This window comes from Meleagris gallopavo, chromosome 22 (assembly GCF_905368555.1).
Source record: "Meleagris gallopavo chromosome 22, MGAL_WU_HG_1.1, whole genome shotgun sequence".
NCBI classification, from domain to species: domain Eukaryota; kingdom Metazoa; phylum Chordata; class Aves; order Galliformes; family Phasianidae; genus Meleagris; species Meleagris gallopavo.
In genome coordinates this window covers 12587561-12718802 of record NC_139425.1, presented here as the reverse complement: position 1 = coordinate 12718802, position 131242 = coordinate 12587561, and the positions used below count along the sequence as shown (strand labels likewise).

The 131242-nt window shown below is 43.2% G+C and overlaps 1 protein-coding gene and 1 long non-coding RNA gene across 7 annotated transcripts; one reads left to right on the top strand and one right to left on the bottom strand.

Annotated features, from left to right (window-relative positions):
• The first annotated feature begins 61079 nt into the window (after nucleotides 1–61079).
• LOC146542989 (uncharacterized) lies at nucleotides 61080–66663 on the top strand. Of its 2 annotated transcripts, none has more exons than XR_014887765.1 (2): nucleotides 61080–61238; nucleotides 62063–66663. It is a non-coding gene; the product is annotated as an uncharacterized LOC146542989 (long non-coding RNA). The 2 variants fall into 2 exon arrangements; XR_014887764.1 differs by having other exon boundaries at nucleotides 61929–66663.
• A 20488-nt stretch (nucleotides 66664–87151) lies between these two features.
• BCAS1 (brain enriched myelin associated protein 1) lies at nucleotides 87152–129637 on the bottom strand. Of its 5 annotated transcripts, none has more exons than XM_085241460.1 (13): nucleotides 129481–129637; nucleotides 124996–125069; nucleotides 124802–124883; nucleotides 118985–119565; nucleotides 113648–113806; nucleotides 113040–113084; nucleotides 108866–109003; nucleotides 106072–106107; nucleotides 105526–105729; nucleotides 99683–99847; nucleotides 95784–95849; nucleotides 92246–92515; nucleotides 87152–88093 (listed from the first exon to the last, which is right to left on the bottom strand). In XM_085241460.1, exons 2-13 carry the CDS (start codon nucleotides 125062–125064, stop codon nucleotides 88019–88021), a joined length of 1890 nt encoding a protein of 629 aa, XP_085097586.1. In that variant the 5' UTR covers nucleotides 125065–125069; nucleotides 129481–129637; the 3' UTR covers nucleotides 87152–88018. The 5 variants fall into 5 exon arrangements, with proteins under 5 accessions (XP_085097586.1, XP_085097588.1, XP_085097587.1 ...); XM_085241462.1 differs by lacking the exon at nucleotides 129481–129637 and adding an exon at nucleotides 128983–129112; XM_085241461.1 differs by lacking the exon at nucleotides 129481–129637 and adding an exon at nucleotides 128810–128945.
• Between the last annotated feature and the right edge of the window lie 1605 nt (nucleotides 129638–131242).

Here is a 131242-nt window from a genome sequence, read left to right as displayed (position 1 = left end):
TTCAATTCTGTCACTTGAATGATGCTGTAAATGAAATTCAAGTGCAACCTTTTTCTTCACTTCTCCTTTTGGGATTGTTTTCTGTTTTGCCTTCCATTAAAAGCTTTTTCTTTGTTTTGCTCTTAAACAAATGGAACTGAAATTTCAGACCTGCTAACAATGTTATTTACATTGTGTTTCAACCTAGGTTGTGTATTCCCAAAATAATGGAAATAGGCCGTCTGAGCATCTCAAGATGTTCTTAAAGGAAGGGGCTATCTCCAGGTGGATTCCTCCCATTGTGGGAACTGCAGCATTCAAAGACACAGTGCCTTCAGGAGCAGTGCTCACTGCTGCTGAAGTGAATGTGAAGGCTGAGCTGTAGGAACTGAACCACAGGCAAGGAAACGAAATTATCTGCCTGTGGGTAGCAGTAACGGAGGGACTGGAGATGTTCATGCATATTGATTCAGAGTTAAGAAAGTATTCACCTTGTAGTTGTTTTGAGATTGTCACAGACACTGTGAGATGCACTGTGATCAGTTAAATGAGTTTCTGGACACACACGAGAGCTGCTCCAAAAGTAATGCCTCCTATTTTATGATGTTGGCTCATAATGTCAGAGACAGATGGTGGTGCTGTGGTGGTAAGGGTTGAACCTTCCTGCCAATGTGCCACTGCAATGTGCACTGTGTGACAGCTGGCAGCAGAGGGGCAGATTGACAGATTGGTGTCTGATGTGGGAGTGTGTAGGGAGCAAAGGTATGGAAGTGTTTTCTTCCATGTGGAAAAAAATGGCACTCACTGATATTCACTGACACTTGCTGAACGTTTATGGAGACCAAACAGTGGATAGTGGCACAGTGAGGCCATGGTGGTGTGTTTCAGCAGTGGTGACAGTGACAGTCACTGGTGCAGATGGTTATGAGTGTGGTATGCAGGCTCGTGTTCATCACTGGTGAAAACACACAGCAAATCATGTTTTGTAGCTGAGAATTTACTCTATCAAACAGTGTTATTGTGCTCTTTGTATCTACTGTAGTCTCCGCTGAAATAAATGGGAGGCGTTACTTTCAGGGCGACCTATGGACTTTTGCAAAACTATTTACCTTAGAATGTGTCCTCTCATTCAGCTATAGTGCTATTACAGCTCTTAAACAGCTGAACTGTATGGCAGAGAGAATGGGAAACAAAAAGTAGTTTTGTCACTCTGTCATAAACTTTCAGCATTACAAATAATAATTGTCTCTCATGGTCTGAAAGTGCCGATGTGTTAATAATGGATGATGGGATTCTTGCACATGTGTTTATTAATTTATAAACACTGCATGGCCTCCCCATGAAAGGTGCTCTATAAATGGAAAGCTAATATTGATCACTCCTGAAGTGGAATTACCATTCTGGGAGGGCTGCGACGGTTTCTTTTTTCCTAATCCGATAACAGAAAGAATTCCGTGAGCTTGTTCTCTTTGTTATCATTACTTGCTTCTTGCTACGCTTGCAGCCTCATCCACGCTTCCTCCTTGTATCAGAAACGAAGGGGGAAAAAATCTGAGGCTTTTTAGCGTTTAGAAATGCCATCGAGCTGGTATGGCAAAAATGCGCATTTGAAAGGGTATATAAAAAAAGGACGAGCACTCGCTTAAAACGAGGTATTAGCATGACAGTTGACAAAGGCATGGTATGCTGCCAGATCTCACCGGGTTCTAATGCTAGTTAAAGAGATCAAGTATTCCTTGATCAGAGCAAGAGATAGTTACCCCAAATATTCCCAACACCGGCAGCAAACTGCTTCAACTGCTTCCCCATTTTGAGAATTATTGCTCAGACAGCACGAGAGGATACCGCCTTCCTTCAGGCCACGTTAGCTCTCTCCCCTCTCCCCGCCGCCCGGTAACCCCAGCCCTTTCCCCGCATTTGTTTGATTTTCGTTTTCCTGCTTCCCCGTCCTCTCGCAGTGCGGGCGGAGCGGCCGACGAACAGGTGATGAACATTTGCCACCGTGCTCTGCTCCGAAGGGGGAGGGAGAAAAGAAACACGCTTCCTAGAGCTAAGAACCCTTCGAGCCATTTTCAAAATCAAGCCCCAAGCGCTAGCTCTGTGCACAGATTCCCCAACTTCTGCCAGGCTGATTGCGCTGACATTCCCCAGACAGCAGCACCAGGGAAGCTCTGCCGAGGAGCTCAGCCCAGGCCTTCAGCTGCGTCCCCGCACCGGCTGTGAGCTCAGCCCAGGATGCTCGGGAGGGGTTTTGCTTTCCCAGCCCGTTACCGTCGTGCTGCCGTGGGCCGGCTGCCGCCTGGGAACCTTCTTTCAGCAAGACGGTGCCCGCTCACGTGTGGAAGGGCAGAGTTTGGTGCTGGGGTTTGCTACGCTGGAAGAGCTCTGTGCGATTTGTGTCCGTGCTATTCTGTGTAAAACGTCAGATTTTGGCTCAATTTTGCCAATGTTACACTAATTCCTGCATGACATTTTTTCTGCTGCAAAAGGATTATTACTGAATAATGAGGTTCTTCTGAGGTTTTTGCTGTTTGTTTGTTTTTCTTTTTCAGTAAGCTAACATAACTGGCCTTTCTTTTCCCTCTCACAAAGCCTGTGCACAGTGGCACACGCAGAGAACGCACACAACTGGGAACATTTTAAGCTTCAATGACTGAGGTCAGATAGGAATGAAGGTGAATTGTTCTGTGGAAGCAAATGCAAAAATTAAACCATCAGAAATGAAAGGGCAAACAGAACTCAGCTGTAAATCCCTTCCAGTTTATTCATTTGAGATGGTATTACTGCGGGTTACATAGGAGAAAAATAATTACGTGGACTTCTTTTAGTCTAAGTGTTCCTCCGAAGATAAAGGCTTTTATTTCTTCATAGTAACAAAGTTTCCATAAACACAGTTTGAGAGAATACAGTTTCTGTGAGTAAGAAATTCTGCTGCTGTGGGTACTGCAGAGAAGCAGAGCCCCGCAGGGCTCCTAACTCCAGCTCTGGTGCTGACAAAACCCCAGCCCAGCAGATGCAGCATTAGCTTTACCAAGGCCTTCTAGAGACAGTGTAAACCCTGAGAGTGAAAAAGTGCTTCCTGCTGCACACTTCCTGCTTCTTCTGCAGGAACAGCACAGACCAGTTTGCTTCAGACACTGCATCCTTATCGGGATCTGTGGTGAATTAAAGCCTTTGAAGGAGCACACAGAAGTTTAGGAAAAGGTCCAGTCGTAATGCTGAATCTGTGTGTGCACAGTTAGATAAATGCTTTTCACAAATATTGAAGGGTACTCGTAAATGAGGTAGGTCGCTTTAGAAGTGTAAGAAGAGTGCAAAACTCTATTTGCTTTGTTAGACATCAGTGTGATTTTAGACAGTTGTTACTGAAGGCGGCTTTTCCAGAGAAATTTGCAACTCAACAGAGTATTGCAAATGCACATGAAGCTGGCTGTCTGCTTGAGGCATGTCATTATTTTAATTCAGGTATGCACACCAACTAATTGTACATGGAAACAGCTACTTGGGAAAATTTGCCTTTCCTTTTACATGTGCAGACACCTGGGAGAAATCAGAAGAGCTCATCACAAATCCACGCTCCCTGCATTCCCTATATGCGCCAACACCAGCACGACCTGCAGCTCCATCCCTGCTATGGATCCCCAGACAGAACCACCACCTATGAAGCACACGGGGCCCAGCTGCTGGTGCCCAGCCATGTCAGCGTGCTGGCAGCCCCGTGCCCCTTCCTGCAGCCCTGCAGCATCCTTCCTCTGGCCTTCTCTCTGACTCAATTTCTGTGCTGCCCCCTTTTCTGCTACTTGTTCAACCTGTGCACAAAGGCGCAGAGAAGAAAGGAAACACAGGATGTGTCTTTCTGGTTTTGTCAAGAGGATATATATAATTTTTTTAGAAGTTACAGTGAATATAGATAGACAAGGGAAAGAGCAAGTGTGCATATGTGCCGTGAGTTACAGGAATATCTCAATAGGCATTTTACTATACTCTCCGTTTCCCTACCCCTAGCAACATGCTGACAAATCAAGAACTGCCATCCTATATACAGTACTCCAGCTGTCAGCCTTAAGCAGTGCCTCTCCTTGCCAGAGTACAGCCTTTCCTTTGTTTCAGCTTTGGAAATAAAATCACAATTTGTAAAATAAAAGGGAAAGAATTTCTTTTCTAAGGCAGGGAAGTCACTAATCCTTTCTCTCATGCAGATATTTCAAAGGTTCATAACTGCATTAACTGCTCTGAACAAGAAGCCATGTTCTGCATGATAATGGATTTGTAGTAACAGCATGCCCTGTATTTAGTATAATAATGACCAGTTACATAAAGTCTACAGACTCACTATACTACCCCAGGCAGCTATTACTTAATTATATAAATATTTTCATTGATTCTGATTATTTTTAGTAAGAAACATTTGTAATCTGAGCAGCCTTTGTTTCTACTTGTTCATTTTTCAAAGGAGGAAAAATATTATTTGAAAATAGCAGGGAGAGCTGTGCACTATGTGGATGTCCTAGGCTTTCATGTCATGCATCTTTAAAAACAGGAATAGGCCAAAAGTAATGTGAGCATTTCGGGGTCTTTAAAAATTGCTTTGTGTGGGAGTGAGTGACTTACAGAGGCACAACCCCACGTGCACAGGTAGCACAAGTCTTTCTTACAATTAAATGCTGTAGCTGGCCAGTAGAACAGCACTGGTGTACACTGGTACAAGTACTTTACACAAAGCAATAGGCATCTCCATACCCATTTTATAAATGGAGAAACTGGGCCTTGGGGAGGCCCACTATATTCCCCAAAATACTACAAGTCTGAGACACAGCTACTGAATTGAGTGCATAAATCCTTTAACGAACGGCACACGTTACCCATACAACACCTAATGAACAGAACCATCATCAACAATTAGCCAAAGGAGGAACAGAACTGGAAGATGCAATACAGTGAGATTAGCTGAGGCTATTTCTGTTTAGGTATTTCCAAACATAACCTTTTTGTCACCACAACAAAAATGAAGAAAATAGTTTTTTGTCCTTTTTTCTTCTCTTGAAAAATTCAAGGAGTGGCTTCGCCCTTCACCTGGCACAAAAGAGCAGCCCAGTTGGAATTTCTGTGCAGTAGCCTCAGATGAGTTTTCATACATCCCCAATTCCAGGGATCTGTATGGTGGATGTGGAGATCTTGTACTGCTTTTCTCGGAAATGTTGCCTTTATTGAGCACACGATACAAGGTTGATTCACGCATGTGCCATAAGTTTGACGCATCCGGATACATCAGATTTATTCTACATGCCATTACACAGCACATGTGTGTGTATTTCTGTCCAGAATATCCCAGACAGAAGTATAGCAGCCCCAGATTAGCTCTTCAGAGTCAGGGAAGGACTGAGTGGATCAGAGACTTGCTGTCTGTGAGGAATATATTGACTCAGCTTTGGAGACAACAATTATGCAAAATCCTAAGAGAAAATATGGGAAATTTCCATCTCGGAAATCTTAACAAATCAGCTTCATTTCCCCTGATTCACTGCTGTGAATTTAGGATAGAATTTATCCAAACTACCTTTCAACCTGCGATGCTCTTTAAGTCCCATGCTGGCTCTGTTTGACTTGGCTGCACTGTACAACCAGGAGCTCAGCTTGGGCTTCTGCTGTCAGGTGCAGAGGATCTCAATCCGAGCCTTTTGGTTTTGTTCTTGGTTTTGTTTTTTATTTAAAACTAAAACTAAAAAAAAAAAAAAAAAAACCTAAAAAAAAAAAAAAAGGAAAAAGAAGAATCCTAATCAGATGGAACACTGGAGATGCTCATCTGGGGCTCTCATTGCTTACAAGCCAAAGACGATTAGGAAAAGTCCGTGATTAAAAAGAAATCCCTGAAACTGCTCCTTTAGCTCGCAGGAGCCACTCATTCATAACAGTAAAACAGGACGTAATAGAACTGAATTATTTCTTAATCCAAGAGAAAAGCCAATTTGTATAAAAAATTAAATCAATGAAGTCAACTTGTATGAGCATAATATAATGCAAAGCAATAAAAAATAATAAGCAAAATTGCGTGGCAATAGCAGGAAATCACTAGGGAAAATATCTACTGCCCCAAGACTTAAGTTGGAACGAATTGCTAGAATCTTAAATGCTAATTTAAATATTGTATCTTGTAAATAGACAAAGAGGAAGCAACGCTAAAGTGCTGTGTTAAACGCGCTCATACTAATCAAGGTCAGCTGTCTCCATAGACTGAGAAGTGCTCAGATGCACTGCATTCCACTGGTTCACTTGTAGAATTTTCTTTCCCTGTGTCTTTTAATTTGCTAAATGATTTGAGACAAACCAAAGCACCTACATTTAATTAGTTTTATAAATCAAAGTTGACAATTCTTCAGTAACCTGTATTATTTCCCAGCGTAGCAAGCTAGGAAAAATGCAGCCAAATTTATTTATTGACCTGTTGTGTTTTGCAAGGACAGCCAATGTTATATTGATCCAGCTATCAGAAATACTGGAGCAGGGGCAATAGCATCCAAGTGGCAGTGTCTCCGCATGATCTCTCTGTACTCCTCTCCCCTGCGATATCCCCATCCCTTATGAATATGCAAATACCCCCATCCCCCAGCCAGGCACCCACTGGGCTCTTCCTTGCAGGAAGGCTCTTTATTGTTAGAAATTAAACCGAGTAGAGACCTTCAAATTTAGTTGGCGTATAGTTTGTTTCTTTCATCAGAAGCGATCATTAGTAACTGCTGTCGCAACTTTAATTATATCCTCAGTAACAGTTCCCCACCCCCAGCACTTTCTGTAAACCTTCCTTTGTATCACCCAGGAATCTGATCCTGCAATCCTTCATGTGAAACCCCTATTGAAGTCAATGGGGTTGATTCCCGATTTCCTCAGGTCTCACTTCTGCAGCACATCCACTGAAGGCGCAAGCCTTACATTTCTGATGTTTAGAAGTAAGAATGTGCAAAAGTCATTGTGAAATCAGCATTTCCATTTTTAGTTCACGACAAAATGAAAAAAAAAAAAATGAAGACTTCAGTATTTGACCTATTGGGATACCTCACTTGACAATCACTCACGGGTTGGGGTGACAAGGTCACGTTCCTTATTCTTTATTCATTTAACCGTTTCATAATTATAAGTAGCAACGGAAAGCAAGCAATCTCCACAGTTAATAATCTTCCTAGACCCCAGGGTACAGCTCTGCAAAATGGAAGAAACAGTGGGAAAAAGTTAAAAATTGTTTCCCATAATTTATTGTGATCATGAAAAGAAATAATGTATCTTTTGAAATGAATGTTCATTCATATTTCTAGCAGAATCCACCATGAATGTAGTAGTCTGCTGAAAAGATAGAGAGGACATTGAAAATAGGTCTGGAATACGATTATACAGTTGACGCTTTCTTTTTCCCATGTGCATTTTTATGCAAATATTGTTAGTTTCACCACCTCCAGTGAGCCTTAATTCCCACTGAGGCCTGTGAGAGCTGAAGATCTTCATCATCACACCATTATTTTATATATTAAAACACGGCTGAGGACGGGAGGTTAGGCTTTCATAATTGCAGTGTGCGGCTGGCGCTCCGCACGCATCTGTTTGCGTCGCAGTGACAAAGGCCACAAGCCAAGAAATCACTTTCGCACATGCTCACGTCCATCCCTCATCATGACCACATTTAAGTGCATGACCAGCTTTAAGTATTACCTTGTGCATGTTGTTAACCACATGCTTAAGTGTGGTCTCAAATAGGGATGCATTCCTGAATCCAAATCAATCAATCAAAATAGCTGCAGGTGAAAATTCTTCATACATGCTTTGTGTGTATGTCATGAAATATGCGTGGTCCTACAAGTGCAGACCTGTACTGCCTCTTCTTTCCGGAAAAAAAAATAATGATCTGCAACGTAGCCTAAAAGCTCCCTCTGAAAAATCAGGATATTTTTGCTGCTCAGAAAGAAAGCCAGCAACTAAAAAACAACAAACAAACAAAATTAAACCCACCAGCATTTCAACTGTATATAGTTTTGCAGTTTAAATTCAGATATTATTTGCAAACGTTTCCTGAAGAGGTTTGCTTCAGAGTAAAAAGTCAGTTTTAAAAGGTAGAATGTTTGAATAACCTTGTAGTTAGAAAATAAACAAGGTTTGTAAAAATAGTGACACGAGCGCCATGCTGGGCACGCAGACGGATAATATTGTGTTTTTCTTTCTGAATGTCTTTTGTCTTAAAGCCGGTGTGAAATCGAGAAGAGGGCCCCACATGATTGATCACCACACGCATCAGAAGGAAATGATTCACCACAACACTGCAACCGAAACTGCTTCAACACCTGATTGCAAACTTGGCGCTGGGGGACTAATTAACTGCTCTACCTGCTCCAAGATTTCAGTAATGCACGGGACGCCTCATCCCCTCTGATTCCAGCTGTGAATACCGACTGCTCCGATCCATTGTCACGGGTGGGAATGCACAGAGCGCCAAGAGGTGCGTGGAGCAGTTAAGAAAATAAAAATATTTTCGATGATAACAACACATGACTTGTAATTCTTACTCCATGAAGACATTGTTTCCAACCAGAGTAAGTGCAGCAGGGCTTCAGTACATGCCTGATGACATTTTTTATCTCATGATCAGAGTTTGCGTTCAGCTTCAGGGTTTCCCTACTTTTTCCATGAACTTTGGAACTTCAGGTATTACAGTAACATTTGTGAAACATTTTCCAAATTGGCAATATTAAGAACAGAAGGGTCATATTGTCTGAATTTAGATATAAAGCAGTACATGAAATCTCATCCAGCTACCCATGCACTTTGCTCATAACTAAGCCAATGTTTCAGCAGATTTATTATCAGAAATACAAGTTCACAGTCTGCAAATGGAGGGAATGTATTCCTAGCAAAGCATCTATACAGTGGTCAGAAACAGTGGAAGAATGGCTGGCTATGTCACTTTTTTAGGGGAAAAAAAAATCTATTAGAATCTACTAAATCTTTTATTATTTTATTAGATTTTTTTTATTTTTTATTTTTTATTATTTTTTTATTATTTTTTTTTGCTTTCTAGTCTTTATATAAGCACAACTTAATGTGAGAAAAAATGGACTTTTACACCCAGTGCCACCAGTTTGCTGTCCTTTTTTTTTGCCACATGGACAGTATTGGTTGTTTCAACAAATAAAATCTTTCTTCCATTTTCCCTCTTTTCCTGTCCTCCAGTTTCAATAAAAATGATATTTACAAATATGGTTTTCAGAAAAGAAAATAGAAAAGGAAGCCCTAAAATGTGACAAGAGTGTGGAATCAACTGGCAAAAGGAGAGTATGATTTATCCTTTGTTCTCATTTTCTACGTGATCCCCACTCTTTGCCTTGATGAGCCGAAGGATTTGGTTGGCTCTTTGGGAAGGCAACATAAGAAGCCATAAGTGCAGTGTCACAGCAACATCGATTTGATGCTCCCAAAAATAACCATGCAAGAATCTGCATTACATCCACAGCTCTCACTGCTAGCAAAGTTCATTAAGCACCTCTAATAAGGACAGGTACATTTCTTGCTCATCCGATTTTATTTTCCTTTCACTTTAAAAGCCCAGTAGTTCTGCGTGCAGACAGAGCTCTAATCAGTTACACAAGTATGTCTCTGAGGGACGATTGGGGGAAAAATTCCTTTTCATCTGCCCTATCCACAACGGTGTACAAACCCATCGCCCTGACAACTGATCAGGATTTAAAAAACCTGAAAATGGTCATTTGCACACGCACAGCTGTGGCAGGCAGAACTTCAAGGCCTTCCCACCGCCTCTCTCACGTGCCTTCCTTATCTCTGCATTAAAACGTATGGAAAGTGGCAGGCGTGAGGAGTGCAGGAGACACTCAGTACACAGCTGTGGGATTTAAACCCACGATGACCAGCACTCTCGCAGCCTTGCTAAGAGAAATTACATATTGCATTGCAAATTTGCCCCAAACTGCCGACTTCTGGAGGTGTTTCCCTATAGGCACACATATGCATATTTTTAATGTAAATGAGAATTTCAGGACTAAAACAAGGTTTGCTGTGTATTTTGCCTTGTGATTTTGCAACAACCCTGAGCTCAGCAGCAAACTGCTAATTTCATACTTAGCAAATTCATTTTATATGTGCAGACAGTTGGCAATTTCATCTCTGCATGTTTCCAATAGTAATCAGAAAAACACTTCCTGTTCACAGTGTTTCATCAAGAAAGACAACGTGTGCACCTAAGGTAGAGTTTCTCCAGGTTTCTTTGTCAGTCAAGCTTAAGATTTTGGGTAATACTTTCCACTTAATTGCAATCAGACACCAAGTTACTGCTTGTGCTACTTCTGATGCTCTGACAAAATAAAAAATTAAAAACTACAAAACAATATAGCACCTATGAAAACATCACAGCCCTAAGAAATAGAGTTCTTTCTCCTTAAATATACAACAAGGAAGAAATGCCTGCTAAGCCGATCGAGCAGCGAGCAGCTCTGTGCTGAGCACAGCGGCGGAGGCAGTGATGAAGCAGCACACTGCAGGCTACCTGCCCAGCACTGCAGCCTTTGGGGGCCTACAGCTGGAGGCAGCGGGCTAGCAGGACCAGGGGACCATTTGCAATCAGTGTCCATCCGAGTTGTGCTGTTGTTTTTCCCTGGTAGGCCTGTTATGTATGCTATTGCGTAAACACTATGACTCAGACACAAAAACAAAGCAAAACTTGCCATCCTACAGTTTAGTAGGCAGTGGAACTAAGCAAACAGGATACCTTGGCCAAAAGCTCACGTACAGCTACTCGATAAATACATAAATTTACAAATTCACAAGCATGACTAAGTATTAATCTTCCCTACAATAAACCCCAAGTAGTGAAAACCACGGAGATTGATGGAAACATCAGAAAGGCTCAGTGCTCTGAGCTGACCTCACGGAGACAGCTGGGATAGGGCACAGCATCCACACTGTGCTTTTCTGCGCCCGTTTCACTGAGAGCATTAGATGGACTCACCGCATTTTGAGGGTCCCCAAATCTGAAATCTATGGCTGCCAGCACTGCAGTGATACAAAAGAGTTTCTGGGTGCACGTCCCCGGTTGTGTCCTTGGATTCCCATCCCTGCACCCCCTCCACAGCCGCAGGCAGAGCCCAAGTCCTGCAGTGGGGACACAGCAGCACCCCCGGCCTCTGGGCCCCACCAGGCCGCCTTTTCTGGGCCTACCACCCGCTCTCTGTGCCCCCGCCAGCTCTCAGGGACAAGTGGCTTTTTGTGACTTGTCAGGCACGGCCACAGAGAGCTCTTGCATCTTTACATAGGCATACTTCAAGGAAAGCAACACTCTGCAGGTACCGGGCCAACTCTGCCACTCGCTTGTTTTTTACACACAAACTCAGTTATGGTAAAATAAATGTGAGCAAAACCTAAAGAGTTTTTCAAAGACGTGAAATTTTCATTGAGGGAAGTGCAGCCACTGCGGGAGTCAAAGAAGGCAGCCCATAAATAACATGCAAAAACTCCGTACCAGCGCAGGGGAAATGTGAGGTGAGCACAGAGCAGCCTGTCAGTTACGTGCTAATGGGGAGTGGGACGTTCTGTGATCCTGCTGCCCTGCCTGTGCTGAGCGAGCCTCCTGCACCAGGCACAGCCGCACGGCTAGCAGTGCTGTGTGCGGTGATGAATGGGGAGTGTGACCACAGGAAAATGCAAAAAAGAAAATATAAAAGAGGAAACCACAAATGGACGCTGCTGCGTATCAAAGTGTTCCACGTGCATGCAAGGCAGAATGGACAGAGAGAACAAAACTGCAAAAAGAGGATGGAGTAAATACATGTACAATTATTTACACTGCTTATTGGCTACGCGTGGCAGGGCCAATAGTTTTATCGTTATTTATGAATAAGAAAGCAAAGAATAATTTTATCAGTCAATTTCTCATGTGAATATTTTATTGTTACTAATATTTAACTATGACTACTGGGACTTAAAAACTTAATGTTTCCCAAATAAGAAAAATAAATAAATTTCAGAAAGGATAAGAGGGCTTAGTTGTCCCTGTTTATTATCAAATCAATTATCAAGCATCAGTTATAATTCAGCCAAATGAGAACATGAATCAGTGGCATGGCTCAGAACCACTTCCTTGGTGGGGAAATGCCTGTAGGAGGCTGCACAGCTCCTGCCCTGCTATGTCCCCAAAGGACAACTGCGTGCTTCTCACTCAGAGTACCACTAACACAGCCTAACATTAAGCACGTTTATATGACCTCTATCCAAGAATTTCACTGCACATTTTCGAGGATTCACTTATTAAGCATTGTAATTAAATTTCATATTTGCAGAAACAAGATGTGAAGAACTGATGCGACTGAGTCATTCCGAGTGGGCGCTGAGTCAATAAGAGCAGTCAGGTCTCCTGATGCTCACAGCAAATTTTCCAGCACAGAATTTCAATTATGTTGCTCCCAAATTTTTGAATATTTTCATTCCGTATCTTTACTGTATAAATAATAATTCAAAGACAACAGAAGCGATGCTTTGTGTCACCTCCAGCAATGTCACTAGCACTAGGAATACTGTTCTGTTGGTTTTGTGGGATTTTTTTGTTACAATTCAGTTCTGGGGGACAGAGATGTTCGCTTTTGTTTCCATGAGAACCGTAAGTTCATTTATTCTTTCATTCCTTCTCTCTTTCTCTCTTTTTCTTTCTTTCCTTTTTTTTTTTTTCCTCTCTCTCTCTTTTAGCCTCCCTGAATTAAAACAAGAGCTTGAAAATATGAACTGAGAATACCAAACGTCTCAGAAATCAGAAAGAAATAAAATGGACCCATGGTTTTAAAAGCAAAGGCTTGAAGTCAGCCCTGTGATTCTGTGTGTAATGCTGCTGTTTGGCAGCTAGGCAGGAGCATGCTCAATGTTTCCACTTGTGTTTTGTCCGTTACAGTCAGCAGGTGTAGGTTGCAAGAGGAGACAAAACGTGTCTGCTTGAAACTCATGCTGTCAGAACCTTCAGCTGGATAATCACAGGCAGAGCCCTTCCCTCAGAAGAAGACTTACACACAATGGAAAACTGCTTTGGTTGAAGATATTGAAGTGTTATATGCATGTTTTCCCTCTCCAAATATAATTTTCCACTGGAAACCTGAACATAACAATGCAGTTTGTACAGACAAATTGCATCACAGCTGTTCCTTTTTTCTTTCTTTCTTTCTTTTTTTTTTTTTTTTGTCTAAATAAAACAGAGCAAGACTCTGAGTTGGTATTTTGACACAATCCATCTCATCATTGTGTACGTAGTGAGATTTTCCTCAATAAAAAACCTCCTCCTTTCTCCTTCTTTATCTCTAGTGCCATTTATAGATCAGCATATTTCTATTAACTGCTTTTGAATATTCTTTTCCTCCTCTGCAATATGCTCTGTTGACTTCAAATTGAGACAAACTCAAACTCATCTAGGTAGCACGTTAGTAGCAACCAGGCTGGTTTAGATTACCCATAATACTATTTGTATGTGCTTATGTACACATGCATATGTGTGCTTGTTTGAGGAAACTGATTTAATAACACAGCACTTGATCAGGTCTTATGAGTCAGTTGTAAAACTCCTATTGACTTCAGTGAGGTTTGGATTGCATCCGGATTATTCCAGGAAAACAGAGCTCTCTGGCAAGACCAAGCTAAGAGCTACTGCCCAACGTAAATACAAGGGTGAGCGTGTACAAAATGACATACCATCAAGCTTGAGCTTAGCTAAACACCATCCAGGGTAGCTGTGAGAACATGTGGAGGTAAGTCTGACCACGAGAGGTATATCAGAGGAGAAGTAAAGCAGCTTCCAGCCAGCAGGCCCACCTGGAGCACGCTTCCATGGGAAGCTGGGAGGTGACTGGCAGAACAGCCAGCAGACTGCTTCTGTTCAATGGGGAAGAGGTGAAGGTATGGCCCTTCGCCCCCCAGCTCCTTGGTGCCCAGGAGAAGATTTCTGCTCTTCACTTATAGGGATGTTTCAGTCCACTGTAATTAGATTCCATGGATTTAATCCCCTGGGAATGTACCAATTACCATATACCTGACAAGTGCTAAATGCTGCATTCCAAGGGGATTATCACCTCTGGCTGAACAGAGAAAAAAGGGGAGGGGAAGAGAAAATTTCCACTTCCCCACTGGGTGGGGAGCATGATGAAAACTGCCTGCTTTGCTGCAGCTGCTGGGCCTGTGGGGCAGGAGGGGGGAGCTGGGCATCGCGAGAAGGCGTTCCTGGGGAGGACCAGGCAACGTGTTTATCTGTAATAAAAAGAATATGGGTAATGCTGCACACGTGGGTCGCTCTTCTCTGTTCTCCCGGTGCTCGCTCCAGCTGGTGTGTGTTTATAGAGGGATTTTTATTAATACTGTTATTACAGAGAGCAAATACACTGCAGAGTAAGTGAGATTAAGACAATTGGTCTAATAGACTTCAGAAATAAGTGAGCTGAAATGAAAATCATATGAACAAAACGTAACGCTGGCAAAGAAGCAGCTTTTGTGCAGTGTTTTTTCACCCTGTGATAAACAATTTACTACAGCTTGTTAAAAAGCATAGAGCTTGTATAAAGCTCCTCTCATTTTCTTGCACTATCTTATCTCCGTTATTTACAAGATTCACAGTGATGTTGCGAGAGCATAACTCACTGCCGACAAACAACTCGGGCTCATTAGATAAAAGGCACAGTTAAACGGCACGATAATAAGCAGTGAGGATAGCAGTGCCTCTAAATGCCAGCCTGCACCCTGCTGGGGATGGAGCCTGTTCCAGGGCCAGCTCCTGTCTGCCACAACCAGCACTGCTATGGTTAAATACGTAAGATAGTAAAGGCATAGAATGTAGACGTGTACATGCTGCTGTTGGGAAGCAAGAAGGAAAAAAGAACAATGAAAGCAAAACTGTGTAAGCAGTGGGTGAGAGTCAATAGAGAAAGGGACAGCAGCTGCTGGGGTCCTGACAGCGAGCAGGGGAAGCACTGCTGTCACACTAACTACATCCGTTTATGACAGTCAATCATATAAATCTAGTGAGGTTTTATCTATTTTATTGCACGTAGTGAAATTCATTAACGTAGGTGTAATGAATCTGCACCAGTGCTAAAACTTACGCAGAGTACTGTGGCTGGCACCTTGGAAGCCCAGCAGCAGAGGACACCAGGTGATGGTTTCCTGCCATATGGGATAGGTGCTATATATGCAGCTCTATATGGGATATATGCTATATGTCCGGCTCTGCACATACAGATGCGTATGTGCCAAGGGCATATACAGATGCTGAGACTTTGGAGACTTCAGGATGGCAAACTAAACCTTTTGTTTGTGTTCTGTGAAGGTGAAGTTCACATGTAGATGTACTTAGGGCAGGCTGGGGCCATAAAGGGTTTGTAATGTGACACCATCTGCATTCTTCATCACATGCGGATCCATTGTATGATTGAAATAAATCCAGCACAGGGTGTGGTGTCTGCGCATTTCCTAACTCATTAGCAAGACTTTTAAGATTACTGCTGTCTTTCAGCAGTGTGATAACCCCATTTAAACAAACAAAAAGAAAATACTTATCAATTGGCTAATAATAAATTGCTTCAATTTCTTGAACATCTCACCTACTAGCACAAATCCCTTGACAGCAACAGCAGTGTGTGCTCCTAAGTTCTTGTAGTTCTTCTGAAAATTGGATTCAGAGGTGCTAATGTATTGCTATTAATATTCCCAGCAGCCTCTCCCTGTTCCATATGTGCTGGGATACACACGCTAACTCCTCTCAGTCTGACCCGACCACATCCCTGCACTCAGGACAGATTCCAGGCATCGATAAGGCACGGAGTTGCCGAAAGCAATGGGAGGGAATGGGACACAGGAAAAACAGCCACAATGTGCTAGACCAAGGTGAGGACCCGGCTCTGCCGCCTCACCCCCGGAGCGATGGGGTGTGAATGTGGTGACATCGCTGCTGGCAGCGTCACACCTCGCCCTGGTGGGCACCCAGGAACCACAACTGAGCCATTCACAGCTCTCCTCCATCCATTTCTACCCCTCACAGCAAGGGAAGCTTCCAGGCCTCGGGCAAACTGTGGTCCTTCGGTCCCGAAGTGACATCTCTCATTGTAGCTCACACTGCTGAGCTGTTCTGGGGCAATGTTGGTTCTTTTACACTCTTGAGATCTGTCCAGAGCAGAACCTGAGAGTCACCTGAGGAGCACAGCCCCCAGCAGCGGGGTACGTCGACCCATCCACCCTTTTAAACCTCTGCTTTGTCTCTGACTGCACGTGAAATCTCATCCCTATTGAAACCAGATCTGTACCTTCCACTGACTTTAATAAAATGAGGATTCTCTTCTTGGCTAAGAAAAAAGGTAGGAAGAGCTCATTGACAAGTTAATCCTCTCACTGGTTCTGGGCTGACATTAAACTGTTGCAACCAAACCCAACCAGCTAATGACACCCAGTCAAAAACATGTTCTTGTCTTTGCAGGCTGTCATGGGGCTTTGTGTTAAGATGGGGGGGAGAAGCTGTGTGCTCTGCAAGAGAGTGAGACACATTCATGTGATCAGAGCGATCAGAGCATGCAAAATAAATTAGAGCAAAACACACATTGAGGTCAAAACAACATAAAAATGAAAGCGTTTTGTGTTCCCCATTTGCTTGACTCATTGAATATACGATTATGTACGTGCCTGAACCAGACTCAGGTTATTTGCCTCTCATACTACGGAGCTGCACATAATTACCTGCACTGCTCCAATCAGCACCTGTTCTGCAATTCTGAATTAATGTGTTGGCCAAAGCCTCAAAGAGATGAGCAGAAAAGTTTGCTGAAAACTAGTTGCTTCTAATTGTCATGAAAACAAATGTCTAAAGAACATGTGTTTCTACTTAGCTAACTGCTTACCAGGTTTGAAGCTGTTTTGTGTTAGTTTCTACCCTTTAAATTAAATGTTTTGTCTCTAACATACTTGATGTGGCTTTAAGAAGCTGTGCTTCCCCCCATCCCCCTTATGAATCTTAATGTTTGGCTGGATTTGTTTGTAACATCAGACAAAAGACTCTGGCAGCCTGAGCCGGAGTGACATAGATTTTTATGTTGAAACAAAGCAAAGAAGAAAAAAGGAAAAAAAAATCAATTAGGGGTCATTAAAAACCAAAGTTTTCAATGAAAGAAATACTGTAGTGGAATAGTAATACTTTGGGGTTTTAGGAGTTCTTTTAATTCCTGAAAGAGCTGTTTTGCTGTGCCCCTCCTCCACTTCATCTCTGTGAATCTGCTGTGTTGCAGAATGAGTCAGCTCTGGAATATCCGAACTCCACAGCTGTGCATTAGCATTTGGGAAGAGTAGCAGAGTGTGAGTTCATATTTTACACGTGGAAGCAGTGACGCTACTTTGCAAGCCGTAGAGAAAGAATGGTTCAAAACGTGACGTGCATAGGTACAGCATTCACCTTCCAGCAGCACTAGGGCAACTTTTGGGAGAGTTTTCTACATATTTCCATGGGACAACAATATGGTCCATCTTGGACATGAAACAAGTACAGCGGGGCTATTAGAAGCTTTTTTTTTTTTTTTTTTGTGCAGCACAACTTAGTATTTGATGCCTTGAGAAGTGGATGCCTGCTTCTCCCCCCCCCCCCTATTACTAATTCCTTCAGGCCATCTCATTACCAAAGGAACACTGCAGCTTTGTTTCTTAAGGAATGGAAGATCAACTTCAGTTCTTTCCATAACAAATGTATTATTAGAAAAGAAAAATAAATCCCACTAATCACAGCACTTCACTGCAGCTTGGCAGCCCAGCTACGCAGCCACGTTAAATCAGCAGTTCCCAGGGATCAGATGGTGACTCTGCTGGGTTCACGACCTGGAAGTGCAGGAGGAAACAGGCACGCGAGCCCAGAACAGGAATCACAGGAATCATGAGCTGAAAGCTTGGAAACGACCGTTTTGCATAAAAAATAAAAAGCAACCCTAGAAAGGACAATTACACTTTGTGTTTGAAGGGAAATTCACTCACCAGCACAGCCTCAGGAACAGGAGTACAGTGCCAGCACTGTGGGAAAGGAGGAGGCCGTGAGTGCTAGCGGGTCAGCCTGACCCCATCCCATGTCTGCTGCTCTGGGCTCGCTCCCAGGATGGGTCAGATGGGATCCCACGGCTGGGAGCTGCTGCAGGGCAGCAGGCTGGGCAGTGCCCACAAGCCACAGCTCCCGCTGCCTGGGTCAGGCTGGGCACTGCACCTCAGCCATGCTCAGCCATGTGCAGGGCTTGGGGCAAGAAAGGAAGGAAAGATGCTCAAATATCCGGTTCACATCTGGGCTGCGTCTGTCCCTGCTTGCAGAAGCACATTTTGAAAGTTTAGGCTCCCAAACATGACTGCCCTTAGGAAAGCTATGCTGTGCCCACAGAGGCACAATTTCTCTTTGTGTGCTGATGGGATGTGCTTTTCTTAGGGGCTGCGAAGGGGATCGTCAGGTTGGCATAAACTGCATTTATTGGATGATGTATCATTACTGGTGATTTAAAACATTGAAGGATATGGCAAATTTACTTGTTAAGTACATATCATATCAATATAATTGGGAGTGACGTCAAAAGCCTTCTTACTGTGAGCTGCCACAGCTCTCACAGCAAACACATTCTCATGTCAGTTTACTCAGTAGAAATATGGGAGGGCAAACACCTCCTGGAGTCACCTATGGGTAAGGTCACATTTGTACACGAGGGGATAGAACCACTTCAATACGAGTACAGTTGTTATGTCAGGGAATAATTAAGTCTCTTAAACACTGCCCTATAGCCTCCTTCCTTTAAGGGCAAAACCCAAACCAAACAAAGCCTGGCACAGCGCTTTGCTGCGCTGGAAATTTAACTTAGCAAGAATTTCACACCTTTAATTTGAACCATTTTAAGTGATCATTAGCACAGTGAAAAACCAAATACAAAACATTTCATTTACTGCAAACCACACCATAAATGTGTTTTGCCTGGACTGTGATGGATGATAAGATCTATTCACAGCATTATTTACAGCAGGATGCCCAGTGAGTAATTCCTGCAGTAAAAGCAGTAACATCATACGCACAGCCAAAGTCAGCAATGGTTAAACTAATAAATTGGACATGTTATTTTAAAGACTGGCAGGTGAAAAGGGAAGATGAGCTATCTGAGGACACAGAAAAGCTGCCTTCTTTTAAACGGCACAGGTGAGAACAGCAGTCGCTGCACACCCTTGGTGGCACCAGCAGTTCTGCAGGGGGTGGAGCCGGTGAGGTCTGCAGGGAACTTACTTGTCTTGCAAAGGAAAGAGGATTTAAAACTCACTCGTCTCATTTTTCATGGGGTTTGGAAGCCATTTTAGAAGTTGAATAAGTATCTCTATAGTCCCTCCTCAGACTCTTCTTTTTATACTCCTCCTCCCTCCTCGAATCTGGCACTTATCCCAAAATGCACACCATGTTCAAGAGAGGGAAAACACTAACCCTGTATAATTTGAATAAATGAGCTCTACATATATTGCCGCTTTTAGTTCAAATTATGCAAAAATCCAAGATAAATGAGGCTGAGCATAAAAGCCCCTTAGTGTGTAATTATAAATACTAAAATGGCTTATTATTCCAAAACAAGAACCTTTTTCTTAAAATTTGCATACTCTGATGACTTCTGACCTGCAATAAAAATGTAACACAAGTTGGTAAGTGACTGAGTCAGAACAGGACCTTCTGTTTGCATCATTCCTGCTGCCTTCTGGAGTTTCAGTCTCTAGCAATTTGCCTAGATTTATAGTCCTCTACTGGGCAGCTACAGCATGTAACCAAAAGCTCTTGTCTTTAAACATGTAAACTGTTAGATTAAAATTCCTGGGCTTTGGGATATGCAGAAATTCCACGGGTCAAATTATAGATAATAAGTATAGCTCAAGCCCTGAGATCCTTCTGGCTCGAATATGTTTTTCCAGCACAGCTGTGACAAACAAGCAGGATGGCCCCTGCAGCACTCAGCTTGCAGATGTGTGCCCACAGTGCCTCTGTGGGACTGAGCTCATGTACAGCTCTGAGAAAGGACGTGAGGAGACCAAAAATCAGTGCATGGCATCAGGGCTGAAGGTTCTGCTCAGCATTCGCTCATGCCAATTTCTATTCTGTTTCTGTTCTAAAGTGTACAGATGGTGAGTTCAGAAATTGGATCCAGGTATTCTGGTGCTTTGGGGCAGTTGATTGAGAATAACAGTATTCCAGTCATTAATCTTCACGGACAACAGTGCTAAAAGCTGCGTTTTCAAAGCATCACACCACTGCTCATAACTCTCATACAAATTAGGCTAGAAGATAAGACTGAACATAACAATCAGAAACACCAGCGGGTCGGAATGGTGATCCAGGAGGGGTAACAACAAAGGGAGGAGTGTGATAGAAAGGTGTTACAAAGAAAAAAGGAAAGTGCTCATCCATCTCTGAAGAGACCTAGCCTAGCAGGGAAAACTCCACAAGGATGGATCTCCAAGCAGAGCTCCTTTGCCACTGCAGCCAGCCCTTAAATGAGGTCTAAGAGAGGCACAGCCAGGCTCCATCCTTTCCAGGCACCACTGAATTGCCTTCCCCTGTGCTCCCAGCGCTGACCCGGTCCTTTCCCGAGGGTTCAATCAGTGGCTCAGGCCAGGACTCAACAGTTCCCACACACTCAACTTCAGTTCTTTTTGCCTGAGAGCATCCCTGCACATGGCTTTCTTGCAAGCAGGGCCTTGAGCTGATCTGGCAGCTTTGGCCATTGCTCCCAACAGGCAGCGACAGCTATCCTGAGTGCCTCTTGATTCCTGAGCCATCCTGAAAATCACAGGGATGTTCTAAGGGATGTTTCCTAATGAAAACAGTACAGTAAGTTCATCAGTCAGAGCAGATAGAGTGGTGAGAACCTGCGCCTGGATGCAGCTTTTTTTCTTCCTACTGAGGAGAAAGAGCAGCAACGTAGGGAACAGACCTGTGGCAGAACTGGCTCCCATCTCGCTGTTCTGTAACCACCCCACAAATCTCAATGCATTTTCCCAGCTCCTGACCCCTTTACTCACATCAGTGCTGCAATACGTAGGATATAGGTAACACAGACACTAAGGGACCACTTTTCCCTACATTTCTTCAATCTCTCCCCCTTGTTTTAGAAAGCCCTTACTCATGCAAATAGCTCTGCCTGTTGACCTCAGTAGGACCTTTGCAGTGGCACTAAGGCTCTGGTTCCAGTTCACATTAAAAACTAGAAATCCCGTTCTTATTCAATGAGACCCTGGGAACCAGAGAAATGAAAGAGGGAAGGGAAGGTGACACTGCAGGAGTAGCTGATCCCAACCTAGAGGACGTGCAGTCCAGCCACCAATGCAGTGCTGTTCCAATCCCAACAAGAGCATTCTGCTCACCCAGCTTTAGGATGGCAGCACTATCCCAGCCGCCCTCCCCCAGAGCAGCTGGCAGCACACCGGAGCAGCTCTTGGCCATCCTGCAGGCACTGTGCCCACAGCCGTGTGCTGCTGATGTGTGGCTGCATGCTGGGCGAGCCCTTGGTACCCCATGACACGGCTGTGCCCTCTGCAGGCCCACAGCCTGCTGTGCCCACAGCACTGGGCTGAAAAACACGAGGGAGGCAGAAGATAGATTCCTTAATAAAGCAAACTCGATGTGGAACAACCCTTGAAACAGTTGGACTAATCATATTTCTGGTTCGTTTCCACAATTACAGAAGGGGTCAAGTGGAGCCTTCTTTTCAATGAGTTGACTAAAAGCTGGCAGCACGTTGTCAGGAGGGAGATGATTTGTAAAGGCAGGATGTGTTTTAGATCACATCTTCATTCTGCGCTGGTAATATATGAGTACCTTTCTGTGGAAGTGCTTCTTCTTTTAAAACATCTGTTAATTAACTTCTATTATTACACACCGCGGTTGTTGTCTGCTCTGCTCGTACACCGGTTTCATTCTCTCTATTCTAATTTTAACTGATGATAAGTGAGTGGGAAAGTGTAAGTCCTCCACTTGAATTTCAAAAGAAAATAAATGGATTTTTTATGGCCTGAAGAATCTATTCATTACAAAATCATTTGCCTTTGCAGCAGGAGCACACCTTGCTCTTCCCCTAATTTTATTTCTCAGTAAGCACACTCTGCTCTTACGAATGCATCTCCATTGCACATCTGCAGATAGGCTTTGCTTTTGAAAGGGAGAACAAGAGTGTAATTAACAATACTAAACAGATGTCAGAAGGTTTGTGTGAGGCTCGGACATGGCTACGTCTTCCCCCAGAGTGAAGCCTGCATGGGAAGGTGAAGCAGCAGCGGATCCCCCCGAGCTGGCAGGGGCAGCCTGCAGCCACGGGAAGCACAGCGCATCCACACGACCTTTAAGCAGAGCAGCCCTCTCCTTTTGGCTTACTTCAAAGATTTCTTAAGGGGACGAGAGTCATTAAGAAGTGGGGGAGGGGGAGAAGAGGCATTAAGATAGTTTAAATTGCTTTTTCTTAATTCCAAACCGTCTTTCTCTGGTGAATCCTAACTTTATTACCTCTATCGCACTTCAGGCAGTGCAATTACATTCTTACCTTGAACAGGGAGTGAACTTCGGACCATATTTTGTGGGGTTTACAAATAAAGTAAACAGCTGTGTTGCATAAAACGTACATATCTGAGGCAGAACTTCCTCCTTCCCAGATTAGACACATTCATGTAATTTAATTTGTAAGATTCCTCAGCTGCTGTTTGAAAATATTTCTTTTATGTCTGCAATAAATAGAAGGCTAACATGCACGTATCAGCTCCACACACAATTGTCAAACTTCTGTGATTCTGCTGAAGTTACATAAAATACTTTCTTTACCGCTTCTTATATTAAACATTGGCTTTCAGTTTCAACTTGAATTGCTGCCTTTGTTCAGGCTGGACTCTGTCCAGACAGGCTGCCCAGCGTAGCTGTTGCTGCATTGTGGCGCTGCGCTGTGTGCTTTACATTCGTGTAGGGATGGGGGGGGTGGGGAGTGGGGGTGACTGCTTTTGTATCTTCACTTTAAAAAAAAAAAAAAACAGAACATTTTTACATACCCGGGTTAAAAATTAACAAATCAGAGTGTCGGACTTTTAACTCATTGCTCAGACCCAATGTGAGGCTGGAATATGTTTTAACGACACATTGAAAATAGTTGTGAAAATATGGATGTCACTTCCGGACTTCAGAGCTGCTACCTTTATTACAGTTGTCTTATTTCCTATTGCAAGCACTGGTGAGATACCTGTCCTGTTCATAGCTACGTTTATTGCACGCAGCTAACAGCCTATGAGGCAAGAACTGCAAAGGAAGTTTGCTTTTTCCAGTCAGGGCTTGAATCTCATTTGATTTATCATTTGTGAGCACTGACATGAATGTGTTTTTAATGGCAAAGATGTTTGGAGATGAGGAGAGAGGGCAGCTGTGGCCATAACTGAGTCCTACCAAATAAATTTGGTATTTACAATTTATCACCCTTTCACAATCCGATGATCCAGTTAGGGCAAAGCAGGCATGTCATACGACCAAAGTCCCAGGGGACCGATTGTACATAGCAAATAATGAACACAGCAAGGAAGAGCTTGGAAACAATTAGTCGGTTGAATTTGGTTTGAATAAATAGTTGGTTAATGTCTAGATGGAGGTTTGGGTTCTGCATCTGCGTATGACCAAAGGACAGAAGCAAGAACAGGGCTCTTCTGTCATGCAGCCCTGGGAGTGGGGGCAGAGGGCTGAGCAGCCCACCGCTGTGCATGGCTGTGTGTCTGTCTGCTGTGACAGCCCAGCAGCCAGGAACGCCATTCCCCAGCACCCAGAAGTCAGGGCATGCTTTATCCCTGCTGGGAAGAGTCCTGAGATTCTTACAGAAGGCAACCATTATGAATTTGTTTTGGCTGCATGTAAACTCCAATTTTAACTTTCCTTGAAACAGCACTGAAGATTAGTTTCCTAACTTAATCCTCGCTCTTTCTGTTTTTAACATTTACACTTAATCTCTAATAGACTCTGATAGATCCATGAGATAGGAGGAGACTGAAAAAATATATCCATGGATTCCTCAAGCAGTGTGACACTGACAGGTGGAAAGCATCTCCCAGCAGCTGCTTGCAATGAGCCCCGTGCCACTGGCCCAGGGTTGGGTAACCTGCAGCCACAAGGTGGGATAACCAGGCTGCCAGGTGAGGACCAGAATGCAGGAGCTTTGCCTTACTGCTGCATCTGCAGTCTCCAAGACTAGGCTAGGCTATTACTCATGTAAATAATATCAGACTTTGATCAAAATAGTCTCTGAACTTGGACCTGGATGTGAATTTTGCAGTTTGTCCTTATTCTCATACCAGGTTGAAAGGAACCATGTGCCTTATGGCACTTGAAGCCCAACAAAAGTGCAAGTGGTAAAACTGCTGTGCCGTGTGCTTTCTCCAAAACTTCTCCAAAATGCTGAGTTCCTTTTCCAGGACTTTCTCAGAGGCAGACCTTTGCAGAAGTTCCCCTTTGGTGGCAGTGGCAGGTGCTTTGTAAGGACCTGGATGAGGGCACAGGGCTTTTGGACGCCGCTGGAGCTCGCAGTTCACACTTCATACTTCTGGCAGAAGTCTCCTGTGGTGTGCTGGACACTGGTCCACATGAATGCTATTTTTAGGAGCATTAAGAACCGGTCGTTAGCCACCAAAATTAGTGGGAGATTGGTGCTGTGTGTGTGCCCCGCTGCACTCAGAGATGAAAAGAGGCTCCAGGCCCACCCCCCTGCCCCCAGCATAATTAGGTCCCTCTTTCTCTCTCCTCCACTTGTGGTTGTTCCCAAAATTGCTGACCTCATGTAATTCCTAATTTGACAAGCTGGCTTTTTTGGCTATTTTTGTCATAACAAGTTCAAAACAGAACAGCCTGTCTTTAGAAGCCTCCATTCATAGGAACGCTGGGACGTTTCATGCAACACAACACCACCACAGAGGAAACTGAGATTTGTCTCTGTGAAAATAACTGCTCGTAAAGGCAGCAAAACAACAGGAGGGGAAGCTGCTTTCTCTGTCTTCCAAACCATTTTGCCAAGAGAACAACAACAACAAAAAAAGCACCTTGGGGAAAATAAGGATGAACTTGTTAATAAGAGAGAAGTTATTGGCCTTGCATTTCACAGAAAAACAAAGATACTCAGATGCCTTTTATTTATACAGCTAAAATACTTCCTCCTAAAAACGTGCTGTTTAAAGTCAAGCACTCAATAGCAGGAATTACTAGAATGCTGGTGTGTTGGCATTGTTTTTTAGGCTTTTTTTATGTGAAAAGTGTTATTTGTTTTGGAATTTGTTTTGAAGGGTTTTTTTTTTTTGGAACTGGCATCCTGATTTGTTATGCTTTTGCTTTGTTTGGCTTCACTTGTTTTCCTACTAATGTTCATCCTTTTTCCTACATTAGTTGCTTGGTGACTGCTGTTGCTCTCCGTGTAGCTCAGAGCTCAATGGGAATTTTGCTACCACCCCATCACCAACACAAAATTAGTCAGAAAAACTCTGGGCACCCGTTTTGCACCCACCTTGGTGTGTCAACATTAATCAGAAGGTTTGACCCAACCAAAAAGCAGTGCAGCAGGAGCAGGGCTACCTGTGAAATGCTCAGTTCTTATTGCTAAAATGTGCAGCTCGTATTCAGACGAAGAGCAAGCTGAGCAGAGGAACCTGCATCCATCTTGCTGTCCTTTGTCGGCGTGTGTGCATCACTGATAGTCAGGAACTTGAAGAGCAGTAGTAGCAAAAAACCTGCAGTTGTAGCAGCAAACACTGCTGGTAACAACTTCACCTTGCTTTGAGATATCCCCACTCATAGGAAGGGAAATCCCATGCCTGGCTGCCCTCACCCTGCTGCAGTTACTGACGGCCTTACAAAGCGGTACGAACGCATCACAGCGATAAATTGATCTGAAAAAACTGTGGTGCAAAGCTGATCCCATCCAAGTGTTTACATATGTGCTAATTTACACCATGCTTATGAGGATTTTCAGGACACAGGTAGGTTTGTGGAACCTGGGAAGCAATGCTCAAACCTAGCAGGGACAGCAGGGGCAGAGAAACTCGTTTGCACCATTCCTGACAGCCTGTGGCCAACGCTCTGCTCTGGTATCAGATTCATTCTAAACTCCACCTGGTTCTGCTCCCAAAGTTAGGCTTTTTTAAAAGGGAAGGTATTCCCAGAACATCTGGAGGGAGGGAGTTTTATCTTTCTATAAAAGCAAAAAAAAAAAACCAACTCAAGCCAAGCTTCTCCAGGCAATACTTTGATTATCAGGCCTTAATTAAGCTCCCGCATCCAGTGGCCCTGCCAGTCTTTCAGGGGGAACCCCCTACTGTGACACTGGGAAATGCAGCATTTGAGACTGTTTTCCACATCTGAAGGTGCATGCCTGTCCAGGACTTACTGTATTAATGGGAGTTGTACTGCTGGAGATCACAGACAGCACTACAGGAACCCACAGCAGACCTGAAACCACAGCATTTCCCTGTGACAAATACTGCAGGATATGCTGGATGGCCCTGAAGTTTCCATGGGATTTTTGTTGGAACCAAAAAGGATGATTCAGATGAAGAAAAATGCAGTTTTCTCTCATTTAGTATCTCTTTCCATACTTTTTTTTTTGTACAAAGGATGTATTTCCTTTAATGCTGGCAAGCAAGACTATTTGTACCTTTTCATTGTTTACGTTCTGCCTCTATTTTTTTTTCCTTATCCACTTGTACAAAGGATAAGAACAATAAACAGAAAGCGGGACACAGAAGAGGAATGCTGTTTTTATCTTGCCACTTCAGTAATACCAATGTGCTGTAATTAAGTGATCGATGAACAAAGGACAACCAGTTGCATCTGTGCAGCACTGCAAACACCAATCCCTATTGCACTGTCTGGACTTTGAAATTGCCCACTTTCTGTTCAAATATTTCTATTGAAGGAAAAGTTTTTTGTTTTATCTCTAATCTACTCAGATTCACTTGTGAAAATGTTTTGTTTTTTTTTTTAATTCTAAACTTTATTTTACAGTTTTGTGATCTGTAAAGTGAATGTAATGCAACCCACTGGTGTCACCAAGCCACAAAACAACAGGCAAAACCCTCTGAAATGAAATGCAGAATATTATGGTATTCTAATGCTGTAACAGCAGGCTTCTCTCACTGTGTCTTCTGACATCATTCCAGAATCTACCAGAACTCATAAATCAGAGGCCATAACAGTGCTGAAACTCTCTGAAAATGTGGTATGGTTTTTTCTGGGTTGTTCTGTTGTTGTTGATGATGATGTTGTTGTTTTAATTTTTTTTTTTTGCTTGTTTTTGTTTTTGTTTAAGGGGATTTTTTGTCAGTTTGTTGTTTTCTGTTTGTATTTTTGTTTCAGGTTTTGTGGGTTGTGTTTTTTTTTTTTTTTTTCTCCCAAGGAAAAGATTTCATGAATGTTTCCAGCAAATGGGTGAGTAATGTAATAAGCGAGCCTTTGTGTTCTGGTCTCAGAGCTGGAGATAAATCAGTGATACGGCTTCTCCTAGAAGCTGGAAGAGATTTCTGGAGATCATCGAGCCCAACCCGCCTCCAAGGCAGCTCCCTACAGCAGGCCATAGTGGTCGACATCCAGAAAGGTCTTGAATATCTCCCCAGAAGGAGACTCCACATGTCCTCTGGGCCCTGCTCAGAGCTCTGGCACCCTCACTGTAAAGAAGTTCTTCCACTTGTTTGTATGGAGCTGCCTATGTTACAGATTTTGGCCACTGCTCCTTGGCCCATCACTGGGCATCGCTGAAAAGAGTCTGGCCTCATCCATTTACCTCGTGCTCTTTAGATATTGATAAACACTGATAAGATCCCCTCTCAGTCTTCTCTTCTCCAGGCTGAACAGAGTCAGAATTACAGGTTTGGCCTCTTTGAGCATGCTTAAAACCTGAGAATAGTTTATAACAACCCATAGTTTAATCAGAAACATTATCACCTCCTTCTGCTTGACTGGAGGGATTCTTTAACAGGGTTTAACATGCAGTCCTTTATTGTGGCTGCAAATACCCTACTCTGAAATCCATCATGCACCAATGAGACTATGTTGGGAGCTGCTGCAGGACCACTATGCCACTATGGGCCACTACAGACTCTGACTGAGGAGCTTTCACATCACACCTCCCAGCTGCAGGAAGAGAATATCCTTAGCCATAAATACAAATTCATATTAAACTCTCTTGGCAAAATATCTATTTGAGTCACATTTCCCTAGAATGTTTTGATTTGCTATCTGAATGTGATTTACTGGCATGTTTTGGAAAACCTGCATTAAAAATAAATACCTTTTTTGTTTGTTTGTTTTCCAAATGATCACAGTCTGCAGCATCCAGGATTTGAAACGCAGCTAGAAGTTACTTTGCTAACCCAGCAGCATCAACCCAGCCAGCCCCACTCTCCAGGAGCCTTGAGATGGCACAAGGAAAAGCCTGAACCAAGCCCTGAGCTCTCATAGCAGGGAGCATGAGCCAGGGAAAGCCAATACAAAGATCCCAAATTTATCATTTAAATTATCATTTATTTTAAGGCATTCTCATTATTCTGCAAGGTCTGAGTTACTGTTTCTGACTCCTTGAGGTCTGCAGTGCTAGAACAAAGTCACCTGAGAACTTTCCCTTTTGCTGTCTGAGAGCCTCATCCAAAGTCCTTTAAAAGAGGACTGATTTCACTGGGGCAGGGTGGGAACCCCAAGTGAGCACAAAGATTTCAGTGCCATGAACACCCTTGGGGCTGGGTGCAAGTGGGGTTTTACCTGATGGGCCCGTGCTGTCCTGAGCAGGAATGCTTTGCTCTGAGTTAAGGCTTGGGCACACAAATCTCTCTGACACAAGTACTAATGCATGTATGCCACTGTTTGAAACTTTGATTTTTATTTCTCCAAACATTTGCTCCCTAACTCAGTCACATATATGTTCTCAGAAAGCAAAAGAGAAACGGAATACCAGAAGAGCCAAAGGGAATGTGTTCAAAAATTTCAGCAAATATTAACAGAATGTATTTATTTATTTGCAATTCCTGTCAGTCTTTAGCATTAGCAGCAATAATCAAGAGAAATATCAAGCACTGTCAGCCCCTGGTCTCATATCTGCTTATCCTTGTGTTTATTTTTTCCCATCCCTTCCAGCTCATATTAATCACTGTAGTATATAGGTTTAAAATGGACTTTACATTATGCGTTGCTGACAAAGCAACTACTTCAGGCAGTTACATTACCTGTGCTCCATATTGTTCTGGTTTGAGTGAAGAAAAACAACACTAAAGGCAACGTTTTGCAAATCATCTTGTAAACTAACGACACTCAGAAGCTCTAGAGTGACATTTTCATAGTCATGTATTTCGTATATTCCCAGCATTTCAAACACATCTTTAAGTGTAAAGATTTGTTAAACAAACAAACAAAAAAAATAAACAACACAACTTTGTCCCATTTGGAGCATGATCACTTGCTGAGCAGAGCCTTGTATTGATTGGTCCTATTGCTGCTTGCAAACTTATTGTTCAGCCACATCTGTTATTTTTCATATATGTTCTTAATCCCCCATAATTAACTCATGGGAGGCCTGATTTCCTCAGACTTCAGACTTTAACAGAGAGCACTCCTTATCTCACCAGAGGTGCTCAGCACCATGCAGGCCTGCATCCTAAGAGGGGTACACTGAGTTCAAAGAGGTTTTATCAGCTATGAAGCACTAATTGGGTTTGTTGGAACTGATCCTAAAATTACATATAATCAGCTGCGATTAATCTTCTTTTGATATATCTGCACGTGAAGCATCTGAAGACTAACGATAACCTATTCAGTGTTATTACAAATAGCAAAGTATTGATCATCTGAAAGAGGCTTCCTGCTCCTGTCCAAATTACCCTTTCCTGTATAAAATAGATTAGATTTTTATGGACTCGGAATGGATAGTCTCACCGTACAGCTGTATCTATACATAAGAATTAAGTGTTTTGTCTAAGGAATACTTGCTGTAGGTTTGTGAGCAGGATTTTTCACTGAACACTGCCCTAAAGAATCCTTCTGGCTTGATCTTCTTAGAAATATCTTCCTCATTCTTCAAACTCAAACCTATAAGGGTCTTTGGACTCAGAGTCCAACTCTGGAGATGTAGGAGTGTTGGGGGAGTGGGTGGGATCCATAATCCCACCTTCCAAGGTGCTAAAAGCCTGAAGAAATACCAAAATGCTATTTTCTTTATGGGTAGACAGCTAACACAATGTGCCAGAATAATGCAAGCCTGTACTGAGCAGAGTGAGCATTGTTTTGATTGTGGCCCAGTATGATACCATTAGAAGTAAAATTCCACTCATTACATAGAAGTTGTCTTCAAATCAATGCAGCGCCTTACTTTGGTAGATAGTGAGTCTGTACGCTTCAAAAGGAGTTTTCAGACTTGCTATTTAGTGTAAAGTACTAATATTTAATTAATACTATTAATGTAGCTAGACTGAAATAGTGGGGAAGATTCTCCGCAGGCATAAACGTTCATAGCTTTGCAGAGCACCAACAAGTTATACTTGTTTACACCAGCCCAGTGAATTAAACAATTCAATGTAATAAAACGTTTCCTACAAACCAGCCTGGTCTGAGGACAGAATGGAACAGATGAGGAAGAGTGTGTATGCTCAACCTCCACCAGGAAACAAGCCAGCTTGGTCTACTGCTGAGAAAATTGCCTGTTTGGTAAGTCTAGTGCTTCAGCAAGCTACACCAGTGTCACGGAGTTATGTAGATCAATCTGTGCATATGACAAGGGGCAGCAGGCCTGTAGGCCCACAACAACCAGACTTTTCAACCAGAAAGAATCCTTTCTTTTTTTTTTGGTGTTGAGGGAGCAAGCAAACTCCCAAAGAGCAATGGAGATGGTCTTGGTCAATGTGAGCCAGTGCTCTCGGATAATTATGAGCCAACAGGAGTCAGATGCTTTTACCCTGAGTAAAGGTGGTGGCAAACAGGAAAAAGGGATAAAGAAGAGCCAGCAGGCTTGTCTGGGGATGCAGAGCGCACCAAAAGAGATGGCACATACACCCTGCACCTCCTGCCTGCCACAGGCTGCTGGATGTCCGAACGTGGCGTCCTGCCAGAGAGAACAACGTAGCTGTGAAAGGCCAGAATTTCGCTGAGGGCCGCCTCGTGATGGCATGGGTTGCTATAATGGAGGCTCACGTTTTCTCACAGCCGTGAGGAATGCTCAGGCATTCGAGATTCAAAATAAAAATATCACTCTGGGCAGGGTTTTAACTTTTTTGAGGCAGTGTGGGTTGATGGGTGGGCGGATTAGATAGTAATCAGTTGAATAAACTCAGCTGAGCTTTGAAAGTTAAACTTCAGGCTGTACAGGAAGATTTGCATGGTGGGACATAAAACATTTAGTTGTGCCTAGCGCGGTTGGCTTTGATTGAGGTGCACTGATAGAAACGCGCTGTTATGCAATCATTTTTATGAGCTATCCAAGTGCTTTAAAAACATATAAATGATTTAATAATACGCTTGAGAATTCAACAGATATAATTAAGACGTAGGAAAGCAAGGCACAGAGGGTCTGGGCAAGCAGGACTGCACACAAATGCCACTTCCAGGAATGGATGGAGTTTGTCCCATTCGTTACCACAGTGGAGTGAGAAACATTACCTTACAGATATAAATATGGTTACAGAACATAAATGCACGCCAACAAACGCAATATTTTGATGTGATAATGCATGTTTCCCTTTGTTACACATTTTGCATACAGGTACGTGCTGCATTTGTGCATTCACATGCTTATGTTTAGTGGAATATTTGTCATACACTCTTTTCTGCCCATCTCTTTATGCACATTAAGATTCAAAGAAACAAATTCCCAATGAATGAAAAGAATAATGATAAATAATAATGATATGTAATGGAGGAAGAGCTGTTCTCTTCACAAATACCTTTTTTCTTTTCACAAATGCTTAAACAAAACCTCCATTGAATTCTTGTTCATAGCTTCCTATCATTGCTTTTTCTTCTCTGCCTAAAACTGCACATACTGACATGGGACCTCACAACATGCTTCAGCATTTACACCTTGTCTGACATCTACTGCTGAAAGAAGAGGAGATTTAATTCCTAGTGAAAGTGTTTAGAATTCAGTAGGTCACTTCTCAGTAAGAATGCGTTTGTTCCAAAGGTTTATGGGTCTTGGAACTTGACATGCACTACAGTTCATTTCACCACGTGGGTATGAATAGATTACTGAGGACGCATCCTCTCTCCGGACGTCCCATCGGGCTGGGCAAATGTTCGAGTGGAAACTAAATATTCCAAGAATCTTAAACATTCCATAGAAAGATAGGGTGAAAATGCCTTTCTAATACCAGTGGAAGCATGCGGCACACCAAGCGTTTCCAGCAAAATAAAAGCAGTGTTTATGCTAACTGCAAACTCTGCATTTTCCTTCAAAGCACGTCCTTCCTTAAGCCCGCTGGAAAGCCAGGTAATGTTTTACATTTGCCAGATGCAGCAGGCCTCTACTAAATGTTGCATTGCACTGTTACAAGCCTCTGCTTGCGTTAACTTGTTGTGCTTGAAAGCAAATTTGCAAGCAAGTGGAACTTGTATCCCTATCTGTCAATAATTCCTCATCGCACTCCACAAAAAGCCACCGCTCTCCTTTTTCCCCGCCCCCTGAATGTGAAATTGCAGTAAATCAGTCAACAGCACTGTTTAGCATATAAAGCAGAAAACTTCAAAGCAGAGCAGCCTTTTCTCTCCACCTATGAAATTCCAGACCCAGCCCCTAAATTCAGGGAAATCTACTCGTCCTTTCTACTTACAATTCTGAAAGCCTTGGCGATGCATATTAAAGGGCTGCTGTCAGCTTTCATTGTTTAAGAATGGACTGATTAAAAAAACATTTGGGTAAAGAACCCTTTATATACTGGGCGAGAAACACGCTCATCTGGAACCGCTGCTCTCCCGTTCTGCTGAGGGCTGTGTTTTACCACCTGCCAGCCCATCCCCAGCCTGAGAGGCAGCTGAATTGTTTGTCCTCACAAACCCCATTTCAAGATTTGATTCCCTTTTGGTAGGACTTTCCTCAAGGTTTACTCAAAAGAAGTACAGCCACACGTGCTCAGCGTACCGCCCATCAGTTACCAGATCTCAGCTTTGTAGATATCAAATCACCAGTTACATTTTTAACTCCAAAGTTCAGGGGAAGGCTTGCCCGTGTTCTTACAGTACATTATAGTAATCTTTATCTTGCATAACATAATGTTACGTTGAAGTTTTCTTTCTGCTCAACCACAAGAAAAAGAAAAGCAAGAAAAAAAGCAAAAATCCCACCTCTCATCCAGCTTAATTGGTACTTCCCTATCATTTATTTGAGATGGAGTCACACTGCCTGTTTTCTGCAGCAATGGAAGTAGTAAGGCACTCCCACCCTATGCTCACCCCCATCCATGCTCACCATTGCCACACTTTACCACTCTCTAATTTATACAGATAAAAATGCCTGTGAGGTTGAGCTGTAACCCCGAGCATCCAAATTACCCATCAAAGTCCATTTCTTCCCTGAAACAAACATCTCATCAGGCCATGTGCTCAGCACTCTCCTCGGCCCCACTGCCAATCCCCCAGCTGTAAGAGGGCCCAAACCATGCTGAATCAGAAGATGGCTATTTTCTGCAGCTGAAATTAATTTCTTTACAAGAAATCAGCATGAGGTCTCCACACTATTCAATAACCACTTAACCCTGATGATATTAGATTTCTCTTATTTAAACCAATTATCATGAACAGCTTTCCTCCTGCATCACTGTGCATTTGGGAGGTGTGGGAAGTGCAGGTAGCCAGAATTCCTGCAGGCTGCTCCTGGAGAACTGCTTCAGTCTGAGCTTTGCCTCTATGTTTCATCACACTAGCAAACCTCACATTTGGTTACGTTGCCCCTCCCCAGGATCTCCTGTGAGTTTTCCACATGCCTGATCCATATTCACTTAAATCAAAAGAAAAACTCCCGTTGATCTCAGTGATTTCAAGGCTGTGCCCTGAGAGATGCTAGGAAAAAAAAAAAAGGAATAATTGCTATGCTAGAGACCTAAAAGGAACATGCTTCTGTATGTCTTCTTTTGACAAAAACATTTTCTTTTATTAAAAATAATAGCCTGAAAGCCAGAGGCTTAATAGGGGCTTTGCTTGTTCACTAACGTGCCTAATCAACTCAGCGTGGTTCAACCTTCACACGTACTTATTCAGAGCAAACTCTGCCCCGTGAACTGTGGTTATCAATGCAAACAATTCCTTCCTGCTACTCATGGGGCTACACACAGAACTTCCCTTCTGCATGCATTGAGACTTCAGTTGCACTTTTCTTACTGCATGTTTTAGTCTAAGAGAAAGGGAAATCAAGACAGGGGACAACATGAACTGTAGCAGCACTGCTCTGAGCTCAGACTGTACAAGCCTTACAGTTATCAGTACCTAAATTAGCCCATTGAAGTGAGGGTTAGATATGCCAGCACAGCCTGCAATCGTGCCCTCAGCTGCAGTACATCAGCTGTGGCTGATGCTCAGAGCAGATACAACTGCAGCAGTTGAGGAAGGGAGGAGTGCCTCCAGCTGTGTCCCCAGGAGGGACAGTTGTCTGTGCTTCTGTGTGCCCAGCCGTGCTAAGGCACCAAAAAGCAGCGGAAAAAGGCATGTTTTGGTAAACAAACTTCAGCTGTGGGAGCATATTCTGAAATGTCTGTGTTGGTATCTGTTAGGTGCTGTTGAGCCATAGCACTGCTGGGAGCACGACACCTTGCTTTTTGGCGTTGACAGGCATTGAGGTGGCAACTGTTAGACAAAATATATCAAAGGAACCTATTTTCAAAATGCACCATTCCTAACAGTAATTGTAAGAGTGCAGAATCTTATCTCTGATGAAAATAAGCTGCCTGGAGATTCACTTCTGTGCCATTCTGCAAAGTGTTCCTGTTGGTGGGCGGTGTGTGTGGAGGAGGACACGCAGTGCTCTGTGACTCATCGTGTCTGGAAGGAAAGGTGAGTGCAGCTCTCATATGTCTGCCCATGTCTGTGACTGTCTGTGCAATGCAGGCTTCAGCACTACTCACCGACAGAGGTCTGAACCAACAAACACGTTTTAAATGCACTGCATCCCATTGCCTACCCGAGTGGCACAGAATCATAAGCTACAGTCTGTTTGTAATCGGGGGCATCCTCTCCATTCATCTTCTTCCTTATGCTAATCCTCTATATGTTTTAAAAGAATTCTGAATTATTTTTCCTTATTTTTCCTTTCAGCACATTAAATAACCTCAGTTTGACTGTATTAGATCGATAGCTTTTAATAAACCATAAATATTTTCATTAGCAGATGGTGATATTTTTTTTTTTAGTCCTTCATCGTAGATCCTTAAATAGGTTAAGACAATGTTGCCAAACCCAGGGGAATTAAAGAAAAAGTCAGGAACACAGACAACCGTATGGTCTGTGACAAATCAATACCTTTCTTAATCTCCATAAACATGGGGATTTCTACTCTAAGCAGCTATATTGAGAATTCCTGGTCTGCCTTCTGAATTTGACGCTAAATTACACAGACAAGGTCTTGATTATCCCTCAATTTTGTGGTCCCTTATTTTTACAAGGAAATTGGACATGAAATAGCTGCTGTCCACTAAGTTAACTGGGTGCTCCTGTTGTACACTTATGTCTTAGTGCTGATCTGACACGTGGGTCCGGACCACTGCATCTGAGCAATATTTCATCCCAAAGAAATCCAAATCTGAGGCTTAAAACTTGCTGCTCCCCCACCCAGAGAAAGAGCCTTAGCCACAACTCGTTGCTTACGCTGTGAGTGGCACATCTCATTAAAGAGCACATGCTCACCAAGCACTGATTTGGTCAGAGAGTCCATCCCACTACGTAGTTGAGTCACAAAGTTCCTATGCACAGCACAAGTATTTTGCCCTCAGTATCTTACTCTTTTTAACCAAACTGAGACAGACTCAAAGATTGTGGGATTTTTTAATATATATGTATATATATATATATATATATTTTTTTTTTTTGTCATCATCAAATTGAAAAACGTACTCTGCATTGTAGTTGATTGCAGTGGCCATTAACTATTACAGCCTGGATTAAATACAGAAGGCAAACCTGCATGAGTAACCCTATCCACCTGACATGAGCCATCTGCACTACCCACGCAGGCGCTGCCCGTAGCATCAGTGTGGAACCCAGGGTTACAAATTCATTCTCCTCAAACTAAGGGTCTACACACTGCTTCTGTTCTCTCAGACATCAAGGAGGGAGTTCACAAAGCTGTTGCCAAGCAAAACAATGCAAATCTTTCTCATGAATGCAACTTGAAGGTAGAAACAAGGGAAAGGAGGGGGAAAAAATTTACAATTTATTTTAACTTTTACCACGTTTGCTACATCAACCTTGAGACTTCTCTTCCCTCAGTAATTTAGGTGTTCTCAGAATTAAGAAAAGCTGAAACTCATTGTTGGGTATCCTAAGGACAGATAAAACCATGCCTAAGTACTGCAAATCAAAGACAGATTCCTGCTGCCCTCACCTAATTCTTCTCAGAAGCAGGAGAGAAAAACGTGATGGTGGGTGGGCATTAAGGACCAAAACAGAAACATATTTTCTTACTTTGCTGGATAAACGCCAGCAATTTTTGACGGAGCAGCTCAGTGCTTTGCAAGACCCTCAGTCAAACGCTCCCTTACCATCTGCCAGGAAAGTTCCAGCAATTGTGAGCTGCTGAGTGCCATCAGATTAACCCTGCCGGGAAGGCCAGCCCCATGGGACTCCAAAAACAAGTGGAAAAACCCAAACATTCCCTCATTTCAGGAGTAAATGCTTATCCTCTCAGAAGTAAATGGTTACCAGTCATTCAAAACTGGGACTGATCAAATACACTTTGATCTGATAGTCAAGTGAAAAGAGCCCAAATAGATCCAATCTTCCTAGAATGGTAATAACGGCGCAGCCGACTATGAGGTGCAATTTGAAAACAGTTCATGTGGGTGGGATTGCAACGTGATAAAAACGTGCCCACGTGGTTAATGCAGCACACAGCATCCATTGGGCGTCACAGGGAGCAGGGGGCTGAGCCCTGGATGGCAGCACTGTGCTGGGTGCTGGGTGGGCAGTTCCCCTGCTGCCCTGGGCAAACCCACCTGCAGCTGCGCATCGCTGCCCCACGTCTTTGGAAAGGCAGAGCAATGAAATATATCCATGCATGCTTCTGGCAAGGGCCATCATGGATGATGCACAAAATCAACCAATTCATTAGGCTGACATATTTTTTCCCTATAAGAAAGAAGACTCTGAAGCAGTTTGCACATGGGCAGCGTGATCTCTAGTTGACTCTGAACTCAGCTCATTCGTGTTCTGTTCCTATCTGAACGCTCTAAAGACACCATTTAGGTCTTTCTCTCCCTTCCCCAAAGTGACAAACAGTAATGATGGTTTGTGAAATCCAATTTTGCATTTTACTTCAAAGCAGTTTTTTTTCATAAGCTCCTGAAGCTTTTCGTATTGATCCCAGTTAAGGTCACCTATCTGCCGGTTTCTGCTCACCTTTTTCTTGCTGCTGACTGTGGCACCGAGGAAAATATGAAACCTGACAAATGGAAACAGCCAGAGAACTTCTGAAGAAGTGCATGCATGCATCTCACTGCATCTTCTGCAGACAAAGACATCAATCCGGGTTTATATGCTGATCTATTTTATGTATGTGAGACAGCTAAAATGTACCCAATATAGACAGGACCAAAATGAATGTGCGTCCTATTACAAGTTTCTCACAAAAGAGGCTTATATACATTTGATAGATGACTTAGTTTAGACATGAAAATATAAACAGGTATAAAATAAAAAGAATTGTTTGAATTCAAGCACATTTTTAAGTCTTTTTAGATGTGCATGGTCCCTAAACATTTGCCAGGATGTAGGGAAAAAATCTTTATATGAATTATTACTATAGCTACAAGAGGTAGTGAAGGACCATACCAAATCGTTCTGACTTCCCAACAAATCAGAATAAAATGCCTTTTGAACTAGATGGCAATCCACTGAATTGGAATTATAACTCAGGGCTACAACTCTCGTGTCTTGCAGAGATTCAAACCCTGTAAAGTCACCTTCAGAAAATGGGCACGACATCTGTTTTCTAAGCAAAGGGTGCTGCTTCTTTTGCTTTGTGCTTATGTGCCACCAGAGCTCCAGAGAACAACTGGGGAGGCAGTCAGCCTTCCAGCATGCCAGTTTGCTTCTGTCCAGCTGGGGGGAGGAAATGGGCCAGTTGTGAAGCAGCTGCCGATGGGCAAGGCTGGGCATGGAGGGCAGCCGCAAATGCCAGGAGAGAGGGACCAAGTGGCGGAGATCAACCCCAGCCTGGTCCTTTCCACAGCCAGGAGCTGAGCCGTGGGTGCTGGGTCGCACCTGGTCCCTGTGGCTGCTGCTGGAGCTGCCTTGTTTGCTTTCCATTGGGAAGACAGGAAATGAGAAAGACAAGCAGCAAAGGTCGCACACTTGTGTGTGCCTAGTTCAGCCCACTCAGCTTTTAGTAACTTCAGTTTCCTACCAAATGCAATGGAACTGGTGTGAACAGGACCAGTCCACCGCCGCTCAGACGACGATGTGTTTTTCAGCCTGTCTAGACGTGATGTGTATTGCAGTTCTGCACAACTGCTCGCTGCAAACCGCCTTCCCGGGAGCACTTGTGAAACAGGGACTTCCTCAAGTGGTGGCAGGGGCTGGGATTGTGCTGGGGTTTGGTAATGGGGGCCTGAAAGCAGGAAGTTCTCCCTAAATCTGAAAGATGAGAGTGCGCAATTACAGCACGGTAGCTGAAAAGCCATAGAGAAGAGCACTGGTAGGATCGTATGAGGGGAGCTGGCAATTAGAGAATGCAGCAGGTGGGAGAAAGCATTGTGGCGTTTGTGAGCCGACAACAGAAAGCTGACATCCAGGAGGGAACCAACCAAGAGCAAAGGAAGGAGTTGCACTCTCTGCACAAAGATCCACCGCTGCTGGAGAGCACTGTGCTCAGGTGCTGCTGAGTGTTCTGAGCCCCAGGTTCTGTCCCAGCGATGTCTGCTCAGTGCCTCAGAGGCTGTGCTCACACACACAGCCTCTGAGGGATGTGGCAAATGTAAATAGAATTACCTCTGAAATGAAAGAGTCTCTATTTGTGCAATGTGCGGTAGCTGTTTGAAATACTTTCAACGTCTGTGTTTATTTGATTCCAACTCCGCACGGCAATTACTAAGAGCAGCATTTAAACGGCTGAAACCTTAGCGAGAGAGACTGCGTACGTCTCCATTTCTTTAGACAAAACAACAGCGTAATCTTTCCAAGTGCTGGAACATCTGAACTTGAATTTCCGTCCTAAAAAGTCCAATTATTTCCTTCTAATACGTGCGAAGCTTTCCTAAGGAGAAGTCATTTGCAAAAGGGCTCTCAGATCACAAAGTCTCCCATCTCCGTTGGGTTGTTGCTGCTGCACCCAGCGCAGCTCTCAGTGCAGCCCAGGGGCTCCTGGGCCAAATGCTCTGCTTTTGGTGGTTGGTCGTTCTCTGCTATTAAAGTGTCGCAATGCTGCATTCTTTCACCACCACTCAGAGTTGAATCATACGTACGCTGTATCACTTCAACAACAACCCAAAAAAAAAAAAAAAAAAAAGCCTGAGTAAAAGGCGTTTGGTGTTGGGATTTTATTTTGCCTTTTCAACTGAGATTGAAGGAACAGAAGTTCGGTACGCATATAATGCTGTGCCAGGCTTCTGGGGTTTTTTATTCCCTTTTTTTAATGACACTTAACAGTTTGCATCGTATTTCACAGAGGGAAATAATCCATTGTCTTCCCAAATGCAGTTCCCAAATACCTTCCTCATACAACAGAAAGAACAGCAATACCCAGATTACTGGGGATGCCCCACGTGCACATCGATTCCTTCAAGTAACAAGAGCTAAACAGAGGCAGAGAATCACACTCTGACCCCTTCAAAAACATCAAGGTGCCAAAATATTAGTCCTGAATCCTCCCTGCAACGCAGCCTTTGGTGGTTATGCTACGGTGTGAATGATTATTCACAATCTGTACCAGAACAACAAATTATTTATTGATTTTTCACTAATATTATCAACTTCTAAAGAATGATTACTGGTGTAATAGTTAGCCAAGTTGTTATGAGAATTGTAAGCCCTTTTGGTTAATGCATGGCATATGTCTGAGGCATTCAGCTAATTCACATATCTGTCTGCACTATTAATAGAGAAGGTTACATGCCAATTATCCAGGGTTCAATCAGCCCATTCGGATACAATAGCTGCAGTGTTCACACACTTGATGTGCCACATTCCTCACAGACATTATAAGCAGCTGGTCCAGATAAGACCACTGGGGCCTTAATATTTCGGAATCACTCCTTCGTCCAACTTGGATTGTGATTTTCTGTTGTTACGTTAACTGAGGTTTCTTTGTTACCTCTAATCTCTCTTTTTTTTTAACATTATTTTTAGATTCAGCAGTATGGAAGTCAACTGACATTTTCCTCTTGGTAGGAGAGAAAACAGACCCTTGTAAATGGCAGCAGCAACCCACAGACACAAGAGATTCTGGGGTCCTCTAAATTCTCCCAAAGTAAGCGCTGCTCTGCTGTGAACACCTCCACATCACCCAACAGGGGCACGTCGGAAAGACCGTCCTGTGCTCAAAGCTACATCTCATCTAATTGTTCGCCTGCTTTACTTAGAAGCCCAACATAAAAGTGAAAAATTAAAAAAAAAAAAACAAAAAACAAACAGATTAATTTAGGTGATTACTTTTGTTCAGAATTTTTACAGCCTTGTGCTGTGTGCATTTTGGGGGATAGTAACTTAGAGGTGCTCTTCATTTATTTAATCTCACGGCAGGTAAAAAGCAGAATACAAACAGCCAATTTAGAGTGCCACGTTAGTGAAGGCACTGTGAGCTCGATTGGGGATTTCACCACATGAAAACCAGACATTCATCTGTTCCCATGGAGATATCCCTTCTCCCAGTCAATCAGGGAGCTGCTCAGGTCAAACAATAGGCAGTGGTTCCTTTTCTCATCTTACAAACAGATACCCTCTCCCTCCTCCTCCTATTTGTGGGTTTTCTTGCTAACATTTTAACACCTACAGAACAAGCAATTATATTTTCAAATGCTTGGAATAAAGTGTTTGCTGCAATTCTCGAAGCAAATTAACCGAAGCCCAAATGAAATAAATGAACACGTGGGCCGTGCTGGTCGCTTTCCTCACACACAGCCTGAACTTTTTCCCAACAGTATTTGCAGTATTTGTGTAAAGGTAAAGTGAAGTTTCTCTTCATAGGAATTCTGCTTCTGCTAGTGGCCAGGCCACCCCCGAAGGGTGTGAAGCACGCAGGTAACTTTTTGATTGTTGGAGTAGAACAAAGAGTAAGACAACATCGAATAGTTCTGGGAAAAATGCAAAGCCTGCTTACTTACAGAGCCAGTATCTGCATCCTGAAAGGAAAAGAAAAAGCAGAAAGCAAGAAGCACATGCACACAAAGCAGCTGTACAGCACAGAAGAGCAAATAGAAGGTGAGTAATTTAGGGCAGGCAGAAGGACATCGATCTGAGTGGGTTGGATGCTTCAACTGAACAACCCCACATTTAAACATATGATTGTATATAATTTATCTGTGCATTTATAAATGTATATAATTTTTTATGTTGTCACACACAAAGCTACAGATGCAAATCCCTGCATACCTGCTCTTTAGAAGTGTTACTACAGACATGGTCAGGTATTAAATTCTCCTGTCTCAAAATGCATTGCTGTCACTGAGCTCTGTACAGTAACTCTTCTCGAGGAAACGTGCTCCCAAAATCAAATTTTTAGCACCCTCCTTCCCCTTGCTGATAGCTTTAGAAGACATCGACTGTTTTGGCAGAGCTGCTGAAATTTCTTAATTAATGTCTTGATTAATTCATTACAGCGATGATTAATCCCTTGCTTTGTTTTTATGCTAATGGCCTGGCAGAGGAGAGCGCCCAGACCCAGGGAAAGGCAGGTAGCATCCCTCCGTCATCCAGCCAGGGGGCACCAAGGCAGTGATGACCCACACAGCCCAACATGGCAAAGCAGGGGTGGGTGCAGAACAGGGAGCTGCATTGCTGTGGGGTGGGGAGAAGGCTGGAATGGGATTCAGAATAATCTTGCTATATTGGCAAGGCTAAGGACATGAGTATGAAACAGAAACGCATAGAAAACTCGTTAGTTCTCAGAGAGGACAAAGAGCTCATGCAGAAGCACATCCCAACAGCAGCCTCACAGCTCTGCATGGACATGTATAAGAGAAATGTCAGACACCAACACCCTGCTACCTGCCCAGGGCCTGTGTCATGGCAGTGCTAGCACGGATTTCTCAGTAAGTATTACTCTAGATGTGGGAAAAAGGCTTCAGAACTACTGCAGCATTGCCCTCCAAGTTCCTCTTTAAATCCCATCTCTGCGGGCCAGCAGCAGCATCTGCTTGGCTGGGCTCTCACCGTCACATTGTGTTTCCCCTGCCTGATGTGCTGATTGTCCCCTATGCTGAGAGCTGTGCAGGAGCAATGCACCACGGTGCTGATGGGTGAGGCTTCCTGGGTGCCTCTCCGTGTTTCTGCATTGCAGGTCCTCAGCAAAGGTGCCAGGTTCTCACCAAGCACAGCAGCCCTCCTCGTGCAGGCAGGTAGGATTTCAGAGCAGCATTCACTAAGCTGGAAATGTGTTTAAAGCAAATCATGAAGTGCTGTTTTCCAACAGCGCTGTTACGAAAATGATTGGGAACAGATCACAGAGTGCAACAAGGAGAGATCTGTGCAAGAGAAATTGTAAAGGGAACTTGAAAGAGAATTCATGCTCAGATCCTAGAGTAAGAATAGAACAGGAAGCTGCAAATGACACCAGTAGTTTGGATTGTACGATTAAGTAACTGCCGTCCTTATTAATGGAGTCACTCGAGTACGACCGAACAGCCCAGCAAAGCAGTAAAGTCAATAGAGTTAAACTCTGGGCTTTAAACAAGCCTGGCCAGTTGCAGCTCTGCCAAAAAATGCCTTTCTGTCCCCTCACGTAAAGGAGAGGTTAAAGAGAAGTTTCCTTTCTCTGAATGATGGGGCTGAAGGACGGGTGATCTGTGGAACTGGTTGTGAACCATCTATGTAAATAACTGGGGGAGGATAAACTGTAGTCAAAGATAGTTAATAAATAACATTAAATTTCACACCACAAATGGCACTTGGTATTAATTGCCCTTTGTGCCAGTTAGCAAGAGCACAGTGCCCTCCTCTTCTGCTCTGTGATTTCTTCTGAAGGAAACGTTTGCAAGTGACCCTCTGAATCTCGCAGCACTTCTGAGAAGGGACTGATGGCTCAGCACCTCTCCTTACAGCTTTTCAGCTATGGAAGAAGGCCTGGCTGAATTAACCATTGTAAAGAGGAGCTCTCTGCTTTCATGTACAGGGCTTAACCCATTACGGGAACAATTTGATCACTCACGACTCTCCCTACAGTTTTGTTTTGTTTTTTAAAGTTTCCTTTCCGTTTTTTCTGCACAAAGGCAGCTGCTTCCCAGCACTGCTCAGGTCTCCTTGCGGCCGCACATCAGCTTGCTCCAACAGAATGCTTTGCACTGCATCATTCCTGGCCACATGCTCCCGTTGGGTCTCAATGCAAAGCTCAGAAATGACACCGAGACCCTTCGTATCAGAGCTGTGGGCAGCAGGCACAGTGCCTGGCTTTGCCCCAGGGATGCAACTGAAACTCAGTTAAATGTGTATGAGAATACGTATGAAACATAAACCGTTATATTAGATGTTATCTCCTGATACGGTTAACTAACACTGACATGAATAATACAGTCATGAATGTTATTTCCTTTTACTTCTTTCATGAAGTATTTCAAACACTGCACGACTGCACAGACAACAGAAACTTATCGACTGTGGCAATGAAAGAGGAGCTGACACCCAGGAGAAGGAATTTGCGTGTCACAATAAAAATGAGCCATTGTATTAACAAACAAACAAGTAGAAGAAAGAGAAAGTAGAAAACAAAATGTTATCTGGAAAAAAAGGTATCAAAACCAAAAGCAGAACTTTGACAGAGCCAGATCCTCCATTGGTGGCTATAGCGAAGAAAAGGCAAAGGAAATCTGTGCGCTAATTGATTCTAGAAGCAACCTGGAGCCTCATTAGGGATATTATGATTGCAAAAGAGGATGGAGGGAAATCAGGCTTGTATAACCACTAGCAAGAAAGCCTTATCCTCTTTGAGAAGCCTACAACAGATCTGAGGAAGAAGTCCTAAGAGAGATCCTTGCTCAACCTAAATAAATCAGAATGCACACATTTCTCTTGCTAATATTAAGCCCTCAGCCGAGGTGATGGACTCTTTTCTGCAAACACTGAAGTTTTATTGACCCAAAACATGAAAAAACTAAAATGACTGTTTGATCCAAAGATGAACTGCTGGAAGTCTTGACATTCAACAGAAAAACATCTATTTGATGGAAGGAAACAGGCACTGTCAGGAGAGGAAGCAAGCTGGGGTTGTGCCACGTGCAGCATCTTAAACCATTGATGATGCTCTGATCGAAAATTACAACTGCAGAGCGAATGCAGCTTCCAGCCTGGTCTGTGCTCAGGGCATGCAGACCACAGAGAGCTGAGCACCACGAAGGCAGCAGCCAGCAGAACGTGTCTGTCATTCATGTCTGTATTTCTGTGCTGCTCCAACAGCACAATTGCGGGATGCATGTGCTGGTAGAATGGTGGGGGGCTAAACTGCAGAGCCCCAACCCAAACATCACCAGTGATTCATACAAATTAATTACTGTATGCAAATTTTCCAACTTTTGCTTCTGAATTATATGGAAAGTTCTGTGGAAATCTGGAATCCTTTGGCATCAGAAGCAAAACTCATTGATTTCAAGAGTGCTGAATGACTATTTGTACCAAAGGCACATCTGTGCACTACCAGGTTGCACAGCCAAGGTGTATTTCCAGGACAAGGACAATTAGGCTGAACTTAGTTGTCTGTATCGCTAAGTGATATTCATTCAAACCAGACTTTCCAGTTCCTTACAAATGCTTACAGTAACTATTGATCAGATATTCACACTGTACAGATTGTAACTGAGATTCAGGTCCTCAGATATCAAGAAATAGTGGTTTAGTGTTAAAAATTCTTTCACCAAAAAGGCAGCAAAGAAAAATCTGGTGAGAAAAATGCAGGTCTCACCAGTTATGACACGGAAGCAGCCTGGAAAACTCCTACAGAACATGAAATATCAGTGGTGATATCACAGTTCACAAGAAACCCAGTGGTGAGTTTGGTTCCTCATGCAGTCCCAGCACAGAGAGAAGAGCTCTGTCCCAGAGGCACCTCGCTGCAGAGAACACGGGGCTCTAAATACTGAACAACCCACGGGGTGGGGGTTTCTATAGGAGACAGATCAGAAAACATGTAGTGGACAAACCACGCAGTGTGTGCTTTCCAGTGACACAGCGCTGCACAGAGCTGCCATTGACCCCGCTGGGATGTGAGCAGTGGCAGGGTTGGGGTTAGCAGGCTGAGAGACAGAGCTGAGTGCTGACGTGGGCAGGGGGGCTGACACACACCTTACTCACACCCTCCTGCAGTCTTTGTGCAATCTTTAACTTTAGAAACTATTCAGACAGTGATTCAAAGTGTAGAGGGAGAGCCAAGAAGTAACAAGTGCAGCCCACCAGCAAATAACAGAGCTGATGGGTGCTCTTGGGTTAGAAGAATACACAAACAAAACAGCCATAACAGCTAAAGCTTATGCGTGCCACGTGTTTATCTAAGCATTTCTGCTCTGTGGGACAACCCCAAACTGAGTGCATGCAGGAAATAAAGTCGTCTACGAGGATGTTATCAGAAGGAAATAAAATCGTCTACGAGGATGTTATCAGAAGGAAATAAAATCATTCTGTTTCTCACCAGCTCTTGCTGCTGGTTCTCTTTGTTTTCCTGAATATACACAATTGAGTTATTCAACACAACATCTAATGCCATGACACACTCAATTTGCTTTCAGGCAAAAGAGATAGTCATTAGTCATCTAATTAGTCATCTAATAGTGCATTTAATTATAAAGCAAGCTACTTTCAATGAGAGCAGCATCATCCAAAATCATAACGAATGATAATAAATGATATCCGCCAATTCTTTAAACACAGATAAAGAAACTGAGGATATCACACAGTAACAAAAACCCAGCACTGAAAAAGACCCTCATTCTCTCTGAGGCCTTCGTCCACTGTTGGGAAATGTGGAAAAACTTATTTCTGAGTTGAACAACTTTTGTTACTGCAGCGTGATGGCACGGCCCTGCTGGTACCACAAACACAGGAGGAGAAAGGTGGGGCTGATGGGTCTGATTTTCTCTGTACTCATGAAAGCAACTCTTGTAACATAGAGTTGTGTGCAGAAATTAACACCACTTCAGTTCTGACACTCATTGCAGTCTCATATCCAAAGGCTGAGTTACACCAAGGTGCTTTTCGTTCTGATGTTCTTCATGCCTCATCGTTGCAATTCTTGTGATAAAAATATTAATAAAGAACCCCAGAAAACCAAAATGTCTTCTGCTGAATTTTCTCATTGCCTCTTTACCCATGAGTAATCATTTGGGAGATTCATTTCTGTTCATCCATTTTGTTGATTTTTTTTTTGTTTGTTTTGTTTTATTTTGATTTGCACAACTGAAACTCAGTCGATAGCTGATCCACAGCCCTGACTCAGCTCCTAAGCACGTCAGTGTGTCTGGGTGTGACTCCACTGCAGTCAATTCAGTGTGAAATTAATACATAAGTGCACAAAGGGGTCTGTGGGTGCCTGAAGCAGCCAGCCAAGGGGACCCAATGGCCATCATCCCATAGCAGCTCAGGGAAACTAGCAGAGATAAGTAGAGCCTGCTGAGTACATGGAAAAAAAATGAAGAAAGGGAAAAAAAGGGAAAAAGGAAAAAAAGGAGAAAAGGGGAAAAAGGAAAATTTATGGAGTCAGGGAAAGAGTAAACACAAATCTATCGTGTCCCGCCTCCCTGATGGCAGACACCCTTTTATTGGTTTCTCCTTTAGGCAGCATAAAAAAACCAGCCCCCTCCCCCATGATGGAGGTGTTTTCTGTGTGTTTTGTGGGACATTCAGGATCTTCCTCATTCCCAGCCTGCAGCGGGATGCCGGGAGAAGCGGGATCCAATTAAGGTGGGGCCCAGCCTTGCTTAGAACATGGGCTCCGTGGGAGAGGCAATGACACTATGGAGCTCTTGCGAAATAATTAGGGAAACTGTTAACGTAAGATGCCATTCCTGGCTGTCAGGAAGGGACAGAAAGGCCTTAATTTAACAGCACGAGAGAGGGGAAAGTTGTTTTAATTTAGGTATGCCGCTGTAAAACTGTAACTATTTTAATTTAGATTTGCTTTGATGGGCATAGAAATGAAATAGGATAAAATCTTTCAATGAAATTGTTGCCCATATTGCTCCTGCTTTCTGATCTGCTGTTGCTCAGGCGCCTGAAAATTTGGGTCCAGAAAAAAGTCTTGAGAATACAGCGTTGTGCTTACAGCAGGGCTCTGTGTGCTCAGAGCCCGACCCATGGCTGGGAGCATGTTCTGTGCTGTCCTTAGATTGTCAGCACTGCAAACTGCAATGGGAAGAGTATGTTGATTTTTTTTCCTTTTTATTTAATAAAACCCAGCGAACCATGTGCTCAAAGTTAAGCACATGTTTAAAGTGCTTAAGGAAATAGCAACAGCTTAATGGATGTCTTTGGAGGGGCAGAGCTGATAAGGGAGATTACAATTTTACCACAGGACTGACACAAAAATGCATTCAAAACCCCTTTTGAACTAAGAGCAGCTATAATACAATCTTTGTCTGCACCAAAGGCTTCTGGCTCAGAAACCAGCAAACTGGGGTTTTATTACATAAATTTCCCCTAAAACACTGTGCCCTCATACACTTTGTGTTAGCTCTTCTGAACACAGACCATAGAGTCTTATTTATACGGTTCTGACACTCCCAGCACAGCCCAAGAAGTGATTTTGAACCTCTCCATCTACTGACACACCTTCACTGCCCCTCTGCCTGGCAGCCACCCTCCATGCTGCCCCGTGGGGCTCCTGCACAAAGCATGCAGCTTCTCTGCTGTCAGTTTGCAGCACCTAGCTCACAACCTCCCGATCTCTGACTGCGTGAATTAATTACTGTTAATCCATTCATTATTCATACCGTTATTAACTGGGAGGTTACAGCTAGTCCTAGCACTGACTTCCCTGCTGCCTGCCCCGGAGATCCAGCGCAGACAGAGCCCCGAGGCACAGCACAGCATGTGGTGTGGGATCCCTTGGAATGAGGGGCTGACAGGGCACCCCACAAGGCCCGTGATGATAGTTGGACTGGATGGTCTTGGAAGTCTCTTCCCACCTGGGTGGTTCTATCATTCTATGGTTTGCCCACAACTGGGAGTGCTGTCACCCTCCTCTCTCCCATATCAGCTCCAGAAAAAGATTGGTATGAAAATCAGAGGTTATTGGGCAATTTAGCTAAATTTATAACCATTCACTGCTGCTTCCTTAAGGGAGCAGCCTTCCTATCAGAGGGCTGTTGTGTTACATCTATCATTTCTCTCCCAGCCCATACAATGGTAAACACCTGTTCATTTAGCAGCTGATGGAAGACATAATAGCTGTGTAACTGTAAATAGTCAGCAGCTGTAAACGTTGATGCAAATCATACCTAAATGATTGAAAGAGCTGACAGAGCCTATTATGCATCCTGCAAGCAATGCTGCTCCGCTCTTGTGGCATTTCATTTTTCCCGAGCAGTGACAAGCCTGGTTTTGCTCAAGTTAGGGGATAAAAGTACATTCTTTATTAGATCTAAGAACCTGTAACACCTTACTCCTGTGGTTAAAGTTTTAAAGTGATCTTTTGATAAGAATTACCGTGCTCTGGCTCCTGTCCCAGCTCTCCTGAGGAGCAGAAGCTGAAAGATATATTTGAAGTTGCAATGCTGGAAAATTAGTTGCGGGTGGAGGAGAATGGCAAAACTGCCTATTCTAACCGAAAATGACACAAGTTTTGAAAATACCTATGGTAACACCACTTAACAAAACCATTTCTTACAACAGATCAGTGCAGACAAATGACTTCTCCCAGGACTTTTTGGCTCTCTGATATTTACTATTCCAGCACAGGGAACAGCTTTTGCCCAACACCCCCTCACCCACCCCTCTCACGTTGCCTTTTGCAGCCAGTAGGAAGTTGTATGGTTTAACACCTGAATCACTGGAGTGGAGTGCAGGAAGCTTCATCTGCTGTGCTACAACCAGAGCTGTGTCACTGCTCAGGAAAGGGCCCTGGGCTAAGTGATGGGGCTGAAGGCAATGTGGCCTTCTGTGCTACGGCCTCTGCTAGCCTCCTCTGCCAGAAACCAACCAAACATCACAATACAACCAGCAAAAGCACCTTTTTTTGGGGGGGGGAGGGAGTAGTGGGGGGGGAGAGGGGAGGGTCTGTTAAAACTACTTCAGCACCAGAGGATTTTGCTTTTGAGAGCATATTGTTTTCTCAACCATACCTCACCTCAGCCCTGATTCACACGGCCCCATTGCAAAGCCCTGTTCCTGCAAGCAGAAGCACAGGCACGCAGTCCTGCCCACACCCACACGCAGCGCACACCACAGTCACCTCCTGCAGCACAGCAGTCCGGGCACAGCACTGCTGGGTGCAATGCTCACATTTCCCTCTGCCCCTCGTGCACCGTGGTGCCAACACAAGGACACAAGGACACATGGTGCCAGCGCAGGGGAGCTGGCTGGGGCGAGCAGGAGGATTCCTGCCAGGTTAAAGATACCTTACAACCCTGGCTGGAAGGCTTACGTTTACATAAAAAAACGGCAAACAGAAATGTCATTGCCTGATCCAACAGGATTTACTGACAAATGTCTTCTTTTTCTGAAGACCTGCCCACTACCTCACGGGTAACTTACAGAGATGGACTGACTCCATCTAAATTCAGAGATAGTGGCAAAATGTATTCCAGCATCATTCGCTGCTCAGATAAAATATTTATGAGCGGGGATTTTATTATTGCATTATCTGTTTTTATAAAGCCTAATTTAAAGGAGGACAGAAAGAAAGCTATGAAATGAGTGTTTGCATTTTTAAACACACTCCTTTAGTGATGACAGCCCAAATCTTCTCAATTTCACCTTTTAGCTGATGATACAATGTGACAGCATAAAAACCTGCAAAACACAATCACTTCCCCAAAATTGCCTGTAAATATTTTTACACTGGGTGTTGTTACAGGATACTGATTCATCCCATGTCATAATGCTTTGTGTTACAAATAAGTGAGCTCTCTAACATTTCTAAGCTGCACGCCTTCTTTCTTCCTGGCTCCCTCTTCCTCCTACTCCAGTAGTATCAAATTGCATTGAAGTCAATTAAGAACTGCTCATTTATTATACACACCTTGTTAAAGCAAGAGGGATAATTGAATGCCGAGACTCCTTTTCGTTCATGTCCATGATTTAAAGTAACACGATAGGTAATAAGGATTTTTGAGATTAGATGGCTTATAAATAGATGTATGGGATTTTTTTTTAAGGCTCTATTGTAAGAAGGCCCGTTTCTTTGATTTTAACTATTGAAGTGTGCATTAACCTGTGGGGCTGACGTCGCAGGGACGGGGGATTAAGCCCTTTTTTTTGAATTTCTGTAAGTGAAAGGTTTTATTGGAGGAGGAGAACAAGGAGGGTGGCAAAGGCAAAAAGACATCTGGAGAATGAATGATGAGCAGAGCCCTTTGTGCCACCATTTGGTTTTAACGCTGGGATTGCTGTGAAATGGTGGCTGTTGCTAATGCAGGGGCAGCACGAAAATCCCCCGGCTGTGATCCCTTCTGCCAAAGCAAAGGTGATATGAAAAGGAGCTAAAGGAAATAAAAAGAATCTCTAGAACAACTTTCTGACAGTTCTTAACCTGACAGAGATGAATACAGAATGCAAAATAAACTTCTCTCTCTTATTATGCATGTGTGGTTCAGTCCATTTGTCACACCTGTGCTTTGTCATCGTTATCAAAATGACTAAGATTGAACCTTCAGAAAGCACACTCTGTTCCAACAACAAATCCGGGATTCTATCGCACATCTCTGAGTTCTTAAATAGTAACATTTAAGATATTCTGAAAAGCTCCGAGGTCCCCAGGCAGTTAGCTGGGCTCATGGAAAGCTCACTCTTACCAAAATGCCACAGCTTTACCGTGGTGAGAGGCAGTGACTGCTGATGTGCATGGGGAAGCCTCCCTTCTCCAAAAATCTCCCATTTAATTGCTAGAAAAGAAGAAGGGTTTTAAGCATAAAATCTTCTTCTCCTCTATGATGCCTGTTTTCTTTTTGCTCTCTTTTGACCACTTTTTGTTGTGCAAGCAAAAATCTGAATCATCACTTTTTTCCTCTGAGGGATATAGAATACAGAAATACAGATCAGATAAAGTAAGGTTTAAGCTACTGAAATCTGCACCCATAAATTACAGTTCAGACAAGAAAGCCTTGCCTGAGCCGTGCTGAAAAACACCTCCTGAAGTGTTCCTTCCTTGTAAGCAGTCTAGTTCACTCAAGGTGACTCATTTAAATACATATTTAAGGCCAGATGTCATTCCACCATTATTTATTAGCTGAACGCAAAGTCCTCAAACAGAGCTGGAAAGCCGCAAGCCCAAAGCAGAGCAGTGAGCACCGCAGGCACTACAGATTTATTTTACTGTTTCTGAGAGATAAATTTACTCCGGAGACTTTAAAATATTAATTCTCAGGTGTAATAAAAATAAAACCTCTTGAAGAACAGCTCCCAGTCCCACATCCCAGCTCTCTGGTGACGCTGAATACATTGGACGGGTTCTGAACCAATAGGAAGACAGAATTAAGCTTGGTTGTGGTTTAATGATTCTCCAAATGCCTTTTTTGTTTTGTTCCTTTGTCCTGAGGGCTCTTCCTACTGCACCCATCCTAGCCATGGGCGGACAGCAAAGTGCGCGTGTTTGACTGGGAGGTCTGAGCAAGAAGTGATCCCCAACAGATATTTTTCCTTCAAGAAATGGTATGAAGTAGATAAACAAACGAGAAAACAGAACGGTGCCATTTCTTTGGCACTGGGTGTAAAATAGTAACCCCCGGGTTGTAGATTTTCAGGGATTCCTCCACCAGCAAAAAAAACTAAAACCACTCCATAAATAGAAAGTTGCTTCTTGAGAATGCTTTTTTCAGTTAGAAGTTAATTGCATTTTGGAATAAGCAAGAAAAGATTATGTGCTGGGATATCAGAAACTGAAACTGTGAATAAATATGACATAATAGCAACATAAAACAGAACTAAGCATGGTCCAAGTTGTAACTACACATGACTATTGTAGCTTCGATGCAAAGCAATTACCCCGGATCTGGCCCACTGGAAAGACATGTACTCAGGTTTGAAAACCCTTCAGTTGGTATTAAACATTGGGATATTCCAGTTGTATACATAACATACCACCATTAAATTTCACAAAACATTCTCAAATCTGTCCTGGATTAGTTTTTTACTGCTAAAACCTCTAGAGCTCCATCTGTCTGTCAGCACGTGCTGGGAAGGGCTGCACAAAGCCCTGGGTCCCCTGTGCCCAATGGGCAGCACTGAGAGGAGAACCTGGAGATGGGCTCTGAAGGTTGGAGGTGGGCCCCAAATCCTGTGCTTCTGCACTGCCACCTCAGAGCAAGCTAAAAGCTCTGTGAAATGATGCCTTTCATCAATTCCCCAAAGTGGCAGCCACATAAAACTGTGCTTCTTGGGTGCTTGTGTGAATATAGAGATGCACAACCACAATGGGAGTGGTTACAGTGATAGCTCTATCAATTAAATTATACCTGTCTGTTGACCAAGTGGAACCACATCTGAGGCAGAAACATCTCGTAGTTTGAAGGAGGAGCACGTGATGGGAATGCCTTGCCTACACAGTGCAGAACTCCTGCATACCGACTGCTGTCTGCTTGGAGGCTTTACGTAGGTGCAGTTGTGGACTGGATTCAGACAGAACTCAGACACACATTGTGTGAAAGCAATTACAGAGATACAGTGGCTTTTGCTTTTAAATCGTCGACTTAATGACTCACTTGGAGTTCTTGCACACAAACTCATACAAAAGTCCCTCAAGCAATAGCTTACAGTAAAAATGCTTATGTCTCAACGGGTAGCGCTGCCATCTGTTAAAAGCTATTCGATGTCTGGGCAAGATTTCTGACTAAGAAACACTTCCTACTGCCTGAAATATTTGGGGGTAATTTCATGGGGAAAATCTGATAGGTGTTGCCATCTACAGCATCTGCATACAGAAGGGGAAGTTCATAACGCCCACTGATGTGACCCTGCTCAGCCACGTACATGGAAGGCAGTCCTTGCTCAGCCAGAACCCGACTGAATTTCTGTGCTTTTATTCTACGTCAGCTGCTTTGACCACAAAGAGCAGAGGCCAGGCCGGGTCCTCTGCTGGGAGCGTGCAGAGTTTGTGAGTAAAGTGCTTTTATCAGAAAAGACACCAACGTCTGCATGACTGGGGTAGAAACATAGAGGCACAGATTCCATGATTTGCTTGAGATCCGAAGTTAATTCAGTTCTGCAGAGCAATGCACACACCTCCTAACTCCGGCTGAACCCCTGTGGTGAAGTCCATCCTTCTGGTTTTACTTGCTATGTCCCAAGTGCAGTTGGATTTTCTGAAAAATCCCATCCCCTGAATTCCAGGGAAATGCTCAGTCCCACTCAGGGCACTTAATTTCTTTCTCATTACCCACCCGACTTCTTTCTCCATAAAACACACAACTCCTCTACAGATGTAAGAACCCTATTTTCATAACATTGAATTCTTCACATACTGACACTTCCAATTCGTGAAACTTACAATAAAAATCCGTATCTATTCCTTATGTTACATCTACTTTAAATGCAATATTAGTAAGAATGGCAGCAGACAAAGAGCAACATGAACATTCCAGCTGTAAGCAGTACATTGGTTGGCACAGAGATGTGTTATTTACTATTGCCTGAAAAGTCTCATACATTCAAACATTTCTCAGCCAACTGTCCCTACAGAAAACATTCACAGAAAGAAATGTTTCGTTTCTAACTGAGAACGATAGGTGACTTTTGTTTCGTGCTGTATCTAACACTGTGGCCGTTTAGATCTTAGATGCTGGAAAGAAGAGAAAAGAAGATATTAACATATCAATGGAACGCTCTCCTCAGGAGCCAGGGAGTGGGAACAATATTTGCATCTACAGTTTGGTAACAGCACGGCCAAGGCTGCGAGTGGAAATTCGTGAATCAGAGTTTAATACCGTGGTCTCTGTTTTCAAAATTGAAATAAAAAGCCACCACTGAACTCACGTGCTCAGAAGGGGCACAGCACATCCCCAGTGAAGACCTGAACTCCTCCCAGTTAGGTAAAGCATGAGCTCATATTTCAGCAGGTGAGCTCACTCCTCTGTGGTTCCCAGCTAGTAAATGACGCAGCTAAACAGAAGTAAAACTGCTTTAGGGACATCATAAACTCACTGTTACTTATCTGAAAAAATTACATCTTTGTATAGGTCTGGTAATCACCACGTTAAGTAAGAACTCAGCAGATAAGCATCTTCTCCCTAATGCAGGTCGGCCTGATGTTGGGGATGTTCAAGGGCTGTGTACCAGAAGACCCTACCCATGATTCATTTTCTAACCCACATCCATTAGTAGCACTTTATGCCTTGGAGCTTCCGAGGCTAGCATTTCTTTTCTTGCACTACCTAAGGTACCGGTGACAATTTGTGATATACATCTAACTCTTTTTGGCTTCAATAACATCTTGGATAATGAATTCCTTGGAATATTTGTGTTGCCCTGCAAAAAGTATTTCCTCTAGCCATCTTAAACATGTCACTCATCTCTTAACCACCTTTGTTTATGAACTACTTCTTGCTGAAGAAAGATTGAACACAGCATTCCAGATGACACCACGCCATTAACGTTTTGTATTTTATTTTCTATGACACCCCTTATACGCTCTAGTACTTTTAAGAAGAAATTGGAATCCCAACCCAGTGCTGAACACAGATCCTATTAATCTGTCCTCAGTAATGCTCAGCTCTTTTTTCACACTTGTAGAGCCCACTGGAAAAAAAAAAAAAGAATACAGCTTTTCTTTGGAGCCATATGTCAGTGGAATTGTTAGTGTATTCCCTCTCCTGAGTTATACTGAAGGATGTTGTTATAAACAAAACAAACACTGAGGCATTGAGCTTTTCACAAAGGACAACCATGTTCTGGAGCTGCCCACATCTCCATCATTATCCCCTCCTTATATTCAAATAGCAGGAGCTGCAGGACGGTCAGTACTGCTGAAATTACAGCCACATATTCAGGAAAACAAATATGGAATTAGAGGACTGTTCTTTGCCAGTCACTTCTGAAATCCCTCAACTTGGTGATTTTATGTAGCATCAAATGCTAAGCTAACACTGCAGCTTTCAAGCTGGGAGTTCAGGGCCCGGTTTTCCAGGTGATGAGCACCCTTGTGTTCCACAAAAGCCACAGCAGACTATAGCACTTCATCAAAATCAAGCCGCATGTTGTTTATTTAATTTATTTGTAAAAGATTTTCTTTGCTTTAGTCCACTAACAACTAATTAAGCTGCCTCCAGATTAAGTGGCTGAGCCAAGAATTACAGGATATACCACATGCTTTCTCAAGGCAAATATTTACAGTTGTTTGCAGGGTTGATGCCTTAGACATCTATCTTCTACACACAGGTCATTAAAAAATGCAAAATCACAGAAATCACCACATGACATTATGTGAAAGATTTGCTTTTTGAAAAGCAAGATGTATTCAACGCCAGCTTGCAAATTGTTTTGCAGATGCTATTTCTATAATGCTGGCATGGCTCCTTTTAGCAAGGAGGGCTGGTGGGGAGGGGAGGAGAGAGCGAGAAACATAAAAGACTTAGATCAAAGATTCTTTTTTGGTAGGCAAAGGCTTCTGGCTTCTTTTTCCTAATAGAAAAAGTTTGTGATATCAGAGGAGACCGCACATCAAGCAGGGTTATGCAGCCCAGCTTTCGCGTTCCCTTTATTCGTGCTGTGCGCTCACTGCCTGCTGCTGCACCCATCACTGCGCTGCTGCTGCATGGGGCCTCTGTGGGATTTAGGGAACACGGGCAGAAAATGATGCAGAAATAACAGCATCTAGTGATTTGTTTGTCGTTCCTGTTAAAGTGAGCTCACGACTGACTGTCCTGAGTGAGGTTAACCCACCGAAAGGCCCTGATGGCTGCCCCACGTCTCACAGTCACAGCGTGCCTTCGCACCGCATGGTGCCATGGCAAACGCACCCCTGGGCAGGACAAAGTGAGCTCCATACAGCAAACGCAGGAAGGCAGAGGAAATCACATACATCTCTGATTTCAGTGGGAGGAGATAACAGCTTGCTCCTTTGGAAGAATCAGTTACACGAAGGGGAATTTAAAGTAAACATATAAGTATAGCATGAGGCTGTCCAAAGCGCTGCACCAAAGCATCACCAGCTCAGGTTTGTAGCCATTCAAGTTTAGGATAACACTCCCAGCTCTCGGTGGGCAATGCTTAGCACCCACGGGCCTCCCCACGGTAGGACCTGCACAGCTCATCCCCCACTTGTGCAGCAACCAGGTCAGGGAGCTCCTCAGTTTGCTTCACTGCTTCCCACAGTGGGGCTGCAGGCCTGCTGCTGCCAAGTGTGGCTAACAGCAGCGTGTGCCTCTTCCAGGCAGCTCCGCAAATGGAGTTTGTCAAGTTACTAAATATATTAAAGTGTGGACTTCAAAAGTCTCCGATGGGAAGATGGTGACAATGAAGGACACCATGCAAACAAATAATCTGACACTGTAGACCTGTTTAAGAGCTGGGAGAAGTGTAGAGAAGATTTTTCTCTCCCTCACCCCCGTGGTTTTCAGGAAAAGGTCTTTGAACTTCTTTATCTGAGCACTTATATTTTTATTACAGGAAATTAAGAGGCTGAATGATGTGTGATTCAACCGTAGATCCCTGGACATGAAATGAAGCCATAATAAAACATTTTAATATGAAATCAAAACCATAAGCTTGACTCTTTCCTACTTCTGACCTCTGCTCTATGCAGGGGCAAGAACATAGTGGGAGCCAGCGGTTGCTCCTTCATTGTATTTCACCAGTAAGTCTTTAGGCAGGTTATGTGCTGCTTTAGATTATAACATTGGCCGTGGAATCTCTAAGAGCAGATCTCTGCTGTGTAACAGGAGGCAGCCCAGGGATGCCGGTGGACGCACATGACAAGGTGGGGCACAGAACTGCTTCTCCACCTGCATGTACTGCTTATGTGGCAGAAAGGATGAGTCCCAGCCTGTGAATTTACTCTGCCTCCTTCTAACACAGGGTGAGATACTGCAGAAGTCTGAGACACAGACCTGGGACTTAACTTCAGAAATAAAGGAAGGAGATTAGGCAAGAGAAGGTTGCTTGAAAGATTTTTGCTTTCTCTGAATATTACTACTTAGGAAGAATAAATGCAGACCCTCAGGGCACCGTGCTGCTGCTAGCTGAGCTGGCAGAGAAAAACACATGAGAACTGCAAGCATTAGTCAAAGAAATCAAGCTAATGCTCTAATCAAGTACAGCTAAAATCTATAATGCCCAATAAAAGACAACCAGCACTGTTGGAGCAGTGCCAGACAACTGAACAATACAAATTTAGTTTTCCAGGGAGGGTCTCTCACATTAAACTCAAAAATCAACAAAGACCGCAGCCTGATGCTGCAGCTAAACCAATCCCATGGCTCATCCCACCATGAGCTCCCCTCCCCTGTGTCAGCCTGACACTCGTGTGACCCCAGAGCCCTGGTCCAGGAGCTCAGCCAGCCAAACACTGACACTCAGACTCTGTGGAATGAGAAACAAGTGTCGTTGCCAGCATAAGGGAAGTGCAACAATGCATATCTGTGCACAGAAGAGGAAAGCCTTATCATGAGATTAAGTATGCTGTGATGTTACCAGCAATGCCAGGAGAAAAGCAGAAGCATCTTCCCATGACTCTCTCTGGGAAACTCAACTGGAGTTTGCAACAGAGCAGGACACAGTTCGACAGCATGTGTGTGATGGCACAACAAATTTAGATCAATTCTTTTAAATTTATAATTGAATTGTACTTGTAAATCTGAATCACTAATGGCAGAAAGAAAGCCTCATATCTGCACTTCCAGAGTTGTTCTCCTGCGAGTCGTTCATTTAGCTCTGGATACTGAGTGGCTGAACTCCAGGGGAGTGCTTGGAGCAGTGCTAGTGTTAAAATAGCTATCTATTTCCAGCAGCCAAACACAGCATTTCTTTTGGTGTTTGGAAATCTGAACAAACCTCTCAGAGGGTTCTCTGACACATAAATAAAGAGCTCATCCATAAATTCACTAATTAAGACTATAATGGAAACGCAGGGGAACTCATGCAGCAGCAGGTTAGACTGGATGACCTCCTCATTCTGCTCCCCTTGGAATTATCCCAGAGCCCTATGGTCCCGTAACAGTGACCCACACCACCCCGTTCCATCTTTGCTCACAACAGCTACTTAAGATAGAAACTGTCCACCTGCAGTCCTGGAGAAAGCAGCTCTTCCACCCTGCAAGTCAAGGAGGTATATGGTCTGGGATGAATGGGATGCCCCATTGAGAGCAGGGCAGCATCATTGGGGAGACCAGAATGACCCAAAGAGAGCAGGAACAAGACAGAGGGAGGTGAAGTGGTACAGAAACAAGGAAATAGAGTAAGAAGAAAGAGAAAAGCAAAGGTTGTTTTTCCAGCATTCAGATCCAAAATGAAGGATTTGTCCTTGCTCCATGTGCTGTCCAGAGTCCCCAGCTTTATGGTCAGAAGCTGAGAGGATGCAGAGCACAGGTGTGTGTGCTTTGGTGCTTCAGTGGTATGTTCCTCATTTGTGAGAGCAGCTCATGCATCTGGTGCTCAGGGGCAACAGTGATGTGGCTGCTGGTAAACGAAACAAGTATTTGATGAACCAGCAATGAGAAGAGTGGTAAGAGACATCTACTGACAGAGCTAGTGCTATAGCATCCTTATCACAGCTTCAGAATCACTTCGTCCACTTGTAGTAGCTGGCTTCCCATTTATATTTAAAGGGATGTGAAATACACAGTAACAAAACAGCCTTAGAACAAATAAGACCAAGGAGGCAAGAAAAGAGGAAGCGAAAGGCTTAAAAAATAAAAATAAGAATGAGGCACAGCATTTGTCTCTGACATTTGCTGATATGTCCAAACTGAGCTGTCACGTGGAGATGGTGCAATTTTTGTCTTAGAAGAGAGTGAACGTGTGTGTCAGACACCTTCCTCTTATAGTCAGTAGTTTACACACAGTGAAATTGGAGACTTCCATGGTCAGGAACCACTGCCCATCCCCTGGGTGTAGCATCACTGCACCACGGCTCATCTGTGAAGTGGAGACCTTGGAGAGGTTTTTTTATTTCCAAATTAAAGGTATGGGAGTTTGGAAAACATCAGCAATTTGCCATAAAACCTGATAAATTCTTAATCAGCTGTGCCAGAAAGGCCTTTTCCAGCACCCTGTCAAGAACCCCCAAGTGTAGCTCACTCCTTTTCCCCAAGGCCATAACCACGTGGGACTGCGGGAGCAGAACCAAAGTTCTCTGCAGGGCAAAGGAAATGAAACTTATCAGTACTCCATAGCCTTCTCTTCCCAGTGGGAAGAAGACAGCAGGATACATTTCCAAGTATTATTTTGCATCCACATCTGAAAGAGAAAACATCCCCACAATTCATCCTGCATATTTGAAGCCCTTAGCCTGAATTATTGGGGTTATCAGAAGTCTGTTGACCTTTTCTCAGCAAAACTCAGCAACCGAACTGTAAGGATTTACAGCAGCCGTAACACAGATTTTCTTCCTTATGATGTATGTTCATTTATGCATTTATACATTTTGCCTTTTTATTAAAGAATGTATTATTAGCAGACAGCAGGAAGGGCCTTTCTTTTCACTCACCGATTTTATTTAGAAGCGCAACTGCTAAACCTAACACTCTCTGATGGATGCAGACTTAATGAAGTAACAGTATCACCAAAGCCAAGGCAACCAAAACGGAGCAGTCGGGAAGGGAGGGCTTAGGGCCTGAATAGCACACAACAACTGGTGTTCATTTCATTAAATGCTTCTTTAAAAAAAGTTACTGGCCCTCGTGTTACTGAAAGGGCGCTCAGCTGATGTCCAAACTGTCCAATAAGAAATGCAAGAAAGTATTGCACTCGTTTTTCACACCTCCGCAGGGAGGATTAAAGCTTCATTACTGCTAAAAAAAAAAAAAAGATTTGAAAAAGGGCAAAAGAGGATAAATTCAACACCAAATACTTCTTACAGGTCCCTCATGCTTCTCTGCAGAATCACAAATGAAAGCTCAGCAATCCCTCTGTTGCCAAACGCTGCTTTCTTGCCCTTTATAATTAGAATGAATTAAAAAGCCACAAAAATTCCTTCATCAATCTTCTCAAAGTCTTTGCAGTTACACTGCATAAATGTCCCATCCCAGTCTGCCACGTTACACACCAGCTTTCTTTTAGGAAGTTCTTCTGAGGCTATTTCTAGGAAAAAGCAAGTAGGAAATTACAGTATTTTCTGTTTCAGTGCTGCAACTGGGGATTTTTCTTTCTCCTTCAAATGCGGTCATCCATAGATGCCTGGAATGCACAAGAGTGACTGGGAAGAATAAAGTTCACAAATACTTTTATCACAGGCCCTAAAAACTCCAGGCGGGTCATTTTTCCTAATTCTTCCTGCCAAGAAATAGAAACGCTTTCTGGTTCATCGAGCAAATTGGTGGGTCTGAATTCCAGAAATTCAGATATGCTCACAAAGGCAGCATTATGACCCATCAGGTTACGTCTGCAGCATTCTGGCCGAGTGCCACTTTGTTAATAAATACAAGCGTTGAATTCAGCTGGGTTTAAAGATTGTGTTCCTCGAGCAGATCCAGCAGCACCAGAGCTGTAAAGCATCGCTGCAGTTCTGCTCTGACACCCGGACACAGCCCTGCAGGTAAGGGGGGGGGAGGGCACAGCACAGCCCCTCTGAGTGCCCAGGGAGCCACAGGGATCGCACTGCCTGTCATCAGTTACACCCTCAGGTAAACAGCAAGGTATATTTAAGCTGGGGTTTGATTTTTAATACAAACTTCAGAGGGGAAAGCAGTAAAAGACACAATTGGAGAGAAAATTCTTTTTTTCTGGGTTCTGTGTGCTGTTGCATTGAAAAGAACTTAAAGATTTTCGTTTTCTCAACAGAGTGTTGGTAGGACCGTCCCAAAAGTTTGCCCCAAGTTTCTGGTCTTCTGTTCATTTTACTGTTTATTCCACCCCACTAAAAAATCTGGATTACTCAAAGCACGTTTGTTATTCCAAATTAGCCAGCTATTAGTGTTCTGGGAGTTTTTATTTCTCCCTATACAACACTATTGGATCCATTTTACAGCTTACAAGCTGTCACAGAGCATAAAGCCACAAATACCATCTTCCTATGGGAGCACAGGGACGCAGGGAGCAGTCAGACAACAGCCAGCTGCCAAAGCGCAGCTCCTTAAGGACAGCACCCATGGGCTTTCTGCCCACAGGCATGCAGCCGTGCACCCAGACCTCTGCCAACACTCCAGTTTGCTCTGTACTGGATTCTGCATAAGCAGAGCTGCTAACAACGCAGGCTTAGTTTTTAAATGTTTGCTTTTTAATCTAGTTGAAGCACCAAGGAGCTGCCATCATCATGCACCATCATGTAAGTAGTTCCTCTGTGGGACATCCTGGTTATCCTAATTGCTTTATCCCCCTTTTTGCTCTTCCTGCAAATAAATGACACTGCACTGCTATCAGGAGGAGGAGAATTCTTGGCCTGCTCTCCCAGGCCTGCTGCAGCAGGAGGCTCAGACTTCAGCAAAAGCCTTGGTTGTTTTTCAGAATATAAATACAGGATTTGAAATGACTCAATAAGAATTCTTTTCTGAATGGCTTCAGGGGAAACTGTTCATAAAATCCTTTCGTTATTAGCAAAGACAGTTTATTATCAGCACACTGTAATAAAAGAACACATCTGGGTTATCACTGTCTGCAGGACACAAAATGCTTTTCCACTCAGTGCTGAACGCTCCACTCTCTGCATTAAAGACCCTCCACCAGCAGCAGCACAGCTCTCAGTAGCTCTGAATCCTCACAGCTGTAGCAGCAAAAGATGCAGTCACCTAGTGGGAAATTTGGAACATTTCTACTTTCCTATACCCATGAAACACTGAAGTATAATGGAGAAGAGGAAAAGAGGAACTGAGGAGCTCCAAAAAGAATATGGCGAAAAGTCCTGCACTGAGTGGCCCCAGTAGCTGGGATGCCAGATTATTTTTTACTGTTTAAACATGGCTGTATATACGCTTGTCCCTGGGTTCCTACCCAGAAGCAAGAAGGCTTTGTCAGAGAGGAAAAGTTTCTTCCTGTGCTGGAGCTGAGTTCAGAGCACGGAGACGTGAATCGTATCATAGAATCATAGAATGGCCTGGGTTGAAAAGGACCGTAAAACGATCATCTGCTGTGTGCAGGGCCGCCGATCGTGGCGAGGAATCCTGCCGAGCTGACAGCCCGCAGAGCTGGGAGGACGAGAGAAGGGAAAGGAGGAACTCTGCTTATGCGAACGCTTGGCAGGTGCTGGTGAAATTCGTTCCGTTGTCACAGCTGATCCCTCCAGCATAATCCGAAGCACCGAGTGAAAGAGATCGCAATCTGCACGAAGAAACCTGCCGTTCTACCCGGCGCTGCCCACGGACACGTTTCTACTTTCTCCACTTCTTCCCCACTTGAGCCCATTTCAAATCCCGGCGCTTCCAACTGCAGCCCTTGCTTTACACTGCTGCACCAAACCAACACGGCCTTCGTAAATAAAGGCATGCAAATACACACAGGCGCGTACTAACAAAATGAAACACAACATTTGCAGAAGTGCATGCAGATATTTACCAAACTGTGCATTTTACTTCTGTTTTTCTGTGACTCAGAGAAGAAGGAACAGCGTAGGCTTAATATTTTTATACTTATGACTGTAATTCAAATACTTTGAAGACATGTATCTTATAACATCTCGGCATGGACGTGTTGTACTGTACTAGGAAAAGCAAGGAAGCATTTTTATCTGTAAAAATGCCATTCGTGAGTGCTGCCTCACCAAAATGAGTTGTACTTTCCAGGTGAAGATCGGTCTCAGATAACCAGTTTAATGTTTAAAGTCAATGTCAAGTTGCTGTTGGAAGTTGGTCTGTCCAGATGAGGGATCTAACAGATCTGTCTTCAGATTAAAAGTACACAGAAAAACTTGTAGTGTAAGCTAGAACAAAAAGCCTTTAATTGCTTTACAATAGACTTGAAAGTGTGTATCACATCAGCAGATGGAAAAAAAGTATCAGTAAGGGTGTGACGACAGTTCTGTACCTATTTTTGTTCCAACATACACTTCTGTCTAATAGGGCACGTTTCTCGGATCTTACTTTTTTCTTCCGTCTTCTGCAACTTTCTCTGCAGAACACAGTGGGAACTGGAAAGGAAATCAGATATTCCACACAGTCCGAACGGAAGAATTTTTTGTGGTGCTCCTTTCGATTGGGCTTCTGCAGTTAACCTTCAAAAATCTCTCACTTCCTCCTCACTTCTTATTCCCTAATAACATTTTCACTATGAGAACATTTATATTGAATTGCTGTAGTCAAAACAGAACCAAAAAGATTTTAACACAGACGGCACAACAGCGATTCCTCCTCCTCCTCCCTCTCCATCTCAGGCAGTGGTGATATGCCCACACATTACTCAAAGGTGATATTCAGGGATGTAACAACGTACTAGGAAAAAAAAAGAGAGAGAGAGAGAGAAAGCTTTTGCCTTCTCTTTCCTTTAGAAGGATCAGATCTGTTAGATTCAATTCACCGTGAAAGGTTTTGCAATGATTACGTGCACTGCAGACCTCAGTAACTTTCTCCAAAGTACTTCCTGAACATCACAGCACTCTTCTAGCTGCGGTTTGCTTGCCTGACAACTTCTATCTACTTTTTGCTCTTTTCCTCCACGTTTCCCTCCCCCCCCCCCGAAGTGTAGCCCAATAAACACAGATAAAAGGAATGAATCAAGTCATTTAACTTGAGAGATCCGCCAAATAATGAGAGATGAACCTGCCACGGTTTGAGCTCCTTGGCCAGCTGAGCACTGAGCTTGTGGCCTCAGCTGTTGTACTGCTTCAGGAAGCGCAGACTTCAGATGTCTGGCAGAAAATAATACACAGACCCAGGTGGGTTTTTTTTTAAACCGGTGATACAAAGGAAGTGGGTTTGTTGCTAGCAGGTATCTTGTTTGGGGTATTAAAATAATGAAAGTTCACTGCCACAGATAAACTGTGACTGCACCCCTTCCAATCTGACCTCAAGCTTGAATGACTGAACTAAGAGCATTCACAACAGCTTTCCCTCATCCTTCAACAAATCAAAATCACACCGCTTATACTGCTAGAAGAAATCTTACTTTCATACAAATAAAGGGAAGAAGAAAAGCAAAAACAAACAAACTCCAAATCTTTGAGAGAAAAAGATGTCAATGGTTCTGTGTGCATGAAAATAGAAATCTGGCCCAAACTTCAGTCACTCCTAGTTCTTTTTTCCCAGCAAATGTTGTTACCCGCAACAGCTACATTTCCAACAGGAATGGCAAGTTTATCTGCAGAGATGGGAAATACCACCAAACCAGGGCAGTGTGTGAGGACAGGCTTCCACTAGAAAGGAGCAGGAATGCTAAGCAGTAGATTTTAAAGCAGCGTAGGGAAATGCACAAAGAGCAGCACAGGTGTTGATCAGCCAAATAGCTGAGCTCAGCCACCACTGAGCCACTGCTGGAGCCCACTGGCTGCTGCACATGGCCTTCTGTGCAGGCAGTGCTCCCTGGCTGCTGCGGTGTGGGAAACACCACAGACGTGCGGTGTAACCCAGTAACCTCATAAGGACATTTTCCCTCTAACCCCAGTTGCTCACTGTGCCTGATTAAGATGGGTGAGAAATAATTCATGCTGGTGGTTACCAACAAAACAGCCTGGTACACTTCAAAACCCTGTTTGCACGTGATTTAAATCCAGTATCTTCTGATCTAAGAGATAAGCTGTCTCCACACTGTCTGCTGACCACTACTTCCACAAGGCCTTTTCCCTGTTTAGTTAACTTTCCTGGGCTACACTGGATGCAAGTTTCACATTTGCCACGTAGGTTTGCACACAGCTTTGCTATAGGGCTGGTCGTACAGCACAGGAGATAAAGTTTCAGCAATTTAAGCCATAACAGCTGCTGCAAAGAGCTGCCATTGGCCAACCACAGCTCTGCTTTGAAGTTGCCATGTCACAATAAAACTGCAGCTTCTCACAAATGCAACGTTTGGGATTATTGCCACAGAACTGGAGGTCCTTTTAGAAATCATTGACGGGGGGAAAAGAAAAAACTCACTAAAACACATTCAGTGTTTTTCTGTTAAGACTGTCTTGAAACCTGCAGCAAAACAAATCAAAACTTTGTTCTTCTTAATGACAGTGTGGAGCACAAAGAAAGAGATCAGGGTTTGCCCTGACTTCCTTTTGTGCTTGTTTATATCGTTGGAGCAGAAAGAATCTCAGCGCTTGGCAGCCCACTTCCTGAAGTCAGAAACAAATAACCTACATTTACTGCAAATGGTATCGAGACGGCAGAGCTCTGATATCACAGAGCCAACGATCTGGTCAAGTGGGAAAGATAGATGGGACACTTCCCCTTTCCATTTATAAATCCCAGCACAAGAGACCAAAAGACTCACGGTCTCTTCTTGCCCCGAGCCGACAATTTCGCTCCTCGAGGGAGATGCCTACGTTGTATTTCCGAAAGCAACAAAAAATCATTACATATAAAGCACTGCAGCCGAGCAGCTCCTCACTAACGAGACATCGGCATTTTAAAACATCTACTTGAAAACATCATCGGAGCTGGAACTTAATTGAAATGCTAAAGCTTTGTTTGCTCCCTCGCTCCAACACAGCTGAAACAACAAAACCAGTCGGGCAGCTTTTCCCCTTCGGTCAGGTATGCGCTGAACGAGCGATACGAGCCCGGGGCCGGGAGCAGCGCTGCGCACACGGCTCAGCCCGGAGCCTCCATCACCCCGGCCATCCCCGGCAGCTCCCGCCGTGATGATGCTGGCTCGGACGGGCTGTGCCTCTGCTCTGGGGTCAGACACAGAATGTGGTGCGAAAACGCAACCGGTGCATCCTATTCCAGATCTTGAAAAGGTTTACAAACGAGCGTTTAGGCTTTCTGCCCAAGCGATGTGTGCCTATAAAGGGACCGCGTTCCGTTCTCGCATTAAAGCTCCCCTTTCACACGTTTTATTCCCCTCCCCGTTGTTTGTTCTCCGGATAAATTAAATTTCTGAAATTCCAATGAAGGGCTGCGACGTTTTGTAGAATCCTAAAAGCTTCAGGTTTCGAAACTTTCCAAACTTTTTTTCCCCTAATGCTTTTTAAAAAGCTACTCAGAGTAGGTGTAGTTAGGCAAGTGCAGACGCCCATAAAGCACTTTTACACCTCTTCTGCGTCAGATCGTTAATGCCGAATAAACGCTACCATCTCCATTTCTCCGATGGAGAGTGCAATACAATAGGAAACCGTAAATCATCTAGATCATTTAGGGACAAACGCGGCGTCTTATTCCACATTTATTATCACTCACTGCAACGAAGTAACTCAGCAAAATGCGTGTTATGGGGTGAGTTTTACTCCCATTGCCAAGCGGCTCGAGGGCAGCTGGAAAGTGAGCAAAGGCAGAGTGCCTGCATGGTGTGCAATTCGTCATCAGGATCTTATGTGCTTTTGGTGCCATGGGGACACAGGTAACAGAGGAGGGTAGCTACAGCATTAATCATTTGTTTTCCATAATTTGGGAATATCAGTTGTACCTCTTTTTTCCCCACAGTGGGAATCTGCTCTTAATATTTACAAGCAATTCACTTGTAAGCAGATAAAAACTCATGATCAGAATCAAATTACTGCACTCGTGATGATACTTCACGAAATGAGCACTTTATTAGGAAACAAAAGCTTCCAGAGAGACTATTTAATGGTAAGTACTTGGGTTTCTTTAATACTCCAATGATAATTGCTAGTGAGACAATTATTTTTCTTGCCCAGTGATTTTTCTCTCCCCTAGTGAGAATTGGTAGAGTCAATACTTAGCGGATAATATAATTATTGAGTTCATTAATAGGCAATATTGCTTTTCCATTCATTAAACTAGATCTGTGCATCTGTTTGAATAAGGGTATATAATTCCCCAGCAGTGCAATGTGTAGTTTTTAATGCCCTCTGACAGCTAAAGGAAGAGCCCTGTGAACCCAGCACTGTGTGCCCATTTCAGACTGCCCTCTGCCAGGGAGAAAAGTCCTTCCATCACAGGATTTCCACATCAAGTCTCCCCCAGCAGGCTGAGTCCCTGCTGCAGCACAGCAGTTAGATTCCTGTCTTGGGGTTAGCTGGATGGAAATAAACATGAAATACTTTTTGTTCAGCTATCCCACTCTGCAGCCAGCCGCAGTCGTTAGATGATAGCGGGTGTGAACAAGAGCTGAGTAAGCCATAGAATGGTTTGAGTTGGAAGAGACCTTTAGGGGTCATTAATCCAACTCCTCACAGTGAGCAGGGCCACCCCCAGCTCCACCCGATGCTCAGAGCTGATCCCTGCCTGCAGGATGGGGCACTGCCTCCTCCCAGCCATGCTGTGCAGTGCCTCACAGCCCTCAGCACACAGAGTTTGTTCCATACACCCAGTCTAAATCTCCCCTTCGCTAGCTGTCATTTCCCCTTGTCCTATCACAACAGTGAGAGGGGCTTCCCAAGCCTGGAATCACTCCACACCACTGAGCTCAGGGCCATTGCAAATCTGCTGAGGGTGCCCCCAACCCACCGTCCGTGTCATGGATGAAGATACTGGAGAGCAAAAAGGTGAAAGGTAAATCAGAAAGGCACTCTCACAGATAGGATCAGCCTCTCACCAGGGCAGAATTAGAAAGAAGAGTCAACAATAGAGGTAGTTTAAGCTACCTACACGCAGATGCTCCACCATGAAATATCAGAACATCCTTCTTCCCTTGATGAGCTCTCCTTACAGCACTGCAGAGCAGCACCGACTTCACTGTGATTAAGAGCAGCATTACTCAGAATCTTATTCTTTTTATTTTAAATGATATTAATTCTGAAGGTTTTGGAATCTATTTAGGCTGTTCATAAAGTTCTGGTCATTTTAAAAGCCTAATTTCCACATAAATCAAAGGAAGAAACTTATCTATTAATTTCTGTTTGTACCCACAGATAAAATAAATGTGCACACTCCTCATACAGCATCTTAAAGTAGTGAGGAAGGGAGCAGTTAGGCGGCAGCACACCATGGGGAGGCCTGAAAGGAAACTGAATGTAAGAGAAAACTGTGGAGCTTTATACAGCAGAGAACCAAAACTAAGCCTCTCCTAAATACCATTTCAAACAGAGTAGTGGGAAAAGATGCCGAGCAAGTGGACTAAGACAGGGACTTTCACTGAACATTCAGCATAGTGTCAGTAATTTGCCCACAATGAGAACAAACAAGCTGCAGTTGTATCACAGTACCGCAGCACATAATGCTGTTTGAGTTTCCCTTCTGTATGGTTTTGTATGCTGGGTGCTGATAAAGATCTTCTCCTCTAGTTTCATGTTTGCATGGTATTCTTGTGTAATGGCCAAACCTGTCTGGTTACAGATTCTCCTGTCTCTTCTGATTAATGTTCTCCACTCTGGACCCCACAGGAGAATCCAGGAAGCTTTGGGTGGGTTTTGACCACTTGCTGCACTACCTGGGCTGTCATTCTGTTTCAGCCATTACTCACAACTCAGCAGTCTACTCTGAGCATTGCTTGAGTTTTACTTCTGTTTTTCAGAGCAACTTTTCTCTGAACCCAACTTTAGGAGCAATCAGTGCCATGGGTGTACAACATAGATATCCTGGTGTGGATCCAGAATTTCATGTCCTGGTCTGCAAGGAGCCAAGAACAGCACGGCTGCTACAAACTGTGTGATTTCAGGCTTGTGAATTCCCTCTCACTTGACAGCAGTGAACAAGAAACTCTGGATTTTTTAGTTTTTAAATGGGGAGGCAACATGTAGCATGCAGTATCAGGAGCAAGGAAAGCACACCAGTGTCACATGCAGGCATTTTCCAGCGGTGCCAGCAGAGTCCTCTCCTGTGGCACAAACTAATGGCTGGAGGTTAGATAGTCATCCTTTCCTGCCAACATCAGGAAAATGAGCTACACCTACCCCGTGGGGTACTATTGCTTCAGCCTGGAGAACCTGGCTGTATGGGAACGATGGGCACCAAAAGGTGAATTAAATAAAATTATTTGAGGTGACATTCCCATAGAAACTGTTGCTGCAGCAACAAGACCTTAAGTCTCTTAAAAATAAGTAATAGCAGCAAAAAAGACTTTGTCTCCTGAGCTGCTTCTTCAGAAAGGAGCATTCTACCTGGGCTCTGTTCTGCCCTTGGCATACCCAGCAGGTGCACAGCACAGCAGGATGGCAGTCACCACTACACCCCCATCCATATTTTGAGGCAGTTCATCGCCCCTTTCACTAGCAGCATTTACGAGCTCCCCCAGAACATGAAAAGAAAACAAAGCATTTGTCTACAATGTACTTATTTTGAATGGCTAATTGGGAAACGGGAGGGCTCACACGTGGAAGTTGAAGAGTATTTCTTAGCAATGCTCACTGTTACATTTGACAGATAGCATTTGCCTCCAACCTTTCAAACCAGAAGTGGAACAGATGTTCATGAAAAGCCAGTTAATTTCCTGCCATTTGTGAACCGATTAGAAACTGAAACATTAGCACACTGACACTTCTTTATTTTTAATCTTGCCCATGTTTAGAAAGGAAAAGAACCACCGGGAGCTAAGGTCTGGTTTTCAGAGAGGGGTGGCCACACATTTTTATTTCCTCTTTTAACCCAAACCTGCGCTGCCGAGGAAATAAAAGGGGAGCAGAACAGACTCCTTGCAGCCCAATAGGAAGCAAACCATCGGCTCATGATCAGCACAGTGAGCACAGGGAAAGGCATCGCTGCCTTCTCACAGCCCTACCTCCTGCCACAGCTGCTGAGCTCCTGAACAAAGGCTCTCAGGCTGTTTGCAAACACAGCAATGAAACAGGCAGTTCTGTTGTACAGGTCAGAGTCAAAAACTCCGTATTCTGCCCTGTAATGAGGAAGAAGGAAGGAGGAACTTTCCCAGTTCTAGTTTTCAGAAGCAGTATTATGGAGCTGCATCCATAGCAGGTCAAGCAGGATCTGCTTTCACAGTTCCCAGAACAGAAATCCAGGCCCAGGTACAAATCTGGTATCGTCAGGCTGGATTCCATTCTGAACTGAATGCTGTCTCCAAATCTACTTCAGGGCCAACTAGCTTTTGTTAGAAATATTTATGTGCTCTTATTAATCCCAGTGGGAGCACCTCAGACATGCATTATCAGCCATTTCCTGTCCCAAGAATGCCTTTTGCTCTCCCAGCTGATATGAGAGAAGTTACTCAACAGTAAGACCGGTCAGAATTTTTTGGACCAGACCAGGTTGTGTTGAGCAGTCTCACTGAGCCTGCAATGCATTGCTGACCTCATCGTGGGCTGAGGGAGCCCTGGGCCCAGCCCAGGCTGTCCCTGAGGCTCTGCCCCCCACCAGACTCAGCACTGCTCTCACAATGGCACACAGGGGTCCCACTTGGTGGGGGGGTTGGAAAACCCATCATCCCAGGACAAGCAGCGTGTTCAAAGAAAGCAAAACCAAACAAACACCTATTTTTTGCAAACTGGAAACCCTGCTTTTCCAGCCAGCTGTAGCTGGGAGTGATTAAAAGATGAAAAAAGAAAAAAAAAAAAAGCAGCAAGATTTCTGAATCTGAGCTCAAGGTTTAAAGGACAAGAATCTGCCAGGAAAGACTCTCCAGCCGGTCACTGGGACAGTCAGTGCTGAATATCCTTTGCTCACATCATGCATACATCCACAATGGGAAAGGCATATGCTTTCAAGCATGTAATGTATACATTGCTTATCTTTGCTTATCTAAAGCCTGAGCAGCGCAACTGTGATCAAACAGAGCCTCACTGAGCAGTGGGCTCTCTGTGAGTGCACGTGTGTGTGTGTGTGTGTGTGTGACCGCACAGAAATGCAGGGCTGGTGTACAGCGAGCTGAAAGACAAAAGCTGATACTTCTATGAAAATTGTCTTGACTGCATAGCTATTCCAGCCAAGGTGTGCCTTTCTGGGCTCATCTGGAAATGCATGTAATTGCTTTTCTGATTGAGTTTCGTGTTTTAGTAACAGGTGGTTGGACTAATCCTCACAAAGTGGCATGCAACACAAAGCTTAACTCATCCCGGCACTGCTTTTCCCTTATTGAAGCAGTACACACCCAGCTTAAAGGTTATGAAACATTTCGGTGAAACTCTGAGTTATCCACCCCCCCGATATGTGTGCAGTGAAGACGTTACCCAAATGTGCTCACCTCTACTTTATCCAAGACCTTCAGGCCAGACCTTTGATTGGAATAAATCAGAGGAACTAAACTAATAGCAGCAGGATGGTGCACGTGCTTAAACATAAAGCCGATGGCTTGCTCGGGCTGGAGTTTTCGGTTTCTCCCAGACTTTAGCTCTCATTCCAAAGATTTGCTAAAAAGTGCACAGTTTCCCTTTAAATCTCTTTCCTTACTCCACTTTCCAGTTTTCTTTACGATTTAATTCCTTTCTTCTTCCCACTTCTACTGCTCTTCTGCTTCCCTCTCTGCTGGGGGAGGGGAAAGGGAAGAATAAGTGCTTTGTTGTCCCTCCCCTCCCCCAGCCTGCCAAGTTTGCTTCTCCTCCCACCCTCTGGAAAACTGCATTTCCCAACCATCTGAAAAAAAAAAAAAAAAAAAAAAAAAAAATCTGCAGTTTTTAATTGACAACGAAATGTTTGAAAAAGAAGAGAGGGGAAAAAAAAAAAAAAAAGGCTTTGTGGGCAGAAAGAATGCTTTTCTTTTTTTGGCCATGTGATGCGTAACTGCAGAATGGGGCTGTGCATCTCGGTGCTACATTTGTGATCACATCACTCCCACCAGCGAGAGTAAAGCAAACTGAACTCTTTGAGAAGTGAGAGAAGCCGCTCCGCTCCCCCCAGCGACTGCAGCCCCGCATCCTCATCCACTTGGCTCCAGGTCTGCCAGGGTTTTACTTCCCTGCGCTCTCTATTCTGTGGGCATTTCCTATTCCCTGCTCTTCCAGTCGCCCTCACGCTTTACGAGGTGCCCAGCCGTTAGAATGGCAAGTGGCACCGCGCAGCAATGCGGGGCTGCAGCCCATGCACTCCCACAGCAGCCCCCCAGCATTGGCAGAACTCACCATCCCATCCCTTCTGCACTCCCTGCTTAGTCCTCCCTCAGCCTTAACTCCACTCCCAAAACTGACAGCTTGGAAGGGGTGATTTATTGGCTCACATAGGGCCAATTGCAGAATGAATAATTTCACATAAACCATGAACGTGCTAAATCAAATCACTATCAGAGACTCTGGAAAAAAAAAAATGAGTCACGAACTAATTTTAAAGTCATACAAATCCAACTGAGAAGAGCTCTGCTTGGAGAGGAACGTGAAAAAGCTGAGACCTCATTTGCACAACGGTTATAACCCTGAACCAGAGCTTTAGAACTAAAACCAAGCCTTAACTCTTAGCTCTGAGGCACGCTGAAAACCTCCTGCCTCCAGGCAGCTCCTGTCCCTGCTGCTCTGAAAGCACAGCCCAGCAGATAACCAAAGCGAAACCAAAACAGCATCAGCCCAACTTCCCTGTGAGCACAAGGCTTGCTTACTCCAGACGTGTGCTCCCGAAGCAGGAAGGGCTCTCCTGAAGCCTGACACACGCTCTCCCCTTGGGCAGCACTGCACAGTTTGGTCCCCAGAACAACATTTTCATCCAAAAGCAAAGCTTTATGACACATGAATTATAGCAGTCATTCTTCCCACATGGAATCAAGGAATCACCAAGGTTGGAGAGCATCTCCAACATCACCCAGCCCAACCAAGATTTCCCCACTGAGCCATGTCCAAGCAGCACCCCTCCAGAGCACAGACAAATGCTGAAATAACAGGAGAGTGAGAGGAGCAATGACCCAAGCAGAAATCCTTCTAAAACTAAAACTCATAATAAAAAAAAAATTGCACTGAAAATCTCCAAGTAAAAACTGCTGAATGAAGATTAACAGTCTCATCCACACTCAGAGCCTGCTCGTACGTCACGACACCAAAATGTTGTTATATTTGTGTTTTATAAACCCAATCTAGTCAGCAAAATAGCCCTGGGAGTCCCACGTTGCCAGCGAGGTTTGTGATGTTCTTACACTCCCAGGTAACTCCCCCTGTTTAAATGGCCAAAGTGGCAGCACAATTCACTTGTACTAATTCTTTTTATATCATTATTTGTTGTGGTTTTCTCAATTACTATTAGTCAACAATGCTGGGACCACAACTGCAATGGAGAGGTGCATTCTGCAGTGTTTCCAAGGCATCTCTGAAAGCCATCAGTCTGTGTGCTGGCCATGCACTGTGCCATCATTTGTGCACGCAGTTGCAGACAGTTTGTGCTCATGCATTAAATGAACACTGTAAGCACTGCCAAAAGAAAAGAAAAAAAAACAAGAAGTATAACAGCAGAGAACCAAGATTGATGCATCTTTGTGTTGAAGAGCACTGAAGAAAAGCAGCTGCACCGTGAGCCCTGATGCAGTGCTGGCTTGGTAGAACAGTCACAAGTAAAAGTGTTCTTAGGACAGTTCTGAACAGCTTTTTTTTTAAAAAAAAACTTAATGTTAATTGATGAGATGACTGCAAGACCTGCCATCAAACCACCGAATGGGAAATAGCCATAACAGAGTGTGACTTGTGACCCATCATGTGACCAACACTGAACAAAGCTGAATCTCTTCCTGCACCGTCTGCAGAGCAATCACAGGACAGGGTTTGTTTGCACAAGCTGTGCGATGAATCACTGCGAACGAATAGATTTGAATCAGGTGGTTTAGAAACAAAAAGGAGTTAAATTAGATAATTTGTGATGGCTGTGATCAAATTTGTAAGTGGCTTGTTTTATCTCCTTTCTTTTTGTCTAAACAGACCACTCAAGGCTTAAGGCATTTCAGTATTTCTTTCAGTGAGCCACACTGAGCAATACTTCGAGTGATGAATATGTTGAGCCTCCCACAGTTCAGATTTGGGTTACTTGTTTCGTTCAGTCCAGTCTCATTCAAAACCCAAACCTGACCCTCACTGGTGTTATAAATACCACTCCCCTACTCCAGGTACTGTGAGTCTCACTCTTCAGCACATCACTTCTGCATGGAAATCAAAGCAGCCTCTCTGTGTCCACAAAAGCAGCAATGGCTCCCAGCACAGCAGCCTGGGATGGCTTATCAGCAGCTCCACAAGGGTCGGGTATAGATTCCCGAATCTCCCTGCATGCCTCAGTGCAGGATTAGAGTATTTGACTTGATTCCATTTTCACTTGGTGGTCCTAGAAGAAGAAACTGCAGTTGCTGCTTCAAAATGGAATGAATTGTCCTGCCTGCAAAATATTGATTTCTGGGTCCCAATAAGCCACTCCACACCTCACATCCTGCATCCCAAGCTGCACTTGGGAGATTGTCCTGTCAGGGCTCTCTCTGAGGAGCTTTATCAGCAAGCCTGAAATAAGTGATTTCTCAGAGCAGAGATGTGCTCTTTCTAAGAACGCAGATATCTCTTCTGAAAATCTGCAGCGAGACTTTTGAGCAGCACTGGTGCACGTGGGAAGCTGCATTTCACAAGCATTCACCACACTGCCTCCACTCCACGTGCCAATAAAACAGGGCACGGGTCCTCGGAGGTTAAGTGCTGAATTTATTTGGCCTTTAAGTTTTGATAGAGTTTTAGCTGCTGTGTGATCTTTATTAGAAGCAAGGAGACACTGTGCAGCGTGTCAGGCAGTGGCAGATGTGAAGGAGTGTGTGGTTTCTTTTGTTTTGTTTTTGACTCCTAGCAAGTCCCGACAGCCCTGCAAACATTTGACCCGACACTGCATATCAGCATGCAATGTGCATTTCTTTATGCTTTTTTGTTTCAAGTTTTCATTCACTGTAGTGTGGTTCTGGTCAGAAAAGAACCATCTGAAAACACACCCAGCCCTCCCTGCGATAGGTCTTGCTGCTGTGTTCACCACAGTGGCTACAGGACGAGGCAGCACACGAAGCCAACCTGTGCAGCTGCCCACACTCACCCCACTGATGCTCCCCATCATACACAGTGCAGGGACATTTCCCTGAGGAGAACTGGAAGGAGTTTAGCACCATAAACAAGTCTCCATGCCCACCCAGCTGCTCCTTGCTGCTCTGAGTTTGCTGGTGAGCTGATTGTTATGGCTGGGTCACTCGGCCTGAAATCAATGAATGTAAGCAATCAAACATGGGTGCTTTCTATCAACCTGGGTCACATTGCCTGAAGCAGGTTTGGGACCAGCTGTGCCAGCAACAGGCAATGCAGGGATTTGGGCAGCTGGGAAAATGCATCCCTGCCCCACAGGCAGCCACCACCTCATGCAGGAGCTGCAGCTCACATTCATCCATGAAGCTCCTCATCCCCTGAGCATCCCACAACAAAGCTTGCTCAGAGCTCCAGTGCTGGAGGAAAGCCACCCCACTTCTTCCATGAAGGCGACCACGTTACAGCAATTGCACGGCAGAAACCATGGGTTTGGCAGTCAGGCAATAGAAATAGCTGAGCAGGTTATCCCACCCTCACCGATGCCTGGCAAAGCCATAAGGAAATGCAAAGATCATTACTGGACCAACTGACACATTGTTTTTCTCCTCCTTCCAGATAAGCCCCGAAACAGAGCCCTCCTTCACAAGCAGACCAAAGCAGAGGCATCCAAGCAGAAAGACTGAAAACAACAACTGCACATCTATGTTCATTGCTGCGTTCGAGAGAACACAGAGGTGCTTCTGGTGGGATAGGAAGAGTTGCTGCAGGGGCAGAATGCAGAGCACACGGCTTCCCAGGAAAACATCCTTTTCATTACTGCCTGTGGAACACTCAGAGGCTGCCAAGCTCTGCAGAGAGGGGACAGCACACCTCCAGCACAACAGCAGCAGCTCCATGTCAGTGATATTCAGAATCCAGCTGCATTCTGAGTCTGAGAACTAACGTTTCTAACTAACATTTCTTTTTGGAATATTTGTGGGTTCCCTTGAAGATCAAAGTCCCAGAAGACAAAGGCAGCGGCTGTGTAAAAACAAACAAACAAAAGCACTCTGGGGCTCTGCTAACTCAGAGGCTTCTCTCCATCACACGTTTCAAACGCGCACAGAGTCAGAAATACATACACCAATAGATACCAAGCTTCTCAAGGATGAAAACACGGCAGTTGTAAACAGAAGGGCCTCAAAAATAATATTTTCTTGCTCTTATCTAGGCGTCCGCCCCCTCCCCATAACTTCTGTTTTAACCTGCAAGTCGTGATTAAAGGACAGCCTGCTAATTGCTTCAGCCAACAGGCTTAAATACTCATTCTTATCACCAAAGAAATCACAGCACAATGTGGTGCCCGTCAGAGCCAGCCCAAGGACCCGAACATTCGCCTCATTTACACAACGATTCGATCCGGGTCCGTGACTCACATTGCCTGAACCAGAGCGCTGACACTGACTACCGGCAACTTCAGACAGCCCTCGTGTAAGAGCCGTTCCCTATCTGCAAAGAGAGGGTTCAGAATACGCTTTTTTTCCCATTATTAAACTGAAATTCGTATTAATCAGTTTTAGAAGCGTTTCACCATTTTCAGTCTCAGGAAATGCCATGGTTCCTAAGAACTGCAGCCACAAAGCAGAACCCCGTTGTGTCAACGACTGCAGCTTCACACAGCCAGTGCCTCCTCCCACGTATAGGGAAAGTGGGAAATCAGTTTTCTTTTATGTCAAAAGGGTTAAAGGATAATGCACGCTCTGTAACTGGTCCTGCTAAGTATGCTCGTCAAACCCAGCTAAGTTTGCATTCGAAATAATACAGGCAATGCCGGGAGATTCCTCCCAGGCTTCGTTTCAGGGGAGGGAGCTCAACAAGCACAGGGCCGGTGCAGGAGAACATCCTTCTAACAGCCACGATGGCTCTTCCACTCAGGTGTCCCACAAGGGATCCCCACCGCCCCGGGCCGTGCGAGGCTCTCGTTAACAACTCGGCTCCCTGGGGATGCTCAGCCAGTCGCGACAGGTACGGCTGCACTCCTACCTCACTCACACGGTTACCATTGCAATACGGTATTTAATTAATCATGCGCATAATCTGGCAATTAATTATCTCAGTAGGCAGTTACACAGTTATCTGATGCATGAACCAAAAACACAGACCCAGCGGTGCAGCTGCACATGTGACAAACCAGTGGACCTGGCTTAATCTCGAGCACTTGCCAGCCACCATCAGCACTTTCATGCCAGGCATCCTTTGTCACTTCTACTGGCCGGCAGCTTGCTCAGTTAGATGGCAGCGGTGGGAAAGGTTTACATCAGGATCTGAAGGTCTCGAGCAGAAAACCGATAGATGCTCTCCGAGCAGGTTGTGGTGAGAGCAAACAACGCAGGGCGCCCGCCGAGCAGTGCGGGGGGGGGGGGGGAAGGGGAGGGCATACAGGTAAGCGCGTCTCCCCTCCAACAGCCATCCGCCCCAGCAGGGCTTCACCCCCCTCTCGCCATTAGCATTGCCTTTATTTCATCCTTAATACGAACAGGGCAGTAAGAGAAGAACAATCCCACTTCCACAATAGCACACAGAGCGACTTCCGTGTTACGGTGTCGGCCAAATCTCTCTTGACCTTTTTGTTTCTTCTGCATTTGAAAGAGAAAGAGAGAAAGGAGCGGAGAATGCATCTTTTCATATACATAAGGCACTAATTCTCTTTTATTCTTTTTATTTTTAACGGCATTTCTGCGGTGCTTATTTAACGCTCTTGTTAAAATATGCACCGTTGCCCATTTAAGGTACGTTATTATTTTTTTCGGGCTTAAATACATTTGGTTTTGAAATAGACGAAGCCTCCAAAGCTCTCATTGCCCCCTTCGGCTCCTCATCTCCCTGCTCCCCCCGGGTTGCCCGCCCCGCTCGGAGGGCTCAGCGCTGAGCCCCGCGGGGTCCCCCAAGGCTGCAGGTGAAGCTCGGTGCTGCCCCGAGCGGGAGCTCTATCGATCCGAACATGCAGAACGAAACCACACCGCGATGGTATTTTATTCTCCGTGTAGGGACGTAGGGTTAGAGCACCTCCGAACAGAAGTTACAGGGCACAATATCTGAGTAATGAATCACAGAGGGGAAATCAAACAAACACACAGTACATAAATAAAATGTGAAATGTATGTGATGAATACCCAGAAAGGAGCGCACAGAGAAGGAAGCCACAGGCGCGGAGCTGCGCGCTGCCGCCCGGCCCGGGGAGCGCAACTGAGCGGAGCATCGCTGGGGTGAAATCGCTCCGGGAGATTCGGGGGGGAAGCTTTCAGTGCCCGCCCCACAGAGAGAAAAGAGCCTCCAAAGGACAGCACGGCTTGGAGCCCACCGACACGGCGGCCCCGCAGGCACCGCTCCCTGTGCCGGTCACGCAGGCTTCGCCCGTTTCTGCTTTTAGCCTCTCGGTTTCTATGAATGGGACCTGGAGAGAAAAAAAAAAAAAAAAAAAAAAAACACCACCACCAACAATAAAAAACTGCCAGAGCAGCTCGGAGCGCTTCCAGAGAGAGAAACATCCGAGAGCTGAAGCCAGGAGCCCTCCAGCGGCACGGGAGGAAAACGCGCGGCCGGAACGCGGCGGCTGGTGGGGGAGCGGCCTCGGCGCGGGGGGGCTGAGCTGAGGGCACTTCGCTGTGACCGCACTGCTGCTGGCACACAGCACCGCCCCCCCTTCTTAACATCACACACGTGTTGAGGGAGGTACAGCCGGGAACTTTTGAGTATTCCCTACTTAACGCCTTGTTTTTAAAGCTGATAAAATAATAATAATAATAATCAGTTGTGCAACAGTGACATTACCACACGAATCTGGCCCTGGAAGAAGTTATATCACGTAGTGCTTATAGGAACTTAATCCATGAGGTCCCAGGAATGCTGGGACGCTGTGCGTACATGCACGCACACATTGACAAAGTTGTTCATGGAAAAATCTGTTTCAGACTGTCATTTTTGGACAGAGCAACTCATTCTTGCCCTGTTAAAAAAGTGCTTTGTAGGATTCTACTGGTGCTGACATTGGATGAATTTGCAGGATCAAAAAATGGTGTCATATACAAGCATAGGACAGATTTTAATCGAGTTTGGTAATCTATGGGATCTTATCTATGTCCTGACTAAGAAATAAAACAAAGGTAAGGCTGCTATGGACAAACAGAGGAGCTGCAAAAGAACAGCGGGGCTATGTAAGAAAAGAGGAAAACAAATCACAGGCAAACCTTAACATACTGGTAGTTAAAAATACACGTAATTCCAGGAAAGTACTTTTCATTCCTGCAATAAGAGCATCAGGTTTCTCAGGTTCACTGAAGAGAACACATTGAGCATGACAGCATCCCAGCGTGTAAGGGTGAGGGGGAAGTGAAGCCCAGAGCAGGGCTGGATGGAGATGGGATTCAGCTGTCACATGAGGAAGGACTTAGGGAAATGACAGCTCTGCTTTTCTGGCAGGAAGGGAAGGGAGCAGCCATGCTCTGTGCAGCCTGAATAGAAGTGGACAGGGTTCAATTACTCCCTGCAAGACTGAAGTAAGCACTGCAGATCTGTGCAGTGTCACTTTGCCCTACTGTGTCCCACATCAGTTTCAGAAGTGTCACGTGCCAGAGTCACTCAGAACACAGCTGCAGCATTTATCATGCTGGAAGAGGAATAACACCATTCATGATCTTCACTACTAGATCTGCTCTGCACTCTGCAGTCCAGTTTAGGTAACCCTGACTTACAATCATTCAATTACAGTAAAAGCAATTTGATTTCTCACATGTAAATTATTTTAACACGTGCTGAAACCCATAGAAATGGTGGTAAAGCCTCATGTGAATTCAAGTTTATGCACCATATTTTTTAATATATTGCATATTTGTTAGACTGGAAGCTGACGTGAGGATTGGGTTCTCAGTAACCACCACCTCCAGATTGACCTAAAGCTTAAGAATACGGTCACCTTTCTGATATACATTAAAATTATATATATATAACCTGCTAGCCAGTTGGCTTTGGATCTCTTTCTGTATGAAACACATGTTGGTATTTGATTACTCTCTATAACAGCATCCATCTGTGAGAAGGGCTGCAGTGCTAATACACACACAAAAGCAGTAATCTCATTCTCAATATCAAGAACAGTTTTATCTACTTTATTTTTTTTATATTTCCCTGCTGAGAACAGGTTGTGCACAGGGCTCTGGGGCAACTTCTTTGCAGTCTTTCCACTGTGAACACCTCCCCTTTCCATACCTCCCCTTTCTCATTTGAGCTGATCCTTTACACAACCCAGCATTGGTTTTCCTGTCATGTTCATCAACTGGCCCAAAGCCAAACCTCCTCGTGGGCCGGATATTAAATCATAAACAGTTCAGGACTAGTTCTGGTAATGGAGGTTGAGTATCAAATGCAACAAGAGGGGAAAAAAAAGTCAGTGTTGCTCGAATGAGGACATGTCTCACTTGAACAGTGACAACATGGGTGTCAGGGCTGGAAGTGTCCAGTTACTAAGCCTACCTTGTCTCAGGTAATGTACACTGAGAACAATCAAATTAAACATGCATACAGAGCTGTGTTTTATATCTCCTTGTTCATCACGTTGGGAAGAGCCCAACCCATCCCCGTGTGGCCCAGTCCCCACTCAGCATGGAATCTCAGCCTGGGATCTCCCAGCAGCAGCACAGACAAAAAAACTTCACAGCCACACGTTGGCCCTTCACCTGCTCGTTTTGCTCTACAGAGAGCCAACAGCAAGACTGATTGCAACTACGACTGGATTAAAGATCTCTTTTCTGATTTATCTGAGATGCTTGCTGGCAATGATGGCTGGATTACTTTCATTGGCTGTAATTCTCATCTCAAATGGAGAACTGAGATCTTTCAGAAGTACTTTGATACTTCCCATTCACTTGTTGGAAGGACAGAGATCATCTAGATGTGTCAAGACGAAGTCAGACTAAAAGCAATGCTTAGATCAATGGACTAACCCACAATACACATATTTGATCCTGAACACAAAAACAACGTCCCCAGACCAACAACACCGTTTCTGGTGAACACTTCAAGTCCATTTCTGAGCTCAGCAGCTTTTTCAGCTTGTGTAGGAAATAACATCGCGGTTTTACGAAGAGCCCAAGAGGGAGAAAAAATTCAGAACAAACGAGAAGGTTGAAATATGTTAATAGCGTCAGTTTAGAGCGATCGTCACAGATCTCACTGTCAAAGAATCGGCATTCATAAGAAGTTCCTCGAGAAGTTAGAAGCCAAGCACCCCAAACAGGAGCATACATAACCATGAGCTGCCTGGGAAATTCCTGGCAAACACTCTCTAAGAACAAAGATACATCTGTGAACAAAACGCTTAAGGAACACTCTTTGCAAAGCCTTAAATACCGCTTCTATCCTAGAATACAGGCATTTACAAGTCGTTTTGCCAGCAAGCAGTTGTAATTTTAGTACAATGTTTGTTTCCAAGTACTTGAAAGCACCTACTCTCGTGTAACGGACTAGAAAATAGTCACTGCCAACTTCACCCTGTCTGCAGAAATCACTGTTTTTTCCTCCCTGAAGCTGGAAAAATGAAGCACAGATTTGTCAGAAAGAAAAAGAATATCCTCTCTAAATTCCTCCACCTCCAACATATGGTTTAGTTTCAGTTTCCTCCAAGCTACAACAATATGCTTTACAGGAGACAAGATGACGAATGCTTAATTTGGGGCTCAGGAGAAACAAACAACTTTCTCTAGAAGCACATGCTTTGTTTCAAAGTGACATTTGGTACAAGCCCCCGTGTCCGTATTGCGTTACATCACCGCAGGTCAACTGTCGGGACCGACACGGGACGAGGCAGGCTGCCCTTAACCCTTCCTGCTCTGCTTCTCCTGGGCACTCCGCGCGTTCCTTCTGCACCTCTTCTAAATCGCAATCAAGGCTGACTACGAGCTTTAAATTCACAGGGGCCGAGGAAGGGATTAACACAGCAAGTGCTTAAGAATACAGCAGAGGAGCACTTAGCCGGCACGCACAGCCTGCAGCGCTATGATGCAGCCGTGCCGGGGGCCATCGCACACCGAGATGCTGCACACAAACCTCGCTCCTGCCTGCACAGACGCACAGCCTCCTCCCCCCACCACCAGTACAAAAAGGCACGGCTTGCTATTGCTCTGAGGAGGATTCCCACTACTTCTGGCTATCAGTAAGTTTACATTTTAGCACAGCCATTTACCTTTAACAAAGTATCAACCGGGATCAGAGTTGTTTATGTTTCCAGGTTGAAGTTAAGTGGCTGAATCCACGTTTAAACTCGTAACAAAATCACCTCACTGACTTACATCTCCGACTTACAGGTGCACAACATCCCCAAAACCTTCACAAACCAGCCAAGGTACCGCCACAACCTTTCCAAACCACCCACACCACGAATTCCAGAACACCTAAAACCAGGCAGGCTTGCTTACTGAGGGCTGACATCCCCTTAAGAGGCCATAAGACCCCCCACGAAAGACTGAACACACGCCAGAACAGAACAAACCAAACCACCCCCCACTCAGCCCATCTGCTCCCATTTGGGAACAGACCACACCTACCTGGGTCCTCTCTGCACTCAGTCCCCTCTCAGGACAGCTGCCATGCTACCTTTATATTCTTTCCCAATCCCTCTCAAAGAGAGTTTAGCTCCTTTACTGCCACCAGCTGTGCCGGCCCACCCCACGGCAGCACTTAACCCTTGCAGGACCTGCGTGTCCCACCACCACAGCAGACTATGGGAGACAAGGCCTGGTTTCCCTCATAAGCTTACCAGTAGGATTGATTGAAAGTTAGAGAGTGTGAGAAGGGACCCCAAAAGTTTTTCAAGAACAGTCATTATATTTCTAAAAGCCTTAGTATGGATTTAGTTACACTGGAATTAAATTTACATGGCTCGTGTTTCTGATGGAGTCCTTTTCTATAGCACAGTTATAAACAACCACCAAAATGCTTCTGTGCCCAGCATCAGTGAATTCCCTGGGTACTCAGAGCTGTTCTACAACATTTACCTGCTTCAGGATTGGGATTGTGTTGAGGATTTGTGTTCACTGTTCTCCATAACTGCGGTGGTCATAAGGGACCCCACTGCTCTGTGTCAAGGTGACGGGGCAGTGTCAAGTGCTGCATCACCTGATTACAGTGGGATGTGATAAGGGAGGAATTTGGACTTTGTACCTTTCCGGTTTAGAAGCAAATTGTTAATGCTTCCTCTGCAGGATTAAGAAAAAGCAAAGAATGTTGATAAGGGATTATTTTTCTTCAAAGCTTTTGATAATTTGTTCTCAAATAAATAAATAAATAAATAAATAAAAAATGCAGTGTTAAAGGAATCTGTTTAGTCCTTCAAGTCTCTGTCAAGGCGGGTGCAGAATTTCCTGTTTTTGTATTCTCAGAACTGCTAAACTGCTGAAGTTGCCAGTAAAGACTTGGGTGTGTTATCCAGAAGAGGTGGAGCCTATAGCAAATCCAGCTTCTTCACTGATATTCTCAGATGAGTATAAAGAAATTACAGCTATTCCATCTCTGTGCTCACAAGTGGGCTCAGCCCCCACAGCCACAAATCCTCTGCACTCTAACCCTGTGTGTATTTATTGCCGTGCTATCCTTTCTCAGTAGAAACCAGAGATTTTCTTGCATGCCTTCCCAAAGCCAGCTGTAAATGCTTACATACAGAAGAGCACAAAGGTAGGCACAGTGCTGTAAAAGCACAAGGTGCAGGGCTAGCAGTGTGACACACAGCCACATATACCCACCTGGCAGCAGCTCTGTCCATCCCCTGCCTGGACCCTGCTCTCAGTATGAGCACAGCTCACCACTTATCTCTAAAGCACAGCTTTGTCATTAAGGGACAGAACACAGCTCCTGCTCCAGCTCCATACCATACAGAGGTGGGATACAGGCCTGGCCTGGCCAACAAGTAGTCAGCACAGGAGTGAGGTACTCTCAGGTGTGTTCCTTCCTTTGCCAATCTTCTCCTTGGAAACACAATTCAGCAAGTAGTTTCAGTAGACATGCAACCCATAAGGAACCTCAGAAGATGTATTACACAGGTACCAGACCAATATGATATTTTGGGGCATATAAGCATGGCTAAGACAAAGCTAAGACAACATGAAAACCGTAAGAAGTAATGTACCATGCAACTCAGTGCCCCAGGAGGCTGTGCTCTGCATGACAGTCTCATGCTCAGATGGGCTCCTGGGCAGTGAGCAGCCCAGCGTGCAGGCAGTGGGGCTGAGGGCACAGGGAGGGCGAGGGGCCCAAGGGCAGCCCCGCAAGGGTTGCTCAGAGCCTCCAGCCTCACTGCCATGCACAGGATATGCTTGGAAAGGGTGGTTTGTTGTTGTTGATGTATTTTGAGAGAGGCTGTAGGTGATGCTTACACTAAACAAGTACTAGCTGCTGAAGTGCAATTATTTATTTGGTGTGTACTGGTAATTAGCGGCTGGTTATGCATACAATTAATGGGTGGACTGTTTAAAACCGGATATTACACTGTTCTGTGCGGGCTGTGTGTTGTACGAGGCAGTGCAGGGCAGCTTAGCTGGGAATTATCTATAGAACCCACCTTGAAGTGAAATGAAGTTAGACATCTGGACAGATTTCCAGAGAAAAGCAATTGAGCTCTGATGATTTGCTTTCAGGCTATGAAAACCCACAGCATCCAGGCTGCTGTGACGGTGCTCACCTCCACGTGTTAGGACACAGCATGGCCCAGTCCAGCTCAGCCCTGCACTGCATGCAGGAGGGCAGGCCGGGGGGTAAATGCCTATCCACTGGAGAGGAGTGCTTCACACACAAAAAGCAGCATTTAAAATCCATTCCCTGGGTTATTTATATCATCATGAGATTGCATTTTGTCCTTAAAACTCTTCTGCACGTGCGTATCTGAAGCAGTCTGATCCGCTTCAATTCCCCTCAAAAGATTTTATGTACAAAACCGGGGCTGTTTGCTGACAGCACAGCCTAAATGCAATGCCTTGGTTTGGCCGCTCTTCTCCTTTGTCTTGGATTGCAGTCCTTCCCAAAGCTTTGATTTCCCAACGACTCGTTAAGCTTTACCGGGCCTGAACACAGCAGCTGTACTTTCATCTTTCTTACACAGCGCTGGAATGCGGAAGCTCGACTTCACTGGGGATGCATCTCCTAAGACTTCAGTTCCTCTTGGGGCTCCCTGCGCTGCTTTATAAGAAGGCTGACTCGCTTCCTCAGAGCTCTCGTTTTCCTGTTGTCAGAGAGGAATCGAACAAAACTAGGAATTTCTCTGCAGGAGGCAGTGCCAACAGAACCCTTATTTCGTCTGCAATAACAGCTCCGTGGCACCGGGGCACCCGCAGCCAAACTTGCTGCTTTTCTTGTTTTTCTGCCAAGAGGATTTCCTGATTCCTGAAGTTACCCCACTGCCAAGGGATGGGGACTGAGCACATCTCACCAGCCCTCATTGCCTCAGCAGGACAGAATGGCAACCAGTGCAGTTCTGCTCCTGAAGCACAGACCAGCAAAGAGTTATCTTATACAGAAGATCTGATCTATCTGTAATATAATAACATTTATACTATCTGTAATGCAGTAATAATAATATATGGTGCCTATAATACAATTAATTAGCTTGTGGTTTTTTTTTTTTCATTTAAAAATAGATTAAGTGCTGTTCTAATACAGATGCAATTACACGGGGCTTGAAGTCACTGTTACAGCATGAGAGCTTATTCTGTTTTTCTGCTGGCATTCACTGTGCAGACAGCTAGCTCTTTCATACACACATGTAACCATGCTGATTGTCACAGCGTAGCCTTGCATTCACTGATTTAATTAAAACTGTGTGCTCCTGTGGCGTAGCCAAAGCCTAAAACCATTTTGTTTTGTTGCAGTGTTTGATGTAACAATCCCAGTTCTTCCCTCTTGATGCCATAAAAGAAGACCCAGGTCTCATGCAGCAGCAGAAGTACTCTGCTATGAATCAGGTTTGAAATCTGTAAGCAGTCACTGTTGGGTGATATCTCTGTATGTTAAAAGCCCACGGAGCCTGGGAGCAGAACAGAAGGTGCTACTGTAACTAAAAGGCCTTTTGTCTCTGCTTGCTGCACCCAGAAGCATGGGCAAGTTTTGGTGGTCTGCATCAAGCCCACAGGGCAGTGCAGAAATAGTGTCCATCTCCAGTGATTCCTATGAAGAAAAATGACTCTTTTACCTCGTTCTTCTTTGGCTCATTTCTAGTTAGAAATGTACTTCCACCGGTCTTACAGAATTCACATTTGGTTGCCTGTAGTAATCCTTTCTCAAATAACGACAGCTATTCACTTCACAGGCAGGGCTTCAACGTGTTGATTTATACCTAAAGGTCACGTCAATCATCCGAGAACAGGGATGTAAATAAAGAATTTTGTCTCGAGATTAAAGCAGCTTTTAATTTTTTCTTAAAAAGGATTAGTATTTATTTATTTAATCATAAGGAGCTAATAACGTACAGTACTGCATCTTTCAGACACAAATGTGCCTTGAAACATCAGGCTTACAGCTCCTTGTTTGAGTGAGCCCAGGGCTGAATAAGGCACCGACACCTCTGTTTTCTGTAAAATTTATTAACCACAGTTATTACAGGAGCCTCGTGAAGCAGGGAGCTGCCTGGGCAGCTTTGATTTTATTAGGATTAATTACAAGTACGAATATAAACAAATATCGGAAGCAGCTAAGTATTTCTTCCTATCATCTGCCAAACATTAGGAGCAGGACTGGAGGCACAGCCTGGCGTTAGGGCAGCGTGGGGACGCGGCTGCCCCCGTGTGTTCCCATTAGAACCTCAAACAGCTTTAAATTTGTTATCCTGCCTCGCCGGGACAGGAGAGAAGTTGCCTCAATCACGGAAAACCTTTGCGTTTTAGCTTTGTAATTTACATTAATAACCAAGACGAAGCGTAACTTTAGAGCCGCCGATTCTATTGGACTGCAGGCTTATGGCTAATTTCAGCGCTATAGAAAACCACAAAGGGCGACTTGGTTGTTTTTACATTTAAGTATAACATTTATCAGAGGGGATTTTCTTTTCCTGGCTAATTTAAAGCTCTCTAAAGCTGAGGATTTGTTGCTCACACCCTGCTGCACAAACTGCATTCCTTTGTCACGTGCACTTTTTCTGCTATTTATTTAATTCACTGCCACTTTCTTACCTTACATTCCCTACCTTCCACAGACTAAAAATCATCCGCATGACCTTTCTTTAAATACGCTACTACACATTCTTGATGATCTTTACATTTTCTTTCTAACATCTAAAGAACAAACCCTGCAAATGATACACCTTACATGATACTCCAGCGTTTGCTTGAGCCTCGGGCATTTGATGACAGCCACGTAAAGGAAAATAATGAGTCATCTCTGGTGCAGGTGAGCTCACGGGGAGCTGCCCATCCTCCCACAGCCAAGTGCATTCATTACTTGGATTTCCCAGCAGGTAGGATAGACACTGGATCTGTTTGCACTTCAGCATCAGACATCCTTTTGGAACCCTGTGGAATAAGATACAGAAATGTATCAGCTTCTTTTTTTTTTTTTGGTATTTCAGAACAGTTAGGTCAGGGATTACACGTTAGAGCTTCGCTGGTAGACATCACCCACTCATTCTCATTCCTGCTCTTTGATTTTCCTAATTGACCCCTCATTTAGTTCATATTAGTATATGAACACATCCTGGCAGTCCCAGAACAACACCGCCTGTGAGTTTGCTTATTATTTTAATATATTTTTAATATAATTTTCCCAATCAACGTAAAAAGTGATTGTGCTTAGGAAGTGAACCAACATACCACAGACATGTTGCTGCTTACTTTCACTATTACAGTTTTGGCCAATTCTCACTAAAATATCTCTGGCCTAAATGGTTTATTGAAGCCATGCTGGGAGCCTCTCAAGCATGATTAATAGTGTATTATAGCCAGCCTTGGTCTGCTCTGAGTTAAAGAAGCATTAAATACTTTCATGCACGACAGATATTTGACAATGTTAGAGTGATAAAACTTTTCTACACGACACATATAATTCCAGGTCTGGAACCAGATCAAGACACTAATCCAGTTTAGGCTGAGGAAGTGCACCGATCCAGCTTGCCAACTAAATTTTTGGCTAATAATGAATAGAAACTTGGCTCTAGTTTAAGGTACCTTGACCTGATTTTGCTGGCCTTGAAGCCGTTGAATCTCAAGAACACAGCAGCAAAATGGATCCACAAACACTGAGAGATGGCTGTTAACAGTGTGTATGGATGCAGTTCTGTTTGTAGCCCCATGCCTAAACCATTGCAGGCTGAGCAGAAAAACGCAGTGACAGTGCTAAATGGGCTATGTGCCTTCCCTGCAATATGAACTGTGCAGAATCGTACACGAAATGTCCTTTCACACAGCTTCATACTGGGAACCTGACTCATCACTTCGAGACACCATGGGACTATTCTGTGTCACATGGGGAGAGAAGGACCTCAACTTCCTCATTCCTTTCAAAGAAATAAGATCAGTGGGTTTTTTTTAATAGTGATTAGACTTCACTGCACTGATATCCCTTCAACTTTTCACCTTTGTAAATCTAAGTATAAAGAAGAGCAGACAGCAATTGTAATGGACTGAAAACATCTCCTGCCTGAACATAACTGCAGTCCTGTGCTGGGGTGGGTGGGTGAAACACCACTGCTTGCTGTGGGTTGGCTTCTAGTTACATCATTTTGAAGATGCTAGAACAGAATGATTATTGTTTTGTCACTTACGTGCAGCAACAAATAAAAGACACTTTAAAAAAGTAACAGGCTGTAATGTCTGTCACACAATGCCAAATGTCATTTGTTTGGTGAATATTTGCATCGTTAGGGTTTATCCAGCAACCCTAAAAACCTCCTCAAGTTTGATTTCCTCCCCCATAAGACTCACTTTGAGCTGCAGCTATTCCGTCCAACACGTAAAGATACTGAAAATTTCTATGGTGATCTACAAAACAAGATGATACCATTTGCCATCCTTCCTGTAAATGATGCAGATTGGGTAGAGGAAGGAGTAGGGGAGGTAAAGCTCATTTCAGATAATCCCCGTTTTGACTCATTTAGCACATTTGCAGAAGTGTCTCATGTTATTTGCCAGTACTAGTCTCCCTGCTGCACCCATTTTCAAGGTGATTGCTAAGCAAAGCAGGAAGCTGTGAGGGAGAGGGCTGATGATTCTTGTTAAACTGGAATTTCCAAGCACCACGTAAAATAAAGAACTTTGTTCCTGCCCTTTTAATGGCCAAATTCCAGCTCTGCCATCGGAGTCTTAAACACAGGTATTACTGCCCATGTCTCGCTCTCAATTACCCTGCATGGCCCTTTTCAGTGCAGTGAAAGTTGTCTGCCTTTGTGACAGCTTGGCTGGAACACACTTTGGGCAGAACACCTCCAAGTGCACACCCAGGAATGTCACTGTGTTGGAGGGTTTTTTTTTGATCAGAAGTTCGTGTCAGATCTGAATAGGTCAGAACATTTCCCGGCACTCCCAGCTTCTGACAATGTCACTGTGAGTTATTCCAGCTCAGAAAATGATGTAATTATTTGTTCTTTTATTATCAAATCTAACTTTTCTAATTCTCACTGAATGCCTTTGTATTTCATGTAGTTTAGAAATTCATCTCTTTAGCCATAAGAGCAGATATTTGGTCTGTGCCAAAATCATGCAGCCAGGCCATAGTATTGTTTGCCTGCATAAGTGGCTTCATTTGTATTAAAAATTTCAGTATTTTTCAGCCCAAGTGGGAGCAGATGTTTGAATTGAAGCTTCTCCATCAGCTGCATTCCTGGACTATGACATCCTCTCACTCTTTGCCCTTTCCCAGAGGACTCAATGCATTGAGGAGAAAGTGGTGTTAAAATAGCTGTGATGGAAATAGCTTGCCAGAGTTCAGGAGGAACTCCATGGCCACGGGTTACGCAAGCGAGGCCTCCTGGATCTCTTTCTTGGTGTGTCCTGCTTCTGTTTCATCAGCACAAAGCTTAGTATTTTTTTCTGAGTTGTTACCAGGGATCTGCACCGTTATCTCAAAAAGAAATTTCTGGCATTGCTTTGTGTCTAATCTCATACTTTCAGATTAATGAACCTTCCTTCCTGGGATTGTGCCAAGAAAAAAAGATTTCTCCTTTTGACATCACTGGGTCCCAAGATGAACAAAACTAGTGCAAGTTAGTAGATACTCCAAGTTCCAGAGTTCCAGAATTTCCTTGCTCCCATTAAACATACAGGAACATCCCAGGGATTCTTTACAGATCAGGATTTTACCCTGTACACAGAAGTGCTGAACTATCCTACTACCAATCATATTGCCAAATGACATTTTGTTTTGTTCTTAATCCCCCTACCAATACTTATTATTTTGGTAACTCAAATAGCCTCCTCTGGGATATAGAGTAATTCAGTGAAATGTGTGCAAATTAAACACTTCTTATGATGTGGAAAAAAACATCTGCCTCAGAATGAGTCACACTGGTCTGCATGGCAGCCTGACTGCATAACCCCACGTCCTAATGGGGCTCATTTTCAGATCCATGCTACCATTTCATTCTGTATTGCTTGACATTTCTTTCAGACCTGGAGGGTTTCTTGGCTGTCTTTTTCTTTTGTGACACTCTCAGAAGCAGAATTAGGGAGGAAGGGATAAAAGCTGACCATCTCTCAAGAGGAACCAGATTCACTAGGAATCATGGCAGGTAACATTCAATCAGTCCACATTCTTTGCACCACTTCAACTTTGTGATGAAGCTCAGGTTACAAGTTTTCCAAAGGATGCTAAAAGTGATCCCTAGAATCATTGTGGCAATGTGAGGAAAGATGCAAAGCGCTTCCTTTCAGATGATCTATCAAAAGTAATGGACATCTGCACTCTTGCAGAGAGGCTCCAGAGGCAGTTCTGTATCTAACCTGCACCCTGAATGCAAACAAATCCAATGCATTTAGTGCTCTGAGGAAACATTTGTTGCATGAGTAATAGCAAGCCTTACAGAAACTCAGATTTTTAGTGTCCTGAATTCTTTCATATCTACATTTAAAGTTTCAGTGAAAGAGAGCATATCAATTTTACAGTGCATTTTGACAAAAAGAGAAAAAATAGCATGTGTAATTTTTCATTTGCTGGTCTGTGGTTGATTACTAATTCTTGGAGCTCATCTTGTGACATCTGTGCTAGTTTCCAACCAGCAAGAGGAATGCTCTGATTTTCTCCTGGAGTTTGGACCACTGCTCCTTGCAACTGAGCTACCAGTGTGGAGGCAGCACGCCTTGGCAAACTGACACCACCCTCACTTTTCCTTCATGTATACACCATAATCTGTAGGTGGTTCAGCACCCGCTACAGCAGCAGTTGAATCATCCCCATGGCCAAGGCATGAACCTGTGAAGCAGGGGTGTGGGAGCAATTAGGGCTGTCCCACAGTGCATTGTACCTGTAAATCACTACCCTAAGGCCCAAGTTTTCTTGCCTTTGACCAACACATTGCATTTTAGCTCTAATCCTGCAAGCTGCCCACAAGATGACACTCCTGACACGGACGCACTGTGCATCAGAGCACAAATCTCTCCGGGTTAACAGCTCGCAGGTTGGGAGTTAAAACTAGTTAAGAAATAACTTATAAAGATAGGATCAACATAACGTACGAGGCCTTTAAAAAACCCTCCAAATGACTGCCTCTTCTCCATCCTCTTGAAGGAGGTGGGGTCCTTGGCAGCATCCCCTCCGCTCTGGATGGAGTCGGTCTCAGCTGCGTGCTGCTCCCTGCTGTCTGGCTGCTCTCTGGCTTCCTGCTTGCTGCCCTTCTGCTTGCTCAGCTCCGCTGGCGGCTTCTTGTCTTTGGAACTCTCCTTGCTTTTTTGGCCCACTGGTTCACTTTCAGCTGTTGCAACTGGCCTCTCTGTGGAGTTTAACGTCTAAAGCAGTTTCAAACAATGGTTATTTTTAGTGGGAAAAGTAAACATTTTGGAAAGCGATCCGTAAGTATGTTTAAACATGAAAGGCCACCTGGCAGGGAGAAATCCTGCTATCCAACAGGTGTCCGTTTCCAGAGTTCGAGGGTGACTCCTGCAGCCTTGACTGATGGAAGTAAGAACTCCCAGGGAGCTGACTGACCTGAGCAAAGATGGCAACATCAGGCCGTCACTGTCCAGCCCTACTGAGAGGTATGTGAACGCTCCAGCTGCATTAGGAGTCAGGGATCACACACACAGATGCACAGAGCATCTCTACAAAACTGCAACACTGCATCAAAAGCTAAAAATTGGGCACGGCTATGGAAAACCACATAGAAAATGCTACCCAGAAGTGCAAAAGAAGAGATGGTAATATCCCAAAGACAGCAACGTCAGTGCACTTATTTATAGTGAAGGCAAAGATTCTGAAACTCAGAAAAGCAAAGGATATGTTTGAAGTTGACAGGAAAATAGGTGGATCTGGCAAACAAATAGCAGGAGAATAAAATTATCACTATTTTCACAGTAGCAAATGACTAGATAGGCTTTTCTCTTATGCAAAAAATAAAAATAAAAATCTTATTAAAATATTAAAACGTTGAGATAATTAAGCACATGAATTTGCCATGCCGAAAAGTTGGAACTCTTACATCTGCACAGCTCAGAGCTCAAAGATACGTCACTTTTCCAGCTTTGGGGATTTTACTGTTACTCTTTTAATGGCTGATGTTCTTCTAAAGACCTGGAGTTGTACGCTTACAGGACAAGCTTAGCTTCCATTTAAAACAAGTGCATTTTTAGACATCATGGTTTCAGAGAAAAACCTGAAAGGAGAAAGTCTCAAGAAATAGAATGCCTCTCAAATCTATTTAAAAAATAATAAAAAAAATCAACCCCTTAGGTCACTCTAATTTTGGGCAAACAAGAATGGGAAGCAGTAGCAATACTACTGGCTCTTTTCACTTGATTCTCCTTTCTTCCCAGCCTTATCTTAAAACAGAAACAACCACCGACTGCGTGTCATGGAATCTTTAGTGCCACATTTAATACATTCAGTCTTGACCATTTAGCTTAAGTCCTCAACAAAATGTGCTTGGACTTAACTATTTCCCTTTCCCAAGGGCAGACACATGTGGGTACATATTTGCTCACAGCTGGATTTGTCTGCTTTTAGACTTGAAATAAAAAGAAAAAGAGAGTGAAGTTAGCCTTTGCTCTTGTTCCTCAGGACGTGTGAAACCAGCACAAGAAATCCAGAGATGCAGCCCTGTGACCCACAGCCCCATAGGCCATGAGTAGGCACCATCTGAACTGCAGCAGTTGATGAAAGCAAATTCAAGCAGCTCAGAATTTAGGGGAACAGTGAGGTGAGCTGCACAGGCACCACCTGCACCTCCATCTCCTCACTTGAGGAGAGTCTTGCTTGGATTTACAGCAAGGACCCAAGTGATGCACGAAGCTCTCCCAGCACAAGGACAAGCAAGGCTCCATAAACTCCAGTTTAATTTCATTTTTCTTTCATTCTGACCCATTTTAACTGCCAAACAGGAACACATGGTTGCTGGCTCCATCAGTCAGTCTTACAAGAGCCTTCTTATTTACCTTCGCTTGCTTTTGAAATGTTTCACTTCAGTGCAATTGCAGATGTGCACATCCAGTTCAAAAATAACCACAGCACCCAAAATACACCTATGAAATGGATATATCAGAGTTCAAAGGTGGCAGAACAACTTCCAGCCTCTGCCAACACCCCGTGAAGTCTGTGGGCTTATTCTGTGTAAAATTAGAGCTGAGTCTTCCTCACCACACATTTCATTGTGTCGGTGCCTGAGAGTTGAAGTACTGCAGCTCAGTGCAAATTGGATGCAACAGGGTTGTATCTGTGAGCAGGTCTGGGCCTTTGATGTTTGTAAAAAATAAAAACCCAAACACAAAAAAAATATTCACAATATATTTCCCAGGCAAAATAAGAAAAAATATTCAATCAGATAATCTCTTTGAGGTGTTTCATATTAACCTTGAAAGGCAGGAAATTGGCATATTTTATATTGACAGGAGCAGCTCAGGAAATACAAAGTGAAACCTATGAATAATGAAACATGCTAATGTTTCTTATTCTACAGGCTGATCTGCACCTGACAGATTGCTTTTGCTCTCTCAGCTTTAACAGTGCCACTGAAAGGAAAAAAAAAAAGAGATTAACGGACAGTGGTTTCCCCATGGTGCTGTAGGAGGCCGTAATCCAAGGCTGCATTTTAAACGTGAAAGAAATACCCCATAAATTTCAGCAGACATTGGGTGAGTGCTGCAATGCATTTTGGTGGGACGCAGAACGGCAGTGAGGAAAAGAGAAGAATCACAGCATTCCAGAAACACTATGGCAAAATTTCAGGAGATTATTGGGCAGAAATTCTAAAAAAGGAGAAAGTCAGCAGCAGAGGCAGCCCTCCTTGTGCGCAACGCTGCGTTAATCTCTAGGAGCACAAATAAGAAAGGCAGCGGAACAAAGAAGTTGTTCAAAAAATTTAAACTGGATGCTAATTGAAGTAATGAAATACTAAAGAACAGATCCAGGACTGTAGCTTTTAGCCACGGGGGGTGATTATGCTGGATGTCCTGAAGCTGTGACTGTCAGAAAAGGTAACAGCATTTCCACGTCCAATTAAAATATGGTCTTTTTTGGAAGCATTTTTAAAGCTACGGAGCATATAATCTAAAGTTCATATTTCAACTTTCAGTTGAAATGATATGACACAATAAAACAAACAAGACAAAATATCTGTTGTGGCTGTTGGTAAATTGCAGTGAGCAGTTTTCATTCTCTCCTTTTTCCTTTCTTCTATGGGAGCTCCCACCTAAACGAGCCTTTCCTCTGCAATATAAATCAGCAAAGTCAAAATCATCCTATCTGTCTGCATTTAGCTTTGCTGCCTAAGCCGAGGTACGTGTAGAACATAACTAACAGGAGAGAAAGGAAATGAAACTTTAACTATTGTAACTAAAGACAACAAAAATCCCATGATTTCTAACCTGGCAGTGGCCTCTGAAGACTTATTTAATGGTATAGAGGGATGTAATATAGAGAGAAGGAAAGAAAGAAGGCAGTACAAGAAAGTTGGTGAGCACACAGCACTGTTGTGCCAGTGACTGTTACACTGCAGAAGCTAAGGCTGGATGGCAGTAGGTGACAGCAACCCTCCACCAACAGAGGAAAGCTGTGGGCACTTACTTGGTGGTCGGGGCTGGGGGCAATCTCCTCTGCCAGGGGGGTCGGCCCTCCACTGCCCCTGCCTGACTGAAAAACACAGCGTTACCGCGCTTCTGACCGCGCTCTGCTCCGCAGCACTCAGCAACATAAAACATCGATGTGGAACAGTGCAAGGTTTGGTTTAAGGGCATTTTCCACTTTCAGAATCCCTACCAATGTTTTTTAAATAGCCACAGTTCAGATGTAGATTTTTGCTGGTTCTTTTCTATGTGCTGTCATTGCCTTTTGCAAGGCAATTTTCCCATGAAGCAGCAAGAAATTCCAGTGAGGTCTCAGTGGACCAGAGATCACGGCCAGTAAACAAGGCAGTGCCATCAAACCTCCCTGTGCTGTTCTAGGAAAGAGATTCTGTTTGCTTTCCAGAGACAAACCTGTCTTTGAACATCTAGAGCAACTTCCTTTCTACTGAACCATCACACTAAGTGCATACTCCGTGAATAATTAAAACCCACTTAGCTTTACAGATGCATTCTTATATATATTTTTTTCCAATCAGAATTCATTTTCCCAATTTCTGCCTGTCAGTTTATGCCCTCTCTCTGTATACATCTGTCTAACAGCCCCTCTGGCTGCCCGCCTTCCCATCCCAGTGCAGCACAGTGGGCTGCCAGGCTGCAACACATGCAGCTCACTCACAGCGACCCTAAAGCATCTGAAGTATTTTTGACAGAGAAAAACACTGCTTGACAAAACGAGCTCAAGGAGTTAACATTACAGGATTTTTGACCGTTAAAGTTCAGTTACAGTTAGTAATACAAAGGAACTGTATGCACATGTTTAATTAAAAAGCATGTGAGAGGGTTCAGCATGGTGTTCCCTGCAGTACCATATAAACCACGGAGCTTAGCAGCAAAGCATAAAGTAAACTCCAGGATTTCAATGTGTCCAAATTCAAATGTCATTTTTCATGGCATATGTTCAGTGAAAACAATGAAAGGATGTGACTTTTGCTCTAAAGATACAACGGGACGATTTGTGGTTTTATGCAGCTTGCAGATTTGTTACTTGAAACACATTAACTGCTTGATCCTATGTGTGCTGTTATTGCAAGGACTTGTTTCAGTCTCTGATCTTCCTATGAAGCCACAGAAAAATCAGTATGTAGCAGCAGCAGCATGACAGAAAGCTGAACTGCTCCACAGCAATTAATTAATTGTCACAGACTGTGGGGGAAATATCCCTTCTGGAGAGTGCCTCTGCTCAGCCCCTTGCACATCCGTGCTCACGAATCTTTATCTGTGCTAGAAATGGGGGAGAGGAGGCACTGTGGGCTGCCCTCACCCTGCAGGACAGAAACTCTGCCCAGAGTGCATGAAGATGAATGGAGGTAAGGTTTAGTTTGCAGTTCTGTGTCAGCAAGTCTTTAAGTGCCTTCGCAAATATTTACTAACTTTAAGAAAGTTTATAGTATAATGGCAACCCCCCCTTCTTTTTAAATCTATTTTTAAGTAAAAAAAAGCTTTAGCTGACCTTAGATCATCTTCCTCAATTTGCACCAGAAAAGCATAAATAATCGCACAAACATCTTGCAAACTTTGTCTAGACAAAGTCTCCTCTTGTCCACAGTGAAATTTGGACTTACTGATCCCAAGGATGTCTCTGCAGAGCACTGCTGACTCCCTGTTCCCACTTCTGGTTATTTAGGATTGCTACTGCTGGAAACTTCCTGAAAATACTTTCTGCTTTCGGCAGCAATAAGGCTGGATCATCATGTCTTTAGATGGGAGCAGGTTGTGACAAGCAATAAACTTGCCAAATTTTTGTAAATAATATGGGAAAACTATGATGAGACAACTTGATTCAGGCTACAATTAATTACATAAATATTTATGTGGGGTAGCAGGCTAACACAGCTGCTGCAGAATAATTCCTACCATTGCAGATACCATTTGGAAAATTTTGTTAGTTACTCTGCCTAAGAGCATCTTTATTAGCCCAGAAACGGGTTATTTTATTTACAGACCATGCTCAGGGCACTTACAGACCACCTGTTTTGCTCAGCATCTTCCTGGCTAAGGACAAGGGCTTTCAGTCCCAGTTTACAGCTAGCAATCCTGCTCATTTGGATTAAAGAATGCTATTTTATATCTCTTACTTCCACAAAAGAGATATTTTGAAAAGATTTCTCTTACTTAAACTTGCATTCCTGTATATAAACATGAAGAAAACAGGAATTTTAAAAGCTCAACTCATCTGATGTGGTCTAGATCCAAAGGGACTCTTGGACTGCTCACCTCTATTCACTGCTTCTACAGGGCATATGGGGGACTGGCTCATGTCACCATTGCCACTGAAACACCTGGAGTGGGTTAGGCTTATCCCACTCTGCACGTGGTAAGACAGCTATTTGATTTGATTAATGAGAAATGACTGGCTTCCAATTAGCAGTCCTGGGTTTTGTACTTGTGTAGACATGGCCCATTTAGATAACACAACAGGGGGATTTGATATCAGAAAATACTACTTAGTGGGACTGTTACACAGCACAAAGCTGCATGACAGCTACATGGCTTGGATTCTGTGCAACGGCGTGGCAGTTATCCAGCAATCCAAAAGCTATTCAAAGGAAACTGCTTGGGACACACATCAAAGAGCAAAAATTATATTCAATATTCAGGATTTGGTTGGAAACTGATGGCCAAAAGTAGAATAGATGAATATGACGTGCTTCAAAAAGCCACAAAATCACTTGCCTGAAGGTCTGCCTACATTCTGCTTCTGTCTGTCTGGGCCAAACTGTGGATTAACCCTCTGCTCTTTTAACACAGCTGTTTTTTTCCATAGTGACTAAGATGGGTGTGGAACATAGCTTTATTTTCAAACAGTGCTTTTTCTTTTTTGGTAGGGTTATATGACTTGAAGTCATAGTTGTCACAGACTTCAGTGTTGGATACGTATTCCTTATTCCTAACAGACAAATTCTTAAAGTGCCCTTTGGAACCAAAGGCCTGTTGGGTCTACAGTGCCTTGGCTGATCCTACAAATCATGGATTAGATACTCAAATCCACCAGACTGGCTGTGTAGCAAAGTAACACCAGAAGAAAAAAGTACAGGCACCTACCATGCGTTGGGCTGAAGCTATCAAAGACCATAAAGCCAAACCAAACACTGCAAAATTCAGGGGGTGGGGAGAGATCTGGAGTGTTGCTTTTGCATCCTAGGGTCTGACTCATTAATTTTAATCTTTGGCAATGTGACTTTTCATAGCTCTGATCGTGTGGAAAACTTGGGCTATTACATGGCATTATAAGAAGGAAAAAAAAACCTACCTCATTTTTTGATCTATAAGCTACTCTGATGCCCACACCATGTAGGTGCTTGAAAATAAAACAGCATTGACTAAAAACAAAATTCTTTCATTGGCAAAACTTGCCAAAATAGATCAATTGCTGTATAAAAGTCCTCAGGTCTGCAACAGCAACAATTTATTTAATCAGAAACGTTATTTCTGGACTGAGATTACTTTCCTCTCTGGACATCACTCCAGAACCTTTGAAGGAGCCCTGACTGCCACTTGCACAGAAATTCCTCAGCCCTCCACGCCTATCACTGCACACCAATAGCAGCCACTTCATCACCTCACTGCTTTCTTTCTCCCCTCCAGTTCTATTCTGGGACAGTGGATGAGACTCCGTGCCTTTATTTCACCTACATCGTAACATCTTCGCAGCACCAACGCTCCCTTTTCGTGTGGAGCGTAGCTGACGTAGCTGCAACGAGGGCTCCCGTCGCAGCAGGACGAAGACCCGGCCGGCAGCACGGGACGTTCCACGCCGCGCCGCCAGGGGGCGCTGCAGTACGCGCCTGAGCCCCGCGTCGGACACGGCGCTCAGCGTGCAGCTCGCAGCGCTCTGCTTACCAGTTTAAAAAACTTCCTCAGGTTTGCTTTGGGGGTTTTGCTTTCTTCTCTTCTAGGTTTCACTTCCAGCACTTCTGGGCTCCTCTCATCTTTGTCGGGAGTCACAGCTTCTAGAGATGCGTCTGCTTTCTCACTGTGAGCAAACTCTGCTTCTTCCGATGCGTTCTAGGGATTGTTTTGAGCAGACATTAAGAATGCAGGAAAAAAATAAATACAGACTAATCAGTGAGTAATCAGTAATTTTAGATTTACAAAATAAAAAAAGAAGTTACAAAATAACCAGTGGTAGTACTTGCTCCTAAACGCAGTAATTTGTCTTTAGCTGCAGTTTAAAGAGAAAATTTAAATGAAATTACTTACAGAAGGATGCAGTATGAGCAGGAGACACTTGCTATAACCAGTAAAAACAAGCAGTGCCAGACCCAGGTGGTCATATATGGAAGCAGGAAAATGATGGTGTAATTCAAAAAGGAACAGCACAAATACACAGACAGCAGAAGTCAGAACTCTGATCAGCGCCCTTCTCTGACAGCAAAATGCAGAAATTCTCACATTCACAGTGCTGGTTTCCTCTCCCAGATGGAAAGCTAAATGACTGCTTGAGATACAGGGCATTCACGTAGCTCATTTATTAACTCATCCAGACCTAATCCCAGAGGTCACCCCTGTGGCAGTCTTGGCCCCTGTTTGAGTTCAGGAAGCTTTGCTGGTACCCTTACAGAAGGATTTTGAGTTCTGCTGCACTTTTGTGAACAACTGGAAAGTTGCTCCTTTATAAAACACTTCACCAAGGGGCATGCAGCTTGTGGTTCCTTGGAAATAAGCATCCCCATAAGATTTAATTCATCTCCACAGCTCATTTCAAAGCTATCCTGGGAGATCTCAATGAGTTTAAAGGAACAACAGAAACATCCGCAGTGCAGGATGAGTGAACAGGAGCTCATTTCTGCTGCAGGAGATGGAGCATACATCTCCTTAACTGCTTCTTCTGCCTTCAGTAAATGCCCTGGTAAGTAACATTCTCCCATGCCCACAAGAACCACTAATTAATTCCCATCCCACTGTAATTGTATGAAGAAGCATCTTCCTTTCTGCCATAAAGAAGCTATAATGCTAATAACCAGGTAATCTGAACTGAAGCCAGCACTTCGTCATTCTGTATGCTTTTGCAAAAAGGCACACAAAGCTATACACGCAGCATAAGTTACACCTTCAATACACAGCCTTCAATACCAAATCAAACAAAAGCAGTCACTCATTATTGCCATCTTAAACACAGGTTTCTGGTTAAATACATAGCAGTTACAGCTGAAATGTATGCTGACAGCAGAAGGAAACAACTGCCATAAGTAAAGCAGAATATATTTGATAATTTTAACATATCTAGGAACTCACGTTTAATGCATACTCAGTCATTTTAATAAAAGTAATTTTAGTCATATGCAGAACATAACAATTTAAAGGATAGGACCAAAGATGCCCTGCAGCACCAGATGTCATCTCTGACCAAATAGGGATGCCTCCTACAGCTACAGCTTTCAGCACTGCCCTCTTACACTCAGTGATTGCCATGTAGTACATCTGGTTTAATAGTTCCTGATGGACTTTTCCTACACAAACTTAGCTAAACACTTAGAGTTGATGTAGACTCCTGACACCCAGCAGCATCCCATGGCAAAAAATTCTGCAGCCAAAGTACATTTTTGGCAAGTACTTTCTTTTTATCATCAAATACTTCCATTTGGTACTTTGCTGCTTTTATTCTGAGCAATAACAGCTGATCTTTCCCATTCACATTTCATGCTACTGTAGTCATTCTGCATGTCGCTATCACCTTCCTTTCTGCCAACTTTTTTGAGCCAAAAAACTCTGAGTTTATGTACTTCTAACAGAAGCCATTCCATATATTTATGCACTTCTTCCCTCTTAACTTTATGATATGCTCTGAGCTGGGAGACCAGGGCTGCAGCCATGTGCAGGGCATGGGCTCAACGTGTGCTTCAAGAGCAGCATAACAGCTTCTCTGGTGTTTTTTGCTCCTTTTTATGGATGAGGTGACTTTGGGAGATGGCAGGAATGATGCAGGTATAAATATCCCTTGTCCCCACCTGAGATGACAGCAGCACAGCCTCCTTCCCATGGAATTGTAGATTTAATTCATATTTATGAATATTTCAGAGGTAATGCCTAATAATTTTAATCTATACTTCCGTCTCGTTCACATAAAGTCATTCACTGTCTATCTGCTTGAAGAAAACAGTTCACTGCATGAGTTGGAGGAGTGGCTCAGTAAAGCAGCAGCCTGACTTCTGGGAGCTCGTCCTTCAGTGACTGCAGTTCGGGATCTTATTTCTGTTATTCTGTTACAGCTGCAACCCAGATGAGTTTTGTCTCTCAAGCTACATCTGTGCAATGGCATCAGTGTCACTACTAACAAACGTGTCCTGGGGGAAATGCCAAACTGAGAAGCACTGCCTATTTAAAAGAGAAGAGAGCTAACAGTTGACTATTCAGAGAGATGGATTTCTTTAGAGTAATCGCTATCTCTTTGTACGTTTCTTGCACATTACTCAGAAGCCTTCAGGAAGATTTGAATTCTGCTTTAGTGTACCTAATTGTGACTTATTGATTGAAGCAGATAAACCATTTATCTACTGAGTTATTTTAATCTGTGCTCTATCAGACAAGGTTGTTGCAGAAGTTAGTTTATCTTGAGATCTTCACCTTGCAAAAAAGGACCAGAATCCCCTTCTGTCCTGTCTGCCAGGGTGTGTGTTCCAGGTCCAGAGCAGGTAAACTATGATGGGAACTTCATAAGTCCTGAGTAGTTTTAACAATTATCCTGCAAGCTCTGTCCAAAAATTTATCTTTGCTTTCCCAATGACACAGTATGGTTGCAGGATCAGCAGTAAAAGGTGTCATTCTGCTTCACTTCATAGCTAACCTGATGGCTATTTGTATCGTTGGTACATAAATTCTCAGTAAGAAGAGCACTATTTTGCTGTGTTTGCTGGCAACAGATTGTAATGCATCAACTTGGTTTGGTTTTTTTTTTTCCTCTTTTTTGCTTTAAATAGATCTACTTTTAAAGACAACTTTTAATTTTAATTTTTAAAGACAGCAGTCTTAATGCTCTGAGATTTCCTCCATTCTTTACTTGCATACTTTTGATGCGATGCAAAGGAAGTGCTGCAGTTCTCTGCCCTGATCATACATCTACAGGGTTTTGAATCAAGGTTTTCAGCACAGATATGTGAGATTATGATCTGTAATTTTATTTTAATATCCCTTAACATTTGCTAGAAATGCTTCTATGACAAACAGTGAAGTGACACTTGTTAGCGTTCCCATATGGAACAATCAGGAAATGGTGTAAATAGAGCTGAAGCAGTTTCAATCTGCAAAGCTGAATGAGGACCTTTTTTCCTAACATATATATTCACATCTAGCTGGAGCTGCAGCATTAACTGCAACACGTTGACAGTCACTTCATTAGCTGTGCTTTGAAGTGAAAGCTCATCAGAAGATGGATATCTGAGAGTCTGCCTGGAAGGAGAGCAGTTGGGTCTGAATTCGGAGTGCTGCAGTTGCTATTTGTTAGTTCAAAAGAACTATGCAGGGCTGAATTATGGAACAGCTGTCAGCATCATTGCTCCCCCTAGCAAAAGAGCTGAGCATTCAGCATGCCAGAAAGAAACTCAGCAAAACAAAACACCGCAAGCAAACTGAGAGAATCCTCAAAGCAAACCAAGCTGGAGATTAACCTCCACTTTAAGTGCCATTATACACTGTGCCTGTTCTTAAAGCCTCAAGCTGATTGGGTTACCCAGATCTCTCAAGGCAGAGAATTATTGTCTGCCAAGGTAATCCAGCAAAGCAACTTGAGACTTCCATAGGTAAGGATTCAACCTCAAGCAAGCAGGTTTTATTTATTTACTTTTTAAATCCTAAAGACCACATTTGGTTTTGTATTGCAGAAGTTTACCCTCAGAAAAATTGCAAAAATAATTGGTCTCGGGGTGATTCCAGAATCAAAAAAGCTCACATTAAGCATAAAAAAGCATAAAAAAGCATAAAAAAGCATAAAAAAGCATAAAAAAGCATAAAAAAGCATAAAAAAGCATAAAAAAGCATAAGCTTTCTGCAAAGCTTGATGCCAGGTTTCATCTACTAATATAGCTCAGTTTATTTGGTACAATGATTCAAGTAATTCTTAGTGGTTTTGGTAGCAAGTAAACAGCTTTATTTTTATGTAGGTAAAATTAGATCCAGCATTATGAGCAGAAAAGTGAAAGGATTTTGGCAGGAAGCGTGCAGCCCTGAGGTGCTCGAAAGGCCAGAACTTCTGTGAGAACTGTTGACAAGTTAAAAAGCCACACGGTAGTTATGTAGGTCTAATTTAACTACAGTATGCAGCACAGGGATCTTATGGTGATCACTAAGGACAGAACCTACATCAACCAGAGCCCCAAAGATCTGTACCTGCACCAGTTGGAACTGATCTTCCTAAGTAAGGTTTTGAAATCTTACTGAGGTGCTACCAGATTTTTGAGTTCACCAATCCCTCCCACACAGACCCTATTTCCCTGCTTTTCTACAAGAAAAAATTCCTGTCTATGTTCTTTCTTTCTTGAATACAAAGGGCTTTGTTACTTCAATTATGAAAATACTGAGTTCAGACAAGATTTATTACTCAGCTTTACTCTGTAACTGCATACAAACATTGAGCAGGACGACTCCTCATTTCACCCTGATGTTCAGCAATACATCCTGCTCCCCAGCCTAGCTTTCAGCTAAGCCAGACTACTCAGCTACAGAGGAGGTTTCCGTAGCAATAGCGGCTACATAAAAATGTTCCCTTCCCTCCCTCCTATATAGATTTCCTGTCATTCTACTTATCCAACTCAGCCAGTTCCCCTGGAAATAAGGTCCTCAATAACAAATGTTTCAAGCTTGTTTACTCTGTACATATCTAAACGTTTATTTATTTATTTATTTATTGCAAATAACACCCAAACCATTTCCAGTTTCTCTGCCCGCAGGAAAATACAGCTGCAGGGCTAGCTGCTCAGTCTGCATCTGTGTATTTGGAAGCATTTCATTTCTGGGACTGGAACTTGAACAGAAGCCCAGGAAAGCAGTTATCCCACATCCAACATTTCAGTGAAGTTTAACCCAGCTCTTCTCTTAAAGAAGGAAAGCAGCAGCTTTCAACTGGTAAAGCACTAAGGATCACAGAAACAGAGTCAGTCCTAACTTAAGTCAAAATGGCAATTTTACCTGGGGAAATGCATTTCTGTAAACAACTGAGCTCCATTGCCACACTTTAAGATTGATACACTCTTGTGATTTCTTTTCTACTGAATAAAAATAGACCCACCAGAACTAAATCATTAGATATTCAGAACTAAATCATTTCTCAGAAATGAGCTACATTTCTACGTCTGTATCTCTATTACTATTTATTATCTATAAGGAGATAACTTGATAAATAATATTATCTCTGAGATTTTTAACGCGTGTGTGAAACTGGTGATTGATTTTTTTTCACTAATATTATTACTTGAAAATACTACAGCCAAGGTTTTAAAGACAGTGGTTTTACAAGATTTTTCCAGAGGAGCCCAATTGCCCTTATTGGCAAGGTGTAGATGTGACTGCCCAAAGCTCGTATAAACACGAGCAGCTGTATCTATTATTTGTGTCCCTATGCACTTAGCATGCAGGATCTGCTCAGCTTTGCAGATCTGCCTGCTTTACTGTAACCACACACAGCACAGTACCTCCAGACACTGGGTAATGAGCAAACAACGGGACAGACCAGCTTTAAAACCCAGACGTACCTTTTTCCAAAAGAGTTTGCTCAGTGGCATAGGAGTGGATGATCCCTTCTCCTTCGCTGCCTCTCTGGGGGCTTCAGTGGCTGCTGCCTGCTGCTGGGCTGTGGGCTCAGGGGCCTTTGTGCTCTGCTTAGCTGTCTGCGGCTCTTGAGCAGAAGGAACATTTTTGTCTGATTTTACAGAGGTGACAGGCTGCTGTTCACTTACCTAGAAATAAACAAACACAGGAGCTGCTGGAAACGTGTGAATGATGAGCTGGCTGCAGTGTGTTTGGGCATCAGCTGGTACAGGAGGTTGGTGCACAGCAGGCTGCCCCTGCACCAGCCATGCAAAGCAGCAAGGTGCAGTTTATGAGCTGCCTTGCCCTGTCTTGAAGTGACGTTTCAAACAGAGGAAGCAAATTATGTAGCAACCCACCCTTCCTAGCAGAGAGGATTAATTGATAAAAAAAAAAAACTTAAACACTCTTTGAAGCTGAGAATGACAGTGAGAATAATTATCCTTAGACTACATTATTCATACATGGATAACTGGAATCATCCTACTCACTTTGGTGTTAGTTGTCTGTTGGGTCTCCTTCACAGCCTGGAGGGAAACAAAAGAAAGACAAGTCTGACAACATCAGTTACACAGCCCAGGAATTGTCTGTTACAATATCTCATATTTTTAGTGAATGTTTGTGGAAGTCCTGGCTCCTGCATCCATAGAAACTGATCCCTGACAGAGGCAAGGCTGCCCAGAGGAACTGCCTGTGCCTGTCCCACCTACAGCAACTCCCCAGCCTTGTGCTAAATCATTTCATGTTAATCCTGCTGTGCTTGCAGTCCTCAAGTTGTTTTTTTTTTTTATTTTTTTTCTTGAAATAAATGTATGTTTACATACACATTTCCAATCTCTTCAGGTAGGACATAATACAGGGGTTTAAGACATTAGATTTTCATAGCTGGCTCTGTCTGTGCCACTTTCCATGCACACATGGAAACTGGAAGCAGCTCTGTGTGCTGGTCACAGGCCCAGGAGCATCAGCCTTCCAGAAGTAGGCTTTGCCCTCTGGGATACAGAACAGAAGATTTCTGTGTAGAAGAGGGTGTAGAAAGCCACAATCTCAGATAATTGTCAGCCCAGCAGCCAGGTTTTACAGCCTGCTGCACTGCCTGCAGACCCCTTGAGAGAGCTGGTGAGAGTTGTTTTGCAGGAGCCAATACCTTGTTTTTTGGTTAGCTATAACAAGTAAGAGCCAGAGCAAACGATAAAAAGGAACGTCAACGCCATGAGCTGATATCAGTACTAACACTGAAAATAAGTGATTAACTCTCTTCTTCTCAGTTAGAATACTGTAAGTTAGTTGCTACAAAACTGGCACGTAACTCAGGTATGCATGGAAGGGAACAGAGGTCTGGACAGCTGTGAAACACCAGTCAAACTCAGTCTGAAGTTGAATGGTCAAATCCCAGTGCATCAGGCTTGTTACAGATTTATATTAGGATGCTCATGCATTGCTTTGAAATTAGTACATGTTCATATAAACACAGGACACTGAGAAACAAGGTTTTTCTTAACCCAGTAGTCAGTCTTCTCTTAGCTAGGAGAGGTAAGTGCAGTTTTGAAGACATGCAGAGACAGAACCTCCAGAGGAACCAGTGAAGTGCCTAGAATTAAACATGAATATCTACACTCCTAAAGTGATCATTTCAAATAAACCAGTGTGTTACCTATTCATCTGGTTAGCACATTTGGCATTTCTAGGATACTAAACCTTAAAGCTAAAGGTGATAATTTCAGGGCTTTCCTGTCACAGCATTCAGATTTGAATTTCTACTTTCAATCAGCCTTACAAGTAAACATAGCACCATTTTAGTTCATCTTGTTTATTCTTAATACATTATGAATACTACCCTGGTTTTTTCTGTATTTCTGTGTATGGAAATAAAATTATGTAAATAAAATAGTGAAGCCACGAGACAAGTTTTTTTTTTTTTAATCTTAAAATACTAGAGGGTCTGTTTCTCTTCAAGATAATTGCTCTCATTCCAGACCCATATATTAAAAAAAAAAAAACAAAACATATCAAAGCCTAAAGCAAAAAGGAGCCATTTCTCCTAACAACTCATCTCAAGACTGAGATACTTTAAGAGGTTTAGTGCCTTATAAAAAGAAAACTGTTTGCAGCTTTTCTTTTTTTTTTTTTTTACCTAGAGGAAGCCCTAATTAATGATGGATAAATAATTCATATTTTAAATGTATTAAATAAAAATTAATCAGTGTCATGTATACAATAACATCTTAATTGTTTAAGTAGTTGGCAAGAACTGTAGTCTTAATGCATTGGCAAGATTCCTTCAATGACAAGTGGATGATGGTTTTAATCCCAACAATGGGAAGACAGTGGAAAGAACTTAATTGTTTCAAAAATATTGAAGAACTCCCTTGCCTTGTGCTCAGATATAACCCTCGAATAAAGAGCCCCTTACTCACCCCAGATTCCCTGTGGGTGTTTTGAATGAGCATTAAGTATTAATTACTTTCCTCCCCCAGCCCAAGGGTCTGTGCTTCTGCATTCCTGGGGCTAAACAGCTACAGCCCCCCGCTCCCCTGCCACACAGCAGCATGGCATGTTAACCTCTTCTGAGAAAAGCAGAAATGCCTTTCACTGAGGATGATGAAAAATGAAAAGTTTCAGTTTTTATTTTAAAACTACTGAAAACCACCATTTGCATGAGAAGTGTGCTTTTCCCACTACTTTAGTTATTTTAAGTTACCCTTGAAAAATCCAAGTTTTTCCCATCCAAACTAAACTTTAATAATAATTAGTTATCAAATTTTATGTTTTGAAAGAAAAGTAACATTTTTAAAAGGAAATTTCTCATTTCTTCTATCCTATCTGTTGGACATCCCAGTTCATCAGGTCAAAATTTTAGCCACCGATCTGTGCATATCAATACCAACCTTAAGCATTAGTTGGACTGAGCTCTTAAATCCACCCTACAATCCAGACATGGATGTGTCTGCATGCTCCATTGCTTGTCAGTACCTTTTATTTTCTAAGAGGCCAGTGACATTAGCAAGCATTAGTAAGCATGACCTGGGCAGCCCATGGCACAGCAGCTTCCAGGAATGGTTTCAGAATCCTGACTCCACACAGATGGTACAACAGGTGAAACATTGCACACCAAGATTGTTTCAGCAACATGTGGCACAGAAAAGCTCACAGTGTTGGCTTTCAGAGCACTGCAAAGCGCAGCTGGTCAGACCCAGTTCAGTTAGAAATTTAATGATTGCATTCTGGGGCAGGAACCATCTGTTACTGCTCAGGGTTCTGCTCATCCCCGGGTTTCATACAGACCTTATGCCTAAAGAGTTTGCTAAACGTGCTGTGTCCTAGCTTGGGACTCTCTGCCTTCTTTTTCTTGGCTCCTTTGGTTGGGGATTCTGCAGTCTTCGGAGCAGGCTGTCCACCACGGCCTTGTTCTGCTTTCGATCCCTTTTGTGCAACATCATTGAAGTTCAGCACTTGTTACAGAACTTGCACAGTTTGTTTCATGAAAAAGATCCAAACATTCATATACTTTGTATTCAAAGCAAACATTTCCTTTCTACTCTGGAAAGATTCCACCCCCCCTCCCCTCCCCAAGTCATTTCTCAGTTCAACAGAACTTTCACAAGTTGTGAATGAAATACAAATATGCAGAAATCCACTTGGTTCCAAATAGAATCAGTTCACTCAAGTGTTAAAGGTAAACTTGTGCATTATCCTAAATTCTTAAGCAGCCAATGGAATTTGGGGTCATAAGTTTAAACAGAATAAATATATGAATATTTGAGAATATACTAAACAGTTTTCTACAGACTTAACTACAGACTTAATGTGCATAATGAAGTATTTCTGGAACGTGCAATATCCATATTCATGAGATACCACATGAAATATTACAAGTTCACATTAATGTCCATAATATCAGAGAGATAAGAATATCAAAAATGATATAATATTACAAGTGTTGAATCAAAAAGCATTGGTTTTCTTGCACTCCCTTCTGAGTGTCTTCAAAGGGCACTTTTTTTGCAAGTCACTGCCTTCTGAGGTTAGAAACAGGATCTCTAAAGATGTGAGCAGCTCACTGCAAAATCCATTCCAAAGAGCTATAAAAACATTGATATTTGTATTTTTATTTCCCTCTCCATTACTTTCATGTATTTCGACAAGGAAAAAAGGGGGAAAACCCAAAAGCATTGCTTAAATGAGCTGCAACATACAAACAAGTCAGCACAAGTGAGCTGTGCAGCACATGCCCACGGTGTGTGACTAACCACAAACAGGGCAGCATTCTTCCCACCACAGGGTTTCAGCATCAAGTCTTGAAGCACTGAGATGCATTTGTTATTACTAGAAAGGAACACATAATATTTTAATCTGATACTTGCTAGTATCCTGAATATCATTCTTGTTTCCCATAACATGTTCCTCATACAATTTGTTTCCTGATTTTTAGTTAATATTGAACAGTCCAATATTTAATTAAAAAATTTAATTAAAAAATTAATTAATTCATCACATTTTGGTTAGAAATAAGTACTCTCCTGAGAGCTTTGAAACAAGCTGACCAAAAATTTTAGGAACTACAGAAACAAGTGACTGAACTCCAAAGAAATAAATCAGTCTGTAGAACCTACACCATAAAGCATCAAGCACTGTGGCTGACAGCAACTAACAGGACAGGAGAAAAGGTATAAAATACACAGTGCAACACTTGTGAGCAAGTTGAGTTGAAACCTTCGTTTCAGGATTGTTTCATTCAGTGCAATTACAGGTTTCTCCCATGTGTGTCCTGTCAGCACCTATTGGGGAAGACTCTAAGAGATGTTCTGGAGCCAAATGAATGCCTTTTGGTTAGTATAAACTTACAAAGGATCAATTCACCCCTATGACTCAGTTGAGCATTGTTTACTCTGTAGGCTAAACTCTGTTTACACGGATGGAGTGACAGCCATGAAGGGTGTGCCCGTGCTGCTGAAAGCACACATCTTCAGGCAGCCAATTAAAGCCAGGGGCGTCCCTGATAAAAGCATATTGCTACATAGCCACTATTGAGCATGAAGCCAAAATCAGTGGTGCTGCACACCTCTACATGTCACCAGGAGGGATTGTGCTGCCGTGCTTTGCTGTGGTGTTTCTCCAAATTATCAGGAAAAAGAAAAATCAGAAAACCTGTCTTTTCAGCAGTGAGAAAACATTGGCGAGTCACTTGGAATGTACCAGCCCATGGGTGATAAAACCCAGATCCTTCCTACAAAGCAGATGCATTAGCAACAACACAACTGGGACTCAAATGCACAGTGGTCTCAGTGCCACCCAAACAATGCAAAACAACAAAAAGCAAGGAAACCAACCAACACCAAAGACCTCTGGTGCTTGGGAAAGGCTCAACTTGGAAATGCAAAGACAGAAGTATTTTCAGAGGTAAAAGTGACCATTATCATTATGCACATCAACTGCTGTAAAAAATGTAAAAATTTGATAGCTGACACACTACACATTTTAATGCATTTTTCTTGGATATAGTGAAAGTGTCATTCTTTAGATCAAAAATGAAAATAAAATTCTTTGTAAAAAGCAACTCGCATTCACCACAGTATATAAAACCTCTGCATATCCTGCTAGTCATCTGAATTTGTTTACCTTCACAGGTGTGATAGCAAACCAAACCCCAACTGCATATTTGTTTCTAAATTACAGCACGCCTCCACCAGTCACCTGTTGCAGGAGCACATGATAATGTATGGAAACCACACCGAGCAGCTGGAGCTCTCAAAACTGTTGAAAGAGCCACAGTCTCACACTGAAAGGACAAATTTGCACTGCCTTTTCTGAATATCTTAGCATCAACCTTGATTAACAGCTCCCAGAACTGAGCTAAAAAAAAAAAGCGTACTCAAAATGTTCTGGAAAAAAAGCTTCATTGTAGTACAATACTATAGAAACTGAATTGGACAAAAGGGTCAAAAATGGGATAGAAAAAGATGCTGATGCCAGAAGTAATTTGTTACCTGATAGGTGAGTGGAAATAACATTTCTAGGGATTTATTCTTGGTGTTAGATTTTTTTCATAGGCATTGCAAGGAAAAAAAAAAGTTGTTCTAGTCAAAACAATGTAGGCACATTTAATCTGGGTGTTCCCAGCTCTTGGGACAGCCCGTGATGTGCCTGTAGGCTTCTGAAACACTAAGAAAGGAGAAGGCAGCTTAATGCAGATTGTCTCACAATTCAGCTTCTGTTGAAACTGTTATAAGCTTTGGCATGAACTTAACAATGGGAAAGAAGGGGGAAGGAGAAATCCTTCAACACCTACATTTTTTCCATTTTAAAATATTATATTTTCAACTCTAAATTTTTTACAGCCCTCGCAGTTTTCATAAATTCGGTAAACACATTGACTCAATTTGAGATTTTCACTATGTAATAACAAAGAAAGGCCATAATAGTGAAGTCTTTCTGAACTCATACATAAAGGACCCTTACTGCTCATATGCTGGAAACAAGTCTCCTCCTGCCAGTGGAATCAAAGAAAAAAATGGTTTATTAAGGGGAACACAAGAGGCCATGTCTGCCCACTGCAAGAGGAGCAGTTCTTGGGTAGCATTGTGTATCTGTTTCTAAACAATATGGAGTTGATCTCCCAGCTGGAACATTAAAAACATTTGCAGGCAGCTTGCAGTATTGCATTAGAACAGTGTTAGGTCCACCCCACTGAGGTCTGAGTTCGGGAAACAAACAGATCCTCATTGCTGCACCTAGGTGGAAGAATCCTCAATGGCTCTGGGAAGTACATCTCTCTCTCTCCGCAAGTCCCAGTCCTGCCCATAGCAGCTCCCTCACCTTCCTAAGGTCTGTGCTGTGAGGAACAGCCCACTAGCTCCAGCTGTAGTGTGGGCCAAACAAGTGCTTCAGTCCGAAGAGCCCCACAGAGGAAATGCTGGGATCTCCTTTCTTGTTTCCTGCTTCCCCTTCCCGATTTCAATGGGAAGCTGCCTCCTCCACTTGAAGATGTGGTCCTGCAATAGTTGTGAGGCCCCCAGGCACAGCAGCTCTGTTGCTGGATGAGGGCAGACACACGTCCTTGGTGCAGCACTGCAGTTGTGCAGAGAGATGGCAAAGATGCACATGTGCCTTATGGCGTGTGAAGAGCCTTGTGCTTTACCCAGCTCTATGAGAAAAATGGGCTTCTGGGGCTCAGGAAGATTCCACTGCAAGGACCTTGCAAGGGCAAGTCACTGACAAACAAAAATGTTGTCAGGACACGTGTCTTACAGAAGAGACTACAGATCTGGTCTTGACTGCAGTGTATGAGATAGAGTTGCACTTTATTCATGCTCATCTTCCTTTTCAACTTATTCAGAGGGAATAACAGTTTAAATTATTTCTGCAAGTGATAATATCAGTTGGGGAGGAAGCAACACAATGAAGAAATACTTGCATTAAAACCCACACATTTACCAGTGAAAAACGAGGATCTGCCTACCTTGTCTTCAGGTTCACTTCTGGCTTCAGCTTTGCCTGGGGAGACCTTAAATACATTTGAGAAAAAAAAAAATTGTATCTAAATCTTTCAAAAGCTTTGAAGAATCATCTATTTGGTTCTAGTAAGTTGATTTCCTGAATACAAAGGTGAAAGGCACAGACTTTTCTCCCCACATAAGGGAAAACTTCTAAAACAAGTATTTCTGAAGAGTAACCTAAAGGCTGTAGCAAAGATGAAAGGTATATGGAGCAAAAATTATATTGGTTGTATAAAATTCAATAGCACCATAAAAGTGAAAACTATTAGAAAGTTTTAAAATCAATACTTCAATACACAGACAGTACTTAAGGCAGCCAAATGCCTCCAGGTCTGCAGGTATCTGTGCAGCAGGGAATGATCTCAGAGCAGGTCAGCATCATTAACTCACAACTGCACTGTGCCTGCATCTCTCTGTACCTCTCATACCATTCTCTAAAGCATCTGTTTGGCTTCATTATTCCTCAGTGCACATGACAGTCAGTACATTGCATTAAGCTGATTGTGGCCACACAGGATTTTTACAAGAAATCAATTTGAACTCCCAGATGAAGAGGAAAAGCAGTGCTTACCAGAGTTTTAAGGAAACTCATGACGGAGTTGTTGTCCACTGCAGCAGCTGCCTGGGAGTTGTCTTGCTTTACCTCTGCCTTTTCAGGCTGCCCAGCAGGGAGACCACTGACACCTGCTGAGTCCTGCTGGAGGTCCCTCTGGTTGCAGTCATCTATCTCCTAAAAAAATGGGGACAGAGTTCCCTCAGTCTCAGCCTGCTTACTTTGCAGAGGAATGCAAAAGTAACATTTGTGACTTGCATTATGTTCCTCAGAGTCACAACCTTAATTCCAACCATATTTCTCCAGCCTACGTCTTCTGAACAATTGAGCATTTGTACAGCTCTTTCCCCTCTTTCCTAATATATTCAGCGTTTGCTGTTGATTGGAGGAGCATTGTTCCGAGCTACCAAGTATAACAGAAGTAAAGTTGCACACAGCATCCCAAACAAAACTGCTTTTCTCTTTCCAAGGCCGAACTTGTGAATAGAAACAAATACTGAGATTTCAGCCTTTGATGGCTCAGTGTCTGACTGTACCATATGAAGACTTCTTCCAACACCCTGTTATTCTGCAACTCCAGAAATAAATTGTCTTGCAAATACAAACATGGTATAGATTAAAAAGAAAAAAAACAACTCAAAGTAATGCTTTTGAGCCAGGTTGAGCTGTCTCCTCTCCTTCTGGAATCACATTTACCAGAACCCAAAAATAGTATTCCAGTGCTCAAGCACTCACAAGTGTGTAATATTCCTAAAAATCACCTTGTTCCTATTCAGACACTGAGACAAATGTCTTTTAGATCAGTTTTGGAGAGCTTAGAGCCCCTTTACACTGAACTGTTATGCCATTCTGCACACTTTTGCTTTCAATCTGCACATGTAATGGCAACACAAACCTTTCACAGGGGAGATCATAAGAGAAGTCCTCATGTCCTATTCAACATCTCTTTAAAGACCACTACACTAATAGCATCTAGTTATTAATATCAACTCTTAGGAATAATATTCTTTCCTTTTGTTCATTTGTACATCATAAATGTAAGAGTGGATCAGTCATTGTTAGAGAAGTAATTGTGCTCAGCATGATGGCGACCTGGACTTCACTAAATGGAGCATCCCGGCCATGCTGTATTTCTCCAGAAGCTACATCCCCAGATGTAAGCTGGAAAGTAAGAGAAAGTAGTACACATCTTGTCAGTCAGGAGGCACAACTAGAGGAGCAGTTGTTAGGACACTAGATACACAGATGAATCCAGAAATAAAATTAAGACAAGAAATAGAAGAGCGTGTCCAGGTGTCTCTAGTGCACAGCATCTTTGAAATACCGTATCTCAAAGACCGGCTATAGTTCTAAGTAACACCAACATTTAATTTTTTTGTTTTCCTAAACTTCATTTGATTTTGACCAGAAAAAAATATTAAAGAATATTAAGTTTACTCAAGAACCTTTTCCCTATACCAAGGGATTTAAAAGCAGTATTTTTATAGGACTCTTGAAGAGTCTACTTTTTTGTACATCTTCTAGAGGAGGAGAATAAACATCTATAAATGAGTGAAGACTTCAGGAGGTTAACCTGGCATTAGAAAAAAATGAACATAGAGTGACCAATCTTGATGCAGCTTTTAAGGAGCTAAACAGACAGCTTTACATACAAGAACAGAATTCTATAATTCTCCACCCACCATGTTCCAAATTTACCCATGAAGAAACACAGCACAGTAGCTCAGAAGTTTAACAGGCTATTTAGGAGTTACTTTCAAGGTCCTAACACAACACTTTGTCCAACTGCCAGCGAGAGGCCCAAGTAGTTCCAAGAACAATATGTCCCATGCAGAATGCATGCAGACATGCCAGCTCTGGCAGCCCTTCCTCCAGGGATGCCATCTAAAAAAACTGCTGGTTTTATGAAAAATGCTGGCTCTATTTCAGATATTTAAGGGGCAACAAAAGCATGAGGCAAGAAACCCAAGTTCTCAGAGTAGGTCACCATTTAGGTGGAACATATATCACTAAATATATCACTAAATAAGATTTCATTAACAAAGCGTTTGATGCTATTAAAAAACCATTTTTACACATACTTAAACCCAAGCTCTTCCTGCTTAGGCTGTGCATCATTTAGGAAGAAGAAAACTACTGAACATCATGGCAAACAGGTATTATGAGCAGCAACTACTATCTGAACCTATTGCAAAAATGACAGTCGCCACCACTGGCAGTACTAGCAGTGTCTCCCTGCTAATTCTAAACTGCCCAGCAAATGTAAAAGCTATTGCAGATCATGAAGAGCTGGAGGCACACTGCTTCAATCCAGGATTGGCATGCAGAGCACAAAGAGGCCACCAAGCAACCCACGGCACAGAGCTCCCAGGCCAGGAGTCCCAAGCCAGACTGCCACTAGATACCCTGATTAACTCAAAGCTGGCCTTGCACAGATGCAGTGATCCTTCTTGCCTTCATGGGAACGCTGCTGGAGGAAGGAGTACAGAGTCGGGCCTTCAGCATATAAATCAAAGAGAGAAAGCATGGAGTCCTACAATAATGCATTTTAAGAGCCATTGTCAAATGACCACAGAAGGCTCTGCAGCAGCTCACTGTGTAAAGCATTGTGCAGGGCCCTGAAGGCAAACACTAATGAAAGAAAACTCAGAGTAACAGAAGAAAGTCACCATTAGAAGTTAACAGATCCTGTGCAAATGTTCAATTCATTTCTTTGGAGATCCAAGTTTGGGGGTAATAAACACCTTAAGTACTTACACTGTCGTTTAGGTTCAGTCATTAGAAAAGCATATCAAAGGAATGTATTCCTGCCAGCACTTTTGTTTGTATGAATCACAGCTCAGTGAAACATTACAGGCATATAATTTATCTTTTCTTTGGCTTACATAGTAAATGCTTCATGAATTCATGAATTCTGTCCTTGTTTTAATTATGCTGTCTTCTGAATGTAGTTTTGTAGACCACAAAAATAAAGAGTGTTTCACCAAACACAGAATGTTTGTGCAGCTCTTAAGCTACAACTGTGGAATCTCTCTTACTTACCAGCAATGCTGCTTGTTATGTGCTGGCACTCAACTCAGGGAAAGTGTTCTTTTTCTTTTACAAATACTACAAGCCATCATCCAACAAGAAATTAAAGAAACCATGAGCAGCAATATCTGGATTTTTAGTATGGTTATTTGGTAACAGTTTAGAGTTAAGAAAGTAAGAGTAATTAGTTTAGATTTGGTCGTTCCTCCATCCTACACGAGAATGAGCAACTTTAGAGGAAACAGAAAGCAACTGAACTGCAAGGCAGAGCCTCAGCTTTTGTTTTCGGAATGCAGTTAAAGTCCAGCAAATACCAGGAGTGTTCAGCTGCTACTTTTCTCCCAGGAAATGCCCTTATCAACTGTTTCCCTGTCCCCCTTCCCTTGTATATTTGAGGATTGAAAGACAAAAATTGTCATCAGAAGATTCAAGGATAAGGTTAAAATTGTCACTCTCCCTTATGAGAGAGACTCCCTCTCCCTCCTCCAGATGAGCACAGATGAGCAGTGCTTCTAATTCATCTGAACTAGCAAAAAAGCTTTAGAATTCTTGTCCTGTCCCCATCCCTTGATGGATGCTCATCAGAAATGCCTGATTTGTCTTTCCCAATCACCAGCAACTCAGACTTCCAATTAAAGCTACTTCAGCTTATTTCATTAGAAAACATCTCATACCATGGTACTTCCACAGAAAGAACCGTGACCTTTTGCATTCTGTTTACTGTCTCAGCAAAACAGGAAATAATTTGTCATTACAAATCAGACAATTGTTTGTAAAAAATAACTATTCCAGCAAACAGCAAATCTTATGCTGTGTGTATTAGTCAATATCTGCAGGAGTTTACAACACTGAAAAACTTTGTTGTAATAGCTACAAATAGAAGCAACAGCAACACAGAGAGATGATTCATTCTGCTCCATGTCTGTCTCCCCAGTGAATGACTGGATACACTGCTAAGGCTGAGACTGCAGATGCCTTACAGTAACATGCATAGATGAGATACTGGTGGTGGGTTACACTTCTGAAACAACAATTAAAAGTGTCACTTAAGTTTTATGCACTAATCTTTAAAGATATTTCAATTTTTACATTTACACAAGTAATGAGATCATCTCTATTTTATATTTCCTCAAACGTGAAGTAGAAGAATAGAAGCTGAAGAGATGTTTTTGGATAACGTATATGGTCAGTTCCAGCAGTGAGCATCCTCTGAGCCATGTTCAATGTTATTTTACACAGTTTCAGTGCAGCAGTGTTATTTGAGAGCCCAAAGTAATCAGATAAAAACCATCACCATTAAAGTGACACTTAGAGATTCCACTGAGGGGAGGACATGCAGCCAGTGCCTCCCTCCTATTTCCAGCCCTGCACAGGACTTGCACTAGATCCCCAGTACTATAGACTGGCATCATTCCAGTGACACTAAGAGCTATGCCACTTACACTCAATCCAAAGACTGAATGTTTTCAGCAGTTAGCTGCTGAAAAATCAATCCTACAGTGTTTTTACTGGTTTCAGACTTACCAGGAAGTGTAAAAATCTCATCATCCTGTCCTTGAAAAATAGGCTTTATTTCAGATATGCACTGGGGCTGAAGTGAAGCTTTACTGTAGGCAGTGAACAATACCAGTGATAAGCCTGAGAACTGAGATGTTACACTCATTCTGGTAACAAAGGACAGTAACAAATGAATGACTTCTGACCATTTATCTTCTACTGCTATCTGTCCTTTGGTTTCAGACAAAAGGATAGCATTTGGGTTACAAAACAGATACTGCTAAAAGTAACAACACTATTCCTTGATGCGCACACTAAACCCAGATCTGTTTTCAGCTCCTCTGTCTGGCAAGCTCTCCATGACAAGCTATCTTATATTGCATTCTGCCCTCCTGCAAAATCAGTCCTAAGGACTGGATTTTTTGGACTAGAATTTGCAATGATCAATAGTACAAAAGCTTTTACTACATCTTATTCCTTAATGGAGCTTGCATGGGATGCAATATGCAGACGCTGCTCAAGAAGAGCAACCATTCCATAAGAATTTCTTTGAACTATCTGGTGTCAAACTCCAGAAGCACAAGTAACAAATTTACTTTCAGGTATTTTGGCCTTCACTTGTAGACGGCCACTCTTCACCATCCAGACTTACCTATGCACAGATCAGAGCTGCTGCTGCCCTGCCATGGGCTCCCCTCCCAGAGATTACCTCCAGTAATTTTAAGACCGCCAACTTACTCACTGAGTAATCACTGCAACAGGTTGTCCCGTGCTGTTATTTTTAGTTGTCTTTAAATGTGGCACGGAAAGCCCTGTCCCAGCACTTACCTTCTCAGTCAGGATGCTGTTGGAAGCACTCTGCAGTCCAGCTGCCTCTTGTGCAGTGCTGTGCCCGCCAGGAGCACCCAAAGGCTGCCCACCCTCCTGGGCACCCGGCTGCGCTTGGCTCTTCTCCTTCCCCTTCTCCAGTTTGAAGATCTTGTCAAAAAAGTTGACTTGTTTTGGCTTCAGCACGGCCGCATCCTCTCCCTCAGGTGTCGCTGGCACTGTGGGGCTGCTGAGTTGAGGTTTGGCTGCTGGCAGGGCCTGGTCAGGCTCTTTATGGGCGCTGGGCTGAGGCGCAGCTGCCGCAGGGGAGGCCGCGCTGTCACTCGGTGCTTTGTTCACGCCGTGTGCCTCCGAGCTGACATCAAGCTTCGCCAATCCAACTGATGAATCCGATGCTGGGTCTTCAGTACGCCCTGGTACAGACCATGAAAACGCAAAGACAGAGCGGAGCTTTGCAGATGGCAGAGCCCTGCTGGCAGCGCTCCCAGCAGCCTCCCTGCCCACCACGGCAGCACTCTGCTCCTTTGTCTCTGGGGAAGAAGCAGCTGCATTATCCCGTGCAACACTTTCCTTCACAGCCACTGCAAAAAAGTACGAAACAGTAATTATCCCACACAGCAGAGAGGTTGTAAGGGTTGTACAATTAAGCACGGTGACCACCCTCCTTAATAAAGTAGTTTGAGATTGGAGCCCCAGTAAGGACCACACAACACAGCTTGTTTAAAGCCCCTGTTGTTTTCTTGCACTGAGCACAAGCTGCAGCTTATCTGTGGGACCAACTCATCTGATTTTCCATCCTGTTGTCTCACACTGATGTCAGTGCAAATTCTATATGTTCTGCATAGCCCCTGCTCAGCTGCCAGTGCTGGGTTGCAGCTGAGCTTTTGGGGTACTCACCCTAGCAGGCATGTTACAAGAAACAAATCAGCCCCGATGCCTTCAGCATTCTAATCAAGTGGTCTGGGTGAATTCACTTCATCTGAGTATAGGCTACTTTCCAATTGAACTTAAAGAAGTGTTATGCATAAGTATTGCTAAAACTTGAGACAAAGTTCCATATTATATTACACTTTTCTCTATCGGAGCTGGACAGAAATAAAGATCAGAAACAGGATTGATTTGTTTCCTGGCTTGCCAAATTCCCAACAGCCTGTGCAGTCACAGCCTATTTCACTCAGTTTTCCAACACTGTTGTCTCCCTGTTCACTCTCCAACGAGCCATTTCTACTTAGAATCCTCTACTTTTTGTAGACTAGTTTAAACTTAATTTGAGCAGTTATAAATCACATCTGAGCTGGACGTTGTATCCTTCTGTTTTGATCTCTTTTCACTCATGAGGATAAGGCTATCACCTTTCTTTCCTCTGCCAAAAATTCTTACGAAATTCTCCCTTGGGTACATATAGCCATTACACTTCAGATTAAGAAAACAACTTTTGTCTTATCAATCATGAAATATGCCCCTATTACATAGGTGCTTCATTAATATACATGAGCTAAAAATCCCAAGTACTTTATGAGCAATGAGGAAGGATCTTGTGTTGTACAAGACAAAAGCAATAAGAGAAAAATGCCTCTTACGTCTGTTTTGTGGATAGAAGACTGAATCAGATGCTTATGTAGTGTGAAACCCCAGAAAACAAGGAGTCTTGTAAGGAGATAAGCCAGCCTTACGTCTTCAGCTTCTCTCCTTTGCTTTGGCTGGGATAGATATCTATTTTTGCTGTCAATCACTAACACAGACTTCAGGTGTAAATTTAGCTCTACTTAATTTTAGCTGGGCAAAATTGTCAGTCTCAACCTAACTTGCTAAAATTCAATTTAAAGATTGCTGTTTTCAGAGTAAAGTTGAAATTATGTCTGGTAATTATTATAATCTTTAGGCAATACTGCATTGTGTTGTAACATAAATGAAACTCCAATAGCCAATAAAGCTTGCCTAAAATGCCTGTCTCCCACAGTATATATTTCCAATGTCATTTCATTTTAAAAATGCCTTTTCAAGATAAGGAAAAATGAACATTTTTAGACCGCAAAAACCCAACCTACTGGTTAGCTTTTCACACTACAGTTACACCAGCTTTCCAAGAGAGATGGGCCAGTGTGCTGGCATGTCATCATTTGCACATTGAGCAAATTTACTGAAATGCTCTCCAGCTGCAAAGGCAACAGCTGTCAAAGCACAGACTGCCACTGCAAGGCCCGCATCTCAGCAGCCACCAGGAGGGCATAGAATCTGCTTCCAACATTTTACATCTGACATTTGCTTTCTTTTTTTTTTTGTGCGTGTGCAAACATGCAGAGGGGCCCAGAGTTCCTCCATACAACATATTGTGCCCAGTAAGCAGATGTTTGTTTCTTTGTGCCCTCTAATAGAGAAAGTTTCTTGCCCTGAATTGTTACTATTCAAGCAAGAAAATGACTCACACTGGCAAGATTTCTTTGCCAGTAATATTCTTCTACAATATTCCACCAAAATCAATTTCAACATACTGACATGCAAAGAAAAGGTGCAAATAATTCAGCTCCCATATCTGTTGAGGAATCAGTTACAGTTTCCCAAACCTCCTGTAGTGCTATGTGAGACAAGGAACTGAAGATATAACTACTAATTATAGCTGGAAACTTGGGAAGAAAGCAAAAAGGAAACTCATCTCCAGCTGAAGTAGAAAAAATATGCACTGAAAAATAATTGAAATAAATGCCAAACTTCTGTTTCATGTGATAGATAAAAAAAGCACAGTTTTTAGTATAAAAATAGAATATAAGATCATCTGCAACAAAAGTAGCTCATGAACCTATCAAGCGACTTTTATCTCTAATTGTAATTGCAGGAATGAAAGACCTGGAAAGCACCGTTGGCATGTGCTCTGCAGCACATCTTTTGTGTCAAAACAGTCCCAAGTACTTCAGAGAAAGTCTGCTCAGACACCAGCCAAAGCAGATCCTCCCACCAGAGAGAGGGTATTAACATGGTGGGTGAACAGAAGGATTTGATGCGTGCCATATTCACAGCAAACTGCAAAGGAGAAAGTTTTTGAAATCGTATTGTTTGGGTGGAAATGTTGCCACTTTGACAACAACATTTTCCAACCTCTTGACACATTTCATTTCAGCCTTTTTTTGTTCCAACAAAGGTTTTCATTTTTAGCCAAAGTCTGTTATTGCCTGGAAATGTACAGCAATGACTAAAAGCATTTCTGCCCAGCACCTCCAGACTGCTTTCCTCACTATAACCTAATTTTCTCTGAATCTTGGTTTGCTCTTTATGTCCTTAGCGGCAGATTAAGCCACATTCTGGATGAACATCTATTTTTAATACTCAGGTTGTACAGTTACATCCTCCAGATTCCTTCTTAAAACACAATCCTTCTCCTTAGCCTTTCTTTGCTATCTTTCAGCAGCTACATTCACTCTCGTAGCTAATACTGTCAGGGAACATCTTCAGCAAGATCCTGTGATGTCTCGTGTTTGCAATTTCTTGCTTCCTGCCCTTTATCCTGCTGAGTCTTCCACAGTGCACCTCATTTATAGTTATTGGATGAGGAACGACGTGAATCGCCAAGGTCCTCAGCACAGACATGTCCTGCTCTCAGCTGCTGGTGTGTGGTGAACATGCCATAAAACAAGTGCTAGGAGAAAATGGTTCTGTATTTTTTTGGGGAGGCAAGAGCTCATCTGATCAGGGCATTAAAAAAATATGATCTTACTATCCCTGGCTATTTGAATAAAAGCCAGTTACAAAGAGTTATTTTGTTTAGCAATGTTGTTATAGAACTGCAGCGTTATTCTCTTCCTTGGAAGTCAGACACTCACAAAGACAACAGGCATGTGTACTCTGTGTGGTTCAAAACCCAGGGATAAACTGCTGCTAGCTCTGTTCCCTTCCCCTTTCTTGTTGTTAACCAAGCACTTTTATCACTTGAGGTTCAGAAAGGCCAGCAGCAGACATTAGAAGTCATTATCCTTTTGCCACAAAGGAAGATGTCAAGAAGATGTAAGGGAGCCACTGTATTTAAATGGCATTACAGGAGGAAAAGGTGGATGATAGCACAGTGCAATGCCTGCAGCCCAGAGAATCGGGGAAGCAGGAAAGACAAGCAGTGGAAAGAATCCCTAAGCCCACACATCTGTCAGCCTGTTTGAGCAGAAGCAGTGAAATCACTAACCTGCTCAGCCAGATGTGAAGCAGATGGTGATGGGGCTCTCCAAAATAGCATTACTTCCCCTAGTCATATTACGTTAACTTTCACAACTCCATTTTTTCATTATATTAGCAGATATAGATTTCATACACTCATTTATCAACTCTATCATTTAATGCACAGCACATGGTCATATCTCTGGCAATCTAACAAGATGAAGACCACAGACATATCTGTTACCGCAGCCCACTTGCTTCACCTGCCTTTTGCTGCATGAAATAAATAACTGCACTATTTTTTGCCCTTTTTTCCCCAATATTAACAGATTTTCTTGATTAAATTATGAAATCTGGCATGATTTCAGTGGTATCTAAGTAGTTAATGATTCAACTATTCCTTAAACGCTAATAAAATTACAGAGTAATATCAACAAAGCCTAGTCCAATTTTCCAGCTTGCTACTTAAACTTGTTTAGTAATTACATTAATTAAGGAAACCATTTAAGTAAAATAATAACATATGCTTAATTTCACATGTTAAAATTAAAACACACACTTACTTCTTAAGTCTTTACCTGGCTTTTATTTACTGCCCAGAACTCTGCTGGTTTACACTAGCAGGAACACACAATGACAGGCTTGTAGCTTTTAGTGGGCAGCCATCTCAACTGACTTCTTTTAGCTAGGTGGCATTAGGAAATTTAGCAGGGAATGGGGCATTCTGATAGTAATCAGTACCATCTGCTTATTTCCATACCAAACTTGATTTTTCTTTCTACATTTAGATTTTTCAACTGGATGTAACAGGCTGAGAGGTTTTTCTTGACAATGAAAAATAGAATAATATTTTCTTTCCTTACTGAGATTGGAGAGAATTGTTGGCTTTCATTATATTCTGAGAATAGAAAGAAATCTAACGCAAGGAAAATAGTGGTAAAATTAACTTGGCTGGATCTGCAGAGACATGAACCGAAGCAATGCTGCGATAGTGAGTGCTGCTTAATATGGCTCCAGAGCCAATGAGAGGTAGTAGGAGAAATTAATGAGGTGCTGAAGTGTAAGGGGGGAGAGAGAGACACATCTCTGGGGCTGAGAGCAATTGCCCATGAATATGTGGAGCCAACATTTCAAAATTGCTCGCAGCCCAATTTTTAGCACATAGACCATGTATTTCACAGCTGATATTCAGAAAGGATGCGAACAAGGAGAGCAGGGCTGAGCTGTTGACAGGCACCTTTTCTTGGAGCTCAGGATCCAGCCTGCCTGCAGTAGCATCATACACCAGCCTGGTTGCTGCCCTGCTATGCACATCATGAAATAGGTGAGAAATGGAACGCTCTTACTGAGGCAGCAGCTTACCCACATCCCTCCAAAGGTATGTGATACCTCTCTTCCTTTTTCTGTTCTTTACTTCATACAGGAGAACATTGCACAAGAGCCAAGCCATGCTGGATACCATTCTACTTCCAAACTAACACTCATAATTTACATATAAGGGTATATCAATCACCATCAAACCGTGCTTGCCTTGTTCATGCTGTACAGACTCAGAAATAAGAACTAAAATATGAGATCATCACTTAACCTGAGACCATACATCAACACTTATTGTTGCTCCAGCATTAAATTCTCTCTTTCATAGCAAAAAGAGATTTAATACTCCCCAGTGCGTACCTCCACCATTCATTGCAGGAGAATGATCCTGGGCAAATACAGCAGATCCATTTTTGACAGTTGTAGGAGATTCAGGTAGAGCCTGAAATACCAAACAAAATGGTTCTTAGGATTAGATACACCATGAAATTTGAAACATAATGACTGCAGTAAGTTACAGCCAAGGAAAGTGAGTGCAGGCAGTTCTTAATTACCTGATAGCTTATTACTGGACATGGGCAGTCTCCTTCAACTTCCCCTGGGGCACTCCCTGTGTTCCCCATAGTTCCTATGAAGTGGAGAGGAAGGAAAAGCACAATTCTTCTTTCTCATTTATATCAGTTTACCAAGCAATTCAAATTGAGAGACAACCAATGTCAATAGACTTTGATAGGCTGTTTAAATTCCTGATAAGCTCCACCTGTTTTCCCAAAAACACCTGCCCTAGTCATCAGCCTGCATCAGCCAGACGTGTTCCAGCCTGGTTACTCATAGGGGCTCACAGCTACTTACTGGAAATGCCATGGATTACATTCTTCTTTCTTGAAGAAAACTGGAGGCAGTCACACTTACATTGTTTGTTAGGATTCATTAGATAGGGAAGAATTAGAGTTAATAGCAAAATAAGGTGAAAGAGACCAAATTATATGAAAGAATTACAGCAGCAGCTTCGTAGAGGGTTACATTTTTGTTGTTGCTTTTTAAATAACAAGAGATAAAAAAAAGTAGATGCTCATGGCTATGAAATGTGGGGCAGCTCCAGGTGGCTTTGCTACTCAGCTGCAGCTCGTAGATGGGCTGAGGGGCGTTCCCTGGGCTAGCTGCAGCAAGGCAAGGACATGAACCAGCCCCCATGGTGTTCACTTTTAGTCCTGGATGTGTTTTTAGAGCTTTTTGCATCTTGTGTTGATACAGCTGTGTTGCTGCTGCCCATATTTGGCAGGTTTAAGACCACTTCTTGTGTCCATACATGTTGGAGTCAAAGCTCTGACTGCAATTCAAGCCATAAACTTAGCTTGTTAATTACCATTAGCTCATTAGATAATTAAAAATTTCAATCTGAAATACATTTATGTACCCTCTGAATTCTTTGGGACCAGATGCATCCCCTGCAATGTGGCTGGAGGTTGAACGTAAAGGAAGGTTCCTATTGACTTTGGCTTAGGATACACATTAGGCTTCACAAGTGAACAATAAGGAGTGACCTTTCTGAGCCACTCCTTGATGGAGGAAGGTCTCCAAAGAGAGGAAGGCTGAGGACTGCAGCCTGTCCTAGCACCAGGCATAATGCTGGATTCCTGGCGTGAGCACCATGAGTGCCAAGTGTCCAGTATTGCTTTGGTGAATGTCTGCATGAGTCAGGGAAGTTGTAGTGGCATGGTGGAACAGCTCCTTCCTTTGTGCTTTCATTAAGCAGCCCTTGGCTATTGGAGAAAAGGAGGAAAAGCGTTGTTCCTTACAAATTGAATCTCAGAATCAGGAGGGAGCTCTCATTTCAGCCTATACCTCCAGTGTCTGCTTCCAGTTATTGTTTCAGATGGTGGGCTCTTGCTAACCGCAGTCCATGTACAGAGAAATTCAGGTCTGGTTTCTATTTTATGCTGCATCATATTGACACGAAATACAAACTGGGCCTCTCTTCAGGCCTGTTTTTTGTTCTCTGAGTGCCCAGTGCTCAGCTGGACACAGAATGACCCCCACCAAAAGATGCCGAAACATGAACTGCAGCTACGTACAGATGGGAATCACCACACTGATAGCAGCTGTAGCACTGAGCCTTGATTTCAGATGCAGACTTATTTTATGTGGGTTTTATCTTCTCAGCTGATATTTCCACTATAAATCAGAACTTCTGATTTATTGTGGAAAACAGCCAACTTCTCCCCCTGGATGTACAATGGCCTCTTGTCCTTGCTACGTAGTTCTGTTTCTTAGCAACATTGAATATTATTCTATTGGAAGAGAAGAAAACAAGATTCAAATCCTACTGCTTACTCTCAGTGGTAAATTTAGTATCTTGTTGAATCTGGAGGATTTACTTTTGTTTTCCATTCCCAAGGCCTCCTGGTTTATGCCAGAGACAACTTAAGCAGTGGATGGAATATTTGCAGGCTGCGTGCTTCCATTTTTGCATGCACTGTAAAATCAGTACACATCTGAGAGAAATAAAATCCTATTTTTTTTCTTATTTATTTCTACAGTGATTTGTAGCTTGATTCTCAATTGCTCCAGTTTCCTGCTGATGCAGATCTATTTGCATCAAATAAGTTATCTTTAACTGATACAGAACAGAGATCACAGGCTCTGATCTCTGGTGTATTTTTTCCTGGGAGAAAAATTACCCATCTTCTGCAATCAAGTATATAATACTGATTGAAATAAAACACATACAGTGATTATGTGGGCTTTTTAAACGTTACCCCTCGCAAGAAGCCAGAAAAGACTCATAGGCTACTTTTGCTAAAAGACTGGGACTACCTTGCTGTTAACACACTGTAACAGTTACTTGCATGTAGCTGCCCTGGAATACATCCCAGAAGACAGAGCTCCATCATGCATGCATACACATGCATGTATATAATACCTTTTCAGACTTCTACCTCCTTGCAACAGCAGTTGATTATTGCATTGGGATTTAAATGGTGTAAGCAGTATTATGACTGCCTTTTTAGCATGCTCTGGGGCGAAGTGGCAACAGAAGAATGATGGCAACTCTGTGGCCGTTCCTCACAGTACTGAACTCATATCTGGTCCAGACTCTCCAGTAAAATCAGGAAGATTTTCGTGTATGTATGTTTCAGCCTCATTTTAAAGAAGAAAAATAAAAATGAAAGATCACTGCCACCTATAGACAAAACTGAGAATCGGCAGAGGGGATATCGTACAAAATGGTATCAAACGGGCAGAGATTCAAGAAGCCAATTGGGCAACGTTACAGCAGTTCACTTCTGGCATTGCACCGAGGAGTTGCTGCTGCAGAGTCTATGACTATTTATATTATATTACTAATCATGGCTATTCATGAGTGGTACAGGACCCATCGGTGCTGCTGGAAGATGCTCATGAAAGCAGGAAAGGATCCTGATGCCATGTTTCCAAAATGTGAATAAACCCTCAAAACTTGAGAGGAAATGGAGTCAGAACGTTCTCATCCTTAGGGTTCTTTTCTAGATACGGATTTTGTGATTAACTTCCAAAGATATTATTTACCCTCACGGGGGTGGGGGGCTCACAGCCCTGCTGGAATGTAACCCGACTGGTTTGGAAGGAACACTGCCAGTCTGCAGCTCAGACACAGCTCAGAAACCCTTCCTTGCCCAGATAATGTTTCACTGCTTCTATTGTAGTAAAGAAAAGAATCCAAATGTCAAATTGTACTTTAAAGATTATTTTTATGTTACACGAACTGTAGTATGCCTCAAGCATGAATTCCACACTAGGTAAAATTTGCTTTTTTCTCTCATTCTCAAAAGCCTTTGTTTTGCTCTCGACAGCGCAGTAAGCATTTTGAAAACTAAGAAAATTACAGCAAAATCTGTGGTCTGCTGGGCACTCTGGTTAAAACCAGGTGCTGACATTCATAATATATTGACCAACCGACAGCGCTACAATCACCTGTGTCACAGTGTTTGTTAATATAGAAAGTACAGGCAGATTCAACTGATTCCTCCCTAAAACTTGTCATATGTTTTACTTAAATGTCAGAAGAGAACAAAGATCAACTTCAACCAGTTCACTTCGTATATCACTTCGTAATAGATATGTCTACTCCGTAAGCATTGGAACAAGACCTAAAAAACCTTGCATAATTTCCAGAGGCAGATATGGACCCAACATCCACCAATCCACACAAAGAGCATCTATGAGGTGTCCTCAGGGTGAGGGCTGGATCCTATACTCTCCAGTACCTCTCTATAGCCTGTCTCTTGGGAACAGGTGAATATGGGGCTGTGTCCAGGCAGAGAAGCATTGCTCCTGCTGTGATGCACATGGAGCCAGGCAAGCAGAGGGTTTAGTCTGTCTCCTTACCTTTCTTCTATGCAGATCTGAATTGCTCCCTGGTAGGAAAAGATAACTCAGACATGTGCTGGCTATGATGAAACCAGGCAACAAATAAATCTAAGGATCATCAGTGACCACGGAGGAGAAGTGAACAGACAATGGACAGCAAAATGACAGAAGGAAGGATTGAGTTGACTCACCCAGAGCAAACAAGAAACACCCAAGAACAAATCAAGCTGCAGCCAGGCAGCTGGCCGTGCATTCAGGACATGCAAAATTACAGTCCTTGAGGCTCTCCAGGCAGTTTTTAATACAATCCCTTCAGCCACTTTGCATTGTAGTCAAATGGGAAAAGCAAAATTGTTCAAACATTCACACCCCAGTTTCAGGGTGGGAACAGCTCAACAATGGCACAGAGGTGAACAATCCCAACCCGGATGGTAGAAACACTCTATCAGAAAGCAGATCCTTTCATTCTTCTGTCTTTTTTTGCAGAAAATACGAATGCACAGAAAGGGAAAATTCATACTAAATATGTTAATGCCCAAAAATAATAAGCTGAGGACTTGTTGGAGCTCCCAGACCCCCTTAGCACAAAGCACATGCGGTATCCAAGCGTGGAACAGAAGTGGCAGCAGAGGAAGACCAAAAGCAAAGCCAAGAAGAGCACAGATGAGAGCAGAAGCAGCACGAGTTACCTCAGGGAAGGCACTCAGCACTCAGGGACCAGCGCTGCTTGGGGCGAGGAGCTGCTCGTGTCCACGGCTCTGCCCTGCTCTGCCCCAGCCCTGGCACTGTGCACACAGTGGTGCAAACACACAGAGGGAGGGGTACTCCTTCTTCCCAGCCCTTTGCGAAGGGTGTTCTGTTCTCCCTGGCCACCCAAACCTGTACAAAGTTTATGGCTTTGTGGACAGCCATTGCCTGTTGGTGCTGGAAATTGTGGCTTTGGGATGGACGCATGAAAACCCCTTCTAAACATGGGTGTTTCTCACAGTGAGGAATAAAAAAGTGGATTTAATGGCATGGCTCTTTGCTGTACTTAAAGTGGATCTTCATATCCCTCCATAGTATGCAAACTGACCAATCAACTATCTCTTAAACCTACTGTCACAATGTGCTCATCCCTCATGCGAGTCACTGAGCCCACACTGGGGTGTGTGAAGCAGGAACAGACTTTTTCTTCTGTGCATTCATACCTCCTCATAAAATAAAACCTGGTTGCGTGAGCTGGGGGTTCCCAGAGACTGCTGTAATACAGCCAACAAAAAACCCACCTTTATCCTGTGTGAAGCAAAGGGGTGCGAAAGGCTCCGCTGGGTGATGCCATGAACCAGCCTGGTACAGACTGCAGGGCTCAGGGCCTGAATGCTCCTCCCTGCACAGCGGGTGACAGCAGCAATGCTGTTAGTGTTGTCATGATGTGAAGATACTAAAAGAACAGTGTCAACTTCTCCTTAATTATTAATGAAATATCCTGAGGCCAGGGGTTCCCAGAGGTTTTCTTTAGGCTTGCTTTCATCCCAGCCTGCTGTACATAAATTGCTTAACTGTCAGCTTCAAGTGTTCAAATATATTAATCAGCTGGTTTCAAGTTGGGTTATCCACAGAGTATGCGTCTCAAGAAAGAATTAAATTACAGTACCAGTGCAATACCCTCAAATTTTCCCTATTGACCTGCTCCTATCATGTAGGCAGCACTTCTCTGTGTCACTGTTTTTGAACATTATTTTGTTACTAACCATGATAAAGAAACAGAAACAGATTTGTAACAAGGGTGATGTGTTGGCTGCTGGTGGTTCCAGGTGTTTCAGATGATGACAAAGAAAAAACACACATGAAAGCAGTGCTTCAGATTACATCCACCAGCTCAGCAGTATGGGAAGATGAAGGAATATTCTGATTCCTTCAGGTCTTCAAGCATTAGGTCAAACATCTTTGTCATTTTTTTCTTTATTTCATCATTTTAGGTACTGCAAGCCTTTGTCTACAAGCTCAGAAGATACCCAAACTCAGTCTCATTATCCTGTTCATCCTGTCTCCGGATGATACATGTCATGGTGGCCAGCAAACTTACTGCAGGCTCAGGCACAAAACACCAACTTGGCTGTAAAATCAGTCATCTAGTCAATGACTGGACCTGCTTCCATTTGTTTTTTATTTTGGCCATTCACATTGGATTTAATTATTGTTATGAAATAATTTTGAAATGCAACATGTAAACATTTCTTTCCACAAATACTTCATTCCTTTAAAAATGTCAGCGAGATTCAGTGTATGCTTGCAGTGTACTTTGCTATCCTTCGATTTATTGCTCCTAAAGAGTTGTCAAAGTCAGACACAACTTAATGAGTATCACAAAGGAAATAATTTGGAGTAACATACACTTATCTACCTTATGCCATATGCTGTGAATATAAGCAAGACACCACTCCCTTTTAAGAAAGGTTATTCTTAGAA

What these genes read in the sequence shown, in the direction of transcription:
- BCAS1 (XM_085241460.1), bottom strand. Translation starts at nt 125,064, where the DNA reads ATGGGGAACACAGGGAGTGCCCCAGGGGAAGTTGAAGGAGACTGCCCA. An exon ending in ACAGCATCCTGACTGAGAAG is followed by an intron (nt 113,807 to 118,984) that starts GTAAGTGCTGGG and finishes CCATTTTTTTAG; the next exon opens with GAGATAGATGACTGCAACCA. An exon ending in CCCCCAGCCCCGACCACCAA is followed by an intron (nt 92,516 to 95,783) that starts GTAAGTGCCCAC and finishes AAACTGCTTTAG; the next exon opens with ACGTTAAACTCCACAGAGAG.